General features: G+C 39.9%; 4 protein-coding genes across 4 annotated transcripts; 1 reads left to right on the top strand and 3 right to left on the bottom strand.

Moving 5' to 3' along the window:
- Positions 1 to 1,229: 1,229 nt before the first annotated feature.
- On the bottom strand, positions 1,230 to 6,090 carry LOC149300996 (gem-associated protein 4-like). Its single transcript, XM_089484508.1, has 3 exons — positions 6,081 to 6,090; positions 5,153 to 5,215; positions 1,230 to 4,405 (listed from the first exon to the last, which is right to left on the bottom strand). Exons 1-3 carry the CDS (start codon positions 6,088 to 6,090, stop codon positions 1,230 to 1,232), a joined length of 3,249 nt encoding a protein of 1,082 aa, XP_089340634.1.
- A 6,091-nt stretch (positions 6,091 to 12,181) lies between these two features.
- Positions 12,182 to 19,560, bottom strand: LOC149300995 (glyoxalase domain-containing protein 4-like). The gene is made up of 9 exons (XM_089484620.1): positions 19,471 to 19,560; positions 18,125 to 18,174; positions 17,308 to 17,428; positions 16,919 to 17,063; positions 16,084 to 16,220; positions 14,601 to 14,687; positions 13,705 to 13,818; positions 13,033 to 13,119; positions 12,182 to 12,247 (listed from the first exon to the last, which is right to left on the bottom strand). Exons 1-9 carry the CDS (start codon positions 19,558 to 19,560, stop codon positions 12,182 to 12,184), a joined length of 897 nt encoding a protein of 298 aa, XP_089340746.1.
- A 333-nt stretch (positions 19,561 to 19,893) lies between these two features.
- On the top strand, positions 19,894 to 23,096 carry LOC149300994 (rRNA methyltransferase 3, mitochondrial-like). Its single transcript, XM_089484507.1, has 4 exons — positions 19,894 to 20,222; positions 21,094 to 21,338; positions 21,577 to 21,744; positions 22,564 to 23,096. The coding sequence occupies exons 1-4, from the start codon at positions 19,894 to 19,896 to the stop codon at positions 23,094 to 23,096; spliced, it is 1,275 nt and encodes a 424-aa protein (XP_089340633.1).
- A 6,040-nt stretch (positions 23,097 to 29,136) lies between these two features.
- Positions 29,137 to 88,917, bottom strand: NXN (nucleoredoxin). The gene is made up of 8 exons (XM_089484636.1): positions 88,636 to 88,917; positions 48,422 to 48,539; positions 44,553 to 44,686; positions 43,877 to 43,977; positions 41,242 to 41,348; positions 37,382 to 37,561; positions 32,901 to 33,025; positions 29,137 to 29,319 (listed from the first exon to the last, which is right to left on the bottom strand). The coding sequence occupies exons 1-8, from the start codon at positions 88,675 to 88,677 to the stop codon at positions 29,137 to 29,139; spliced, it is 990 nt and encodes a 329-aa protein (XP_089340762.1). The 5' UTR covers positions 88,678 to 88,917.
- Between the last annotated feature and the right edge of the window lie 12,836 nt (positions 88,918 to 101,753).

The following is a 101,753-nucleotide window of genomic DNA, read 5'->3' as shown; positions in this document are numbered from 1 at the left end:
ATGAATACATTGTGAGAAGCATTATTTTATAGGGCTTAATTGTTGTACTGTAGGCAGCAATAACAAGTGAATACTGCTGCTCAAGCCACGAGCACACCATTTATTGAAACAGCTTTGTTTTATGGCAGTCCTACACTGCTTAATTAATTAAATATAATAATTTTGTAGCCAAATACAGCATAACAAGCATCATTCCTAATTCTGTTCAATGCATAAACCCTTCACAGAAAATAATCAAGGTAAAACTTGGCATGATTTTCAGATGGAACACTTAATTGTCATGTTATACAAAAGCTTCTTAAAAGTGTGTGTTAATGTGATTAAACTTTCAGGAAAAGAATAACCTGACAGACCCTTTAGGATTTATTCGCTTAACATACTGGAGAGCGCAAGTAAATGTGGAACAGCACCTATAGGAGGCAGCCATCATAAAAAAAAAAAAAAAAATGAAAAAAAAAAACCACACATAAAATAATGCATGTAAAACTATTGGCAAACCTGCCCACACAACACTCAGGGGGTGAGAAGTACAGCCCATGGCCTACGGGCTGAATGAGTGTCGTGATTCTTTAGGTGGCTTTCCATTATGATGATTCCCCACCACCAGCTGCAGAACTGCACTTTTCCTATTACTCCTTTAAAGGCTAAAGACATGGGATTTAATTTATCAAAAACATTAATCACACTATAGCTTTAGAAGATTGCAGGATGTTTCACACATTGAAAATGGAAGCTGAAAACACCAGATGTTTCCCAACACCACCTCAGTATGTGTTTGTGTATTTGCTCTTACTGAGGGAGAACGTCTTGGGATCTGGGTTTACCTGATCTACATCCGTATGTCTCCTAAAGATATTACAGGGTTAATAGACTTTCAGGGCTGTTTGGCTTCATTGCGTTGCTTGCTCAGGTCTGTGTCTACCAGGTAAAGCGATTCCACAGAAAGACAGAAGCTCTGCTCAATAAACGAGATTGGGTGACTAGCTGCCATGTTTAGACTATAAAGACAACAAGTTCCTAGCAACAGATATTATTGCATATTAGCATTATGCTACATTTACTGGAAAAAAACACATTTTTCATTTTGCAAATAATTCGTTAAGAGGAGATAGCTACTTTTGGTTACTTTGAGTGGTACTTTTTATTTTTAGGATGGTGCTCAGCTTACACTAACCTTTACAATATTATGGCAAAACTCTACAAGGTTCTGGGAACATTGATAGCCAATGTTAGAGTTTTCCAATTTTCTGCATCAGCGTAGCACGATGTTGGTCATTACTCACATTCTGAGTAATGGACTTTAAGAAGTGTCTCTCGTTGGCTCTTCTGAGGAGGCTGTTTGTGGATGTGTCTGCTGCTCTCAGAGCTTCATACAGGGACAGGATCTCCAGTGACAAAAAGTAAAGCGGTTCACATGTGTTGTCTGGCATCATTGCCATTATATGGAGCACGTGGCAGAATACCTGAGTATAGATGAACAACACCTCCTGAACATAGTCGGCTTCTGCTCCCTCGGGCTGTACCTGAAGGTTAGTGCCTGGTAATTGTTTCTTGACAGCTTCCAGAATATCAGACATACAACAACTGTACAGTCTTGCTAAGTGCTTTTGTCCTTCGTGTGAAAGCCATTCTGAACAACTAGAACTGCAGAGAAGCTGGAAAACTCTGAGTAAGAGAATAGAGAATTGTAGGTTGTACGCAAAGGGGCGCAAATTCAGAAGAGGCATATACTGTACATATTCCAGAGTGTATGGTACATGGAGTAATTGTCTTTCTAAAAGACTAACCACCACCTGGGTTAGAAGCTTGCATTCTTCTGAACTGCACGATGGAAGGACTTGGATCATTGCCACTAGAAACCCTTTACTAAATAGATTCACTTCCTCTGGGTCTTTTGTGTTGACTGAAAGCAAGGAAAGCATTTGGTCTTTCATTTCGGAGATGCAGCAACACTCTAACCATGCCAAAAGCCCCGTACCAGGACCATATTCTGGAAGGTCAAGTGCACTCCACTCATCTTCTGGAAGCTTACAGACGTCAAATAACGAAGCAGGGACTTCTTTCTTAAAGTGCCCTCCAAAGATTGGATTTAGTCTGAGACAGACAACCCAATCTAAATGCTCCATTTTTCTTTGCAACCAAAACAGAGACTTGTTCCACACGTCTGGAGTATATTCAGCTTCTGGAATGATTGCATCACATATTAACTTAATAATTTCAATGATTAGTTCTTTGGAGCCTAGTGTAAGGCAAAATGGTTTATCGGATTGTTGCCAATACTTTGTATAGCTATTGAGAAGCTTACACAGAGACAAGAGGAGTGGAAAAGGAGAGCACAAGAGCATCCAGTGTTTACCACCAGTTTCTGAAGGGCGATGTATATGCAGACCCTTACGAAGTATTTGTAAGCACAACTCAACATAAACACCCTCATCTAAAATATACGGAAGAACAAATGTCTTAACAACTTCTTCTGGGTTGAGGAGTCTGGATGTGGCCGTGTCGGAGGTTTCAGAAGGGTCCATTAGAAAGGTCAATAAAGATAAAAACTGGCTCTCTTCCTTAGCAGAGGAAAGTTTGCCCCAGCAAGTATTCATTAAACACTGGGATACTAGGGAGCTTTCAGAACTCTCAAAACCCCTAAAATGTAAGGCAGGAAGAGAGGTCAGTATCTTCCCTAAAAATACATGAGCACCATGGTTTACCACAGCAAAGTGGCATGCTTTGTTTACAACAGCTTCTGGATGCAGCAAGGCTAGTCTGGCCACTCTAGAAACAGCCTTAATTGCACTGTAATCTGTAACACTTTGGGAGATTTGATTGAAAGTTGTGTTAAGCTCCTCCTGAAAGCAATCGGTAAATGCGTCCAAACTGTGAGAGAGTCCTTCCTTACCCCATGAAGACAAAACCCTAAACAGGACTCTATCCTTTTCTATTAAAGATAGTTCAGAAAACAAGTCTAAAATAACACTGGAAACTTTCCGGATTACCGCCATATTGAAGCTACCCTGGGTAGATACAACCTTTACCACTGTTTCTAGTAATGTGAAAATCAGGTCAGGTTCTTGAAAAAGCGCAGGGTTCCTTTTTAGACAACCAACCCAATTGCTGGAAAAGGCCCAGGTAACATCAGATGCAAAAACAGAGCAGACTTCTTTGTGGCGGTCCATTTTTTCATCAATGATCTTCATGGCAATTGAAGCCACTGCATCACTGTCATTCAATTTACACCTTAAGAAAATATTTTGAGTTTTCTCTTGAAGGCTACTGATACACCGTGCCAATTCCAAAGCATCACCTTTTTGGTCGTCAAGAAACATTTCTTTATCTCCTGATGCAATCAGAATTTTGTGTAAGGATGCAAGGCTGTCTGCCATCCTATAGGCTTCATAGCTAACCTCCTCAGTGTCAGTCATATGCTTTTCCAACTCTTCCCCCCACTGAAGCAGTAGATCTTTGATAAGATTTAAGCCAAACTTCTGAGCGTCAAGTGATAATGTAAACCTTGCAGCTGTGCCCCTATGCCGAAGAGTCCTTTCTCCTTCACTGATCATCTCTGAAAGGCTGTGATTTTTGGCTTCTGTGCTAAGAAAATAAACAATGGCACCAAGTTTTTCCAAATAAAGGACTATAGGAATGGCTTCAAGCTCATTTTCTGGAAAAGCAGAGACACACAGTGTTTCCGCCAGGTTTGCAATAGTGCAGCACTTAAGCTTGTCATTATTAATGTATTGCTTTATTTTATGAAGACCCTCTAAAAATATTGCAAGGGTATTATCGGCAGGTGTCAGGGCCTGCTCAGGATCCGGTTTAAATCGCTTTGATCTCTGGCAAGGTTCATCAGTGGTCTCCGACAAATACTTAGAGGCAATGGATGAAAAAACCAGAGTGGTCTCATCCTGGTGATTATTGCTTGTTTTCATCATCTCCCACCAGACGTTCAAAAAGAAAGCGACATCTTCAAATGAGGTTCCATCACAAATATGGTTAACAATTAATGCTACTTCTTCTGCCCAATAGCACGTAGGAAGTGCCAACAGAAGCTCTGCGTATAGATTTGTGGATTTTAGTGATTTGAGCAGTTCAAAGAGAACCGTGTGATTTATTTTTGGGATTAGGTTTTCCACCGGAAAGAAAACATCCTCTTTCCATTTCCTTTCAACGTCGGTGTAAGAATTCATGGACCTGCAAGATAGAATTTTGGCCCAAAGTATAGCAATGGCTCTTTTTCTCCATTCATGACAATTTGATTGGCTGATTTCCTTTATAGCTGTTGTAATTGGCGTTTCAATAAGAGGCCAGTCTGATTTACTTGCCTCCTGCAATGTTTTGGGAAGGATGAGTTTTTCTGCTAGTAGAAAGGATCCTTGGAGTACCACAGTTTGTTCGCATATATTCCAGCTTCCTGCATGAAAGCAATATGAATAGTTATCTACAGGGAATTATTTTAAGTGAATTACTGACATTTGTTGACCTGCAAAACCATACCGCTGCTCACAGACTGACTTCAAATAATTTAAATATTACAGCAGTTCTTTTCCCCATTTACCTTGCAATGTTATTATCCTACCAGGTACTATCCCAGTAATATATTGATTTGTATCGAATAACCAGCATGCTGGTTCTTCTGATGTACAAACTAGTAATTAACAGCCCCCCCTTTGTTGGATAAACTCCTTCCATTGGTATACTGAGGGATTTTGGTTACTATTATAAATCATGTCTCAGTCAGTCTCTAGGTTAACATAACAAAATGTGTTTCTATAAAGTAGTCTAAACAATTCTATGATAGCTTTTAACAGACCAGTATTTATTGAGTAAGATGAAGAGTCGCATAAGCGTCTTAGAGCTCAGTATTCACTTAATCAGATGGGAACAAACCTCAGAGAAAGTGGCACTAAACCTTTTTAGATCCTTAAGTCCCTTAACTTTGATTGTGTGCTTACAGGTGGGTAACTTATGACCCACGGAGCAAGCCTGTCCAAGTAGCTCATAAAACACATTTCACAGATAGTAATCAACCAGGAGATTCTGATCTTTGTTTCAATTTCATTATCTGAGAAACAATGAGGGCACAGTAAAACCATGGGACAACCCAACATCAAGTCTGAAGAAACCTGTCTAAAGACATTGATTTAAACGTATGGCTTACCTGGTGAACTCACTTCCACCTGCTTGCTCTTCTCCCTGGAGAAGCCAGTCACGCAGGAGCTGGCTGTATCCAGAAAGCACAGTCAGATCTTTACTTTACAGTAAGGATCCATTTGTGTGGAAAACAGCTGCCACCTGTACTGTTGGAGACTAGCTTCTTCAGAGAAGACTGGGGACAAGGTGGCACAAGGAAGCGACCATTGACAGGTACGTAAATATCTTTTTTTTTCTCCAAATTTACTCTTCAGCATGATTATGCAAATCCTCGTTTTAGTCTAAACAAAGCTTACTGTCACTTAAAGTGACTTTTCATCTTCCTCCATGAAGGTTGGTCCACTAACAAATGGATATACCCCTCGGACTTTTCAAAGAGTAAGACTGGTGGGTTAGTGAAACTATTTTCAGGTCTCAAGGAACTGTTTTAACTAATTTGCTCATTACTGGTGTCGTAGATCTTTAGTTCCATTCTCTCCGACTTTGGTTGTGAAAAAGCAGAGTATCCAAACACTCGCCCTACTTAAGATGCTTAATAACTGGTTTAACGGACACAATCATTTGCGCCCGCTTCCCAGTTTCTTGCTCCAAATAACCTTTAGCTAAAGTTAACCCCTTCTCACAGTCTGACCATGTATAAGGATTTAGAGTACCAAATTAGGCAATAATAATGTATATTAAAAAGAAAAAAAAGAACATTTGGAGTCAAAGATTAACCAGTCTGGGTTACATTTTAAAGGTGCTATAGTTACGTTCCTAACACATCCAACTAGATGCTAGACTATTATAAATAAATCTGCCACACTACTAATAATCCCAGGCCAAGCAAACATAAAATTAACGACCGGCCGGCTGAACCTTGCAAAAAACAATATATATATATATATATATATATATATATATATATATATATAAATAAAACAACGAGCACTTACCGAAATCCATGTTCCTTATTCTTGCTCCCGATTCATCAATAACCTAAAAATATATATTTAAAGTTTTAATTATTTAATACACACTTGTTTTTCTTAAATCCCCAACTCGCTTTACCAATACAGTCAGTCCTTAAGGGGTTCGAATTCCTTCATTATTATTTTTTTCTTGCTATTTAACAATAATTGTAATGTCTGTCTGCTTCACAAACCACGTGACAGCTACTCCCGCAAAGTGTCCGTATGCGAGGGCTACACCGTTACCGTTACTGACACTCTAACTGCCACAGTCACACGGCTCTCGCGCCTGTACCTCTTTCGTTAGAAAGCAGGTGAAATCCCGCACACGGGCTACAGGAAGCGGCGGGTCGCACTAAGCACCTTTCCCCCTCTCCAGATGCGTGACGTCATTAGCATGCGCGAGGTGATGCACGCATTGCTACTGACCGTTCGTTCCCTGTTGTCAGGCTGAGCATGTCGTGTTTGTCTCCCGTATGCCTTTTTTTATTTTATTGATTTATATAAACTGTTTGGCGTCAGATTATCGCTTTGGTTATATATTATATACATATATGTTAATTTGTGTATAGCTAGATCATCATCTTTGTCTCTTCACCACCAGGCTTCATGGAGTACCCTATTCCAAGTGTCCCTGTTTTAGGAGGGAAAAATCCAATCCCTCTATGCTTTTTCCTCCCCTGATGTCCCTTGTTTGCATGAGTGCAGAATGTTTGCTGAGTGTATTGCATGCGTTTATTGGTATTAACACCTGTTATTGTCAGTTTAGTACATTTTCAATTGAAATGATAGTTCATTCACTTTTCCCCTTCTGTAGTAGTGTTATGGAAAATGCTTGTGCTGCAGAAGTTATACGCAGTACGATGGGTCATCCTGATTAATCAAATCATTTTGGACCCTAAGTATATAGGCAGTTACCTTGCAGTGACTTGGCTGTAGTGTACAAGTCACCCAAACCGTTTCTCTCATCATTGCATGTATTTATTGAAGCGTATGCATTTTGTATTCAATCAGTGTAATTAACGGTGTCCTCAATTAGAAAGTGTGTTAACATGAAAAAGAGTTCAGGATTATTGGAAGAAACTGCACCCGAGGTAGGGTACCTGCTCCACCATTCCAGAAATTAATAGAAATTACTAATAGTGATGTCCGGATCATGAACGAATCGTTCATTTGATCCGGTTCTTTTTAGTGATTCGGATGAATCGGTTCACTAGACTGAACGATTCATTTGTAGCGGTTCAGTCTGTGAATCATGCAGCTGTAACCTGATCCTAGAGCTGTGAGTCATCTGCAGAGCACTCAGACACAGACTCTGGGGTCAGGTTACAGCTCATTAATTCACACAGGAACGATGTCTCATAGAGTCGAAGAGTCGAAAGATCCGATGATTCGAATCTTACAGGGATCCGGATCTTACAGAGATTCGAATCATTCAGAGAATATTACTGATACCATACTTTTATAAATAAATACATTAATAATGTTCACACTGCCCCAGGATTTAGATTCCCCTGACTTGGCCCCCCTTTACCTATAAGTGCACCTACAGTTAACTTTATTAAATTAATTAAATTAACCCTCAGTCATCAGCATAAAATTAACCCTTATACCCCATCAACCATAACTGCCCCTGAAATTAACCGTAAAGATCCCATTAACCATAACGGCCCCTGAAATTAACCCTAAAGACCCCATTAACCATAACGGCCCCTGAAATTAACCCTAAATACTCCATTAACCATAACTGCCCCTAAATTAATTGCATGTACTCCTGATAAATTACCTAATAAATTGGTATGGTTGATGGGGTCTTTAGTGTTAATTTAGGGGCAGTTATGCTTAATGGGGTGTTTAGGGATAATTTAGGGGCAGTTATGCTTAATGGGGTGTTTAGGGTTAATTTGGGGACAGTTATGCTTAATGGGGTGTTTAGGGTTAATTTGGGGGCAGTTATGGTTAATTTTAGGGGCAGTCATGGTTGATGGGGTGTTAAGGGTTAATTTAGGGGCAGTCATGGTTGATGGGGTGTTTAGGGTTAATTTAATTAAACTTAAACAGTAACTCAGTAACTCCGTGCAGGCACACTGAGTGATCCGAAGATTCGGATCATGAATCGGATCATTTCAGTGAACGAATCGAAATGATCCGATTCACTTTAATGATCCGAACTTCCCATCACTAATTACTAAAAGGAGAAATTACTCATCAAATGAAATCCCCAACACGCTGAACCATCAGGCACCACCAGGGAAGCTTGCCGTCGCAAACAATACCACACACCATAATATTTTATAAGAGGGTGCAGCAAATCCCACGAGCCAGGTGGCATATTTCTCCTGGATTTTTAGATCTGGCTAAAGTTTTTTTGTGCCATTGTATATTGGTCTCTACGAGGGTACCTCTGTCTAGCTATTGACAATACCAATTTAGGTACCGGTATATATGTGTCTGGGTTGTTACTTTTTTTTTTTTTATCCAGCACTGAGGGTCAAATACACAATGAATTAAATCTTCTTCCACACATAACTGGACTTACTAATGTACTGCTCTGATAATGTACATCTGGCCCTGGGATCTGATAATTTAGTTTTACAAGGAATGTATATCCAAGATCTACAGATTTAAAAGATGTCTGTTTAGTAGTTAAGACCAAAAAGGTATTGCATTTCTATATAAGGTGGTATCCAAAATGGTAGTTCCGAGATGACCACATAGGGCGGCTGGCAATATCTAGCCAGAGTTTTTTTTTTTATCAGTACTATTTTGCATTGCTATAGAAGTTTAAGGAAAGTGTTAAATAGGTCTTATTCTTTGTGGCTGGAAACTCTATCACATAACATGGATGGCTTTAAAGTACTGCCACGTAAAAGAGTTATTCAAGAATTGTGGGAGGTTTTTCTTTGTTCTGACCCAGGATTTAACAAACGCATCTACTGTTTGCCAGCGTGCATGCATGTTATAATCACGAAATGAAAAAGGTGTTAATGTACACGCTTTATTGGTAGCACTGCTGTGTCCCTTTAGTTACTTTTCAATTGGCATTACAAAGTTAAGCCTGCCAAATCCCAGCCCTCCAAGCCTACACCATTCTCTTCTTGCATATCTCTCTTTATACACTAGTCACAAACCACTTCCCTTATTGGCCATCTGAAGACTCCAAGACTTCCTGGGACTTAACCCCTTCGTGACAAAGGCTGATTTTACTTTTTGTACCCTTTGTGACAATGGCCGTTTTAACATTTCTGCGCTGCTCGTGTTTAGCTGTAATTTTCTTCTTTCCCGTTTACTGAACCCACACACATTAGATATTGTTTTTTTCAGGACAAGAAGGGCTTTCTTTAGATGACATTGTTTTGATTGTATCATATTATTTACTATTAAAAAAGTATAAAATATGGTGAAAAATTTAGAAAAAAATGACTGTTTCTAACTTTTAGTTGAAAAATCTTTTACTCATCTATAAAAGGTAATAAAAAAACCTGCTAAATAGATTCTACTATTTGTCCTGAGTTTAGAAATACCCAATGTTTTTATGTTTTTTTGCTTTTTTCTGCACGTTATGGAGCAATAAGTACAGGTAGCGTTTTGCTATTTCAAAGCCATTTTTTCCAAATCTGGTAATTCTTCCCCCCATGTGCCATTTCGGGTATCTTTGAAGCCGGCCAATGCAATTTACCCCATCAAGTCATATATTTTTGAAAACTAGACAGCCCAGGGTATTCCAAATGCTGGTATTTTAACCCTTTCCAAGCACTTATTCTACCATCAGCCTTTGTCAAACTTTATGGTAGTAATTTTTTTGCATTTGTTTTTTCACACACATTTTACTTTAGGTATAAATAAACAGGTTCTGGTATATGTCACTATCAAAAAACACCCCAATATGTGTTTAGCAACATCTCCTGAGTACAGCGATACCTCACATGAATGATTTTGCCTGGCTGTTTGGGGGCAAAAGGGCCACATTTGGGGCATGCACATTTTTCAATGTTGCACTTTGGCATTTGGGGATCCACTGCCCATGCCCTATTTGGTACATCTTTGAGCCGGGCCATTTCAGTGTGCCCAATAAAGCTATATATTTTTGAAAACTAGACACCCCAGGGTATTTCAAATGCTAGTATTTTAACTCTTTCCATGCACCATATCTACCACCAGTCTTTGTCAAACTTTGTGATAGTCATTTTTTTCCATTTGTTTTGTCACGCACATTTTACTTCAGGTATGAATTAAAAAGTTCTCGTATATGTCACTATCACAAAACACCCCAATATGTGTTCAGCAACATCTCCTGAGCGCAGTGATACCCCACATGAATGATTTTGCCTGGCTGTTCGGGGGCAAAAGAGCCACATTTGGGGCATGCACATTTTTCAATGTTGAACTTTGGCATTTGGGGATCCACTGCCCATGCCCTATTTGGTACATCTTTGAGCCGGGCCATTTCAGTGTGCCCAACAAAACCATATATTTTTGAAAACTAGACACCCCAGGGTATTTTAAATGCTGGTATTTTAACTCTTTGCATGCACACATTTTACCACCAGCATTTTTTTAAAGTTTGCAGTAGTATTTTTGTGTGTGTATTTTTCCCACACACACCTACTTTATGTATGAATTTACAGCTCCTGGTATATGCCGCTGTCACACGACACCCCAATATGTGCTCAGCAACATCTCCTGAGTACAGTGATACCCCACATGCATGGGTTTGTCATTTTTGGGGGGAACTAAAAGGCCACATTTGGTACGTGTGCATTTTTCTAATTGGAAATTAGATGTGTGGCCATCCTTCCCGCCGTGTTAATTGGGACCTTGTTGAACCCGGCCAATTCAATTTACCCCATCAAATCATACATTTTTTAAAAGTAGACACCCCATGGGCATTTAATATGCCAGTATTTTAACTCTTTCCATGCGAGAATTGTTTTAAGCTAATGTGCTAATTTTAGGACTTTTAATTTTTTTTACATTTTTTTTCAACTTGAAGGTTCCCCTGATAGTGACATCAGTGGGAAATTATTTTTACATTTTACTGGTTTTTTACTATTTTTTTTCTAATTATTATTAATTTTATTTTATTTTTAATTTATTTTTTCTAATCACACTGTGATTAGAAAGCTGAGCTCCATTGACTTGCATGGTTGAATGCAGTACCTATATTCAACCTGCAAGTGGAGCCAGAGTTCTCTAGAGGGTCTGGAGACCGTCTAGCGAACTTTTTAGACTTTATTGTTTTTCTGTATTGAATTTTCCCGGACCGCCGCCATCTTGCAGATGGCGAAGATCACCGGCAGCTGCGGCTGTGACCGCTCTCCGGAGCGGTCACAGTCCATCCCCAGGTAAGTGTTTGGTGTCGCTGGATGCCTCCTGATCGAGGCATTCCAGCGACACCATTTAAGTTTAGGAGGCGATCGTTGATCGCCTCCTAAACGCTTTTAAAACGGGCGTCCGCCGCCATACAAAGTATGGCGGATGTTGACGCCCCGGGGAGGGGCCAGAGATGGCCCCTTTGTGCCGATAATGGCGTTGCTGAATGCCTCGAGGTCGAGGCATTACAGCAACGCCGTTTCGGTGCAGAAAGCGAAAATAGATCGCTTTCTGCACCTGTTTAATGACGTGCCGGTCCTGGCACGTCATTTGTCGTTATCGACATGAATTTCCGTGACGTGCCCGGACCGGCAATTGTCATCAAGGGGTTAAACCAGTTCTTTCTAATAATTGGGAAACGGAAACACCAATAGTATGTAGTTAAGGAATATGCGTAATAGTGCGGCACACCAAGGCAGCATTAAGAAACCTTTCACTGGACTAGAACTCCCACCACGGGCTGTTGGGAGGTCAAGCGTAATGGGCTTAGTAACTGCCAAACAAGGACATTGTAGATTGTTAATGACTGGATTTCCACAAGGTCTTACTACAATTCCCATTATTTCCAGCCAGTAGTCCAACACAGCCGCATGAAGGTAGCGGAATGTATCAGTTACATTTTTATACGGATTATAAAGCATTCATGATTTTATTTCTTTAAAGCACTGGCCAGGAATGCTTCCACATATTGTATACAGCTGTGTCATTTTCACCTAGGCTGAAGGCTTCTGCATTTTGCGCTTTGCAAACCACTCTTCACTCTTGTCAGATGCCATTGCCTGGAGAATGAACAGAAATAAATTACTAGACATCTAATAGTAATATATCCCTTTTTAGTAACATTTTCCCCTTTTTGCATCCAACATGGAACCATATTGCACACTATGACAAACATCACTGATGCTTGCATACACTAAAATGAATGGTCTGTTAATATTCAAACATAACTGGCTTCTACAAATTCATAGCGCTATATCAGGGGTGTCCAACCTGCGGCCCTCCAGCTGCTGCAGGACTACATCTCCCATAATGCTCTTTCAGCTAAGGGGCTGGCTGAGGAGGATGGGAGATGTAGTCCTGCAGCAGCTGGAGGGCCGCCGGTTGGACACCCCTGCGCTATACGGTTTTCAACTGAGAGAAAAAAGCTAATTCCTGCAACTTTCAAAAAGGGTTCAGCAATTACACCAGTCATAAAGGGGATAAATGCGAATACGAAAAGCGAAAGCCATCCCTTTCCATTTGCAAATAAAGTTTAACTAAAAGGAAGTGATGACAGTGAAACTGCACACATGGATGTCTTCCAAGAGCTTCTACAATGTCAACATCTAGTACAAACAGAACACGTGTATTGTTTCCAGCTCATATAATAAAGTTCTGCGGGAGGCTAATAAAGGGGGCCCATACGACTGTTTAGAACTACATTTGAGGCATCCACAAATGCCCCTAAAAATATAAAGTATAACATTAACCATTGATGACCGTTTGTGAGAGACCGGTTCTTCAGTATGAATAATTATATAATTAATGTGTGTGTGCGTGTGCGTGTGCGTGTGCGTGTGCTTACATCGTTTAGAAGTTTGTCCGCGTTGGGATCAGTCTGGGAGAGCTCTCGAAATGCTTCATCGCCAACAAAACAAATTTCATGTCCATCCTAAAAATGAAAAATAAAGTAATATAAATATAATTCAGTTTCTAAAGATTAGTGAAAAATTCCAATTTGCTTTGTATTCCAATGTTTTACACTTTGCTTTACTGGCTGTAAAAGTCAGTTATAACAGCCTTGCCCATAGTTTGCTTAAAACGCCAAGTTGACAGAAGGATTAATATTGCCAGATATCTTATTCCAGCTGTCATCTGCCAGCTTGGACTGGTAACCTGAAAACATCTTCACTAACGTTTCCTCCAACCACGGCATAAATCAGGAGGGGGTTCCTTTTTTGTGCCAAACATCCCTGTTGCTCTTATATTAAACTTTTCTAATAGAGAAACATGTTTAAAGTTTACTTCAAAATGCTTCAATGTGGTCAGAGTCACCAAAAACATTGTCTTACCCTGACACTTTACTTCACTTAACTAAATAATGTATAGTTTGAAATGTAACCTTTGGTACACGATAAACGTGGACAAGTCACATGGACCCCAATGGACCATTCCTGCTCCGTGTTGCCAACTCTATCCCAGAACTTCTGCTTATGTACAGAAAGTATAGTTGCTTATGAAATAATGCAGTCCTTACAGGATCAGCCAGAATCACAACTTGGACTGTAGCTTTTCCAGGTGTGTCCAGGCTCACGAGTGGAGTTAATATCTTCTGGTTCTCTTTTTTCATCTGAGCCTCAATGCCTGGGAGCTTAGCAAACAATGAGAGAGGAAAGAAATCAGCCACACCTCTTAACATAATTCAGCAGCACAACAATGACGGCCTTCCACAGAACCCATTACAATTTAGAAGAAAAGACCTTGTTATCACTACCTCATCAACATGAAGTTTATAACGAATTAATAATGTATTCAACAACTAACTTCCAATTATAGGCATGACAGATAAAACATATCTTTCCACGCTTGGAATGACGCACCTTAAAATATATATAATTTGTGTTCTGGTGAATTGAAATGGGCATGGTTTTTTTTTCTATGCATCTAACCTCATATACCATAATTTTTATGGATTTATTACATCACAGCAGTTTTTTTTGCTACTGCTGGAAACTACCATATGAAATTCTGGTGTAAATAGCAGTAAAACATTATACACATGAATCACTTGGTGGAAAGTTGTAGGCAAAACAAGCCAGTTATGACCCTTATCATAGTTTTAACTCACTGAATGAACCCCACTGACCTGTCTCTCTCCATCAGACAGTGCTAGGGAAGTTTTGGGGGCACACCTGGCATGGCACAATGTCTGATCCCCTGCATTTTAGCAGAAGTCAGATTCCCCCCCCCCAATTAGCTGGTAGCATGTCCTTTAGGCAGCAATCTGATTTTCTTGTAACTATTTTAGATAGTCTGAAAGGAGTTAAAAATACATGTTTTAATTTTCAAGTGAAGTTCTGCTTTTGCTGCGAATAGGTAATTTCTTACAAGGATGAAGGTGCTCAATATAATCCTCCACTAATTAATTCAAACCTCATCCTTAGGGCAGGCAAATGCGATTCTCCCAAAAGCTGTTCCATGGTCCACAGTTCTACCAATATCCTGAAGCTCCAGCTTGCACTGCAGTGGAAAAAAAATACATTAATCCTACACCCTCATGGGTGTTCTGTGTGTGTGTGGGGGGGAATTCTACCGCTTTACAGTTTGTTATAGAAATAAAGTGCAATATATTTAATGATAGCAATTTGTTTTTTCCCATTAAACCATGCCTGGGAAACCAGTGTTTTCACAAAAACTATTTGTAACTAAACTAATAAAAACGACTTTTGTGTGTGTGGGGGGGGGGGGACAGTTAATATATTATTGTTTATATATGTCTATACTCAAACTAAATAAGCAGGCCCGGACTGGCCATCGGGCAAACCGGTGGGCGGGGCCGCGGCAGGGCTGGATTGACTTAGGAGCTGATGGAGCTGCAGCTCCAGGCCCCTACCTTAAAAAAGGCCCAGTCAGGACCGAACTGACTGGGCCTATGCGGCCTCTACGGCCGCATTAACGCAGGGCATAAGGGGCACCAGCCCCTTAAGCCCGCCGCAACTGCGACCGGGTCCGCCACTCTAGGGGGACGGGAAGCCCCCACCAGGGCCGGCCTTACGGGTGTGCGGCCGCACAGGGTTTAAATTAAAACATCGGGGTTTTTTTTTTAACTTTATTTAACATCCTCCATGTTAAATAAAGTTTTTGTTAACTTTATTTAACATGGAGGATATTAAATAAAGTTAAAAAAAACCCCTGATGTTTTAATGTAAGCCCTGTGCGGCCGCAGACCCCTAAGGCCGGCCCTGGTGGGGGCTTCCCGGCCCCTTAGAGTGGTGGACCCGGTCGCAGTTGCGGCGGGCTTAAGGGGCAGGTGCCCCTTATGCCCTGCGTTAATGCGGCCGTAGAGGCCGCATAGGCCCAGTCAGTCCGGTCCTGCCGCGGTGCTCCGGCAACAAGGTAAGTAGGGTGAGGGAGAGGGGTGCAGTGAGAAGGGGCAGAGGGGGGGGTTAGATAGTGAGAAATGGTGAGAGGGGATAGATAGTGAGAGGGGGTACATAGTGAAAAGGGGGAACATAGTGAGAAGGGGCAGATAAGATGGGGAGAGGGGGTAGTGTGAATGTGTATGAGAATGAATGAATGAATGAATAAATGTGTGGATGAATTGTGTGAATGCGTATGACAATTAATGAATTCATGTGTGGATGAATTGCTTGAATGATTTGTGAGACTGCATTAATGAATGTGTTAATGATTTGTGTGAATGAGTAAATGCAAAGATGGTACATGAAGGGTGGGCTTTAACAATAAATAAATAAATAAATAAAAATGGGCTGCTCGGGCTTAAATACCCGGGCCTATTTTTTGTCCCAGTCCCGGCCTGTAAATAAGTATAATGTATAACAAATTTATATAACGGTTTGATGACTAAAAACCAGTATTAGTGACTCTAGGAATAATATTTAAAAGAAGAAATTACCTGGTTATCTGCATACCCCAAGAGAACATTCTTTTTTGACTCATCCTTGTTAAAAACAGTCATCCCCAACAAGCCAGACCAATAGGCTATAGATTTCTGAAGGTTTGATACAGCAAGGGTCACTTTTTGCACAGGATCTGCAAAAAAAAAAAAAAAACAACAACCAAGAAGCGCATTTGAAAAGATTTTTGCTTTGTAGAATCTGACACAAGCACCTCAGCTAAAGAAAAACAGACATATCTGTGTATATTTTAATATTAAAGGGGAAACATCACAGCCTTTAGCATAACTAAATTATAACTACACATTGCTTGTGTTTTTTGTTGGACAATTAGCGTGGCAAGTTTGCGCATTATCTAATGGATTTCAAATGCAGAAGCTTCAACCCATCATTACAAATGCTGCCTTTGTAATCATTCATCAACAGTTACAAGCTTAACAAGGTTGGAGATAAGAGAATGGGCAGGAATAACCATGTACATCTTTAAATAGGATTTAAAAAAAACAAAAAACCTTTCCTCTTGGTATACATAAAAGTAGATTTTTAATGAAAAGAAAATTGCTAATTTTAATAGGTAAAAACCATTGCATAGGTCTACTTAGCATGGAGAATTGTCAAAATTGGGAACAGAGATTCCCACAAAAGATGTTAAGGCAATGTGCCAACTAGAATAGGGGCCTACGGAGAAATCTTAGTAATATAAGATGGCCTTTTATACACTGAAAACCAGGATCTGTCCACGTCAGTAACAGTTATAACAACCACTCTATTATTATTCACACAAAATATAGCCAAATTGCTAACCATTCCATAACAATAACTAGTTTCCTTTACCTGGTTTGGCTTGGTCTTTGTCTTCCAAATAGAACTTATATCCTCCTGGAGCTACAGTCTCAAATACACCAGCAGATACTTCAGATAATGGCCATTTCAATTGTCTTGCATTAGCTATAGCCTGATTGCAGTGAAGTGTGATCCCCTGATGATGAAATAAAAAGAGGAACCCATATGTTACTTACTGAAGTATGCGTTTGTATTGTGTTTGCATTTCAACTGTCTGAACTCACTATACATTATAAAGGGCAAAGCGCAATAAGGTTCTCGACCAAGAAGAACCGGCTCTGCATAATGCAGTTAACGTGACTTAAAGCCTTCAATGTGAAATCACAAATATCTTTTCTAGAAACATAAAGAAGTTAGCTCTGAGTAGCCAACATACTTACCAAAAAGTCATCACCTAGACGATACTCTCCAACCCCATAGTTGTAGGTCAGTTCAACAACAAAATGGCTATCCTCAGATCCATAACCAATCATTGTTTTACTCCACTTTCCATCATAAGGGCTGCAAAATAACACACAATAGTGAATATAATTGCCTAAAGCTATATAGCCTATATAATACAAAATGTTTTTTTTTGTACAACAGGAAAGAGACAATAGATGAGCTTACTAGAGTAATGTATGTGTGCCCAGGTTATATATATAAAAAAGACAAGTTTCGCATACATATTTGTTAAAACTTGTGTCACTGATTCTTCTTTTTAATTTTCTGCACAGAAATGTATCTATTAACCCACATGCTTATATGAGCTGAACAGTTGACAGTCTGAGCCGAAAGGTGGGGTTAAACAGAGCAATAAATGTGTAGGATGGGCGCAGAGCTCTGACTGGGACAATGGAAGACTCTTAAGCACCAAGGTATTCCCCCGAGCTAAAGAAAAAGCAACCTCTCAGTCAAGAAACGATAATCAGTCATCCACACATATCCTAGGGCAGGAGAGGGCTTGCAGGTGAAGCTAAGTGGCTCCTTGCCCCTTCCCTGGTAACTGGCACACATATTTACACACATCCTCACATTTGCACAAGCTTTCTCACACACATTCACGCTCACAAAACACTTGTACATACACTCTCACTCTAACATATAGCCATACATACAACATACTCCTTACCCTCTAACCCAGTCACTCCCTTCTTCAAAAGGGTTACATTTACATGACATATAACTTGTAGTGTGATTGAATATCTTTGTTCATACCCATTGCAAGTAGCTTTACAACCTTCCTCAAACTCCTCATGCCTAAGGACCTGTAACAGAGACATTCAATGTTTGAATTCTGTACTCAATATAAAAATACTTTATTAGGTAAACAATACAAAACAAATAAATGAACGGGCACAGAGGAAAGTATAACATATTTAATAAGCAAGCTAATGGCATTTAAAATTTGTAAAATAAGATATTTCATATTTTTCCAGGAAATGCTTGTTTATGCAGAACAAAAGCTTTCACTCTGGGTAAATGTCATAAAAAGCTACTGTGTTGCTAAGTGTTTCTGTGTTGTTTTATGTGATTAAAACCTTTATTATATAATACATGGTTATTTTATGAACTAAGACCACTTAAAAATATACTGCAAATTTGCACTAAAATGTGCTAAAAACCCCAAGTTTTTTTTTTTTGTTTTTTTTTAAATCACTTAACATTTATGTCTACCTTACGCTAAACTACAAAAATAATCACTATTCACAAAATTCAGAGGAACTATAACCAGAATTTTTTTATGTGTATGTTATTTTGTTAGTGTGTCAGTGTGCATGTGTAATTATGTTTCTGTGTTGGTGTGTGTGTGTAAGTATGTCAGTAACAAAATAAAAAACATAATCCTATATTGTTTGGCTGACCCCAAATTTATCAGCTCCTGGTAATCACCAATTCTGCCGGCTAAATGTAAAAAACATTAATTAGTTTAAATAAACTAATAAACATATTTATTGACCTGACTGGCCACACAGACTTTATCACATGAGCTGTGCCTGGATATTTTATGGTTAACTACAAGGCAGTATGATTACAGTTGAGTGTGGCCCTTTTGTAGATGGCTTATCCACAAAACGGGCGCCCTAAATTGGAATCATACTGCCTTGTAGTGAACCATAAAACCAGGGTGGCGAATCTAAACATAGCACTAATCATTTAAAACTGTTTTAAGCGACGCTAAGAAACAATTCTAATTCTTTAATAAGCAAATACTTTTTATTTATTTGAGAGGGTAGTAGACAAGACCCATAGCCTCCCAGCTGAAGCGGCAGCAGAGGAAATTAAAACATGCTTGGGGTAGGTATATGGCTCCTGAATCTCAGACGAGACAGAAAACCGAGTAATATTTGAGTCGTTACAATAGTAAAAAAAAATAGCTATTTAAAAATAAATTAAAAAAAAGTATAAATCTACATAATAGAAATCTATATAGCTATCTATGCATTGGACATGGTAAAGATGGAACGTGCCTAGAAAGTTCACATGGGTTATTCGTAAGCGCAGAAAGAAGAGGCATGCTTTGATTTCTAACTCTTAATAAGTTCCCAGGCCTCTGCCCTTACTTTCATGCCCAGCAGGTCTCTGTAAAACCTGACGGTCTGGGGTCGGTCTCCCACTTTGAGGACATAGTGCAGAGCTCTCCTACTCCCCATGTTTACTGCAGCAGCTGTCTTCCTTACAACCGGCGCTTTCTGATGACATCATCCACGTCGGTCACCATGGAGATGACGCTGCGTGCCCATTTTACAGGCGATTGACTTACAATTGTTTAGACTTCAGAATAATGCAAGTTGCACAGTGACCAGCAGTCATATTATACCGGAGTACACTCGCCCATATGTGTTACCCATTAATAATAATAATGATCCGAGTTTTATGAGTGAAATGCTTGCGGACATGGCACAATTTCCGCCACGCTCAATATGGCTGTTTGATTCCCTCCACTGACGTTGAAGGGCATGAGTCCGGTTACCTAAGTGACTGTCATGGCGGCGCTCATGCGGGGTGTGCTGCGGAGCGCTGGTCTAACGCAAGTAACGTTTACCGGGAGCATTCAGGCGAAGCGGCACGTGAGGGCGTTGCGGAGAACCCCCGTAAGAGTGATCCAGGCTGGGACTAGCCCCGGGGAAAACGAGCCGGTCCTACGGCTCCCTAAAGTTGCAGGAGAGCCGGCAGCATCCCGGGTAGATCGTACACCCGTTGTACATACCCCGGTCAGAGACCCCATCAGACACAACACCGACACTGCGGGACAAGCAGCGGAAGCACCGGAGCTGCACTTTGAAAAAGCTCATGCAGACGATAAACGTCTTAGGTAATAGCCACAGAGGCATGGTGACAGAGCTATCGCAGGGGGTTTACTTCACTGGTAGATAGGTAGAACAGCCTGCCAGCTGCGGTAGAGGTTATCACAGTAAGGGAACCTAATCATGCTTGGGCTAGGCCTAAAGCTATCCCGAATCTAAGACGAGACCAAGGACTAATTTAGGTCTGAGTCTTTACAGCAGCAAAGTTGGGCAGACTAGATGGACAGAATGCTTCTAATCTGCCAGCAAATTGTTTTCTATGTTTCTATGAATACGTTCAGAATTTAAAAGGAAGCAAAATGGCATTTTGAGCTTTTTTTCATGCACCCGTATACATTAGGTTATTGTATAGTTTTCAAAATCTATAAGTCACTACATGCAACGGCACACGTATAGAGTAAAGTAGGCACACGGAAAATATTACCTTTATTGGGAGAATTGGTGATTACCAGGGCCTGACAAATTTGGATTACGCATGCATACTGACACACTAACAAATTTACACAAAATAACCGGTTGGTAGAATAAAAACACTTAAAAGATACAAAAGTTGTGAAAAAGGAAACCTAAAATTCTAGTTCCTCGGAATTTGTGAATAGTAATTCTTTTTGTAGTTTAGTGTAAGGTTCAGATAAATGTTAAAAACTTATAATTTATATAATAAAAATATAAGATATATATATATATATATAATTTTTTTTCTAACCTTTGCACCAGAATCCCTTTATCGATAAACCTCAGTGTTCAGAAAGTGGAAACAGTATTAAGTTGCTCGTATTTAAGTATGTATTCATTTTGCATCACACCTTATTTTAAAAGGTATCTTCCCGCTCCCACTCAGCATTTGCTTTATTAGCGTTTTCCTGTCGATTTCAACAGCAAAGTAGTCTCGCTTGCGAAGTCCAAGAAGTTCCGGGATCGTCACGGCCAGGTGCTGCTGGAAGGCAGGCGGTTGCTGTCGGATGCTTTAGAGGCTGGCTCCGTTCTCAAGACGCTTTTCTTCAGCAGAGTCGATCATTTAAAGGAGCTGCCGGCTGATAAGTTGAAGAATGCCAAGCTTATCAAAGTGAAGTTTGAAGATATCAAGATGTGGTCTGATGTCGTTAGTCCACAAGGACTAATAGGTAAGTAAAACAGAAGCAGAAAAGACCACGTTCCTATAACCTTGGTGGTCAACTTTGCATATTTGGTGTTACTGTGATGTACCTTTCTCATGTATATGAGAGACAAGCTTATCTGTAGATAACATTAACCAGGGCCAGTATTTTAGCTGTGTTGAGGGTAGATGTTTATTTTTATTGTAATGGTGTTTGTTTGTTTTTTATATTAAATGTTATGTTAAACTTGAACTTACCTTCCCAGGTATTGTTGTAAGACCCGATCATGCAAAAATGAACTATCCAGTTGCACATCTAAAGCACTCATTGCCTCTGTCCCTTATCTGCGACAACATCCGTGACCCTGGAAACCTGGGGACCATCCTAAGGTGTGCGGCCGGGGTCGGCTGCAACAAAGTATTGCTCACAAAAGGTACCTTTACACCAGATATTGCCTTAACTAACCAGATGTGCTTATATGCTGCAGATGTGTTTAGTACATACAATTCAGAAAGACACGTCTGCAGCAGGTTCTTCAATTCAAAGTACTGCGGGAACTGCAGCCTCATAATATTAAGCTCTGGTGGTGCTCTGAAACAAGGGGGATCCCAACTCCCATCATCATGGCCAAATTAAAGAATAAAGGTTACGGCATACACCATAAAAAAAATCTTCTTTATTAAATACTTCCAAATTAGTAAATTATCAGCTAGTGCAAACCATGATAAGGTAGACAATCAGCTTACCACATGTTTTTAGGACGTAGAAAACAAAGCTTAGAAATGTATCGCTCAAGGTTTCAAAACTTTGCAGTATAGTTTTCAGATTTACAGATTTTTTTTTTGTGTGTTTACAGCACTTTACCTTGACATTGTGAGTTCATTCATGTTAACTCCGCGATCAAGTTAAACTGGTGTTTTCTAGTTAGTGATTCACTACTAGTTGACATTGGTTTCTACAAATTTGCTGGGAAAGGATTTCACTTAAGCTTCTAGCAGGTCTAATATTCTCATTAGTAATACAAACAAACAACAACATTTGTGATGCTGTTGTTTCTGTTGTTAGTATTGGCACCGCAATGGACAAGGCTATGACACTGATTATACAGAAGACGTTTGTTTGGGAGAGATTAAAAATATTTTTATCTCCTGCAGATGACTGTCCATGCTCTTTACTGAATCGCACCTTCTTTTATCAAGGTACATTTACTTTCAACTCTAGCATGAGCTCTGTTTTTTGTTTTGTTTTTTAGGTTGTGTGGATGCTTGGGAACCAAAAGTACTGAGATCTGGTATGGGTGCCCACTTCCGCTTGCCAGTAATCACCAGTTTGGAATGGGATGTTGTGCCTAACTACCTTACCGAGGACACCAAGGTGTTTTTGGCAGATAACATCAGTCCGGAGCGCTATAATCAACCGGAAGGTAAATTGGAGAACGAAAGTGGCCATGGTTGGGTTTCCAGCAATCCCAGGAGGATATATAACCTTCAGGAAGACTATGACTTTACTAGCAGTGATGAGGAGAGTGATGGTGAAGAGCATTATATCCCAGAAATTCAAACACAAAGGTATGATGAGCGTTGGGCCCAGAAGCCTAGTGCCCTAGTGATTGGAGGAGAGACACATGGCCTGAGTTTGGAGTCCCTGCTACTGGCTGAAAAATTCAGTGGCAGACGGCTCTTTATTCCCGTTGTTCCAGGTGTAGATAGCTTAAATTCAGCAATGGCGGCAAGCATCCTCTTGTTTGAAGGAAAAAGACAATTGCAATTGAATCTGAAAGTGTAGGTGCTACTTTTCTCCCGCTTTTTTTTTTCTTCTGAAAATACCTATTGTTGCATTGAGAAACAACTATGAAGAAGGCTTTTCTTGGAAATGTAATCAGGTGTCAGAGCCCCAATATACAATTGTGGTTTTCTTTTAGCACCCCCTTGGACCAAAGAGTCCCTTTGGAATCAACACACATGAGGTTATTTATAATAGTTTTTATTTTGGTTTATTAAAATGACTTCTCTTACATTACGTGTGTTTCATTTCCTTTACTGCTTGTTTTTATGACAATTCAGGAACTCTTAGGCACTTTATGGTGCCCACACTTTTTTTTGCCCCAATTGGTGAGTAGATACAGTGTAAGAAAAACAATTAAATACGTGCCTTTCCACCTGTGTTCTGTTTTGCCGTTTGACCTGGCATCTGCTTTTTATCATTTGCCTTTCTAAGAACTGGGAATTCAGTCACGCTATATAACCATGTGTTGCTTGGCCTGCCTTTAGATTCATTTACCCGAATATTGGGCTATAATATTTATTGAGTAATATTTAGCAATGAAATGTCACTGAATCCCCCAGTATTTTGTAGTGTGTATGTATTGGTCATATTAGCTGCACACTGTTTGTTTTGTACGCATAATAATTTGGGTATTATACATGTAATATGGATATTTATTAGAAAAATAATGGCAACAAATAAAGTTATAGTGCGATTACTACGTAATTAAAAATGACTGGTTAAATGATGCAAACATGGGACACATAGCACATAATTCATGTGAGGTGAGGATTCATTTTCCTCTTTATTTGCTCGTGCTTGTGTTATTTTATATGGATGTAGTAGGGTCTATGAAGAAGTACATTTTGTCTTTGCTGGATTTCCGTAAGGCCAGCATGGTATCCTGAATCACCCGGTGAACCTGATGGGATCTCATTTGTATATGTTCACATTCATAGTATCTATTCATTGTGCTAGCAAATCTATGAGTATCAAACTGAAAAAATGGTGACCGCTTTATTTTATTCCTGGCTCTAGGCTGAGCCTTGATCTCTGGGCTAAGCCCCCCTGGTCAGAGGGTTATCTTTTTACTTTGAAGGCTGGTTATGCTGGTGGCTCTGCTCGCCCGATGGTTTATGCTCCTCTACGCTGGATGATCTTTCAAAGGCCTGCTGCTGTTCCACTTTTACCTAGAAACTGCACCCATCTACCGTCTGGAGTCTGGAAGGACTGGACGATATATCCAGGGGAAATGTTAGAGATAAGGAAGCTGTTTGGAAGCTCTGGGGGTCGCTGCTAGCACACCCGGAGGACTTGTTTGGTCAGGATGTGTGGTGGTATCTAATATTAAGGCGTGTGTTCCGAGCCTCTTTTTCATGCCACAAACCAGAAGTATCCTCGGAATAACCTCTGTTGCAGTCCAGCGCCTTCCTTCAGCCGCCCCTTTTGCTTGGTGCACTATTTAAACAAGATCTGTGTTTTCCTCTGCTGACTTCTGCGTTTGGATTTATTTGTGGTGAAGCTCTTGCATCTTGCTCAAGTAAGTTGGCACCCCTTCTCATCTGGTGGGTTATCCTTTTTATGCTATATCCTGTATTTTTATACACTGATGTCAGATCCTGACTATGCTAAGGCTCCCTCCTGCTCAGGAGAAACCTAAAAGTGTACAGGATGTCACAAGCTGCTTCTGGATTCAAAAAAATAAATCATGTTCTTCATGTTTGAAAGCAGTTGCAGTTTCCGAACCCTTTGGTGGGAGGGAAATCCTATCCTGGCTAAAAAATAATATCTTTAAGCAACAGGTTGCCCTGGTTGCTGTGGATTATGTACACACTTCTGCTTCAGCCATGGGCCTGGCTTTCATCATGCACCAAGATGGCAATTTCTGGTTTGTGAGGAACTAGAAGCTCTGCTTGAAAAAAATGAGGGGATAAGAATTTCCTCAAAGGGAAAGTGTTTAAAAAAAAAAAGACTCAATCATCCTTTTTGTCAGTTAGTCCAGTGATTTCCTGGACTCTGATTCTAGATACCACAAATTCTTTAAAGAGCAAGGTTCCAGAGGAAGATCAGATTGCTTCTCTTTCCCCAAGACTCAACAAGGAATCAAGGCACAAATCTACCTGTAGGCAGCAGGCTCAGGTTCCTAAAATTAGAATGGTTCTCTCTCACTCTCCAAAGGCTACCTTCTAGGATTAAATGTACCTTTGCTAGATCTTGGCCATCTAAACTACATACTCATCTGCTACCATGACTCTGCTCACATGTATTAGAGCTTATTCTACTTGTGTGGTATCAACCTCTTGGGCAGAAAGATGCATGATATCGCCAGAGCAAATCTGTAAGACAGGTACTTGGGGAAGTAGCTCCAGCTTATTTTAAATATTTTTGCAAACTTATATTAAATAGTTTGCATTTAATTATTTCTACTCGAGTGATCTTTGTTATTCACTGAAGGTAACACTGAGGAGAAGGGTTTTATTCTTTTCCTACTCTCAGGTACAGAGCAATCTATTAAGTGTCAGAGGGGATCAACAGAGAAAAGGTAAGCAAAATGTTTTTCCTTAAGCAGCACTACATTTGTTGGGATGCCAAAGGGGAACGATATAAGCAAAGATGTGTATTGATATAGACGTCTAAAGTCCCCATCAGAGGAGGTACCTACCTACGCAGGTTAATTATGTCTCTCAGTGAGCAATTGAGAAATATGATCATTTCATAATTCAGTCAAATGTTTATTTTTGTATGTATTTGTTAAAAGTTTATTTTTTTAATACAAGGAAAAGGAAGAGAAGACATCCTTGAGGTCAGTATTTGTGGCTAGAGCTAGAGACAGATGGAGCATTGCAAAGTACTTCTCACTCCTACAGTGCTGTGAAAAAGTACTTGCCCCTTTCCAGTTTATTCTATTTTTTTTTTTTATATTTGTCACACAAATGTTTCAGGTTATCAAACTAATTTTTATAAAAGGATAACCGAGTGTACACAATGCAGTTTTTAAATGATGATTTTATGTATAGAAGGAAAAAGCTTAACCCTAGCTGGCACTATGCAAAAAAAAAAGTAACAGCTCCATAAGCTACTAAATCAACCAATTAACAAAATGTGATTGATAATTGGGTTCGATTACACTAGATTCACCCAGACATGATTGCTAAGTGAAGCCTAAAAGGTCTCAAAAAGCAGCACATGATGCTGCGATTGAAACAAATTCAAGGACAGATGAGAAACGAAGCCATCTATCGGGCTGGAAAGGGTTACAAAGCCCTTTCTAAGGCTCTGGGCCTCCAGTGCCCCCCTGTGACAGCCATTTTTTAAAAATGGAGAAAACATTGAACTGGTGAACCTTCCCAGGAGTATCTGACATAACAAAATTCCTCCAAGAGCACATTAAGGACACATCCAGGAGGCCACAAACAAACCTAGAATAAGATCTAAGGTACTGCAGGTCTCACTTGCCTGAATTAAGGTCATTGTTCATGATTCCACAATAAGAAAGAGACTGTGCTAGGTCAATCTTCTTATTATATACGCATATATATTGCTGCACTTTGAGTATTGGATGTGTACTTCATACAGACATAATAGTACTTTATTATGTTTTCTCTTAAAGAAATTACCAAAAAAAGACTGCAAAAATTGCATATCTTGGAGAGTTGCAGGATGGCACAAACGGTTATTAGGGGCAACCACTTTTTCACATGGGAGATATAGGTTTTGATTCAATTTAAAAGGCACTTTCTCATATTAAAATTTAGTTGGATGATCTTCAACATTTAAATGTGACAAATAAGCAAAATAGAAGAAATGAAGAAGGGACGTATGCAGACACCACTGTATGTCTGCCCTCTGGCCCAAGACCTGAACCAACACAGGAATCGCCGCAGGGTCAACATAAGCAAGGGGTTCAATTAGCTGTGACGCTACATGTTTGCCTGCCGATGGAGTAAATTTCACTTATATATATATATATATATATACATATAGGTGTAGCTTCTACACCTGCTCTCTGTTATGCTATCAGATATTTGTAATTTCTCCTTTGGAGGAATTGTTAGCATTGGTGTAGAGTAGAAGGCTCCCAGTGTGTTTTTAGGATGTGATTTTAGGAGAACATATGTATGTTTATGGGTCATCCCCTGTGCAATAATATGGATCGTGTGGCTTGAAAAAACGCTGGGTGGAATACATGTACACTTTTACATGACCGTGTTAAACTGTGATTGATTCGCTGATCCCAACCTCTTCATTTAAAAGTTTTAGTATCGCAGTGGCCACTTTCTCAACTTCTCAATCAGCACTGGTTAATCTGCTGCTCCTTTGTTCACACACTCCAAGTGGATTCACTGTTAAACCAACAGATAACTTAAGTATCAGGTATCTAACTTAATATTTTGAAAGCTAAAGCTGACCTGCAGTAACAAATTGTCAAATATATTGTTTGGTCGCCCCCCCCCCCCTTTTCTATTTTAAGTTCTGAAAGAAATGTAAAATAGTTTTGGAGAAGTAGATTACATTTAGAAACATATTATGCTAGAGAATTATGGAAGATAAGTTAGATCTTCCTTTAGCACATGTTCAGTTTGGGGAATTAGTTCTAATATCGCTTAAAAAGCTTCAGAGTAGGACAAAGTAACTTTGCCAATTTAATAAGTGTTTTCAGAAATTATAGCATACGATCACAGGCTTATCCAGATTCTTCTTTGGGCCTCTAGATACCTTTGTTCATTTTACAGCATCAATTAAAATCTACTGTAATAAAAAAAATATATCCCTGTGCCAAATGTATTCTAGCTCTTAAAACGTTCTCCTCCGTGTGCATGAAGGCAGGTGCTGGGGTACACTGCACTTGGGCATTCAAATAATGGAGTGGCTTCCCTCTCTATGCTGTCAAACAAAGGGTCTGTTTCACCATGACAGGAGATCAGCACAGCAGTTGGAGGCGACTCCCCTGGCTACCAAAGTCTACTCCAAGCAGCACTGGCAGTGTGTTTTGATGAGATATACACACATTGTTCACCCTCAAGGCTTAGGTCTCCTATGCTCTGGGAATGATGAGCCTGGCAAATGGCATGAGTTATGTGGTGGTAGTGTGAGCACTCCGATTGTTGTCAGTCTGAAACTGACCGTAGTTATGTAGTCACTGTCTGTTGCCCAAGCATTAAAGCTCATCGGCTAGCAGTCAGGAAGTTATTTCTCGGAACGTACTTTCAGGACTGAGTAATACATTTATCATTCCAATCCTGTGGAGCTTTCAAATGATGTAACAAGATGGAAATTATATGAAAATTCTGAAGTGTGACTAATTTTTAATGAACCCTGCAAATATACATTCATAGTCCTTCATAGCAAATACATTATTTTTCAGAACAGTTACTATACTCTGTGATGTTACAGGAAATACGACGACAAGACATAGGTTTGTGATGTTCATGTAGCCCTGTACTAGATGTGCGAAAGCATATATACGTAACAAAAGAATAATTTACGTACGCATTACCACAAGTAGCACTTGGATGCTATCAAATATGGCGACTTTGATATAGCAGTCACTATGGCCAAAACCACTGTGAACTTGTTATATGCTATGTAGCTAGTGGGATTTCTTTTCCTTGATACAACGGTCAGTGGCTGAAGCTCAATAAAACATAGCCTAGAAAAATGTATTTACTGCAAAGTGTAACAAACACATTCTCACTCCTGAGGCTGCCAAACAGAGCAGAATATCAAAACCTGAAATGGGTAGTTTATTAGTAGGAAAGGTTGTTGGGTCTGGGTGTTCAGGTCTACCAGTTTGAACAGAGTACATGTACAAGTCTTGCCCTGGGATTGATCATGAAATCAGCTTCTGGCAAGAGATGTGGGTCCATAGGAAAGGTCTGTAGTCTTTAAAAACAAACAAACAAAAAAAAAAAACAACACACACAAAAGGCACCATGACAAGGCGTTCCAAACTGTGAAACTATTAAAAAATCCATTATGTGTGGCAAGAGGAAAAGAAGCAATGGTGGTTTTAAATAACGATTTCTTTTTTGCATGATATGAATATCGTAGCAATATCTTCTTAGATAGGCTCTGGCTTAAGTTTTTCTGCTAGGAAGTCGCTCACAAAGCTGTCCACAATTTCTGGAGTTATTTCTTCCACATCCATCACATACTTTGCCCTGGCAGACATGTCCAATATTGTCAGGAGAGGAGCTGCTTCAGGGAGGTTGGTGAAGTCCCTCAGGTAGTCTGTCATATCGTCCTGGAAGAAGCAAGTTTACATGATAAGCAAATGCTCTTACTTTATTTTCTTGGCATAAGTTTCCACAACTTCCACTAGAGGGCAATAACAACACAGTAGCCACTCTGCTAGCAAGAGGCTCTCTGTAGTCATGGGGCAATGCCAGGACAGTATTCTGAAAGATGAGAACATGGCAAGAGACACAGAACAGGAAATTCCAGGGTTAAGTATGTAGATACAGACAACACCTCTACAGGGGACGCAACAGGCTCTGTGCCAATCAAGATGTCAATGCTTAAAATGTGTGTATTTTAATCTGTCTACACTATGCTTTGCTAAAAGTGATGTCTTCCTATACACGTAAGTATACTGCAGTTGAATTAAACCAGCCTGGTAAGAAAATGGCACTTTTTTATTTTAGAATAACAGCTGTGTAAACATAATTTTCCAATTTGTTCCACACCATAAAATGGTTAATATTCATGAATCAGAACCATGTATCATCTGTGTTCTTATTGTTGTATGGGTTTTTGGAAATGATGACCTTTGACACATGCAATGCAAATAATAATGGATTTGACACAATTCAGGCATACTATGACTTTCCCATTTATTTTAAAATAGAAATAGTTTAATGGCAACACAACTTTTGCCTTTAAGGTCTAAATGAAAATATGCAGATCGGCTGAGATAATCCTGGCTGCCTGTCCTCATCTTAAAGCCAAAATATTACAGGAGTTTCATAGTATACATACATATCACCACCATATTTCAGATTTTTATCTCTAATAATGACACTTGAAACATTAAATATGAACAAAGAGCTTGAATTTGGATGGAGATAATGTCATGACACGGATGAAGAACGCAGTTTGTCACATTGAGGATCTGACAGCATCTTATGGGTGTAATCCTGAAACGACATATAATGCGCTCCTCCAATTTAAAATAAATTCCTGGTAAGTTGGACTGTGCAGCTGAAAAGAACCAGATGTGAAAACAAATACTGGAGCACCCCTTTCCTTACTGAATAACATGATAGATTGCAGGCCTGGAAAAGGAGGTTTAAAGTACATTCTGACCCACCTCTCCGGTAGTGTAACCGACAAAAAAACAGCCTTATATTACATTTTTGCACTAAATGAAAATATAATTATCATGTCCTGTGTTTGCATGGGGAATAGTAGATTTAAGCTTTGAAACAAGAAAAGGTCTCTGTAGTTTTTGAAGCCCAAATGTATGCGTTTAAGATGCTGATGATGCAATTTAAGAAGCAGGAATGGCAGAAATGGTACCCATTGATTTGTAAGGCTGCACTTTAGACCACCAAAATACTTCTATGTTAAGCACAACAAGGAACCAATAATGCAAGTTAGCCCTACTTATACATCTTCTAGTTATGGGGATTGTGCATCTGAATGTGTGTTTGCAGCATCACATACATAGGACACCGATGAGACTGCCAGCTCCCGCTGACCAGCAGTGCTGTCACATGTGGAGCTAAAGTACTTTTTTTAAGAACTATGCACTCATAACCATGGCTGGTTTTGTTATAGTTGTAACATGACTCCAGATTTGCTTTTAATTTCACATTTAATAAATGTAGCAACCCAGAAAGGGGAATGTGTTCCAGAAAAACACAACAAACTCCCAATGGACCTCCGTTCATCTATTTCACACAGTGGGCTGGAGTCAAGTTTCCTATTGTGTCTCTTCAACTCTGGGCAACCATTGGACACAAGCCTTCTAATGGTCTTTTCCAAACAGGACAAAATGAAGTGCCAAAAAAACATTTCATCTTATTTTATTTGCACTGTGATTGGACCTTGGCTCCCCCAGCTCAGTGTGACACCAAGGGTCCCAAAGTGACATGTTTTTTTTGTATGTATGGAGATCCTTGAACCATGCCAGGAAAGCTAAATATTCACAGGTTTAATAAAAAAATCATATTTCAACACGGTCTGATATAATTAAACTTGTGTAGTAAGATCTGTTGAAAATCAAAAGTTACATTTCCTTTTAATCTCGAACATAGCTGCTCAGCATGTCAGATTGTTTGCAGGAAAATTGATAAAATACCAGAAAAAAAAAGTAAGTTAATTTCTGGACATAACTAATACCAGAGGATAAATGCTAAGAAAAGAAAGGACTGCTATCAAAGTAAGGATCTGAGGTTTAACAATACAGCGGAACGTTCTGACATTTTTACATTCCCTGGAGAACCGAATCAGTCTTAAGCATAATGGATAAAGTATCAATTTTATGGGAAACCGGTCAAGGTTAAAGCAACAATTACACATTTTTGCAGATACTGGCAGACAACTAGGTAAACAGCCGTTTACAAAAACAAAAAGTTTTGGAACCCAGTAGCAGGGTATGCACAAGACAAGACTGTACATAGATGACATGACAACAATCGATTATACTCTCAACTTCTTTTAGCAAACACTGCTAAATACGTTTCAAATACAAAATGTTTATGAAAAATTGCCAATTGGATGATCAAAAATACTCGGCATATGAGAAAGTACACCGTGTTCACATCAAGCTCACCTTAAAACAATATCCTTTCACATGCCCACTAGATGACAATAGGGTTTAGTGCCCACAGATACTAAGGTCAGGCAAACAAACCAGAAACAGGTTAGGAACACACATTAATAATTATGTTTTTGTACTTCTTACTGGTGTCGGTGACTTGGCTCAGTCAACAGTGAAATACATGAGTGGTACATACGTACCCTCCAAACTAAGTAAGAACTGCCTGAAAAAAAGCATGTTGTGTTACTGAAAACTGTAAAAATAAGATGAGCATTCATCAATCACATCCTGAGCACGTCACTTTATATGACAAAGTACTAAGAAAAATTAAGTGTTTGCAAAATTGTGCTTTTTCTTAGCTGTATTAGCGATACAAATGTGTCCCTTGAGTTTTTAATTCCAGAAAAATATGATCTCATACCTTCTCTGTCATCAGATCTATGTTACTAAGATAGTACTTAGTGAGTAAAGCTGAACATCTGGACCAGAAAATCTATATATTTGTCTGTGAGTTATAAATGGACATACGATGGGTAGCGGCTAGACAGGCTGGGATTATAAGTACCCAGCTGAGGCCAATACAGACTACAAATCACACTAATATATAAGTGAAAATGTCCATAAACTAGGCGTGCGTCTGCTTGTATTGTGAATAATGTATATTGTACAGCTATCCATTTCTGCTTGAGCAGCTCTGAAGCCTCAATACCTTAGAGATCTACATCTGCACACGCAGCACTAGCATGTGTATCTCCTGCACAGACGAGAGTAACCAGAACCAGTCTTAAACAAAAAAACAAAAACTACAAATGCTCTCGATTCTTGCAAGTGTCAAAAAGCACTGCACACGCCACTGCCGTTCATGTGGTTTATTATGCAAGGTTCTTGGGGGCAGTGGAATAAGTAAAATGGCTGGTTGTTGCTCAATTACATGTCCATTCATTGATATTATATTCTACATACAGTTATGTTTTTAATCAATGGGGGCAAGAAGAGAGATCTGTGCTTCTGGAAATAGAAGGTTTAGCAGAGACAGACCTCCGCAAATGTTTTGGACTCACCTCTCCTGCAACAAAGAACAGTAGTGGTGATTCCTCTTCTTTGGCTTTATATTGTGCTATAATTTTCTCCGCTATGGGTTGGATAAGCTGTTTTGCTGCTTCTGACTCACCATCATCTTCAGAATCTAAAAAGACAAACGGTCATCATTGCCATGCATTTCTGACAAAGAAGCAGAGGGTAGCTAGCACATAATATACTTTACCATACTTATTGAAAATTTGACTTTAATTAGCAGGGGCTTCCAAATTTAAGTGGAAGGTTTATAATCAGGTTAATAATACGTCAATGCTTTTAGAACTTGAAAAGTACTGGGATGTTTCATCTACACTAAATTCCACAAAAAAAGTACAGCTATGTACTAGTTAATTATACATGTTACTCAGGAATCTGTTCTAGGTCCACTGTTATTTTTATTGTGTAACAATACAGAGAAAGTGATCTTCTGCTCCTATGACCTCCCCAGGGCTCAAACACGGATATTGCTTTCTCTGTATCATTGCACATATATATATATTTTTTTTAAGACTGGAGGAATCCTTGCAGAGTTTGGCTTTATAAAGAGAGTCTGATTCATAGTATATTAATATTTTTGTATTAATGAATTATCAAGGGGTATAGAAAGTCATGGATTTGCAGAGGACACACAATTAGGTAGTACAGACAGTACTAGACATTACTTTTCTGCAAATAGATCTGGTCAAAATCAAGCTCTGGGTGACCAAATGCAAGCAGTTTTTTCTATTTTAAATAAGCTATTACATTTCCATGATAAAATACAAACAAAACAGATAATACTAAAACAAAAATACAAACAAAAACAAATCACATTTCCATCATACCTGTTACATTCATGACTTACCGAATATAATATCTAATTTTGAGAAGATAGAGGGGGAAAACCGTCTTTCAATCTAGGTCAAAATTACACTGCTAAAATATTAAAATCTATTATTTGGAATGAAGAAGACGATTTAGGGCTATCCCCATCTAGGGAAATAAAATTATTATAGCAATGGACACTTTTCTCTCCATCTCTTCCATGGATCTCATATATAATACTATATACTATTTTTTTTTTATAGTATAATAACCAGTTTCCTTTGCCAATGGATAACCAATTTGTTTAATCATATCGGTTAGTCCATGGATTTCCCTAGAATTCCATTTCAGTGCCAATACTAATGTCATAATAATATTTATACAAAAGGCTTTATTTGTATGTAAAAGATACTTTAGATGACACTTGATGAATGAGCGACCCCTTGAAAAAGGAGAACCGAAACGGCGTTGGGGAAGTGGTTGGTAATATGGGTAAGGAGCATATTGCTCGTAATTATTATCCCAATTTTTTGTATTTGTTTAAATTTCTATTATAAGTGCCTTATATATTTACTAACTTTATAGTGAGGTTTTTAAACCATGCAATATTTATTACGATCATGATATAGACAGGTGCACTTTATATAGAGTAAAATACAATTGTATTTGAATGACTTAGCACTTTATAACTCTCATGATGGTTTACATGCACTCAAGACACTTTATATATATATAGCCATATTGCCTCCATATGCTCTGATTATTTTCTTATCATAACCTCTGTTGTCTATATAATTAAATGTTTTTTATTCATTGAATATCTGTAAAATAAACAATATATTTTATATAAGGGCTTGTGTGCAACTCCCCTTTTTCTGTTAGGTGTATAGACACTTGATGAAGTAGTAATAGCTTATAGAGAGTTTACTTGATATGACCTTTATAATATATTTCTAATATCGTTGTCCACAGCATTACTAGCAAATCATAATACCAAAATATTTGAAAGCATCTCCAACATTATTTTGGGAATACTATTTAAATAAAACTTTATAATGAGTTTCCCATAGATTAGCATTTCCTCACCTCCAATACTGATTGCCTCCATTCCTCTAATGTAATCGTATATGCTATTTCTTTTTCCCATCTATTTTGATTTCTCCTATTACCGTATTTGCTCGATTATAAGACGAGGTTTTTTTCAGAGCAAATGCTCTGAAAAAATACCCCTCGTTTTATAATCTGGGTCGTCTTATAATCAGACCTCAACTAGGTCTGACTACGATCCAGATTCCCCGCAGCTGCAGGTGACCTGGATCCTCCTGTCTCGCCCCCCGCCCCCCCACTTACCGGTGCGTCTGAGTTCCCGGTGTGTAGCGGGGGCAGCGTGTAGATGTCTACGCGATTCGTGTAGACAACTTACGCTGCAGCCGGAAGGAGGTGTGGCTAGTAGCAGGGGTTGTCTACGCGAATCGCGTACAGCTCTACACGCTGCCCCGGCTACATGACAGGGGAGTCAGAAGGTCCGGTAAGTTTGGAGGAGGGAGGGGGTGTTAAATGGGGGGCATAAGGCATTTCTGGAGGCAGAGTGTTCTATGAAATGCCTTTTAACCCCCTTAATGCCACTCTGCCTCCAGAAATGCCTTTTTAACCCTCTATACGCCACTCTGCCTCCTGAAATGCCTTAAACCTCCCTATATGCCACTCTGAACCATAATATGCCTTTTAACCCCCTTAACGCCAGAGTGGCATATAGGGGTAGAAGGCATTTCTGGAGGCAGAGTGGCACATAGGGGGTCAAAAGGCATATCATGGGGCACAGTGGCATATAGGGTTAAAAGGCATATCATGGGGCACAGTGGCATTTAGAGGGTTAAAAGGCATATCATGGGGCACAGTGGCATTTAGAGGGTTAAAAGGCATATCATGGGGCACAGTGGCATATAGGGGTATAAGGCACTTCTGGGGCAGATGTGCATAACTGGGGGGGGCAGGCTGGAAAATAGAAGGAAATAAAATCAAAATATTTTTCTCAATCATAGCTTTTATTAAAAAAAAAAATAGTTTAGATGAATTAACATTTACTGGTAAAACTTTTTTCCTATAGGGTCGTCTTATATTCAGGCTTTTTTTTTTTCCCTAAATTAATATTCAGATTTGGGGGGTCGTTTTATAATCTCTAAGATTACCAAAGGAGCTTAGGTAGTTTTCTTCGAAAAGATCTAATAAGGCAACTTTATGGTCTTTCTAGTTCAAAATATTTATATCTGTAATAGCAGGTTCCAAAAGGGGTTTTTTATGAGATACTATTTTAAATCTAGGTTTTATGTTTCTCAAAGTTTTTAGTTTATCATTTAGTACTGGACGATGTGATGGCAATGCTTTTAAAAGTTTATTGGTTAACTATACTAGAGATGCAAGTTTCTTCCAGTGGGAAAATAGACTCTCATAACAACCAGTTTCCAGAAGCTAAAGATGTTATATTCCATTCGAATAACCCTCCATACCTAGCCTTTAGCTTAATCACTGACTGATAGATTTTTAATTTTTGTCAATTTCAAAAATAACTGCTGATATTGTCGAAGAGTCTTATATAGTACTGGGATAGTTTATAAACCCCTCCCTCTAATAAGACACCAAGGGGTTGAAGCCATCAAAGAAGGACGGGGAGGATTTTACTTGGTAAATTACATCATGAGCATTTAAAAAAAAAAAAATCTTTTTGGGGTGAATAGAAGTCCTTTTCACCCTCTACTATTTGAATTTATTTTTTTTAAGTCAATAATAAGGTAAGGTTTTTATTTGCCCCATTTATTGTTTTATCTAATTTTAAATCTGGGGTACGTTTCAAGTCACCTATCTTAAACGTACCCTCACCACACCTTTCTATATCTTCTTGTACTTTATTTAGGAACTCTACATATATTGACTAATTTATAAAAAACTTAATTTCCAACCTTCCATATTCAAATATTTGTTCAAATTTGATATTATTAGATATAAAGGTTGCTGCACCTTTTTTCCTTCTAATGCGCTGGATATATATTAATACATGAATTTTTTTGCATCTCCATAGAAATGTTGGGTTACCCTGCCAATAGGTCTCTTGCACAAAGCATTTTTTTGCCATATAAAAAAAAAATATATATGGTGAATTGAAGCCCTTTGTTGCCATTTTAAAGGCTATTTTAGCCCACTCTGCATGTTTCTTATACCCCCCTCCCTCCTCTACCCCCCTGATCTTCACAACCCTCCTCACACATAATTATCCTTCCATACATCACTAAACACCAAAACACAAGCAACTGTTCTTTATTATAAGAACCAAAATCTACTGTTACTATAAACATTTTTCTTCTACTAGTGTAGATCTCTACCGTGGTGGTAAAACCTATTACAGAATCATCTAATTATCTTCATATAATGAAAAAATGGACAAGAAAGGAGTAGACATGCGTAATTGTTGAAAACAACAATCCCATCACAAGAGAAAAAAAAGTTTGAATGTTGATATAATGTTAAATGTATGTTCACTGTGCAGATATTTCACAGTTCTCATCACCTAACCTAAGCAGAACATTTGGGTATGTTCATGGCATCATCGTCATGGCCAAGACCATCATCCCCTAACACTTCAGGAAATGTGGCACATTATCCATACCTACAAACAGGACAAGGCATGGGCCTTCATTCAGCTGCACAGCATTTAGATCCGTGAGCTCCACAACAGGCTTTGGGTGCCAAGGAAACTCTTTGCAATCAACATCATGCAATACTTCCACTCTTCCTTGTCGTGTGATGACCTCTCCCTTGGGGTCCAAGATGATGAGGTTTGGGATACCTGCATAACAAAAAAAATGTTAATGGATGGTGCTCTTGTACATCTTCATAATATCACAGTGAAAAGCTGCCAACGTCATATGTATTAAAATACTTATCTCTCGGGATGTAAATGAAAAAAAAGGTACGGCAACAAGCTACCCCTATTTACCTCTTTTTTTGGGAGATTACCAAAAGTCTTACGTTTGGGCGAGAGAGTAAACATTCCGAGAGCAGAAAAAAGTATTGGGTAAACAAATAAAAAGCAGACATCAGTTTGGGGTAGCTGAACCAAATCCACCCTGGACTGGGAGAAAACATTGGTCCGCCAGTGGCTGCAGCCCTAGCAAGCTTGTATTGTTTATTGAAGGCTGTCATTGTCCTTTGTTTACGGTGCAAGCGTGTGTTCTGTGGCTCAATGTGTGTGGCCGGAGAGATGTAGTGTCTATCGGTTATATATAAATATTACACTTATACATACATATATATATATATATATATATATATATATATAAATACATACATACATACATAAAGACAACAATCTGTGGGCATTAACATCACATTATAGTAGTGGTTTTGAAATAGGTCTTTGCTTTTAGTCTCATGCAGCTGGATTGAGTATATTAACTTGAGTATACAAAAGACTTGGTGCTCTTTATTTAATGTACTGGAGTGTGAGAATGACACAGAGCTTGTTCTCATTATAAACATGCGGTGAACCAACATATACAAGTGGAACGCTAAACACTGTCCTGATTCAGAGCAGACACGTCTCTGTTCAGCATTTCATGCCAGGAGCTTACAGTCTGATCTCCAGAACTTCCCGAATACATTGTAGTGAGCTACAGCAAAGCTGCTCCCTGCTAATCTTTACTTCCCGCTATAGTAACCATGCCTAATCCTCATATAAAAAAGCACTATACAAACACTGTTCCTAACCGCATGTCAAAAAATGTTCATGGCTTACTCTAACTATTGTCAGCACAAAAGCCTCTGCATAAATCATCTACCACTCCTGCAATCTAAACTAATTTGGCTATCTTTGGCAATGCATTTAGCAAGAGCCAAATTGGTGCTTCTTTATTCAAATACACGTCAAACCATTATCTTACAACTACACCTAAATTATAGGGCTTCTGTGACGGCGCACCGGCGTAACGTGACCTTCCGGTGCTCAGCCATAGAAGTCCCAGGTAGCAGCGGAGGTTGTCTACGCGCAAAGCACAGACATTCACTGGCTGCCCCCACTTGACACCAGGCAGTCTGGACAACGAGGAACAAGTCTAAGGATGCATCGGTAAATAGGGGGGGGGGGATAAGGCATATCAGGGGCCAGAGTGGCATATACGTGGTATTAGGCATATCAGGGGGCAGAGTGGCATATTGGGATGTATAAAGCATATCGGGTGGGGGCAAAGTGGCATATTGGGGGGTATAAGGAGGGGGCAGGTTGGCAAATAAAAGGAAATAAAAGCAAAAAATGCATTTTTATCAATCAGTTTTTATCAAATATGAAATAGTTTACATGTGAATTAATATTTACTAATCAAACTTTTGTTATAGGGTCGTCTTATATTCAGGCTTTTTCATTTTTTTTCTTAATATTCACATTTTGGGGGGGTTGTCTTATAACCGAGCAAATACGGTGATTACTTCCCTAACACTCTATGGCTGCAATTTTGTAGACTGGATAACGATACTATAAACATTTGACTAACAAAATCCTCTCAGACCAATGACTTGCTTTGACTGCATTACTTGGTACAAATCCAAGAGGGTCGGCCTACATATGCACAAAAACTATAGTTTATGTATGTAGCGATATGACACAAGTTGTCTACCACTATATTAAAGGAGGATTTACCATAAACTAACAAAAAAGCCTGTCATATAAACCAGATTTGCATCACGCTAAAAAATATATACCGTATTGGCCCGAATATAGGCCGCACTTTTCCCCCCCACTTTAAGTCTTTAAAGTGGGGGTGCGGCCTATATTCGGGGTCTAGCGCCCGACGCCCGGGACATGCAGTTCCGGGCGCCGGGCAGGCAGCAGGCTTAGGATACAGATCCCCCGCAGTGGTGCTGTGATACGCTCAGACAGCCTCCCCTGCCGGCACTTCCCACGGGGGGGGTTGGGTGCCGGCACTTCCCACGGGGGGGGTTGGGTGCCGGCACTTCCCACGGGGGGGGGGGGTTGGGTGCCGGCACGGGAGGCTGTCTGAGCGTATCAGAGAGTAGGAGTATGGTACATGGCACCATATCTGCGAATCAAGGTGCTGGAGCGCCGTTATTAATTTGCTGTGTTTTTTCTGTATATGCAGAAGGCCAGTGTCAATGCCCATGCACTGATCACCATCCTTTGACTTTCAGAAGCTGATGTAAAATCAGCAGAATGATATTCTACAAGTTTTACTTACTGAAATACATCTACACTTTAGGAGTCAGTGTTCCCTTTACATGCAAGTATTAAGAAGCAAACACTTTCTATATTCTGTTACCGAAGCCACAAAGAAAAAAACATCTTGCAGGTGCTGAGCAGGTGTACAGGACATGTAAACTATATGGGCCATTTCCATGTTTAAAGTCTGCTTTCTACATTAAAAGAGTACTATACTGTTCTCTGGAACCCAACAGCTAATACTATTGAAGGGTGATCAGATTTCTCCTCTAAATAAGCACTTCTAAAAACAGAATTATATGTTTCCCAAGAAAAAGTTATCCCACTGGAAAACGTTAAATTTCCCAATATGACTCTTTATGACCATTGATTCAAGGAAACAAAAAACAAAAAAAAAAATGATAAAATTCAACTTTTACATCTAATAATAATAATAATAAAGTTTCCTTCCATGTAAAACGGAAGACTGTATTAATCAATGCTAATGTATAACATATTTCTGCATTTATGGAGTTAAAGTGCAAATAATTACACAAAAACATGTAAAAATACACAATTCAATACTAACTTTTCTAATCCAAGTATGATTTAAAGAATGAAACAATACTAATACTTCAGGAAATTTAGCACCAAATCCATCCCCTGTTTCCAACTAAAGGTAACAAAGCATATCTCTTTAGCACGACCATGGCAGTGTAATTAGAACCAAATGCGGCCAACCTGCCATGGTAATGAGGTTAAAGATGACATGATCTGGTTGCACATCAGTGGCTTTAGTTCATTAACCTTCTTCTCCCTTTATGTTTTGTCACTGATCACTGCTGTTGCCAAGCCAACTAGTGCTTAAATTTACAAAAGAAACAGAAAACATAAGCGCTATAATCAAACTTGTAAGAAAAAGCAGTGACTCGGAAAAGCCTGGGAGAATAGTGATTGTGTATTTGCTGCTGCTACACTGAACCCTGTTTCTATAGATGCCAGGCACTGACATTCACTATTCACAAAGAAACAAGAGCAGTTTTATGTCTGGAAAGTTACTAGAGCTGTCTGTGATGATTTTTTTTAAACATTTTTACAAGCTTTGTTTTAGACCATCGAGACTGATGAATTATTTCCTCACTTCGGCCTGCCTATGACGGCAGTTGCCATTTGCTGTTTACGGTACACAGTGTCCATTATGTAGAAATAATGATTCTGGTACAAAATGAATTACAAAATAAACCAATATAATGTTCTTGTTGATTAGACTATTTGACAAGCACTGTGCTTTTACTGGACAAAACCACAATGCTTCTTACCTTGTATTCCATACAGTCGGTTAAGCCTTGACCTCCTTGCCTCATCACTGTAGGGTACAGCCAGCCACGGCATCTCACTGAAATACTGTTTAAAAGATTCTTCAGACCTGTGTTGAAACATTATTATTATTAATAATAAATACACATCATGATAGTTGATGCCCAGTTTTCTTAAAAGCAGCGAACATGCACTCTCTCCTGACACAGGCAAACAGATTTTAACACATACCACTGGATTTTAACACATACCACTGGCACATACATGCTGCGTGCTGCAGATTTTCATCAATAATTATAAACCAACACATGTTACATATTTGTGAATATTGTGTGGGAAAAATGGGAGAAATCAGCCAGTGAAATGGTCCAACCCAAACAGCATTCTCCTAGCTTCCATGCTGCCCAGGGAATGTTCCGGAACTATCTAGTTTACTGCCTTGCTTAAGAATGTTGCAGCTCCCTGATCTTTGCATTGGATCCATCTTTTATACATAAGCCATCTCAATGTGAAAGCCCCAATGACAGGTCAAACAATGAACCCTACCTCTGACAGTTTGGTTAGCTGATATAAAACAGGTGAACTGGATGTTACTGCTTCTTATTGTATAAAATATTTATTATATGTCCATTTGAAAAATCTGGCTGCATTAAATTACTGAACAGCAATACCATTTTGAAGCTCTGGTATCATGGAATGGAAAAAGGTTAAAAAGGGCACCATATTTTGTTTTCATTATTACGTTGCGATATCTTGCACAAATAAGTTGACCCAAATTACATGGCCTTCATATATCATAACCTTAACTTACTGTCATATATTTTTTTACTCCAAACAATTCCTGGAAAAGCTGTCAATTACCTCACGGGTTATTCATCCCAGCCCTATTCAGCTCCTGCCAACTATCATCAACAAAAATGATGTTGATTGTCCCCAGACTAAAATGCTGGACACAATTCAGTAATGCCGGTTGTTACATATTACCGGTGGTTTGATGAAAATACACATAGCATCTTGTGGGGCAAATACAAATTAACTGCACTATTTTAAAGTGAATCCATCAAGCTTTTGGAGAGGCTGCTACAGAATAAAAAGCATGTCCAAACTGCTATTAAATTTATAAAGTTGGGTTTAAATTTCATTTAAAAAACTAAATGCCATGCTTTTTTCCAATACTGTATGAAGAGGTCATTCTTGAAATGAATCGTTGCTAGCATGGCTTGCTTAGTTTGTTGAGGCCTAAGTACCTGCTCTGTGAATTGTGGGGCAAGAGGACCTGCTACTGACCCAGGTGCAGCAGGGGAATGGGCATGCTTGAGAAGCCCAGCACCAATGACCCCTGTACCCTCCTTCAGGTTCCTTTCATTCAGAAGCAGATGTGATATCTGCAAGGAGAGGGACCTTTGACCCTACGACAATCGCCAGAAGCCTATTAAAGGCTTTGCTTGTATACAAGGGAAAATTATTTACTTAGTTTAGCCGAAGGACCAGCACATTTCCGAAGCGCTAGTTAGGGAAATTAAGCAGTCCTAGTAAAAATTACTAGTAGTAATTTTTTTTTTTTTTTAAAAGGGGACAGACAAGCAGGCTGAGTTTTCTGAAAACCTGCACTATTTTAAAAACATTTTGGCTCCTTAGTGAAATTTATTTTGTTACATTTTTGTGGATGCATAGTTCACTGAATATGAGCTTATTTACAAGTGTACATAGGGTCATGCTAAATACCTTTGTCATTATAATTTAAATGAAAACACAATAATATACCAATACACCACCTAACAAGGACCAAGGGGGCTCCTAAATATGGTGTACTAACTCATGAGACCCCAAAGAGCAAAAAGGGTTAGGATGTAAATAACCAATATAAAACACCCTAAAACAAAGTGTGTGTTTTTATATTGGTTAACTATGGATAGCACAACTCTATGACTGAGCAAGCTGCTGCAATAAACGGTTAGCTTTAATACGATGATAGGTCTACATGGAACAAAGCCTTTTGTATGATGCAAATACATAGCGAGTGTCAGCAGTTGGCCAAGCTTACGCTACAGCTTGGAAGCATGGCTGGCAAACACTTGTAGGTAGTTTCATGAGTTCAACCGTAGCAAGTTTACTACTTAGAGTTATGTGGAAACCCTGCTATTCACAAAATGCACCTTTTATTGTAGGTTTCATTCTTGTTAATTCCGATAAGTAGCTTGATATATAACGATACCTTAGTATTGTGATTTTATGATCAAAACAAGACATCTTCACCAGATACTCCAAATGAAATACTCAATAAATAAATGAATCTTATCCATTTGCTATTCTGCTCAGCAATGTGATCTATCGTGCCATAGATTTAAACGCCATAAGTGCAAAACACAGCTTTGAGATACACACATTTGAATGGCAAACACTATCGTAAACTGCGCTTACATTCAGAGGCAAGCGACAGTGCGTTAGAAACACATTATAAAACAAGACCTAACAGGAACCTACCACAAAGCAGCAGGGCTGTGCCAGAACATGCAAAACCAGTGAGGTCATTTTCCCAGTTCGGCAGTGCCAGACCCGGGAGGCTGGAAAGGTTGCAAAACACGACACAGTGTTTACTGCACATTTCATTTAACTGCGTAATAAGCATACACATACCTGTCAGCACTGACTAATACAATTTCAAACTTTTGCCCAGACTCCTTGATCTTCCGATAGGTTTCTATCAAAACCCTGGTCAGACTGCGGCACGGAGGACACTGTAAAAGAAGCAAGAAAATAAAATGATGCCAAACATTATGCACAAAAAACATACCATTGGACCATTGCAGAGTATTATCGTGTAAAGTAGGACTGGACATTATTAATATTTATTGCTTTATATAGGGCTGTCATATTCCATTGCGCTGCACAAAGGGTAGACAGGACATAAGTAGTATATAACAATTTGACTTACAGAAACAACAGGTAAGGGGAGATTAGTGGCCAATTCTCCAGTAACCGCTAAACTACGACATACATGATCTTCAGTTAACTTTCATCCACAGTAGATAGATGAAGACGATGGGAGTTGTGGTTTAATTGCAGTTGAAAGCTGCCTGGGTATTGTAATGGCAAAAAGCATCACAGAGTACAGAATATTTCCGACATGGAATTTTTTTTTCTAATTATAGACCCAGAACACAGATTACATACATAAACTAGTAGCGGCATGTTCTGGGACATCTATGGTATTGATTAATATAGGGATGATGAAAGCCTGTGATATGCACTGAAACTTTTAACAAACAATGAATCCCCTGTATATTTTATTTTCATATTGGTATTTACCCACCCAGTGTGCAGAAAAATAGATGCCAACATATGATCCTTCCAAGGTACTGCTGTCTTGTGTCTGGCCATTGTTCCGGAGCAAAGGTCCTGCAATAACTTCACAGAAAGGTTTTGGACCCCATGGGAACTCCAGACCTATAAGGTTATGGCGAAATTAACAAATCAAAATGCCAGCTCATGTACTTAAATGTGAGTTTGGTAGCAATTTTACACAATCTCAGTTGTCAACAACCCATGACATTCGTAGGTGGATTTTTCTTCGCAAGTACAGAATATGGTACCGGCAGGTGTTTATTTAGGGTCTTGCTGATAGTGTTGAGGTCAATACAGATTCCTGATGAATTCAATGCTAGAATACAACCTTTAAGGCCCATTTGTGTATGACAGCACAGCCCAGCAGGGTTCTTTAGAAGTGTTGGTGCAGGGAGCACTGTTCTTTATACACTACTATGTCTAGTGATAAACATTAGGTCAGGATGCATAATAACTGGCACTACTATCGCTGTGAATAGCTAAACCCTGGCTACAAATTCCAGGTAGTTATGGGCAAGTCGTGATTTTTCTGCCTGTGAAAGGTCATTAAGCAGATTGGAAAAAAAAATAGTCACTGAATAAAATGCATGTATATCTGAATACCGACCAATGCCAAGTTACCCTCTTAGGAAAAGCTGAATAGACATATTCAGTGTCGGATGAGGAGAAACAGACTTAAAGATACGGTTATCTTCTGTTTATTAGAACATCCATATTTATTTTATATACCAGAACCCTACCCAGAAATGATTAATAATGTCCCATTCATATATGATCAGGCAATGTTTTATTTCAATAAACAGCAAAACTCTCAAGGACCTCTCAGGCATAGTTTTTATCTGGGACCTGGATCCGCATGTCTTTCTTTACTACACTAGTGCCTTATTTTTAAGATGTATAAGAATTTTAATCCCACATGATCACAGATCTCCAGTGCTACACATTGTAAATAAAAATAGTGTGATTGTGTTCTAAATCCAGGCCTATTAACAGCTATGGAAAATGATATTAAGCCACACCCACTGACACCCCCCCCCAAAAAAAGTGTGACCCTTGGGACATTTTATATCCCCAAAGCAAAAATCTCATGGGTAATCATCATCAATATGTATATCATACACAGCAGGAATGCCACCAAATTCGTTAACTACATTTGGCTCACAAATTGAGAAAAGGACAATCCCAATAAACACAATTTTGTCTGCTAAAAATATTAGACAGATACCTGGATTCAATTTTTCAAAAAAAGATTACAATTAAAACAGTAAGTCATTCAATGTGGCTGAGGGTTTTGACTGTAAGATATTGGTAAGATAGAAGTCTACAAGCTATTCTCTGTGCATGGAGCTCAGCACCGGTACTGGTCTATATCAGCTTCTGGAGACCAGGACACACTGTACAATATCATTTCTTTTTATTACCGGTTAATTCAAGTTCACCAAGATCTCTGGAAGGACTGAACAGCATACACCATACTGTTGGCAAACATGTGAAAATAACTGCCTACCAAATGATTACAAATATCTGTCTTCATTGTAATTGTAAAGATGTGATCAATCATGACAAAGTACAAAAGAACATTAACAACTAGGGCTGCAACTAACGATTATTTTAATAATCGATTAGTTGGCCGATTATTTTTTCGATTAATCGATTTATCGGATAAAAAAATGCAATTTTTTAAAATTTAAAATAATGTAATAAAAAACGTACAATTTACACTTTCATCTCTTTATTGCAATGGCCTCTCTCTCTATTCACCTTCTTATTTTACTGACATAATAAAAGCTACAAGAACCCAAACACAGTGTTTCTCAAACTAGATTTTAATACAAAGTTATTAGTAAATAATAATTCATATGTTAACTATTTTTCATATTTAATAAAAACTGAGAAAAAAAGCCTCGTTTATATTTTCTTTTATTTACCAAACTGCCCCCAGTTATGCACATCTGACCCCCAGCTTGCCACTCTTCCTCCATATATGCATTATACCTCCTATTTGCCAGAGATTCCACTGTGCCTCCGATATGCCTTATACTCCTTATATGCCAGTGATATGCAACTGAGCCCCCTGATATACCTTTTACCCCCAGATATGTCTTATGCCCCCCTGATATGCCTAATATCCCCTATGCCCCTGTGCCCCCTGATATGCCTTATAACTTCCAATATGCCACTTGCCCCCATTTACGCCTTATACCTCCCTATATGCCACTGTGTACCCTGATATGCCACTCCGCCCCCCCTAAATGCCCTGCACCACCCTGAAATTAATTATACTCCCTGATTCACCACTCTACCTCCCCCTATACACCACTCTAACTCCCCCAGATATGCCATTCTGCCTCCCTGAAATTCATTATACCCCCCATACACCACTATAACTCACCCATATACCACTCTGCCTCCTCCCCCTCCCATACACCACTCTGCCTCCTCCCCCCTCCCATACTCCACTCTGCCTTCTCCCCCCTCCCATACCCCACTCTGGCTCCTCCCCCTCCCATACCCCACTCTGGCTCCTCCCCCTCCCATACACCACACTGGCTCCTCCCCCTCCCATACACCACACTGGCTCCTCCCCCCTCCCATACACCACTCTGCCTCCTCCCCCCTCCCATACCCCACACTGGCTCCTCCCCCTCCCATACACCACTTTGCCTCCTCCTCCCTCCCATACACCACTCTGCCTCCTCCCCCCTCCCATACACAACTCTGCCTCCTCCCCCCTCCCATACACCACTCTGCCTCCTCCCCCCTCCCATACTCCACTCTGCCTCCTGTCAGCAACGGAGGTTCACAACACACCAGGGAGCCGGGTAGAGAGGCAGAGTGGCGTATGGGAGGGGGAGGAGCCAGAGTGGTGTATGGGAGGGTGGCTCCCATACACCCCTCTGATTCCTCCCCCTCCCATACACCGATCTGCCTCTTTCCCGACTCCCTGGTATTTTGTGAACCTCCGTTGCTGACACACACACTTTCACTGCGGGTTCATAGAAGCCTCAGTGTAAGTGAAGGGCAGTAACGGAGGCTGTCTGTGCGATGCAGACCCCCACCGGTTGACAGAGAGGATGATCCTCTGCAGGAGACCTCGATTCTCTGTCAGCCGGTGGGGGTCTGCACGATGTGAACAGACAGCCTCCGCCACTTACGCTGAGGCTTCTATGAAGCTGCAGTGAAAGTGCCTGTCAACAACGGAGGTTCACAAAATACCAGGGAGTCGGGAGAGAGGCAGAGCGGTGTATGGGAGGGGGGAGGAGTCAGAGGGGTGCATGGAAGTGGAGGGGAGAGACGGAAGTTGTCTGTGCGTATCGCAGGGACACCCGCCGGCTGACAGGATTCTAGTGTTATAATCCGATCTCTGTTTGAGGTCGGATTATATAAGGAGAGGAGTTTTTCAGAGCATTTGCTCTGAAAAAACCTCTTTTTAATAATCGATAAAAATCGATTCGACTAATCGATAATGAAAATCGTTGTCAACGATTTTAATTATCGATTATTATCGATTTTATCGATTAGTTGTTTCAGCCCTATTAACAACAATGCACCACTCACATTATTACTGCCCTTTCAGACTATGGTTGAGAGTTTTTTCTTTATTCTTTTACTCCGTTTAATAGCTATACATTTTAAAAAACAAATGAACCATATGGAGTACAAAACTGTTGAAAATCTTGCTATGTTTCATTCCCTCTATGGCCAGTATGCTCATTCACATGGCTCTTTATTGTAGATATATGAAATGTGGTATTTTTATTTCAATCAAGGACTAAAGAAGTTGCTCAGAAGATATCATTACATCTGGTAAAATATAAACAGCTAAAAAGTACTCACCTTCTGGGTCATCTTTTATTAACAGGAGACCATTCCTGCATACAGTCTTCCCTGTGGAAGCCTCAATAAAGATCAGTGATGGAATGTTGGAAATGCGGTATTTGTTCCACAGCTTCAGCTGCAATGCAAAAGAAATCATCAATGTCTGTACATTATCAACCGCATAGACATATTGCAAATTTATAAAATACCTAACACATGTATCTTTCAAATACTAAGAATCAGACAAGAGTTCTGGCATCATCCTACTTAGCGGTAATTGTTCTACAAGTAGGGTAGCTATCTGAGTGCTCAAAGTTGTTTGCCCCCATGGTCAGGCATAGGGTGGCTCCATATTACTGGGTTTGTTGCTCTTTAGAGCTATCTGTTGCCTACACTCCTTCATATATCATTTGTGAGGAGCTCTATATAGGTCTATCACAAAGAATATTTTACCTTAATCAAAAGAGCGTAAGTCAAGAGTTGTTTTGTTGAAAACCACAAAATCACTTTTTATGACATCATTAGAAACACATTTCATTCACTTTAGCCACAGAACACAGTAAAGCTATTGGACTTTTGGCAAACTAATAAGAAAATCTAAAAGTTGAAAAAAAGATACAAACTAAGCAGCCAATCGGGGAGAGGTCTAGTTCATAATTGCAAAAATTACAAAAGCCAGACAAATATCCCAAAAGTAAATCCATCCCAAGAGACGTGTTTTTAGCCTTGCTCGTATTAGCAAAGCATTTTCCTTTTTGCTCACAAAGTGATGATTGAGGTATTTTATTTAGTTTACAGACAACATATAGGCCTACTGAATTATGCTTCTGGGCAGGGTTGGCCAGCTACCTAAGGAAGGCCAACTATATAGCATGGCCAAACTTGGTATTAGAGAGAAAAGCGTAGGAGTAAGACATAATGCTTAGCTACAATGTTGGCATGCTAAACAGGGGAGATGGATTGTTATTGTTCGACCATGTGGATCCATATATAATTAAATCAGTTCCTTTAACTACGGGTGATTTTATATTGGATAAAAAGGAAGTTGTTTCTGAAGCGTGTATCCAGTTTCAATGAAATCCCTTAATTTAAGAAGATGACTCGTGCCAACTGTATTGATTTCTCTCACAAGGACAATTCAATAGCTGGGCATCAGCAGAATGAGAATCTTAAACAGTCGTATTAGAAAATCACAGTGGAAGTATCTGATCCAAATTTAATATCTAAACAAGAACAAACTAAATCAGATGAAAAGTAACAGTAATACTTCGAGGGTCGTGATGTTAAGGAATTGCGCATAAGGAAATGAAGAGGAAAAGATATTATACTTTATTTATAAAGCGCCTACAGATTCTGCAGCGACAATGTTACAGATAACGGCAAGTACAATACAGCAATTGACATAGAGATACAAGAGGAATGAATGTTTTCAGCTTGTCAACTGGAAAGACTTAAGCCATTAGCTTAATTCAAAACGAACGAAAAACAAACCGCAGAGCATTGAGATGGTAATAAGCAACTCAACCTCTGCAAACACTCAACACATAACACAAGAGGTAAAACTGAATGAATTTCCAGTACCATGGAATGCGCTATCGGTTCTAGGTGGCAGTGGGTACGGTTTCCATGGAATGCTGGCAGGATACAGCCTGAAGGTGTGGTTGTCCCTGCAGACACTGGGCATTAGCCACAGGTCAGAGCTACAATACTATTAGAGACAAAAGCTACGAGATGTTGTGACGGTCCATTGTGCACATTGTCTTAAATTATGGCCAGGCCTGTCCTGTAGCAAGAAATATGATTCTGCATTCTGATGCACTTGATCGTTATCAGGAAAGAGACAGGCAAGTGACAGCAGCACATCACCAGTACAATGTATGGCTAGGACGTTTAAAATCTGGGGTGACAAAAAATATGTTGACACCAACGGCCACACTGTGGTTAACATGGCTTCTGCATAACTCTACAAATGTCATAAACCCCTATATAATTTTGCCTCTCTGTTTTACTTCTCACATTCACCTATGTGATCTCTTAAACTGCTCAACTAATAAGTACTTAAATAATGACACCCAACATGTCTCATCAGTAAAAATACAAAACTCCCACAGTATAAACTAACATTTGTGGGTATGAAAGAATATAAATCCAAGACAGATCAACTGGTTTAATTTCCTGCACTGTTGACTGGCCATGTGTGCTACGTATAACACTATGTACTGTAGGCTCCTGGCAGACATGTGAGGATTTTACACATACTAAAAAGGATATTATAGGCAAGTGGAAAATCCAGCATATTTGGCAGATCAGTTGAAAGTAGCCAAATCATGCTACCTGATCTACAATCTAAATTGGAAGGAACCCCACTGCCCATAAAAGATTTGGATAACACAGATTTGCAAAGACATTTTTTGGTGTAGTATACAGCTTTTTTCCCCTTTTAAATAATCTAAAGACAATAGCTTTCTATAGAGAGTTGATAATCGTGGAAAAACCGAGTATTAACTAAAAAGGTAGAGAGAGACCTGTAAGAGAAAGGTATAGCAATATTAACTATTCCTGTTTAGTGTGATTATCGTACAATAACTAGAGAGTCACATCTAATATAACAGGAATATTGGTATTTAATTCTTAGCTCAGCAGCTATTACGTCGCATTTATACCGGTCACACAGCCCTTCTCCATGGGGGGTATGGGGAGGTTGAACCGGACCCTGCCGATTTAGAATTGCAGAAGAAAGAAGCACTGAAACCACTGACCAAATGTTTTTTTGTTTTTATTTTTCCTGGCTAACTACTACACAAATATAAAGTGCTATTTTAAAAGCTACAGCAGTTTGTGGCTTACATCTTCATGCGTACATAAATACATCTCAAATATCTAATTTTAAGTGTAAAACAAATACCATGAAAATGGACCAAGTTTTATCCTACATAAATATTTGCCTTTATTATTAAATACATATCAAATAGTATCCAAACACTATTAAATGAAATGCCCTTCGCATCCAAGTGACTATTTTTGCTGTGTGTTTGAGTAATCTCTGCTTTTTTTATTATTATTATACCCATACAAAATTTCAGAACAAAAGACTTTCCTCAACAGTACTTTAAGGAAGCTCATAACAAACACACACACTATGTAATTTATATAGTTAAAATATAGTAATAATATACTATGATCAGAACAGATCACATTATACTATGGGATAAAATGTAACATTTTATAACATACAAACTAATCCATAATTAAAATAAACAAAACTATGTCAATTTCCTCCCCTCCTCACAATTAGAGTACGAGTAGAGTGAGCAAAAGGGATTAAACTCTGATCTCAGAGATGGTGGCCACACTATGTGAATACTGTGATTCTCTAATCACGCTGATCATGTGACCAGCTATAAGCAGGCTGCATGGAAGCGCACCCTTCACATCTGACGCCATCATAACAGATTTAATCTGAAAACCATGGAATGTTATTAAAGATGCAGAGAGGTTAATATCAGTCACTGCTGTCCGTAGGCAAACTATGGCTGAAGGGCCCCCTTCTGCATGCACTTGATATCGTAGGAAAGAACCTGGGTGCCATGCCATTCTACCAGCCCAGCGACCTAAGCAAGGTCAACTATATAGTATAGTCAAGCTTGGCGTTAGTGAGAAAGGCTTATGGGTAAGCGGTAAATTAAGCGCAAAACGCGTTAAGCTATTGATCCTCCAATCTGTTTCATTAGAAGTTATGAAGAATAAAAAACAAACTGGAGCAACTTTGGAGTGCGGGACTTGGATTTCTTTCGATGCAGCTCTTGGGCGCTTGAAGGAAGAGCTGTGACTATCGATGTTACGCTCCTGTCAGTGAGGCTGCTGTGTGCGGAGAGTCGGCATCAGTGTTCCCTCTAAGCTGTGCACTTGTGCGCGTGCACATAGCATTTTTAGAGAGCGCACATGTCCAAAAATTGTGCGCACAACAGTTTTTCCCAATAAAGAAAAATATATATTTTTTTTGATACTTTATGTGGCGCGGATATTGTGCGCACAAAATTTTTGCGCTGGGAAAATTTTTGCACAAGAGAAATTTTCTGCGCACTCCACCTAAGAAAAATTAGATGGAACATTGGTCGGCATGTAGCCCGGGAAGTCCTTGGTATTGGGAAGTCCTTTGTATTAGGGAGTCCTATGTTCCCTGACACATGCTATACATGTGTTGGATACGAATACTAATGGCATTGCTTAGATTCTGGGTTTATGCAGGATTTGTACATACATAGGAAGTTTAATGAGGTGGAAAATTATTGTCTTTTTGCTTAGTGTTTAACTGATCCATCCTATAATGATTAATAATTTTTACATGTGCAATAAAAACAGTGTGCTTGATGCAGGAGTCCAAAAGTTCCAGAATTACAAGCAATTTTGGTGCTCTGCGGCACAGATGCTAATGCCATCAAACCCAAGGCCACTGAAACCATGTAAGGCTAGGTTTCCACTTGGTTGTTTTTTTTGCTAAAAACGCCCATAAAAACGCCAATTCAGCCACACGGCGTTATTTTTGTGAAAATATGCTGCAGCCAGATGTTAGCTGTTCTTCAATAGGAAATCGCAGAATGCCATATCCACTTGGCGTTTTTCTGTTTGGCATTTTTTCAGTGCTCTTTGGCGTTTTTCTGCTTTTTTGGGCTCTGTGGCAGTTTTTCAAAATCGCAGCATGTTGACACTGGCGTTTTTTGCAAGGAAATCTTGGCGTTTTTCTCCAATAGAAGTCTATGGGAGAGAAAAAAACGCCATGAAAAAGCCATGTGGGTTTTGCCTTGGCGTTTTTTATGGCGTTTTTTTCCACAGTTACAATGCAGAGGATGGACCCAGTATCTGTGTGTCCTACGAGAAATAGGCTGGAAACAAACAGTTTCACACAAAACAAAGTTCATATTGAATTTTACACCATTTGGAACAAACATGCCATTACAAACAAACAAACATACCCAACTGGATCCTGCGTGCCAAAAGCAACAGCAAACAATTTGCACCATCATTTGGGGCCAATCTTCCTAGAGGAGAAGACATTCGGAATAAAGCATTCCTTACAAACCACAGAAAAGAGACAAAAGGGTCCGCCGGGGCGTGCTTAAGTAGAACTCTACCAAGGAAATGACATCAGGAGGGGGCAGATACTTGCCATTTATCCTAATCCCTTTTAGCTGGGTGAAAATTCCAACGTGTAAAGGCTGGAAAAACTGCCTAAGGTCAAAAAAGTAATTTCCACAGAAAGGCTAAAACGCCAGAAAAAACGCCAAAACGCAGGAGAATGCAGTAGCAGTTTTCTTGGCAGTTTTCCTGGTGTTTTTCATCAAGAAAAAAACGCAGGACAAAAACCCAAGTGGAAACCTAGCCTAAATCCCACAGGGCCAAGAAGCAATGGAGGACAAGTCAAAAGACTGACCTCAGCAGCATTTCTACTTGCTCTATATTGCAAGTTCACTCTTAAGATGGGTGCCACTCTGTGTACATTAAACCAAATGTTTAAATTAGAGAAGACACACTCACAATTGTGTTCAAGAGATTGAAAAGGTCTTATAACCACTTATCTACCACTCTCTCAGTAGAGTAATACTTCCTTACTTTACATTTCCTTTGACTGGCACAAAATATAGGAATAAATTATACTTTTCATGCGACTTTCTGCTACATTATATACACATTCCTTACAACCAGTAGACAACAACAAAGGATATAAAAGCATGACATTAGTTCCCCTTTGAAGTGTTTTATTTCCAAGCCAGAAGAAGAGGCAACCTTGCTTTCCTTGTGCTTAAGTGTTTAGCACTATTGGAGATAATGGGTATCATTGACAAGCTGCTGTTTACAAGTAGGACACACACAGTTATGTCCAAAAACAATTCAATAAAAGCCGAGTTTGTGAAGATCATTGCGTTTATCAGTGTGCAGAAATTGACATTTTCAAAGAGGGTTTGCTATAAAGAGCACATCTGTAGTTCAAAGTGGAGACATCACCATAGTAACCAACTGATTGTTTCTGCTGATGGCTCTATATTATACCAGAAGCGCTCTTTACACATAAATATGAATATATGTCGCTCCTTCGCAAAATAACAGAATTGAAGGACCAGCATTTGATATCCCAAGTACACCATACACGCACATTATATACACACAGGGTATATATATATCACTTCTTTATTTTTTAAACCTTAGAACAATTTTAGTCCCCTTGCAATTGATAAGAAATATTCAATGTATGTACAGTATGACATAATAGGTGGGTGTGCTCAGAATTCTTGGCATTTCCTTAGCTACATATGTTTCTTGTTTCTAACCTCTTTCCCAAACAGGAGATTGGAGAAGCGTCATGCTGGGTTAGCAGAGTCCCACATCAAAATTTTAACTGTACCTGGCTTGTGGCCCTAATTTGCTGTTCAGGGCTCCAATATAAAAGCAATTTTCCATGAGTGCAAGTTTTTCCTGTTAAGTCACAGCAAGATATGGTTTGGACAATCCAGTCCATTGATGCTGAAGCTAAGCGAGTTACTGGAAAATGTGAAAGAAAAGTCGGTCACCGTAAGAAACCTACACCGTGCAGCAGCTAAGGAGACCGGAGTCATTTACCTTTCCATGGCTAATGAACCCGTGTGTGGTAGTGAATAATGCTGACAGATCTACAGAGCACACAAAGCCAATTGCCCTGCACATAACTTGAAGGCTGGAGATGAAACAACTTAGCTGCAGACTTTCAGCTTTAATTCATGGGGTTGAACAAAAATATCATGTGAAATGTTTAGGAAGTGCAACCATTATTGCAGAGACTCAAATGTACCGTATTGGCTCGAATATAGGCCGCACTTTTTTCCCCCACTTTAAGTCTTAAAAGTTGGGGTGCGGCCTATATTCGGGGTCTAGCGCCCGAATGGGGCAGGCAGCGGGGTTAGGATACAGATCCCCCTCAGCGGTGCAGGGGACCTGCATCCTACTTTCCGATCCGCTCAGACAGCCTCCCTTGCCAGCACTTTCCACCGGGGGTGGGTGCCGAAACGGGAGGTTGTCTAAGCGCATCGTGCGGAAGGTCACCGGCTGCGGAGGTTGTTTACCCGCATCGCCGCAGCCGCTGACCGTCCGCACGATGCGTTTTACCTCTGCCCCCAAGACTTACCAGAGCAGACTCCCGGGTGTCTTGCGGGGCCGGTGGGGGACATCTACGCAATACGCGTATACAACTTCCGGTGCCGGCACATCCGCTTTAAAAAAGCACCAAACTTTTAGGGGGCGGCCTATATCCGAGCCAATACGGTAATTGGAAAAATCAACACAATTATAAATAAAATGTTCATTTTTAATACTTTGTCATGAATCCTTTACAGGCAATGACTGCTTGAAGTCTGGAACGCATGGACATCACCAAACACTGGGTTTCCAGCTTTGTGATGTTTTGCCAGGCCTTTACTGCAGCTGTCTTCAGTTGTTTGGGGGTCTTTGTGCCTTAAGTTTTTTTTTCAGCAAGTGAAATGCATGCTTGATCAGGTTGTCCTGATCATCTGTAATGTGAAGCAATGTCCAATCAGCTTCGCTGAATTAGGCTGAATCTGAGCAGACAATATATCCCTATACACTTTAGAATTAATTTGGCTACTTCTGTCGCATCATCAACAAACACTAGTGTCCCAGTGCTGTTGGAAGCCAAGCATTCCCACGCCATCACACTTCCACCAACGTGCTTTACAGATGACGTGATATGCTTCGGATCATGAGCCGTTCTAAGCCTTCACCATACTTTTTTTCGTCCCATCATTCTGTTACAGGTTGATCTTGGTTTCATTTGTCCAAGGAATGCTGTTTGAGAACTGGGGTGGCTTTTTTAGATGTTTTTGGCAAAGTCTAATCTGGCCTTTTGCCAGATTTGCTCTTGTGAAGCATTCTGTTTATGGTAGACTTGGATAACGATATGCCTACCTCCTGGAGATTGTTCTTCATTTGGATGGATCTTGTGAAGGGGTTTTTCTTTACCATGAAAAGGATCTTGCGATCATCCAACACTGTTGTCTTCTGTGGACGTCTATGCCTTTTTGTGTTGTAGACCTCACCAGTGCATTCTTTTTTTTTTTCTCTCAGAATGTACCAAACTGTTGATTTGGCCGTTCCCGCTACCTCTCTGATGGATTTTTTTTTTGCAGCCTAAGGATGGCTGCAATGAGAGCATGTTGTTCACAGCAACAACTTCCAAACGTGAATGCCACACCTCAACTCAATTCCAGACCTTTTACCTGATTAATTGATAACTTAATAACGAAGGAATAGCCCACACCTGCCCAGCATTGATTCAATTCAATCTAAAAAGGGTTAATCAAAAGGTGATTCAAAAAAGAAAAGAACATTCACACGAGTGGGGCTTCTAGACAAGGTATTGTGTATGCGATGGCATGGTTTATCTATACACGCATGATGATGTTTTTTGGTTTGTTTTTTTTTAAAACGTGTCCATATTTGAAAGCCCAATTAGTTTACGTTAATGTGGCTATTTCTTGTGAATGGTCCTTCTAACCCTAAAATGTGCACCATTCTAAGTGATGGCAGGGAAAAGTTGGGTATATCTTATCAGAACTTTTGCATGCTGTATTTCTCCATATGACGTAATGTACCTGAACTGCGCTATTGCTTTCACCTTAGAAAAATGCATGTGGAAGACTTTTTCTGGTGTGTCCTACACTAAGATGACTGCTGTTCGGCAGCTGCTTCTGATCTTTCTGATCAGCCAAAGCTAACACAGATGTAAAATCCATCAGGCAATTCTCAGCTGGGCTTTGTGCTGATTCCTGGACATAAGGGGCAGCCATTTGCCTGGCAAGTTGACCTTTTGGGCTCTTGATCTTCAGCTGTGTGAACTTTGCTACAAAATCACAGTCTAGCCTCTTGCTTACTTTACTACTTGAGATGCCAGCAGGTAGACTTCTTATCAAGCAACATGCTGAAGTGCCACACTATAGGTTTGGATTGTAGCCAACCGCACAGAGTTCCAGAAAGAGGTACGCAACTGCTCATGATCACCGAATAATAATGTTTAACTGAATGTTGACTCAATAGAAAGAAGAAAACAAAACTATCTAGTCCTGTGTAGAAAGTTACTAGCAACTGGTATTTTGTTAACACAATGCCAGAGGTCATGGGCACTGGTTGTTATGGTGAACGGTCCACTTTAAGTACTTGGCACCAGAATTTCTCTTTGCAGTCATAAAAGAGGCATTAACACATATACAACACCATCACATCGTCGTATAAGCAACATTGAAAAATCAATCTTCTTCCTCCATATCCCCCCATATGCATTTGCCAAGTAATGTACTTACTACCAAAAAGCCCCAGTGCTGCTTGGGGCAGAGTGCTAACCAGACTTGTGCGCACATGTAGGAGAAGCCCTGCCACTGATTTCAATAGGAGCACTTTCCTGACATTGATTAGATGCTTCAAGCAGGATCTCAGAGGCACAAAACATCAGGCCATCCAGGGGAGCTGCAGCTTCTCCCTAAATACTTTTTTTTCCTTTTCTGCCTTAAAGAAAGCATTTGAAGGTACTTACAGAGGACCTTCATATACATTAATTGTTCAACTGGGACAGTAGCGTTGAGAAAAAGACCGGAACACATGCCAGCTCAATCTCCAATCAATGTGCGCTAACATTTACTTTTTCTAAATAAGATGAGGTAGAAAAAACACAGCAGTGTCTGTTTAGATCTGAAGAGAGCACATAACACCTGACTAGAAACACACGCAATTATGGAGAAGCAAACGTTTTACCCTCAACCTATAAGTTCTGAAAAGTTTCAGCCCAAAGGTGTTTATAATTACATGTGTATTCATATTCACATAAGGTGACTTAAGGCCATGTAGGGGAAAAGTGAAAGACATATCAAGCCACTATGAACCCTTCCTGTTTCTCTTAGTATCTGGAGGCTGGCAGCTGCACATTCTATGATTAGACCTGCTAAAGGGTGCATCAGGCAAGGTATCCGTTCAAGTTACACACGATTTCTTGAGTTGTTCCATCTGGTCAGTTACTAAACACTCGCCATGGGTTCCTTCCCATTTGGCATTATCCAGCAATCTCTCTTAACCCTTTCCGCCAGGGGCTGTTGTTTAAACCAGCTGACAAGGTTGTGTCCAGAGTGTCGAGTTTGTGCAGTTATAAAGGGCTAACACACAACGGGCTTCCAAGGTAACATAGCCGAACTCTCAGCAATTCTCAGTGCCATCATCTGGTTATTTGTTAATCAGGGTAATTTTCAAACTCTGGGCAAATTGTGGCCCTTGAGGGCATTTCGCAAAGGCTAATTTAGGTCTCCATAAAAAAAATACAAAAAACGTAAAATCGGCACAGAGGAATTGTTTTAGTCATGATTTAGGCTAGGTTTCCACTTGGGTTTTTGTCCTGCGTTTTTTTTCTTGATGAAAAACGCCAAGAAAACTGCCACTGCATTTTCCTGCGTTTTGGCGTTTTTTTCTGGAGTTTTTTCTGGCGTTTTAGCCTTTCTGTGGAAATTGCTTTTTTTGACCTTAGGCAGTTTTTCCAGCCTTTACAAGTTAGAAGTTTCACCCAGCTAAAAGGGATTAGGATAAATGGCAAGTATCTGCCCCCTGATGTCATTTACTTGGTAGAGTTCTACTTAAACGCCCCGGCGGACCCTTTTGTCACTTTTCTGTGGTTTGTAAGGCATGCTTTATTCCGAATGTCTGCTCCTCTAAGAAGATTGGCCCCAAATGATGGTGCAAATTGTTTGCTGTTGCTTTTGGCACGCAGGATCCAGTTGATGCGTCGCGTATGTTTGTTTGTAATGGCATGTTTGTTCCAAATGGTGTAAAATTCAATATGAACTTTGTTTTGTGTGAAACTGTTTGTTTCCAGCCTATTTCTCGTAGGACACACAGATACTGGGTCCATCCTCTGCATTGTAACTGTGGAAAAAACGCCATAAAAAACGCCAAGGCAATAAACCCACATGGCTTTTTCATGGCGTTTTTTCTCTCCCATAGACTTCTATTGGAGAAAAACGCCAAGATTTCCTTGCAAAAAACGTCAGAGTGTCAACATGCTGCGATTTTGAAAAACTGCCACAGAGCCCAAAAAAGCAGAAAAACGCCAAAGAGGACTGAAAAAACGCCAAACAAAAAAACGCCAAGTGGATATGGCATTCTGCGATTTCCTATTGAAGAACAGCTAACATCTGGCTGCTGCGTTTTTTCACTAAAAAAACGCCAGGTGGCGCTATTGGCGTTTTTATGGGCGTTTTTAGCTAAAAAAAAACAAGTGGAAACCTAGCCTTAGGGAGATGCACACTAAACTCCTTCTTTGGACTCAAAATCCCTGTTTGCACATTTATTTTAAAGAATATATTTTCAGATGAGGACTATAACAAAAAAATCTCATTAAGCAGTTAAAGGAGCATTTCTCAGCTCCAGTGGCAAGGCCATACATAGCTCCGCTGCGTCGAATTACATACAATTCATTCATTCATTTCATTTTTCTGTCAGGAGTTAATTTCCGCAATCAGAAGACAGCAGTTTCCTATTTAGCCTCCGAAATGTCATTTTACATTGTGTCCACTTTTTCTTTTACATCAAATCCGCCTATCGTGGAAAGCTTTAGTCATTGATAAGGAGTGGCGCCAGCCTGCTAAATGTGGCTAATGCAATCAGTTCTCTTTTCATTCTGAAAATAAATTGTTTAGAATAAATATTGCATATCGCTCTATTATAATGTCCAATAATCTCTTTCAGCATTTATTTTCATGATGCAGCCTATATTACCAATAAACTGGCAATACTCTGATTAAAAACATAGCAGATCTGTGTTCCTCTACAGGTGAGAAACTGCCATTTGAAACATATATAATACATATAGTTGCAAACATATCAATGATTCTTTCATAATAACCAATGATTCTTTCAACTGGGACTAACTCAGGAAATAGCTCCTGCAGGAAAGGCTGAGGATGCCCTTCCTAATACATAGCTAATAAATCTCGCCTCACTGACTTGACTATGCATTATATAGGACAACCTCCCACACAAAAACCTCACAAGGATTGATGTATAATGGTTAGTGGCTTGTATGACTGATAGAATTGTAGGGGTTATACATAAAAAAGCAATCCTGATGCACACTAGAACAGTGAGAAACCCTCTATTGGTTGCTATGGTAACTGTAACCAAGCGAGTCTTGATTCATGCTGTAAACATTATCAGCAACAGAATGGCACCAGTAACCAAATTGGTTTGTTTAAGATCATATATAATTATGAAATAAAAACCCACAGGCAACAGGGACACACTGATAGAAAACAGTAACTACCCTTTGATGGTGTGCAGAAGAACACCCTGGGCACATTGGATACACAATCATAAGTGAAAAGAAAATACACAAGCTATTGCTTTTGGTTCATTTAATGATTAATAGGCAAACACCATAAGTTTGGACATAGTGGGAGAGATGCTTACACAAGAACAAACAAGCTTAGAATCCATAGGGAACAAGAGCCACTCAAGACTTCAGAAGAGTCTGTAGTTGAGTCCATGGTGCCATTGATGCACCACTGACGAGTTCATCACACACGTATTTGAAATACAAACAGCGTTGTTAGGGCTTTTCTTAGTCAATAAGTATTTAACATTTTTGGATAAGGAGATAGGATGATTCTGAAGGTCCAATTTATCTAAACACGCATCTCAAAATAAGTGATTTATATACTACTACATATATTTATATACTATACTACTATATCTAACACAGCAAAACTTGACAGTATATGTTTAATATGCACTTCAACACACATACAATCAGCCTGTTACATCAGTGCTGTGATTAAAAACCAAGAATCTTGTATCTGGGTGTCTATGCATGCCAGTGCATTCCTCCCAATGTGGCACAGTTCCTCCATAGATCTAGTTGTTCTCTGCTCCCTGATATTTGAAAAGGACTCCTGCTAAGAAGCCCTGCCAGCCAGTACAATGAAACGGAAGGGACACAAAGAACTATTCTTCATAAAAATTTTACAGTATGCAGTAGGCTCTGGCGGAAGAGAATATTTTTAAAGGCCTCACAGATGGCCTCAGAGACCTAACAGATAGTATAAATACTATATTGCAAACAGATATGGTGCATCTTGGATATCTTCTAAATTTATGAAGCTCTGGCAAGGAACTTTTGCTTAGTAGACGTGAAAACATTTTATATTAAATTAGTGCCTGAGGGACCTGCCCAAATTCTAAAAAGGAGGGGGAAACCAAATGCGAGACTGGAACACAGCTCACTCCCTTGGCAGACATTAGCACAGACGTAATCCTTACATCTTTTAACTCCTAAAACACACAATCTATTAATCCAGCCCGATACTTGGGATGAGGGAGGTCTGTTTAATGGACTGTAAGTACAATGAAAGGAGAAATTTAATTGGGGAGGTGCGTTCACGTTTGATGGCAAACAACTGAACACAGATTAGCAGGTTTCCTTTCGCTCGGTGCACAAAGAGTGGCACGCATTACACACGCCAGTATCCAGACTGTGTCAGCAAATGAAAACACTGTAATTGCAAGACAGCCAGAAAAATGCTCTACTTTGAACTGAAAGCACGTAAGAGACATATTTAGGTGGAAACCACACATTGTTCTTAGGATGGAAAGCTTTCACTTAGTCACCATCTCCTGACATCAATGCGGTTTATTTATAAGCTGCAATTAGAAATAAAAGAAAGATCTACTTAGGCAGCCTTCTAAAGAGACCCAAGTCCATCCCGTTTTTGAGAACAGGTTTAGCAGGAGAAATACGATAATCCTTCTTATGTCCTTTAGTGCCAGGTGGTATCTAAAACCGACCTAGTTCATCAATCCATGAAAGTATCAGGACGTCTAATTTAAAATATTTTATCTAAGGGGTATAATCAGGATCTTGCTAGAGAGCTGAGCATTTCATTTCTTGAGACTTCATTATGCTTCATGATCAGCCAGTGTGAGGAAATGACATTTGAGATTTCCCATTAAGCTATGCATTACACAGGGCCAGCTCACCTTTTTGTGCAGGACAGGCTCATGGGGACTAGCTCGTCATAATAAATAAAGTATAAATGTATAAATCTCCTCCAATGTGGGTTTATTGAACATATCCTTTAATCTTTGCTTCTGCTGTTACAAGGTTTAAAAGATATAGAGATACAACGGGAAGAAGTTGTGCTTTATTCCAGAAAGTGCCATAAAAGCAATGTCTTGCCAGGTTTGGGGAAAAGGTAGCTCATAACACCAAACACTACTTTAGGTTGTATTTTATGTAATTTTGAACTTTGATCATGCTAGGGATTTGCACACATAGCGAAACGCCACCAATCATTTTGTATACAGGTAGCACACTTGTGTTGCAACTGCATTTTTTTATTTTTTTTTTATGAACACTTTTTTTTTACGCACATCCACCTAACAACAATACGAAGAGCATTGCTGAGATTTCCTATGACCAGCGTGACCAATATGAATTAATCTTTCCTCTCGTTTTTGTTTTGCTGTCAGTTTTCCTCCTTGGCTTGAAAGGATTTCAAGTTTCCATGACTTCAGCCAGCTTACAGAGCATGGCAAGCAGACACATAGACTGATTATTTTCACAACCAGCAGATGCATTTAAATATCATTCCATAAGTTTCTTCAATGGGAAGCCAAATAAGCTTTATTTTTCCAAACATAGTGTTTTAAATAGAAACCTTTAGTTGGTCAAGTAATACCCCACAACAACCGAACAGGCAAAAATTGATGTAAATATTTTTTTGAATTAAATTTAGTTACAGACCCTGCATTCCAATGCTGTCTGATTATAGCAAATCAGCATACCAAGACATTTTGGACAATGCTATGCTTCCAACTTTGTGGGAACAGTTTGGGGAAGGCCCTTTTCCTTTCCAGCATGACTGTGCCCCATAGCTAGAAAGGAGGGACCAACTACATAATGAATTTAGAGTGCTATGTCATAAAAGTCCCTGTTGGTGTAATGGTCAGATGTCCCAATACTTTTGTCCATATAGTGTATATGATGATTAATATAGTTCTGATTAATATGCAGGAAATGCTTGAAAACCCTTAGAAATATCTTTTTTTTTTTTCGACCCATGTTCATTAAATATGCATCTATAGATCAATATCCGAACTGTTTAGCTAGCCGTTGCCTAGTGGTATAGAGCTATTAGAGAATTTTTGGAATGTTTCAGTTCGAATTCTGATACTTTAACAGCTATATGCAACATACTTGAGGAAAACATGATTTTTATAAAAATAACCTTGTATGAGCTGTCGCATCATATGTTTAATGGACTTCACTTTTTAAAAAATATCAATGAAAATAGCTGGAAAACATAAATGAGGCAACAAAATCAACATAACAAATTAGCCATCAAAAGCTCTTGTGGTCTTCTTTTTTAAGCTAACTCAATACTAATTCTGCCATATGGGCTTGGAGAAACCTTTCCACATTATCAGGGTTAAATCGTGATATTTATTTCTTGGAAAATGTATCGTCAGCTTCACTGCCAGAGACCTAGTCACTGCAGAAGAATGTGCCCATGAAAAGTCAATTTTCTTTGAACATGATTCAAGGGCCACCTACAGAAAATTGCACTGAAAACTGATTATATGAAAACTGGCAGGAGGTATTCTGCTGCCTCAGAGTAGATCCAACTCCAGGTTCTAAGCCTCTTTTTCTAATGGACCATACTTGTCGAAAAAATTAAACTACTAATTGGTTTGCCTTTTGGTCAGTGATGCACCCTGGTGAATGCTACAGAAGCTGTATGCCCATACACATACATCACATGAGACAGTTTTTTGGGCTAAGTTTAAGGCAAAAGCACTGTCCCCCTAAAGCACCTCCAAACCAACCACCTTGTGATGAACTGAAACAAAGTGCTACAATACAGCATCATATTCTGCCTTTCGGTTTTAGTACATTGTAACCCCCCCAAATAAAAACAGTAAAATAGGTGAATGTTCCCCACCTCTAACTTCACCCTCCCATCGTTAGGTGTCCCACTTTGAACACCTGAAATGTTCTGCGGGCTATGTCTATGCAAGAGCTAAAATTCCAATAGCTGTTCCTGCAGAAAGTATAATTTATAGGGTGATAAGACTTTGGAGGAATCTTGCTAATCTTGATAAGTCTATTTGAAAAATAATTTTTTAAAAAAAGGATAAAAATGCACCAGACGTCTTGCATTTCTAGAACTGCCATAGAACTCTGCATTTTCCTGAACTACAATGGGAAAAATAGGGCATGCGGCATTATGATCTGTATTATTTTTCTACCAGACGTGGAGTTGCCATTTCCTTAATGCAGGAGAACATGCATGCTTGGGCATTTCTCCAAACGAGAATTATTACTGACGTCAAATAAAATAACCAGATTAAGTTACTCTCAAAGGGTTTTCAAAAGGGAGAGTTGTGGTTTCTACACCTTGACTTCACTGTTCACCATGAAGAGCAAATCCCAGTGACCTTCTACTGAAGGAAGAGCTTGGCCGGCCCTGTATAATGCATAATTTAACCAGTGTGCCAACTCATCCTATCTGAAGAGACCTGCTATTATTGGCCCTTCAAAATGTACAATGACAAGGAGGTAGCTGATGCTAATGAAAGTAGCATATGTTGAACGCACAACCCGTACTACGTTTGTTAATTGTGTATTAAAGGCAATAGCCCACTAGATCCAGTATTTATTCAAAATATTGCCTATTTTGATAATTCTCATGTAACAGCTCACAACAAAGCTGCCCTCTGAGTAGTCATGATCTTTTAAAGCATAGATGAAGGAGGAACTTCACACTCTATTAAATCAAGGCACCGAGCCAGAAGAGACATCTCAGTATGCAGATCATGCCTCATATTCGACAATAAAGCCTTTCACAGTGTTTAAAGGATGCAATAAAATGAAAGAAGAACAAAACACATCTGAAACACCAGAAATGTGGCATTTTCTCCCACATCATTACTGGAAAGGAAAAAAATCATCTCACCAGAGTAGGTAGAATCTTACATAGGTATTTTAATATAGTCATATAAGTCAGTTTTTGCTGGACACTTTTTTACAGGTAAGTTGTGGTGCACCATGTATAAAAAAATAAAATAAAAATGGGGGAAAAATGGCTGATACGCATACCTGGAAATTTCCCTTGGTAGGACCCCCAAAGCTATTCCTCTTTTAGAGAATAGGCCTTGTGTGGGTGCAGGGGTGCCCCCCAAAAGGTGCAGAGGTAAGGCGTGGACATGTCCAAATGCCGCTTCCCTGCCTGCAAAAAAGGAAAGGTGACCCATAGACCTGGGGAAGCAGCTCTTTGAAGGGGACTTGCAGGGCACATTTGATACGGCAAAAACAGTCTCCATATCACTGCACTGCAGTAAAATATAACAGCACCAGACCCAGGAGTTAATGGGGAGCAGCTGTACAAATACTGGCCCAGTTTCGGTATTTAAATGTTCCTCAAACAAATGTTTATGTCTATTATCATTTGACTATACCATGAAAACAAACTTTAAATGAAGAAATGTAGTATAGGGAATTAAATTCTAACCCACAAGTGGAAGTGCACGTATGTTTATTTTTAAAGACAGGAATTAGCATGGTGGGGGACTTCTTAGATTTTGGCTTTTTAATACTACTATTTTTTTTTTAACACATCACTATGTGCTAAACAAGAATATCAATGACCTAGATTTTGGCTATTTTATCATATCAATAAAAAAAACTCAATACTTAATTGATTTAGGTAACAGGTCTGCTTTGATTATATTCGCATTTTGGAAATAATTAACCTTGTTGTGAGATCAGAGCTCTAATTGCAACAAACTTTAGAGCTTAAAAAATACAATAAGACGCTACATAGACAGAAAATACACCGATACTTTGTGACAAATGTAAATAGGAATTCAAATAGAACAGATTCAGGAATATGAAACCTCTATGGGTCCAAAGAAAACGTAAACGCTTTTTTTAAAATAAAAAACCGGTGCCCACCATCCGGCACTGGCAGTCTCTACTTATTTGGCTATGGTTTAGAGTAGTAATTGAAGATTGAAGAAGAAGACAATTTAAAAAGTCCAGTATACTGTACATCAGAGATCCAAAAAAATTAAAAACCATCCAGCATGATTGGGATCACTGGTCAGGCATTCAGTACGAGATAAAAGTAGGCATGTAAAGGCAGCTTTGTGGGGGATCCTGTGAGTAAAGTGGAGCAAGAAGAAGACTTTAAGGAAGATTAGCAGAGACTGTCCTGCAGATGACCATAGCTGCTGATGTTTCACTAGTTGATGCAAGCTGTAAAACAATCTGCAATGTCAGAAGATAACATTTACTCAGGAATTTTGGTGCTGGTGAAAATACTAGTGGGATGCTGTTAATATTACATGGGACATGATCATAAAAAGCAATGTCAAGCAAGAGTACGGTTTTTGGATTTTTAGTTAACAGAAGAAAACGGAGTGGATTGGAGAATGAATGGTGAATAAATCCTGACACCCATTTAACTTTACAAAAATGCTGTTTGGGAGACAATCAGTAATAAAGCATAATGTTATGAGGTATATGTCTGTCTGTTAAAAAAGTTAGTTTTTTTCAATTAAAAAAAAACAAAAAAAAAACAAAACACACTACACATGACCAATTCCATCTCATTCCTTTCAAAGCAAAGAATTATCTTCATAATAAACTTCCAATCTTGTGCTCTGTACTAAGCTTCAATGAACACTATTAAAGAGCTGTGTTATTTAATCCAACTGGAATTTAGTTATAAAAAAATCATATGACAATCTTTGATCTACCAAAGCCAAATTGAATAGTTATTTTTTCTTAAAATAAGTCTTCTGCTAAGCCACGTTAGATTAGGGCACATAAGTCTTCATTAACATTTCTTCACATCTGGAAGAAAAAAAGGGGGCATTACTGCCCTTTAAATAATATTACATTGCAATTAAAAGTTACAGTTTCCTTTACTTTAGGACAGGCCTAAAGAGCCCCATAAAAACTATCATAATACCAAGCCAGACTGTAAAAAGCACAATGCAAATTTTTTACCCAAAAAAGGTCGTAACGTCACTCATTTAACACGCAGTTTCTTTTTTCCTTTTCAATCCAGACTAGATCAAATAACTATTTAGAAAATACTCTCAAAAGTCTAGTGAAAACATTGCAAGCTAAAGAGCACATATTAAATTCAATTTCAACCAACCAAAAGATCAGTATGCTTTTAAACATTTGCTTAACTGTTCAAATAGTTCCTATTGATTTCAATGGGAGCACTTTTATGCCAATGATTGGTCGATCCTCCCTAATTTACGGTTTTTTTTGTAGGTTAAATTAATGCATACCAAAACATGCCTTACACTATACCAGGGGTGTCCAAGTTTTTTCTGCAGTGGGCCACTTAATCAGAATTGTATCAGTGCGAGGGCCGCACTCATTTTTCACTGTGAGAAAATATGGCATTTAATAAGATATGCAGATTAAAATAAATGAAATGACACAAAACCTTTACTTTTCCTCTCACTGATTTCTGGGCCTAGAAAGTTTTGTGACTACAAATTCAGGATTCTGGATAAATAAAAATGAAATACCGTATTTGCTCGATTATAAGACGAGGTTTTTTTCAGAGCAAATGCTCTGAAAAATACCCCTCGTCTTCTAATCGGGGTCGTCTTCTAATCAGACCTCAAATAGAGTCTGATTAGGAGACTAAGATCCAGATCCCCCGCACCGCTGCAGGGGACCTGGATCCTCCTGTCTCACCCCCCATCATACACACTTACCGGTGCTTCCTGCTGTATTGCCGGGGCAGCGGGTTGACGTCTACGCGATCCGCGTAGACAACGTCCGCTGCAGCCGGAAGGAGGTGTGGCTAGCAGCGGGGGTTGTCTGCGTCCGTCGCGCAAACCTTCCCCGACTGTCAGAGATCAGAGTTCCCCGCACCGGTGCGGGGAACTCTGATCTCTGACAGCCGGGGAAAGTATACGCGACGGACGGATACAAACCCCCGCTGCCAACTCCACCTCCTTCCGGCTGCAGCAGAAGGCGACGTCAACCCGCTGCCCCGGCTGGAAGCACCGGTAAGAGAGGGCTGAGAGGGGAGAGTGTGTGTGTGTGTGTGTGTGTTAGTTAAATGGGGGTATAGGGTGTGTGTGTGTGTGTGTGTGTTAAATGGGGGCATAGGGCATTTCTGGAGTGGCGTTAAGGGGGCATTTAATAGAGCACTCTGCCTCCTGAAATGCCTTATACACCTATATGCCACTCTGCCCCATAATATGCATTTTAACCCCCTAAATGCCAGAGTGGCATATAGGGGTATAAGGCATTTCTGGAGGCAGAGTGCTCTATACAATGCCTTTTAACTCCCTTAATGCCACTCTGCCTCCTGAAATGCCTTATACCTCCCTATATGCCACTCTGCCCCATAATATGCATTTTAACCCCCTAAATGCCAGAATGGGATATAGGGGTATAAGGCATTTCTGGAGGCAGAGTGGCATATAGGGGTATAAGGCATTTCTGGAGGCAGAGTGGCACATAGGGGGTCAAAAGGCATACCATGGGGCACAGTGGCATATAGAGGGTTAAAAGGCATATCATGGGCCACAGTGCCATATTGGAGTGGCAAGCCTGGGGGCAGATGTGCGTAACTGGGGGACAGGTTGGAAAATACAAGAAATAAAAACAAAAAAAATATTTTTCTCAATCATAGCTTTTATTAAAAAAAATAGTTTACATGAATTAACATTTACTGGTAAAACTTTTTTCCTTTAGGGTCGTCTTATATTCAGGCTTTTTCTTTTTTTCCTAAGTTAATATTCAGATTTTGGGGGGTCGTCTTATAATCAGGGTCGTCTTATAATCGAGCAAATACGGTAGTTCTATTTATTTTAGGGATGCACTAAAATAAAAATTCTGGACCAAAACCGAAAATTCAGGGTTCACTTAAATGAAACCGAAAATGACCCCCCCCACCTTTAAAAATAGTTAAAAGAAATCCCACACTTTTAATAAAAGTAAGTTACACACCAAAATTGTACAAAAAAATTATATATAATGATTGTTAACAGCAATACCCAGATTCCAGCATGTACTGGTTGGCTGGGCATGCTAGGAGTGCCGTCAACAATCATATATAAATAAATAGTTATTGTATTTTTTGTCCAATTTTAGTGCATTAACACACCACAATCGGACAAAAAAAATAATCAACAATATGACTTGGCATGATAGGAGTGTGATTGCTAACAGCAAACACACTCTTTTCATACCCAGGCAACCAGTAAATGCTGGAACCTAGGCATGATGGGACTGTGACTGCTGTTAGCAGATTGCTGTTAGCTGTTAGCAATCACACTTCTATCATCCCAAGTCAGCCAGTACATGCTGGTACAGGGTGGCTGTAAGTGCAGACCCCATACTGCTGGCAGCATCAATACACAAGGGGGCAGATAGCCAGGTTTCAGCATGTACTGGCTGACTTAGCAATCACACTCCTATCATGCCAACAGCAATCACAGTCCCATCATGCCTAGGTTCCAGCACTTACACATCCATGCTATCGCGCACACAAATTCATTCATTCACAGATTCATTTCCTCAATCACGCATACTCATTCAAACACCCTCCCCCACCCCCTTATCTGCACTACAGCTCTCGATGCCGCTCACAGACTTCAGCAGGGGGTGTGGCCTCCCGCTTCCTCTGTGCAGGACAATAGACCCTCCCACAAGTAAGCAGCAGGGCTCTTGTGATCCTGGCTACCCATCTCACGCGGGCCGCACCTCGAGGTCCCGCGGGCCGCATGTTGGACGCCCCTGCACTATACCTTACAACGTACATGAGCCCTATATAGCCTAAACAAAAGACAAGTTTTACTTTTGTATCCATATACCGCATTTGCTTGATTATAAGATGACCCCCCAAAATTTGAATATTAATTGCGGGATGTGCACAGACAACCTCCGCTGTTGCCGGTATTTCTATGGTGGAGCACCGGAAGGTCATGTGATGCCGGCGCTCCATCATAGAAGCCCCGACGGAAGTACCGGCAGCAGCAGAGGCTGCCAGAGAGGAGGATCCAGGTGCTGTGGGGGATCTGGATCTCAGTCTCATAGTCAGACCTCATTTGAGGTCTGATTAAAAGACAACCTTGATTATAAGACGAGGAGTATTTTTCAGAACATTTGCTCTGAAAAAACCTTGTCTTGTAAATTGAGCAAATACGGTACATCATTAAACTGTTTGCATGAGAAGGTGGCGTACCAAACACTCTTCCCTGCAATGTTCCTGGTAATTTAACTATATTTCCAAAACTGAGACCTCTGGCAATCCAAACTCCCTTTATCATGTTTAACCCCTTAAGGACAATGGGCGGGTTCCTAAACCCATTGAAACCAATGCATTTTGAGCCCGTACATGTACGGGCTTTGTCATTAGGAGTTAATGTGATCACTGTTGTAGGTGTTTGCTATGATCTGCCCCAAGAACTTTGTCACTGTTGGCAGCAATGAAAATATTTCCGCTCATCAGCAAATTTTGAGCCTTAGGAAAAGCCACCCTGTACATTAGAAAATCCTGTAATCATCACACATAATGAAAATGTTCAGACAAATGTTAGTAATGCTAGCAAATTGTTAAACAAGCTCAAGACATGTAGAGAACAGCATGCTGAGATTTCATGGATATTGACCATGCTGTGAGGTCACATGACATCCGCAGAAGCCTGTGCTGTAAGGCACAGTTCAACAAAACCTGGGAGGTCTGGCTGATAAAACATCACCCAAAAATTAGGAAACCTTTATATACATGTCTAGTTTTGTACACCTTCTTCATGGCTCCTTATAATCATACCTGGCTGCCTACAAAGATTTGCCAGCCCCCAAAGATTGTAAGCTTGCAGAGCAAGGCTCTCTCCACCTAATGTATCGGTTTGTCCGAGTCTATCAATTCTATTCTTGTCATACCCCTTGATTATATATATGTATTGTTATTAAGTGCTGTTGAAATTGTTGGCGCTATATAAATAAAATAATAATAATAATAATGAATTAAGCATACAGACGCATCAGGAGGTATTCAAGTGGCAAAAGAGGATCGTGTCACTAATTAAAAATGTCTACATACAAATTGTGCAGTCAGCATTCAAATATAAACTGGATTGCAAATGCACATGCTGTATATAGATTCTCAAAGAGTTTCAAAAGTTGTTCAAGTAAAAGTAAGCAAGCAGTATGGCAATTATTAAGAAATTGGGTTTAAATACCAAACGTACACAAGATGTGAAAAATAACGTGTAATGTGTTCAGTAATAAAATCTTTTAGGCGCAGTGTTGTAATGTTAATGACGCCTGAACTAGTTTGCACGGGTCATAATCACACTCTATCATGAAACAATGCATTTGGGTCTTCAGCCCTTGGCTGTTTCGCCAAAATCTTTCAAAGAGCAAAGTGTAAAATCATCAAATAAGTAAAAGAGAAACCCAGATCATCAGATGACATCAGGGTTTTTGACTATACCCTGGGCAAACATGGGATTCATGAGAGTATAGCAAGGCGGAAATCACTGCCTTCTTTCTATACTCTGGTTCTTTTACCCTTTACTTCTTACCCAACAAACAGTATTTAGGGTTCTATAGTCTTAAATGGGTATGTTTGTTATATCATTTCAATTTTATATTACTTACTGAACCAATAGCATTTACATTAGCATCAGGCATAACATAAAGGCACAATATGGCTGGAAACAATTATATTTTTTATTTACTTATTGTTGCACGTGAGAATTCAAAACTCTATGTAAACACTGTTTCATGGAATTCTAGCAGGCATTGTTCCAGCACTGATTTACAAGTATGTATTGTATATTCTATTCTAGAACAATTGAGTAAAGGCCTTTCTTTACATTATATTGGTTCCTTACATTTTTCTCTGTTGCGATCTAAATAGCTGGTCTCTAATGAAAACATCTAAACACTTTAGAGCTTTTACCAAAGGCAGTTATCTTGATAAAACTCACACTAACATTTCAATTCATACATATTCAATGACGTATAATAGTGACATGAATGCTTACTAACAAAAAGAATGTAGAGATGGAGTCTGGATGAAAAAGAAAATATTTTAGACTAGAAGTCATGGTGCCATTTCAGCATTTAGACATATCTATGGACGTCTCATTAGAATGCTCACCATGTACCGTCTCACTCATGTCCCTGTCCTTCCAAACATAGCACTTTCTTTCGTTAAACATCTGCTACATCTATGTTCTCTTCTCTGTCTCTTTTCTGACAGCTCATACTGTGCTGGAGTCAGACAAGCCTGGGCAGACTTGTGCCTAGAATTAAAACCTTCTGTAGCTATCCGAACATTCCTAAAGCTGATCATTTCACAAATCAAAGCATTCTGCTCCTTCTGCTTTCGTTCTTCTACGTAGATATAAAGAACTGTTATGGTTTGAAGCAGTTAAAGTGGCATAACCAATGGGCTGTCCCACTGCTCTACTTTTGCCAGTATTGCTCTTTGTATGTAGACCCCCAGTGTCTTTTCATTGTCCCTCAGGGAGGAGCTCAAAAAGGATATTGGCAAAGTCATGAAAAAGTTCATTATTACCTAACATCTAAAACAGATGTTACTTGCTAATGAAGTCCTAGTGGCATGCCCTAACTTTAAAAAGTAGCTAATATTAAGCAAATTTATTGCGGTACACGTCCTATCTTGCCGTATGCTAAGAGCTGCTCAGAGAAAGTGAAAAGGAACTGTTTCCCCAACATGTACAGGAGCAATAAAACCATATTTTACAAAGGAGTGTCTGTTTAAACCATAGCTTCTTTTTAAAGCAACACTACATCTGGAATTTCATTCGATACATAATGTGCACTTCCCTTGTGTGACTGATACCCATCACTAACTTTAAATGTGCAAAAAACGTTGTCTCCAACAACCCAGTTTGTACGGCTCATTGCATCCAACACTGAATTTCCTTCCATCATTTTGTGTCCTTGCAGCTTAAAAAAAATACTTAGAAAGTATAAGCTACTTTGTCATAATAGTGGGATCAATGAGGGAACAAAACTAATCTTTTTAAGTTGACTATGAAGATACGAAACAAGTAGCTAGAGATGTATAAATAACAGTGCTATGTCTAAGACTCTGTGGCGTTATTTTTACCTATATGGTATATATAAAGCTGTTTGATATATTTATATATACAGTGCTTTGTTTTTTTCCACTGGACAGATAACTCCAGGAAGGGAGTGACAATGCAGTGTGAAAAGGTGACTTTAAAATGGTGCACATCACCATAGCAACGAACAGAATGGCCTTATAAGCAGCAGCGCTCCACTGGTTGCCATGGTGAAAAGAACTTTTCAACCAAGTGCCATTTTACAGATGATACCTAGAGTACAGCAAGGCCTCAGTACCAAATATTTTAACATTCATACCAAACAGAAGGTGATGTCCTTCTCTCTCTGACAATGACGGAAAAGAAGGAAGAAGGAAAGGCAGACCATGCATGTAATAGGAGCCGAGGAGAAAAGCTACATAATCTGGAAACATCTGCAAACTCTTACTGGTGATGCTAGCTTTCTTTATGGAGTCCTCATTCGGACTCAAACTGTAAGCAACTGTGAATCTCACTGTAAGCAAAGGGTTTCAAAAAATTCTGCATGATTACAAGCAAAACAAAAGTTGCAACAGATTCACTCCGCAGTAATTTTGTATAACAAAAAGAACCCAAGAGAAGTGCCAGCAAGGGTATTTTCCTGTTAACGATCACACTGACATGTACACGCACATGATGTCCAATAGATGAAAATTGGAAAAGAATGCAATTCTAACCTTTAAATCGCCAAAGGGGAGAGAGACATAGCAAAGTGGTGTGCAAAATGGTGTAGACCTAGTCTCACAAACCATAAAACACTGCACAGACACTTTACAAAGGAGCATGGCGGAAATCGAATTATCTGTTTTTGTTAAGAACAGATGCCGTACAGCCGATTTCCAAAATCTAGTCCAAACCTACATAAACTTTGTTAACAGATTAAAAGAAAGCTATATTTATGTTGTAGAAACATACCTTTCCCATATACAGTGGATCCAACCATCTCAACTGTCCTGTTCCTAGGATCAGCATGATTGGTGTTATTTAAGTTGCTCTTGCTTATGATTGGTCGCGGTTTTAAGTGCTGTGAATTACAAATTCTATTTGTAAAACAAAAACTGCTAAATGGGGACAATGTAAAATTCAGCTGCAAGTTATCAACCCAGATATGCTATACTAGCACTCCTATAGCGGAAAATTATATTTTTTCTGAACAGGAATTCTATATCAGAATTTTCTTGCATTTTCTGCAGCATCACATACATGATGATGACTACAAAAAAATGCATGTATGTGAAAGAAAATACTTAACTGCTACTGATCGTTGTAACCTAAAATGCTCTGTTTACATTAAGGCTAGTTTGATTCTCCCCATATGCATTTGCCCATTTTCCAGCTATTTTCTGTGCGGAAAATGTGCTCAGCTGAAATGAGGATCTAACAAGATCACGACATGTATACATGAAAAGCATTCCCATTGGGATGGCTTTCCTGACACAGATAGGTTGCTTAAAGTAGCTAATCAGTAGCATGAAACATGAGAGGATAGGAGCTACAGCTTCTCCCTAAGGCAATATTTTTTCTTATTTTTTTTCCTCAATTTTGAACAATGCTTATAAAAGTACTTGCATTAATTGCTAAAGGGTTCCCTTTAACATTCAGAAAATATGTTGTTGTACCAATGTACAGCTGGTCCTTCAATAACGTTGCTTTGTTCAACGTTGCTTCCTTGTAATGCACATGAGAAAGCACCCACACTCTTTTACTCAAGTTCTCAATGTCTCGCTACATTCTTAACTGTGCTTCTGTGACCCTGTCTCCTTTCCCGTAGCTCCTCTCGCTTCTTCTGTCTTATGTCCTCTTTCTTCATCCGCTTCTTCTGTGTCTTCTTTCTTCATCTGCTTCCCAGTGAACCTGGCCTCCTGGTGAACTTTAGCAAAAAAGTAGACACTGGAAAAACGAGGGAGAGGCTGTTCTAATGACTCGTTCCTTTTGCGGAAGTGCACCAGGAGGTTGGTGCACAGAGATGGGAGACAGGGACACAAGCGGTTGGCAGAGAAGGTACAGAGGAATAGGAAAAAATGTGTTATACGTCAGTTCACTTAAAGCAGTTTCTCCAGAACCTATCCACGACGTTAAGTGAGGACTGGCTGTATGCATCCAAACACATGGGGAAGGGAGTAAATTATCTGTGGCCCCCAGTGGTGATCATATGATAAAGTAATGAAAGAGAACAAGGACCCTCTGATTCAGATAGGGTCTCTATTCAGGCCTCTGAATACACAAATCCGAAACCTAACTCCAGGAACCACGTGCAGAGGATTAATCATGAGAACCAATACTGACCCTTATACACCTATGGGTGACTGCAGAAGTTACTCTGGCACTGAACTGGGCAAATGAACACAAACAACATTTATGGATGTTCCAAAGAGGCTATGTTTGCATTATGTTCTCATCTACTGTTTCTGCAGAAAAAAATGAATCCGCAAATGAACCTGTGTTTTTATATTGCATAAAAGCTGGGGGGGGGGGGACTAAAAACACCCAACGTTTCATATTTTCTCTATTTCTTCAAATTCTCCAATGTGCTCTACTCTTTCATATTGTTTACAAATCCTGCAGTTAGTTTAAATCCAGGTCTATAATTCATGAACTAAACAACGTTTTATTTTTATTATGTTATTTAATTACATAATAAAAATAGATGTCTGGGTTATTTTATTATGCCCTGGGTTGTTTTTTTTTGTTATAGTCTTTTGCAGCCATGTGTAATTCAACACAAACATCATTATATGTCCCTTTATATGCACATTATATAGAACACAGAATCTCTCCAGTCTTTTTTTGCCTACTAAAGAACTAAAAGCAAACAGCTGGGTCGTGATAATTAAAACCACAATGCTGTCTTCTATGTCAGAACAAGATATTTCATTTAAGAAAATAAAATATAAAACAGAAAAGATTTCCTGTGGCTTAACTCCTTGGCTGCCGGAGGCAGAGCTAAACATCTTCGATTCAATCCCTTAGTCTTAGAGGATTTGCGCTAAAACAGGTTCAGCAATAATAGATGCTTTTTATGTATTCACAAAATTATCTGAGCAATGGGAAATCAGCAGCTAGCTATACACAAAATATTTTTGAGTGTTCTTCACACCAACAATTTGCCGGCGGATAAGCCACAGGAGCTTTTTGTCATCTATCCAGTGGATGAAATTGCCGTCATGGTGGGTCCCTGGGGGGCCAAAGTCTAACTGTATAAATATAGCTGCAATCCATTTTTATAGTTCACCACTTTAGGCTTTAAAAGCACCTCCTGCAAATGAAACATGTGAACGGGTAAAGGCGCAGAGGTTTGTGTAATTCCCACAAAAGCCGATGTTTCCACTAGTTTCGTTTAAGGTATATAACATGCTTGAGTTGACTTTTAGCTGAGTGTGCCGTTTCACAAAATGTACCCCCCTTTTGTTAGCCCAAAGGGGAACTTTTTCCCCTATAAACAATACTGAATTTCCCTGTACTTACCACACGTTTATATGCATAGTCACTAGCACTCCCCTTCTCAAGTAGGATGCTAGCTGAGCCTCCTTGGAGATGGCATTGGACAACATAACTTCACCTTGCTATAAAATTGGAGTAACAGTATGCACTTCACCGATACCCTTCTTTAGTGAAGAAGACAGCATTGATTTAGAAATGCAGCTTGTTTGCTGGTGGCCACTGTTTGTCTCAAGGCAGGCAACACCACTGGGTGTGCATGGGCGACATTACGGCATGTGTCCATAGGCTCTCAATGCATTTTCTCTAGCAGTAGTGCTCAGTACTTTACCTTGCTGAAGCCTGAACCTTCAGTCACATATACAATAAAATACCTGCCATTTTCTCACACACAACTACAAGATCTTAAATAAGAATGGCCCTATTTATGTTCTATCATAATGAAGCAGGAACAAAAAACACGTTCTGATCAATGATACCGGTCATAACTGAAAGCATTATACGCAAGGCTCAACTTATATTCAAGCACATATTTGAATCAGGGCATAAGTCAAAGTAAACACTCTGAAGGAAGCCAAGAGAACACGGAAAATAAAGGATTTAAATCCTCCGGCAGCAAATTTCACATAAAACGGATATCCTTTGCAGAGATCCAGGGGAATGGAACATCTGTTTTCATGTCAGTGCTCATTTAAACTACATGTATAGGTTGTAAAATGTAATTTTTCATAGAGGTAGGTTCAACTCCTATCTGGAGTACTCCATGTGTCATGGAGTACAGTGTGGGGCAATTCCATGCTGAAGTTATTTTCATAGCATATACATTTACATCAACTGTCACTGAAGTGAACTACTAGGCATCACAAAAAACAATGGGTTTTTTATGGCTTGGTTTTATTTTTACTCTTAAACCGACTTTAGTATTAAAAGTAATATTTGCAAGATAAGCATTCTTAAAGCAATGCCCAAAATAACTACCCTTGACCTAAGTCATTGTACTGCCAGCACAATCTATCTGTATGTATGTATATATATACATACACATATATATATATATATATATATATATATATATATATATATATATACATACATACATACAGAAAGAGTGCTCCTGCAGTCAATACACATCTAGACCAGTACAATGGGTCCACTTACCTCTAGCTGGAACGGAAAATGTGCATTATTACCACTGGCAGACACCTTACCACATTTCAAGGGTTTATTATGGGATCCCAGGACCCTAATAACTTTACCCCAACAAAACCAAGATGAGTGGAACTGCATGCATGTCTTCATTCTCACAAGGAAAAAGTATTAAAATACCAGAAAAACAAACACAACTCTAAAAAGAATGACTGGAATAAACATGCAGCCTCTTCGAATGTCAGGATGATGTGAGTAGCCGCCTCAAATAATGCCACTTTTGAGCCACAAAGTTAACCATTTAATCGTATTCAGAGCTCAATCACTATCTTACTACATTTTACCTTATAGTTTTCTGATCCACCCTAACTGATCAGATTGACTTGGTGAATAGTCTAATCTTGTGTCACTTAGCAGTAAAACCCCCACCACAATGCTTTTTATCCTGACCTTTAAACCTGTTGCTCCCACGAGCTTTAGAATTCTTAACCATCATCACGAAACATCAAATTATTTAAGTAGCTGGCCATTCTTGGTATCAGAGGTTTCATTTTCTCATAAAACAGGATGACTGGGTTGAGTGCATAACAAATAATTAAAAAAAGAAGAAAGGGCACAGTTATGCACCAGGCTCCCAGCTACATACACATTCACTATGACCTCTAGCATGGATCTGGGGGAGGTGAAAAAAGTTTACATTCCTGAGTTTCAGGATTCAGAGGCCTTCTCTGTATTTCAATGAAGTGCTGATCAAAAGCTACAGACAAAAAAAAAAATACTATTTTACCCATGTGCCAATAGAGACCTAAACAGCATAAAACATCGGAACTGCTCCGCATATAAGGACAAAATGTTGAGTATGGCGTGCAGGTGCACTGGTTAAATGTTTGGATGTACATGAGATTTTCCATCCTAACACAGAATTGCTAGTCCTCAAAAAATAAATAAAAAGGAAACCAAACAAACAAACTTTAGCCCAGCACAACAATATAAAATCTACAGCCTGTGATTTTCCAGAAGCAGCAGTAAAGATAATAACATCCGCTACTCTACAATTAAAACGGGAAATAAGTGGGGTGGATGAGACTGCATGTGCCAAAAGTTAGCTTTTCCCAGGAGCTGGACTGCTAAAACGAAACAATCAGATTTATAGTACTAAACTCAGGCCCCCAAGCTCCCTGGTGCTGCTTTATGGCAGAGCTCCTAGATTATCATTAGGTTTTCCTGGGGTGTTAAGATCAAAGCATTCAACAGTTTACAACACAGTGTAAGTCATGGCATAGTTAGTGTTATCTAGAAGCGAATCAAAAGCTCTATTTCAGCATTGCCTTTCAAACTCAAAAAACACCCAACATTGCTAATGTCAGTTTATATGATGAAAAATGACAAAGAAATTTGAATAATGAAATAATATCCCTTTAGATGCCATGTCAATGAACTACTAGAGGGGGGTCAAAGTAGATCTGCACATTTAAAAAATGTTGGTTCACACGACAGTTTGCCTCTTCTGAGAGTTACTCTGTCTTATGCGGTGCAGAAGAATTAGTTTAATAATTTATACAATAAACAAAAGACACTGTTTTTGCAGCATGCTTACACCTGTTTGGTAGGCCTCGTATTACACATTTGTATTATTTGAGCCTGAGACTAGCTTAGCGCACCGACATTTTTTCTTTTCCCTGTTTGCACATATTTGAGGTTGTTGGCTCCTCATCAGTCTGGTTGCAGCTTGCTGTCCAGGGGTTAAATGGGAGGAGGTTTAATTGCACCTCCCCCAACACATTAATAAGGTTTTGGTAGCAGTATAAACTGCTTTGTGTGCCCACTATGTAGGAGGTGAGAGTAGGTTCTCACCCTATTGAGAGTGTGCCTTGACGTGGCGGGTGAGCTTAATTATGCTTCGGCCAATTCATATAACCAAAACCTCTCATTTATATTATGTTTATATATTTGTTGCCAACTTTATTAGGGTAAGAAGCGCAGACAGTTTTTGTTTTTTGTATACATTGCACAGCCAATACACTGTTTTTGCAGCATGCTTACACCTGTTTGGTAGGCCTCGTATTATACATTTGTATTATTTGAGCCTGAGACTATCTTAGCGCACCGACATTTTTTCTTTTCCCTAGTTTAATAATTTGTTCGATGAATCTACAGAAGCACCCAGTTTCTAATTTCCAACTACTGGAAATAAATGCAAATATTGTCCCCCTCCCCACATTAAAATTCTAAACCACTTTGATTTTCTCATAAAGTGACAGCCTAATGTCTCTGACACCCCTACTATAGAAGAATGCATTTTGAAGTACGCAGCGAGAACTTTAACATGCATTCTTCCAAAACAAAAAAGTATTTGTCTAAACACACCCCTGCACACAGCGTTCACCAAAGCCAGCACATCACATGCAGGGCATTTGAGTGGGCGAAGGGGCAAATGCATTTGAGGGGATTCTCCAGAATCTCTGCATGTATTTTCAAATGAACCACACAGAAATCGTATGGATTACAGTATGTCAACAGCGAACCATATAAAAAAAATACAGCTCAAGGCATTTCTTCCTATGGGCTACCAAGAGTCGGGAGCTCAGAGGGGTCAAATGACACAATGTCACTCAACCCCAGAAAAGTAGCGCAGCCGCGTTGTGTGGCTGGCTCCTGTGTGTGTGGAGATCACTGCCACACTAATAACATAGCAAATAAAGCTGAAATGTACGTTTTGCATGGATTAGATTGAAGGATGTCGCCAAATGTGTAGTTGTGACAACAACTGAACCATCTGCACTTCACTTAATTGAATGAAGGAAGATGTCAAATGGCTGAGCCTGTAAGATCCACAGCAGGCAGCTGCCTCCATGACCAGGCACAAAATATGAACAAACCAGAACAGGTCAAACAGAAGTCAACCGTGTTCACTCACACATTCCATTTAGTGGAAAGCAGCAGCAGACAGGCTGCACTGAGCTAATGGTCCCCAGCCATTCATGCACAATAAATAACTCTCAATAAACATGAATGCACGCGTTTTTCTGTTAAAGTAACAGATCACCTCTCTGCTTTTTTGCCAAGATCGTGTACCTATGGCGAGGGAGGAAGCATTGTCCTCTGGTCTTAAAGCTGAAGGTGCTGGAAGCCTCTGGGTGATTTTTGGTTGCACCTACATTTGACCAGGGTCAAGGTGTATGCACAAAATTTTGCACTGTTTAGCGGGGGGGGGGGCACAGTAATTTATTTTAGTGCTCTTGCACCAGGCAATTGCGGTCCATTCTTGCACTTTTGTTTTTTTCCTATTACTAACCCCAGCCTTTATTGGCACAATTTTTTCACTGGGCATATGTATTTGCATTTTTAATCAATGAAAACGGCCATGATGGAAGCAGATTCCCTTGTTTTGTTTTGTTTTTTTTATTGGTGAGGGAGGTGTGGTAGGCTTAGGTCTACCCCTCTCTCAGACATTGATATTAGTGGTCCTTCCTCTTGATTTGACCCTCCTGCAGGACCTTTAGCCAAGGAGGTAAGGGATGGAATATCTCCTTAGGGAGTGTGACCCCCCCCCCCAAGATGAAGACTGGGGGATCTGGCAGTTGCTGTGGCCCCTACGCGAACCAGCACCTTTTTTCACTGGTTTTGTATTTTACCAGCCAAGCACTGAAAACCAGGCTTCAAAATAAATAAATATAATCCACTGGAAGATTAAATGTGTTCATTTGCCAAAAATCTTACCACCTAGATGAGGGAACAGCTCTATGATGCAGATGTGGTGGGAATGCCCCAGGGTATATGCCATCTGGCAAAAAAAAATGGGCAATTACTAACAGAGATAACTTGGTAAGTCAATATTATTATGTCTCTGGAATTTGGAGTGTTTTCCCAGAGAATGTCCTTAGAAGGCTACACAAATGGTTGACAGTTAAAATACTTATCGCGTGTTAATGGAAGTTAATAACTGTTTCACCGAAAGAGGAAATAATCACAGTTGTCAATTACATTAAACAGATGGAACTTATTACTCACTGAACAACAGTTCATATCTTTGAAAACACCTGGGGGATGTTTCTTTTTGTTATATCCTTCTTAGGAACTTAATATATCAGGGGCTCCAACATGCGGCCCGCGAAACCTCGAGGTGCGGCCCGCGTGAGATCGGTAGATCACAAGAGCCCTGCTGCTTACTTGTGGGAGGGTCTATTCTCTGCTCCAGTCCTGCCTCCTCTGTGGGGAGAACGAGGGAGGCCGCGCCCCCTGCTGAAGTCTGTGAGCGGCATCGAGAGCTATAGTGAAGGTAAGGGGGTGGGGGAGATTGTGTGAATGAGTATGTCTGATTGAGGGAATGAATCTGTGAATGAATGAATTTGTGTGTGTGTGATAGCATGGATGTGTAAGTGCTGGAACCTAGGCATGATGGGACTGTGATTGCCATTAGCAATCACACTCCTATCATAGCAAGTCAGCCAGTACATGCTGAAACCTGGCTAGCTGCCCCCCTTGTGTATTGATAATGCCAGCAGTATGGGGTCTGCACCAGCATGTATTGGCTGACTTGGGATGATAGGAGTGTGATTGCTAACATCTAACAGCAATCACAGTCCCATCATGCCTAGGTTCCAGTATTTACTGGTTGCCTGGGTATAAAAAGAGTGTGTTTTCTGTTAGCAATCACACTCCTATCATGCCAAGTCAGCCAGTACATGCTGAAACCTGGCTAGCTGCCCCCCTTGTGTATTGATGCTGCCAGCAGTATGGGGTCGGCACTTACAGCCACCCTGTACCAGCGTGTATTGGCCGACTTGAGATGATAGGAGTGTGATTGCTAACATCTAACAGCAATCACAGTCCCATCATGCCTAGGTTCCAGTATTTACTGGTTGCCTGGGTATAAAAAGAGTGTGTTTGCTGTTAGCAATCACACTCCTATCATACCAAGTCAGCCAGTACATGCTGAAACCTGGCTAGCTGCCCCCCTTGTGTATTGATAATGCCAGCAGTATGGGGTCTGCACCAGCATGTATTGGCTGACTTGGGATGATAGGAGTGTGATTGCTAACAGCTAACAGCAATCACAGTCCTATCATGCCTAGGTTCCAGCATTCACTGGTTGCCTAGGTATAAAAAGAGTGTGTTTGCTGTTAGCAATCACACTCCTATCATGCCAAGTCATATCGTTGATTTATCGTTGGTTACACACTAAAATTGGACAAAAAATACAATGCCCAGCCAACCAGTACATGCTGGAATCTGGGTATGCCTGAGATTGCTGTTAACAATCATAATATATAATTTTTTTGTACAATTTTGGTGTGTAACTTACTTTTATTAAAATGTGCGGGGGGGGGGGGTCAGTTTCAGTTTTGGCTAAGTGAACCCTGAATTTTCGATTTTGGTCCAGAATTTTCATTTTAGTGCATCTCTAAAATAAATAGAACTATTTTATTTTTACTTTTCCAGAATCCTGAATTTGTAGGCCCAGAAATCCCAGAAATCAGTGAGAGGAAAAGTAAAGGTTTTGTGTCATTTACTTTATTTTAATCTGCATATTTTATTAAAGGCCATATTTTCTCTCAGTGAAAAATGTGTGCGGCCCTCGCACTTATACAATTCTGATGAAGTGGCCCACTGCAGAAAAAACTTGGACACCCCTGTAATATATCTTCCTTTATTATAAAAGTTATAATACATTATATCTTATTTTTATTATAGTGCTATGCATTGTTTATTAACTATTACATCCATATATTTGAATACTAGCATAGCTGAACACTATCACTTTATTGCACATGCCAGCTGAGAAGTCCCTTCTCTCCACCTAATGTATCGTTTTGTCTTAGTCTGTCAATTCTAGTTTTGTCATATGCCTTGAATATATTTATTGTATGAAGCGCTGTGTAAATTGTTGGCACTATTTAAATAAAAGATAATAATATTGGTGTCCCCCTTGCAAATGCATGGAGGATTCTGCAGAATCCCTCCATATGCATTTACTCCTTTGTCGTCGTCCCCATCTATATTCTGCAGAGGAAATGTGTTGGGCCAAACATCTCCATTTGTGTGACAAGGGTCTCTTGACCTGTTTAATATGCATTGTTCATTTGTGGGAATGTCGGGGATTTTAAGTGGCTCTTTTAAAAGTTACCATTCATCGACATTGTCCCAACAACAACTAAAAAATGTCGATCTGGCAGTCAGCATACTCTCATTTTCGGCATTTACCCTCACCACTACATTATAGTCCCACACACTACATTGACATCTGTGTGAGAATTCAATGGGTTACTGTGCAAAAAACACATCAAGACATTGGCCTTTTTCTGGATACTCAAGAATCTGCAAGGAAAATACATTTATGGGCAATTCTCAACCACAAGTACAAATTGCAACCATTTACTCTTCAACTTACATCAGAGGGAACAAGCTAACCACTTGTGGTGTAACATAACGTATTATTATTTAAAGTAGCAATAGTTGCCCATTAAAGCGTGAGATGAAGTTTAATTTTTTTTCCCTATCCTTCACAAAAGAAATGGCTAGAATAAATTCCCCGCCAAGGTTGCAGTGCAGTCTCTTTTTCTCTGGCCTTTGCCCTGTGGAAAGGGGTTGTTTTGGTTGCCATGTGTCACACATAACCTTGTCATTTTACATATTTTTTGTATTGTAGATTCATACACTGCTTACCAAAGATTATAAAATCAAAACGTTAGCCATTGACTCCTATTTTACTAAAAAATATACATTTTCTGAGACAGCAGATGAGGAAGTAGAGAAGAGGTACACTTGCCAAGTAATCAGGATGCAATGGCACACATTTAACATTTAAGCGCTTTAAATTAAATATTACAAGAGCTACATATATTCAAGATGTCTTCTCATTGTAGTGTTTGTTTTGTGAAATTGTTATTATGAGATCATTTGAATGACAACGTATAAATCAAAATAACGATGACAGAAAAGAGTCACTATTGCACCAACCAAGCCTTCCATGTGCGAAAGCCACACCAATGGAAAAGTTGCTCACATCTTGGCACAGTACAGTCACATAATGTCGACTCTTAATGCCCCTAGCAGGCCACAGAAGTGCACATTTACTGAAAGCATTACTGATAAATTCTATGAGCGATTGAAGAACTCTTTAGTGTGGCTTTTTTCCCCCACAGAGTTGTGTGGCAACTTCGTACCTGAAATACAAGCCAAAAGCTGGGAAACACAGATTAAGCTATTTCATGGTAACTACTCATCAAGAACTTCAGTTTTGAACGTCCAACTTGTGACAACAAGTCAGCAATTTTCCTGTACCTTTTAAAGGAGCAGTAAAAGGTACACATAAAATGATACCTGATGAAGACAACTTTACAGGCAATAAAACTGTACTTGTAAAACACAATTTTCAGGATTCTTTTTAGTGTCAGACCACAGTAGTAGGTTAAGTGAGAACTGAAATCCTCGAAGAGGATGCTAGTGACAAGGGGCATCATATCAATAAAACCCAGAGGCTATAAAGACAATATTTAGGCAAAAAAACATGCCTTTTTTTCCATTCAACTGGTCATTTTTCTATTTTCTTATAACTCTCACATTCAAGTGAATGTGTCTTCGCTGGGCTCACTTTCCACACAGACAATTCTACGCATAATGCCTTACCTCAGCAAGAAAAACTAAACCAATCCTCTGGATTAACATTTGTATTAAATTTTCAGCACTGAAAACCCATGTTCAAATCATCTGTCACATACTTGGAATTTCTTCACCATCTAGCTGGCCTCCCAAATGTAAACACAGGCAACGCAGTCATGTTGAACATACTTATTTCAAAGCCCATATATTTTATACAATTGTTATCCAGATCGCTATAGATCACATTTGAAAATCAGAAATGTTAAATAAGTCTGGTTATACAAATGCTATCCTTTTTTTTTTTTTTTTTAATAAGCGGTAACAAGATCAAAGATTGTAAGCTTGTGGGCAAGGCTCTCTCAACTTAATGTATCGGTTTGTCTTAGTCTGTCAATTCTTATCTTGTCATACCCCTTGAATACCGTATTGGCCTGAATATAGGCCGCACTTTTTCCCCCCACTTTAAGTCTTTAAAGTGGGGGTGCGGCCTATATTCGGGGTCTAGCGCCCGACGCCCGCGACATGCAGTCCCGGGCGCCGGGCAGGCAGCAGGGTTAGGATACAGATCCCCGCAGCGTACTCTCCAAGACGCTCAGACAGCCTCTCCTGCCAGCACTTTTCACGGGGGGAGTGCCGGCACGGGAGATTGTCTAAGCGCATCGTGCAGACGTTCGCCGGCAGCGGCGATGAGCGTAAACAACCTCCGCTGCCGGCACGTCTGCACGGTGTGCTTTAACAATCTCCCTTGCTGGGAATTTCCACGGGGGGAGTCCCGGCAAGGGAGATTGCTAAAGCACATCATGCAGACGTGCCGGCAGCGGAGGTGGTTTATGCTTGCATCGCTGCAGCCGGTGAACGTCTGCGCGATGTACGTTAATCTTCCTTGCCGGTACTTCCGGCACCAGAAGTTGAATACGTGTTATGCGTAGATGTCCCCCGCCGGCCCCGCAGAGTCTGCACCGGTAAGTCTGGTGGGGGGGGGGGGGACATCTTAGGGACAGAGTGACAGCATATCTCAGGGGGGGAGGATAGAGTGGCAGCATATCTCAGGGGGGCACATCTTGGGACAGAGTGGCAGCATATCTCGGGGGGGGGGGGGGCAGACATTTTTTTCTTTAAAAGAGCACCTCTACTTTTAGGGTGCGGCCTATATTTGGGTGCGGCCTATATCCGAGCCAATACGGTATATGTAAATTGTTGGCGCTATATAAATAAAAGAGAATAATAATAATAATAATAATAATAATAATAATGGTTGCTTCCATGAACCTAGACAGCAACAGGACTTCCTGCTCCAACTCTGATCTTCTGATATCCGGTTTTCATTGAATGTACACAGGAGTAGCTTACATGGACTACGTTTATTAAAGCAATTTGTGAAGATTGAAAACGTCCCACTGACATTGTGGCGAAGAAGTGAAATCTTCTTTTTGACTGTATTCATACAACAGTTCTTGCAAACAAAACATAAAAAGCACCCTCAAGAACCTGCCTTGTGTGTGGTGGACCACGAAATAATGAGGCCAAGCAAATCTGCACAGGAAAAAACTAGCAAAGGAAGGCATAAGAATAGCATTTTCACTACCAATCTGGGACAATTCTGCTTGAAAATACTAAATACTTAACAGTATGTTTATCGAGGTTGCTGAAAAGTTAACGGAATCGTGGTCCAGTTCCACCATTCGTTGTTCATTTAAAAACAACAAGGTCAAAAGCCTATTACAACCTATTTAATACGTATTTTTTTTAAAAAGCTAGTTTTAAACTGGATGTATAGCCTGTAAAGTGTATGCTGTAGACAAGCAGTCTATTAGAGAGGTGTGGAACTTGTCTACTAAGATCCAGACTCTCTGCTTCATCTACATAAAGAGCGTCTATATCATAACTATAATCACCAGGCTCATCCACTAACCCTGGGAATCGAGACAAATATTTTATACCATGAAATGTAAAACTCCACTATGCACTTATAACCTACACTCAATATTCAGTAAACAACAAATGATTTTTGGGGAAGCCCAATTTTATGCAATACTAGTTAGTCATGGGCTTGCTTTATAGGTACATATACATATAAGTTTAAGTAGAAATAAATGCATGCTTATCAGTCGGCTATCAGCCCTGCCAAAATATAATATAATCGAATATAACGTATGTATGTATGTATGTATATATATATATATATATATATATATATATATATATATATATACATACACACACACACAAGGCTTCTCTAGAAAATGACATATTCCTCCACAAGATACACCGTCAGATTCTCCTTAAAAGAAACACATAATGTGCATTGTTAAGCTATAACATTGATTCTAAAACAACTTAAAAGGGAAATAAAATTCTATCCATGTGCCTTGAAATGGACTGCTGCATTATGGCCACCTTCCTGATCACAGGAGGATAGGTTAATCAGTATCTGTGAGATTTACCTGGGCTTAAGCCAGGTTACTTGTGCCAAAAACAAACTAGAAAAAAGGGCTTAGGATCCACATGAGATAAACACAAGGATGATGACAAGCAGTACACATCGCCCTATGGGCATCACTAAGGTTGCCAGATGGCACAGACTAGGCATTTGCCATCATTTTTGCTGGAAGGAGACATCAAACACCGGGCTGTTTGAATTAAAGCTCTAGCGTTTTACTGAGAAGACAAACAGGACCAGGTTCCATCATGCGATGGCTACTCGGCTGACAGGCCAGCCCTACTGCACTGTAACGTATAGGAGGACATCCCACCGGCCGTGCCCATTACACCCTGTAATAAAATGCAATTAAATCATACGTAGGGCAGTGTTAAGACTCCCACGCAGGGCTTGGCCCCCTCACCTTCTTGTGTTTCTCCTGGTAGGGCAGTGCCAGCCATGGCATATCCTTGAGGAAGAGCTGCCATTTCTTCTGGTCCGGGTCCGAGGAGATGAAGACAATCTCAAGGCGGTCCCTGGTCTTGCGGTAGAATTCGCTGAGGCCGGGCAGCTCCTGCTGACAGGGAGCGCTCAGCCCGCAGGCGAACAGAAGCCCCACCAAGGAGACCCGGGAGCCCAGGGACTGCACATCCACTTCCTCCCTCTCGGCCGTCACCAGCTTCTCTCCCAGCAACTCCACAAGCAGCCCGCTGTCCGCCGCCCGCTTCTCCCCCTCCAGCCCGGGGCCTGACATGCTGCTCGGCCTGGAGCCCCCTCCGCTCTCCTGTGCGCTGTAATCGGGCTTTCAGAGACGCGCTCCCCGGCGGCCGGGAGGGGATGAGCCGCGTGCGCCACACGAGCTGCGCCGGAGCCCGAGCTGCACAAAGCCGATTGGCTGCGCCAACGACAGAGCCGGCTGCACACGGGCACATGGAGAGGGGGAGGAGATAGAGACAGGCCTGTGTGAGAGTGCCACCTGGGTGCCAGCCGTGTATGCACTGTCCATGGGAGCCCTGCCGCCTAACACATCATACATACACATCATACACGCACATACTACACACATATATGCGTCTCACTCACCATTAATCCTGTAAGTGACCAATTGATTTCGTCTCTGCTACCCAGACTTTATTTAGGAGACTATTATTATAATGAATAAATCATCTATAGATTAACATATATAATGATCAAAATCATCGGGGTCAAGTGGGTGGCCAGTGGTCTGCATGTCACTACAGGCTAAATACATTGTATGTTGCTTGCATAGATCTATTAGATGAAGAATTATTACATATCAAACGTCTCTATATATATAACATTTTGGGTATAAACCAGAGTAGTAAGAGTTTGAAGCATTTTCACAGATCTAGAAAAACTAACGTACAATATTACAGGATTAACTACAGGTTACGACAAATACCGTATTGGCTCGAATACTTAAAGTTTGGTTCTATTTTAAAGAAAAAAATATTTTTAAAGAAAAAATACATATTAGTGGACTGGTAAAACAGTATTTTATCTAATGAACAGGAATACATGTATTTTAACATTTTTTTATTTCTATTATACAGTTTGTCAGCATATGTTATATACAAACAGAAAATCAATAGCCATTTCAAGGTCCTCCCCCTTAATTAATAATGAACCTTGCTTATAGATATTCCCCTCTGCCCCCCTGATATGCCACTCTGTGCCCCAGATGTGCTTTAGAACCGCTGATATGCCACTGCTCCCCAGATATGCCCCCTAGATATGCTTTATGCCCCCTAGAAGTGCCACCCCCGCCCAGACACCCTGGTGTCTAGCGGGGCCGGCCGGTGGACATCTCTGCGATACGCGTAGACACTTCTGCCGGGGCTTCTACCAGAAGGTTATGTCATGGCAGTGCTCGACCATAGAAGCCCCTGCAGAAGTGCCGGCAGCAGAGGTTGTCTAAGCACATCGTGCAGACGCCCACAGCTGCCGGAGAGGAGGATGCAGGATTACCCGCAGCAGGGATAAATGAAAAAGAAAAACAACTGGCTGGAACTGCATGTCCCAGGCATCGGGCGAGACGAACTGCGCATCCCTGCGCTAAACCCGGAATATAGGCCACACCTAGGGCGACGACATTTTATTTCTGCCATTCAGGGACACACTATGAAGCACATGAGATCACACACACTGCACCAAATCATCCACACTGAATCAGAATCAGACATACAAATCCTGTATTTGCACGTATACAATAATAATGTATGGAAACATAACATTGCAGGTATAGATAAACAAAACACACAAGCCCAGCATTGCAGGTATAGATCAATTGGAAATCACATGTAAACTCAGCACTGCAGGTATTGATGAACTGAATACGACATCCAAACCCTGTATTTGCAGGTATACAATAATAATGTATGGAAAACATAGCATAGCAGATACAGATAAACAGAACACACAAACCCAGCTTTGCAGGTATACATCAATTGGAATTCACATAAAAACACAGCATTAAAGGTATAGATAAAACCCCCTAAATTACAGACACAGATCACAAGCTGCAAAACCCAAAGCCAGCCATGGCTTCCACATTGCCCACATCTATCCTGTCATCTTTGTCCCCAAACAACCCAGCATGAGTCAACTTTGTCCCCAAACAGCCCAGCCTGTGCCATCTTTGTCCCATAAACACCCTGCCTGTGCCATCTTGGTCCCCAAGGCTCAAAAAACTCTGCTTGTGCCATCTTTGCCTTTCTAGAAATCAATTATACATCCACGATACACACAAATACTTTTACAGTCACTCACTTTCACAAATTCACACTTTCATTCACATAATTCTTTACACGATAATGTATTCTCTCACTCATTCACACAAATCATTTACATATATTCATCAATCCATTCTCATAAATTCATACTCTCACTCATTTGGACAATTCATGCACTCATTCATTCATACTCCCACACATTCACACAATTCATCCACACAGTATTTCATTTCTCACTCATTCTCACTCTTTATTTCAATATTCTTACCACTCCCTTTCTCACTATCTACCCTCTCTCCCTCCCTTCTCAGTATCTAGCCCCTCTTCTTCCCTTCTCACTATCTACTCTCTCCCACTATCTACCCTCTCCCCCTCTCACTATATACCCCTTCTCCCTCCCTCATCCCTTCCTTCTCACTATCTACCCCTCTTCCCCCTCTGAAGTTCACTTACCTTGTAGAGGTTCTGTGGTGGGAGCGCAAGGCCTCTGTCTTCACTGCTGAACGCCGGTATATGAAGTCATATTCCGGCGCTCAGCAGAAATGATGGCACCGCGACCGAGCTAGAAGCCTCGCGGAGGAGAGAGGGGCACCGAGCAGTTGCTGAAAACTTCATGAGCGACCGATTGGCACCCCTCTCTCTCCTCCGCGTCAGAACAAAAAAAAAAGGACGGCGTTTCAGTCTCGGGACAATGCATCCGGGACCTAAAGACCTAAAGTGGGGGGGGGGGGCAATACTGTATATTACAATTTAACTTAAAGTCTGACTGTGACTTTTGTTTCTGCTCATTGTCTTTGTTTCAAAATGAAAGGAAAATCTGAGGCACCAAATCAACATGGTATCCATGCTATTGTAAAATAAAAAATAAAACGTGCCGGCATCCACAGTTTCTGTAACATTTAAAGGGCTAATCTGTGTATAATGCCCCTTACTGACTAATGACGTTATAGGCACGTCACGCAAAAACGGTCAATTAATGACCAATGACATGCCGAGGCATTCAGCAACACCCCTCCCCGGGATGTCAACATCTGCCATACACTGGTGGTGGACAATGGTTCTATAAAATCAGCGACACCAAAAACCCACCCCAGGACGCACTGTGACCACTCTGGAGAGTGGTCACCAGCACCACTGCAAGAGACTATGCCAGTTGCAAAATGGCAGCGTCCTTTTAAGACCCTCCTGAGAACTTTGGCTCCCCTTGCAGGTTTAATACAGGTACTGCATTCAACCATGCAAGTCAATGTAGCCCAGCTTTCTAATCAGAATGTGATAAGTAAAATATTAAAAAAATAATCAAAAAAATGGAAAAGAATAAAAACAGCTAAGAAAAATAAAAAATGTGGTAACATTTAGGCAGTTTTGTCACCATCAGGGGAACCATCCAGTTCCAGAAAATGTAGAAAAAATTGCAAAAATAAGAAAATAAATAAAGTTTATTATTATGAGCGAAAGTGCTAAAATAATATATATATATATGTTTGTATGCAGGGCCGGCCTTTGGGGTGTGCGACCTGTGCGACCGCACAGGGCGCCACACTCCAGGGGGCGCCGCCGCGGGGTCCGCCGACGCCACCGTAGCGTACCGCTGCCGCCAGCAGCGTACCTAGCGGGGGGGGGGGCGGTCCGCACCCGGCACCCCTCCAGAGACGGACAGTAATGTCCGCCGCTGGAGGAGCAGGCTCGCAAGGGAGCGGTATCGGAGGTCTTTAACAGACCTCCGGCTCCCTTGAGTGATTTTAAGCCGGTTCAAGGATCTCCCTTGAACCCGGCTTAAAATCACTCAAGGGAGCCGGAGGTCTGTTAAAGACCTCCGATACCGCTCCCTTGTGATCCGCGCGGTAACAGCTGCTGTGCGCCGGGGTTTGTTGTCAGATCCCGGCGCACAACACTGAAGCCGCGCCCACCGCTGTTCGTGCCCTCTGACCCGGAAGAAGACAGAAGAACTGAAGAAGAGGAGCGAAGAGAAGGAAAAGGAGCTGTAAGGAGAAAAGAGGAAAGGTAGGAAAAGCATTCAGTGATAGTGGATTGGTATGTGTGTGGATTGGTATATATGTGTGGATTGGTATATATATGTGGATTGGTATACGTGTGGATTGGTATACGTGTGGATTGGTATACGTGTGGATTGGTATACATGTGGATTAGTAAGTGTGGATTGGTATACGTGTGGATTGGTATACGTGTGGATTGGTATACGTGTGGATTGGTATACATGTGGATTAGTAAGTGTGGATTGGTATACATGTGTGGATTGGTATACATGTGTGGATTGGTATACATGTGTGGATTGGTATATATGTGTGGCGTAGTGTGTATGTGTGGATTGGTATACGTGTGGATTGGTATGCGCGTGGATTGGTATGCGCGTGGATTGGTAAGCGTGTGAGAGTGATGGGTGTTATGCTGTACCATTTCCAATGTCTTTTTCATGATCTAATTATGCTCTAAAAGTACATCATAACTCCCATCATTCTATACTGTTCCATACAGAGCTGGGAGGCAGAGGCCTTGCACCCCCCCGCAGGACTCCTGAAAGGTAAGTGAACTTCAAAGAGGGAAAGGGTAGATAGTTAGGAGGGGGTAGATAGGGAGAAGGGAGTGAGACAGGGGAAAGGGGGGTAGATAGGAAGAAGGGAGTGAGAAGGGGTAGATAGGGCAGAAGAGAGTGAGAAGGGGTAGATAGGGCAATCATACTCCTATCATGCCAAGTCTGCGAGTACATCCTGCAATCTGGGTATGCCTGGGCATGATAGGAATGTGATTGCTGTTAATCATATATATATATATATATATATATATATATATATATATATATAATATTGTTATTTAATTGTTTTGTCCTATTTTGGTGTGTTACTTACTTTAAATAAAAGTGTTAGATTTTTTATGGTGTGTGGGGGGGTCATACTCGGTTTTGGCCAGGTAAATGCTGCACTCTTGGTTTCAGTCCAGAATTCGTTTCGGTGCATCCCTACTACTAAGCCAGACAATGAAGTGGTAGGCCTACACCACATCAATGTTTGGCGTAGTATATAGTGATTGGGGTTTTGTTACAAGTTTTGTTACAAGTTTTTATTCCTTTCTTTTTTTGGGATGGGGGGGCGCCAGAGGAGTAGTCCGCACAGGGCGCCAGAACACCTAAGGCCGGCTCTGTTTGTATATATATATATATATATATATATATATATATATGTATGGGTGTGAGCATGCATGTGTACTTGTGTGTGGATGTGAGCATGCATGTGTATTTGTGTGTGTGAGCATGTGTGTGTAAGTGGGGAGAAATGGAGTATGTGTTTGTACGTATGAGTGTAATTTGTGTAAGTGTGTTTACATTTGTTGTATGTTGGATGGGGGAGCAAAGGTCAAAGAAGGCACAGACAAGTTATTTTAGGGCAATGATTGCACAGACTAGCTGTTGAAGCTGGTGGCAGGATCTCATGCATGTAAAGGGTTAAAATACAGCATTTGAAATAACTTTGGGTGTCTAGTTTTCAAAAATATATGGTCTGATGGGGTAAATTTAATTAGCCAGCTTCAAAGATGGCCCACTTATGGCATGGCCTTCTTGTCTTGAAAAAAATATATAACTTGTGTGGGTAGACTAAATGGGAGAGGAGAAAATTACAGCAAAACACGAGCAAAAGTGTTAAAACAGCCTTGGTCACAAAGGGTACAAAAAATTAAAAACAGCATGATCTTTAAGGGGTTAAAGTAGTTACTGAGCTGTTTTGTTTGAATACAATGCAGTGGCATACTGCCCAGTCCCTTCCTTTGCTCCACCTCATGTTTGAGTCTGTCTTATTATAGAGATTTAGCAGTGTTCATGTTCAGTGAGAGTGTATGGATAACTGTTTGTGTATGAGTATTAATGTGTGTGTCTGAGCATGCATGTGTGGGTCGGTATGGATGTATATGTATAAGTGTGTGTAAGAATGAATGTATATAAGTAAATGCATGGACGTTTGTGTGCCAGCATGAATGTGTATGTATGTGTGAGAGGGAGCATGTGTTAACGTAAGTGTCACGTTGCCAGCAGACAGGCAGCTCCTTGCTGTAATGGAGGTCCTGAGCAGTGTGTAGTCACCTGCGTCCAAGCGGCTGGAGGGTGGGCCAGCTGGGCATCGGATTTACCAATCTGGAACTGCTCAGCACAGAGACCCTGTTGTGGTCCTGTTATTGTGTTTTCTGAGTTGGAGATTGTATTTTCTGTTATTGACCCTTGGCTTGGCTGACTAATCTTCTGTCTAGTGATTCTGATCCTGTATTGCCCTACTTGTGCACCGTACCTGGCTTGTATGGCCACCTGTTTGGTGTACCGAACCGACTGTGTCTGTCCTTCAATTTTGCATTAAACCCTGGCATCCTGTGTAACCCATCTGGTAGTCCTGTTTGCAGTTTACCTGTACAGGTATATGGATTCATCTGTGCTTTGCCTGCTACACTTAGTACCGAACTTTACCTGCCTACATCTGAGCCTCCTCACTGTTGGGGGTTGCCTTCATCTGAGTCAATCCAATTTCTTGGACTAGATGAATTTCACAGACCTGGATAATGTTTTCCAAATCTTTCCACAGTATAATGTTTAATGTACCTAAGAAATGTATGTTTTGGCAATAACCTTTATATATCATATCACAGCAGTGGTAGGACCTTACCTGAAAAGACCGGTTTAGCAGTTGGAGAAAGGAAAATTCCTACTATTTCTAGATTGTGGATTGATTGAGAGAAATGCTGCTATAGCCCAATGCTAGATCATGGCATGGAAATCGTAGCCCTCTCATTGTGATGGACGGCTCGGTTTGTAGAGTACAAACTTATGGTTTGGAGGGTACTCTCATGAGCAGAGGCATTCCTAATGGTGGTATGTAAAAACATTAATTGCAGAATGTTAGTATATTTCTCTCATATAATTAATGTTCAGGTATTCAATATGCTGGCAGGATATATGTATGAAGTGGCAGTAAAGATAAGTGTTTACATACCTCCCAAATTCTACCCCCGGTGAATCAGGAGCTGTGCCACACAGATCGGGACAGCTGGGAGGCATGGTGAAGCGCCATTGGTCTAGTCTGGGCCTACCGAACCCTAAAATATAACACTATCACTATCCAACACTATCGCAAAAAATAACTCTGAAACTAACCCTATTCAACTGTGACTATTTTTTGCATTATACTTTATATTTTATTACTTATTTTTTTGATACTTGCATTTTCCGTTGACTTGGCTGTTTGCTTTTTGGTTGATTTTAAAATGAATTTAGTTATTTCAATGCTAATTATATTGAATTATATTTTTGGTTTATTTATAAGCTTGCAAGTTAATTTTATTTTTATTTTACATTTTTGGTTTGCCACTTAGGGCACAATTACCATTTGTATGTTGACAATTTTTATAAAGGACATAGTGGATCATCAGATGGCATATGTTACAATTATCTCTCGCAGGAGATTAGAAGGGATCTAGAAGCAATTTGTCAGATGATCTTAAGGTAACCATTCACTTTTCAATCAGATTTTATGGAGTCATCCATCCTGATTTACTAGGCCCACACAGCCCTCTGACCAAGTGGCCCCAGCAGTAGTCCACTATGAGATGTTAAGTGTAGGCTGTATATATTATATTAAAGAGAAAAAGGCCAGCCACAGTCTCACCTTTAAGAGTGCCTAGGTTTCACTATTCCAGGGCCTATCGTGGATCCCCGTGCAGACAAGACTGAGTCTTTGGGTGTATTGGAACATTTAGTGTAAGAGAATGACTGTGCAGACAAAAATTACGGCAAAACAAGAACTTTTTCTAATAACCAGACATACGAACACAACATAGATTAATTATTACAAAATAACATAATAATAGACACAGTTTCTTGTATGCTGCCACCTGCTGGCCATGCTGGCTTTGAACACAGCAGTCAATACACAATGGGGCCCTTTTAGTCTCACAGCAACAAAGGGCAATGTGATGGCCAAATTTAGGTTACAATCTGACATAATGAAATTCATGTCTACCTTGGGACTCAAGAAGATACAGGTCCCGAACTGGCACACGTCAGAGGATAATGGTGGCTCTGAGGACACCCAGTCGTGCTCCCGCAACAACAATCTAAGATGCCAAAGTGTTTTGTAGCTGCTTTGCTCACATTATTACCCTGGGCAATGAGACAGAAAGATGGAATATGTCAGAGGGAAGGTGTCCACTTGATTTCATGTCATATAATTGAATTGAATATTAAACTTCTTTTACAAGGTTCATGGACCACAGCAACACTTTACAGCCTGTTTGATTAGCTTATACAGGCACTTCAAACGTGCATTTATTACAGTACAAGAATTAATGCCCTTTGCTTTTGGTGTCTGTGTGATTGCCACTTAACTCCTTCTGGCCCAGGGGTTTTCATAGCCAGAGGACCAAAATATTTTTTGTAGTCAGGAACAGTACCTAGGTTGAGACAGGCAGCAGGTCGCGAGGTCCAAAGGAGAGCCGAGGTCTGGTAACTGGGAATTCTGATAGAAGGGTAAGAGACCAGGTGCAGGAACAGGGACAAAAACATGAATAGTGTTAGGAGTTATGCTGTACCACTGTCAACGTCTGGCTCAGTATATAGTGATGGTGTGACCGTGACGTGGGAAGCACATATATGTGTGGCAGGTGGAATCCTCACCTAGGAAAAAACTGTCTAGGCAGCAGTTGAGCAATATCTCCAGCCGTATTTCTAAGTTAGAATAACAGCACAAGTCCACCTTTACCACTGATATGCTGGAATTAAATACTCTGGTGATGCCCCTGATTAATTTCCAGGTTATTTTAGGTCATTATTTGGATATGCCATGCATACCAACTGTGCTGCCTCTCACATTGGTTTTATATGATTCACTTATTGTTGATTTTGACTATATATATAATAAGCTAATGTACATGTGTGTTTTTCTCAGAAAGCATTTTTAATGTTTTGTCATTTGTTAATATTGGTATTCGATGTGTATATATTAAAATACATTATATTACCTGCATACCTGGGAACTTCTGGTCTCTGGCTACTCCCACCAACGTCAGTGGGAGTTCCCGCTGACGCCGGGGGCACTCCCGCTGATGATTGGGGCGTTCCTGGTGACGGCAGCGGGAAACAACCTCTTTTAAAGGTAAAATGGGCGGGGAGCGTGTCAAGACCCCGCTCCCGTGACCCGGAGGATTCGGGACTTGACCGGGAGAACCAGAGAAGCGGTGCTCACCCGGCAATCTCCGGGTCAAACCCGGAGAGTTCCCAGGTATGATTATCTGATTTGTAGAAATAGTTATGCGGTTATTAATATTTCTACAGTGTAGTTTTAAGACATAGAAAAAAATTGTTAAATGGTTTGGGATTTGTCAAATATAGTATATTTGTGGCCATTGCTTGTTCACATATGCATTGACACTCAGTCTTATGAGAATTGTGGGTAACCTCTTAGTAGTAAATTAGAATGTAACATGAACCAGAATATTGTGCAAAAAAATATACTTCAGTTTTAAGTTACCAACTAAGCAGAATAACTCAGTGGGGACTGATTTCATATTTGATTTAAGGGCAGAACTTGGCCCAGGGCTGATGTTGGTCTGTAGCAAATTATTATTTTCTTTTACTTATCTAGCGCCAGCAATTTATCCAGTGCTTCTTGCAATACAAACTAAAATTAACTGACTAAGACAAACCAATACATTAGGTAAAGAGATGTTTCCAGTTCAGTTGCTGTCATCTAGACTCTGGGTGGACATGGGCCCTGTCCACCCAGCGATGACTGTCTCCCAGGGATCCATCTCACGTACTGATAGATGATGGGCTGAAAATGTCTGATGGGGATGAGGAGACATATGAGGGGTCAGAGGGCAGTTGAGTGGATGAAGGCGACAGTAGAGATAGCTGAAGGGGCAGATGGGACTGAGGTGGCTGGTGAGGGAGGTTGAGGGGCTGAGGTCACTGAAGGGGGCAGTTGTAGGGTCAAGGTAGGATTGGGAAGATGAAGTGGGTTGGTGATGGTGGATATGTAGAGGTTGAGGTGACTAAAGGGTGCAGCGGGGGAAATAAGGAAGGTGGGTCTGAAGGGGCTGGTGGAAAATCTTGGGCTAAGGTGGTTGAAGTGGCTGTTGGGCTTGAGAGGAGAAATATGGGGGTGGCGGTGGCTGAAGAGGACTAACAGAAAATATTTCATAAAGATAGGTTAGTTATTAGTCATTAGAAATGTGTAAATGTTTACTGTGTATGTGTGTAAATGTATTTATATGAATGTATGTGTGTGAAAAAGTATATATATCTATATACCCCAGCATATTGCTGTCGATGGTCATGGCTCGCGTCTTTTTGATGCATGCTGATGCATGAGCACAACTTTTGTGGTTGATGTGTGTAGGCATCAGTGTCACTTGGCACTAGCATGCACACATCAGCAAGTTAGAAACCATATAAAGCTCTCTCTAGCCCAGGTGCCTTACACCTTGAAACAGTTCACTACTCGTGTGCCTCTAACGTTTCACACCGTGATTAGGCTAGCTATCTGCTTTTACTTTGTATACTGGCTTCTGCTTCCAGTCCTGACACCACATTATGCTGATGTCAAATCATTTGTATGGAAGGACTGATATTTTGACAATTTCCAAAAAGTAAACATCTACAAAACACTGATTACTAAGAAAAAAACAACGAAAAGAAATCCGAAAAAATACGTGCTACTTAGGTGAAATGTGATAAATAATAAACAAATGTGAAAATACTTCCCTAGTATGGACCGCAGCTGCCCAAACGACACTCTTCCTCAAAGTGTAAAATACAAGAAAACCAGAAATGTATGGGGCGCAGGTGCATATATAGGGGAAAAAAACAAAAAAACAATATAGTGTAGATGGTATGTCCAAATGCTAATTATTAAGTGATATATTGCACTCACAAGTGAAAGAGGCAAATCCAACCCATCAATGAGGACTGTAAAAAACTTTAATATTCTTTCTAGGTCAATCTAAAAAACAAACTAAAATAGTGCAGTATCTTAGGTGAAAGGGTATATACCAATGGTAATGCACTCACAATTTTTTCATGCACAAAGTGCATATGCAGACATTTGGTTAAAATGAAGTCCAATTGAATCTTTACGCGTTTCGCCCTTTGGGCTTCCTCAGGAGATCAATTGGTGCAGATTTCTATAGATGTCCGTGAATTCAGCAAAATCAGCAGAAGTCAGAAATATATGTATACTTCCATCCCTTAAGTCTGTTCTTTTATAGTCTTTTAAATGTGTATTTCCGTGTATGTCATCGCGTTTTTCACCTTTGTCCTTTGTTGTCATCACGTCTTGTCTGTCATTTGATTGTTTTCAATGGTGGGAGATCACTTTTTTAGAACACTACATTAAAAATAAATTAATTCCTAGAGGTTTAAGAATCAACAAATACCCAGCATTTGGACAGGATGATAAATCATTTATGGACAAGTGGAACAATATCTTGGAAAGATGTTCCACGGACCTTATGATATTACTAGTAGAGGTCCAACAGGAAAATCTAAGAAACATTGAAACTGAAATTAAGCAGGTTGAGGATAACATACACCAACATGTAGAAATATCAGAGATTAATAAGAGAAATGATATTTTAAGAATAAAAATTCAGAAAACTGAAGAATCAATTATAGAGATTAAAAAGAAAAAATTGAAAAGAGACCAAGAGGACTACCAAACAGAGACCAATAAAGGTTTTTTTAAGAATCATTATGTTAAAAATTATAACACAAAAAATTTCAACACTAAAAACTATAATACATATAGATATAAAAATAATTCTTATCAGGATTCCAGACCGAGAGGAGATTTTAAAATTCACAATCAGAGAGAGAAAATAATAAGAACCAATTCCTTTAATAATCCTAAAGAGACACATACCCCAAGGGAAAATAAAAGAGCACACCATATGAGAGATTATAGACCTCACAACCAATTTAATGAAAATAGGGATCAAACACACAAAACATTTTATAGGAATCAGGATGCCCCGATCAAACATGATACAATGGAAAACTCAAGGCAGTCTTTTTTAGACAGGGAGCGATCCCTAAAAGAGGATTCTGGAAAAGAACCGAGGTGGAATCTCCCAATACGGGAAACACAAAACAGATTCCAGTTATTTGCACAGTCACCAGGAAAAAGAAAGAAAACACTCGAGGATCCAGAGGACAGGGAATTAAACCTAAAATAAACACCAATGATGATATTATAAACATTTCAAGTGTAGCACTTAACCCTATGGAACTTAAATTACTCTCTAAGGGTCTCAAATTTGCTCCAAATAAAGGCCCAAGTGGCTTTGATTTGTTTATGGATGCGCAAAAATTTTTACGAAAATTAACTATAAAAAGATTTTTCACTAAAAGAGAACCAAATATGAGTAATGAACTTATTAATATGGATAATTTTGCACATACGAATTTTAGACCAAAATCCCATTTTTTTCCTCATCAAGAGAAAAGTGAACATATACAGGTCTTCACAGACATGTTACTTCATGAGTTTGAAAAAATTGAACAAAACAAAAAACGTAAACACAATCTTACAAAAGCAGAGCAAGAAAGCATCAAAACACTAAAAGACAACAAAGATATAGTGGTAAAGGCTGCAGATAAAGGCGGATCCACCGTCATTATGGATAGGTCCTACTATCTAGAAGAGGCAAACCGGATCCTAAATGATGAAATTACATATAAGAAATTAACAAAAGACCCCACCAAGTCCTTTCAATTAGAATTTCAGAATTTACTATT

This window comes from Sceloporus occidentalis, unplaced genomic scaffold, assembly GCF_023333645.1.
Source record: "Sceloporus occidentalis isolate IW3139 unplaced genomic scaffold, rSceOcc1.0.p SCAF_22, whole genome shotgun sequence".
Classification (NCBI taxonomy): domain Eukaryota; kingdom Metazoa; phylum Chordata; class Lepidosauria; order Squamata; family Phrynosomatidae; genus Sceloporus; species Sceloporus occidentalis.
Note: the sequence above shows the minus strand (reverse complement) of the source record. Positions and strands in the feature narration are given on the sequence as shown.

Bases quoted from the DNA above. Each gene is read 5' to 3' on its own strand.
- LOC149300996 (XM_089484508.1), bottom strand. The intron at 4,406-5,152 runs GTAAGCCATACG...GCTTTCATGCAG, and splicing joins GGTGGAAGTGAGTTCACCAG to GAAGCTGGAATATATGCGAA.
- LOC149300995 (XM_089484620.1), bottom strand. From the start codon at position 19,560: ATGGGGAGTAGGAGAGCTCTGCACTATGTCCTCAAAGTGGGAGACCGA. The intron at 16,221-16,918 runs GTAAAGGAAACT...TTTTTTTTGCAG, and splicing joins CAAAGACCAAGCCAAACCAG to ATCCTGTGCAAAAAGTGACC. The intron at 12,248-13,032 runs GTAAGCACACGC...TTCATTCTCCAG, and splicing joins CGGACAAACTTCTAAACGAT to GCAATGGCATCTGACAAGAG.
- LOC149300994 (XM_089484507.1), top strand. From the start codon at position 19,894: ATGGCGGCGCTCATGCGGGGTGTGCTGCGGAGCGCTGGTCTAACGCAA. The intron at 20,223-21,093 runs GTAATAGCCACA...CGATTTCAACAG, and splicing joins GCAGACGATAAACGTCTTAG to CAAAGTAGTCTCGCTTGCGA. The intron at 21,745-22,563 runs GTACCTTTACAC...TTTGTTTTTTAG, and splicing joins CAAAGTATTGCTCACAAAAG to GTTGTGTGGATGCTTGGGAA.
- NXN (XM_089484636.1), bottom strand. From the start codon at position 88,677: ATGCCATGGCTGGCACTGCCCTACCAGGAGAAACACAAGAAG. The intron at 43,978-44,552 runs GTGGGTAAATAC...CTTCTTTTACAG, and splicing joins TCTATTTTTCTGCACACTGG to TGTCCTCCGTGCCGCAGTCT. The intron at 33,026-37,381 runs GTATGGATAATG...TTGTCTTTTTAG, and splicing joins ATGCCTTGTCCTGTTTGTAG to ATTCTGAAGATGATGGTGAG.